This window comes from Haliotis rufescens, unplaced genomic scaffold (assembly GCF_023055435.1).
Source record: "Haliotis rufescens isolate VD_foot unplaced genomic scaffold, xgHalRufe1.0.p SCAF_2, whole genome shotgun sequence".
In the NCBI taxonomy this organism is placed as follows: Eukaryota; Metazoa; Mollusca; class Gastropoda; order Lepetellida; family Haliotidae; genus Haliotis; species Haliotis rufescens.
The window spans coordinates 39,861,407-40,005,585 of NW_025963890.1; the positions used below are offsets into that span (position 1 = coordinate 39,861,407).

General features: G+C 42.0%; 2 protein-coding genes across 3 annotated transcripts; one reads left to right on the top strand and one right to left on the bottom strand.

The window, feature by feature from the left end:
- Positions 1 to 61,702: 61,702 nt before the first annotated feature.
- On the bottom strand, positions 61,703 to 67,038 carry LOC124114466 (diisopropyl-fluorophosphatase-like). The gene is made up of 6 exons (XM_046475034.2): positions 66,964 to 67,038; positions 65,935 to 66,127; positions 64,769 to 64,909; positions 63,711 to 63,842; positions 62,728 to 62,944; positions 61,703 to 62,205 (listed from the first exon to the last, which is right to left on the bottom strand). The coding sequence occupies exons 1-6, from the start codon at positions 67,026 to 67,028 to the stop codon at positions 61,943 to 61,945; spliced, it is 1,011 nt and encodes a 336-aa protein (XP_046330990.2). The 5' UTR covers positions 67,029 to 67,038; the 3' UTR covers positions 61,703 to 61,942.
- Positions 67,039 to 67,204: 166 nt separating this feature from the next.
- LOC124114467 (rapamycin-insensitive companion of mTOR-like) lies at positions 67,205 to 119,623 on the top strand. Of its 2 annotated transcripts, XM_046475035.2 has the most exons (35): positions 67,205 to 67,268; positions 67,360 to 67,410; positions 72,966 to 73,125; positions 75,507 to 75,638; positions 78,675 to 78,865; positions 79,378 to 79,550; positions 81,076 to 81,140; positions 82,197 to 82,264; positions 83,237 to 83,319; positions 84,074 to 84,161; positions 84,508 to 84,598; positions 85,902 to 85,968; positions 86,895 to 86,975; positions 89,906 to 90,006; positions 91,278 to 91,455; positions 92,111 to 92,215; positions 94,530 to 94,576; positions 94,692 to 94,827; positions 95,620 to 95,679; positions 98,499 to 98,647; positions 99,352 to 99,478; positions 100,218 to 100,382; positions 101,311 to 101,466; positions 101,591 to 101,697; positions 103,251 to 103,338; positions 104,057 to 104,149; positions 106,459 to 106,565; positions 107,637 to 108,887; positions 110,844 to 111,003; positions 112,539 to 112,614; positions 113,145 to 113,276; positions 113,487 to 113,645; positions 115,313 to 115,436; positions 117,235 to 117,373; positions 119,244 to 119,623. In XM_046475035.2, the coding sequence occupies exons 1-35, from the start codon at positions 67,214 to 67,216 to the stop codon at positions 119,361 to 119,363; spliced, it is 5,085 nt and encodes a 1,694-aa protein (XP_046330991.2). In that variant the 5' UTR covers positions 67,205 to 67,213; the 3' UTR covers positions 119,364 to 119,623. The 2 variants fall into 2 exon arrangements, with proteins under 2 accessions (XP_046330991.2, XP_046330992.2); XM_046475036.2 differs by lacking the exons at positions 67,205 to 67,268; positions 67,360 to 67,410; positions 72,966 to 73,125; positions 75,507 to 75,638 and adding an exon at positions 75,749 to 75,810.
- The last annotated feature ends 24,556 nt before the right edge of the window (positions 119,624 to 144,179 follow it).

A 144,179-nucleotide genomic window follows, 5' to 3' on the forward strand; every position in this document is an offset into this window, starting at 1 on the left:
TGTCGTTCCGCGGCAATAAAGTGCGGACGACCCGCCAACAACACACATCGTGCCTTACACACACCAGCAAACAGTCCCCAGTAAGTCGAACGGTGTTTACCACCAAACATTTTCATAATTAATCTGGAGAATGCTCAGGGACAAAACAAACTGAACCTGCCCTTCTTTTTATCAACGACGGTAACCACGGCAACGGCCACCACAACTTTATCTGCTTCCCCTTTCTAACATGTTTAAGTCTTTGGCCCCCACGACATGCAGCCGTACAGATTCAGCTTTGCCGGAAATGGACGATGACGCCTCGTTCTGACTTCGTCTCCGTAACGTGGTTACCGTTGTCGTGGCCAACGTCCCCTCTGTTTTGAACAGATTCACTATCGCTCTTGCTCCATATCGCTCTGCATTTCGTTGACTACAGCATCGTTTCAAGATCTTCTACTGACAAGATGTTTACAAGGCTGCATATTCAAGGTATTTAAGAATGCAATTATTGTATTTTAAAGTGTTTAGAACGTCGATAAGTACTGAAATTGGCCGTAGTTTGACAGCAGTACCGATAGTGATGACACTGGCCGCCATTTGCAATTGTTTTGATACAGAAATGGGTGTCTTCTAAATCTCTTGTCTGCTCTGAAATGAGAGCGGGCCGGATATAAATATGACGGACGATGTTGTTCAAACATTATAGATCAAATGTGTGACATTGTATAACTTTGATATCTATTTAAACGTAAACTACACTTTCAAACGAACGGGCTTGAAATGACATGACTAAAACACATGAACACAATGATGAAATGCTCATAGTCTCGATAGTACTCTCAACTCCTAATCCACCTGTCTGTCTGTCTGTCTGTCCGTCAATCCATTCAGGTTCTGAAGAGTAAATAAGAGCTGTACAAGTTTTTGTAGAGATGTGTTGCAAAATATCTAGATCTATATTTGTTGACTAGAGGCTGGGCGATGTCTTTTATCAAAGTTGTACAGTGTAACCTCGTTAACGCGAACTCCTTAACTCGATATATTCATTGAACATGTATTTTAATGTATTATTAAATTTGTTTATTTTTCTTTTCAGCACGGGAAGACATGATCCGGTATCATGTCACTCCTGCTGCGAGTTTATGGCCGTCGCTGGATGAGGAATCCGACTGTGTATGTAGTTTATCTACATCTGTTTCGGATTTGGCCGCCGAATAGATCACTTAAGTGCTTTTGTCGATGTCCCCCACGCACACTATTGACATTGCCCATTTTCTCTGTGTGTTATTGTGTCCTGAAAAATAACTGCATGATCCCCCTCCTCTAATTGCATGATTCAAACAGTCGATCAGAATTTCTGTGTTGTTGTAGCGCCTTATTGCATGTGTAACCTGTGTGTCACACTGACTTTCTTTTGCACATTGTTATTTGAAAACCGCCTATATACCTCGCCCACTGACCCTCCTTTCTCCCTCCCTCCCCACTCACTGATGTAGCATCCCCAGGCTGCGTCCCCGACCCCCTCTCCCAACCCTCTGAGTGTTTTCACCCCCTTCTGGGCCCGCCCTGACCACGGTGAGACGCTCCCCGCCCCAGTCACCATCACCTACGTCGACCATTATCCTGCCCCTAGTGATGACGACAGTGACTACTGGGTCTACGAGGACGAAGATGACGACAGCTTCGTGGAGGACCGAGAGGTTCATCCTCTGAGGAAGGCGCTGAGGAGAGTGGCTGCCTTCTGGAGGAGAATCTTCTCGTAGATTTCTCATCCAGTGTGTCTGTGTGTGTGTGTGTGCGTGCGTGCGTGCGTGTGTGTGTGTGTGTGAGTACGAGTGCAAATGTGAAAGGATGTTGTTTTGCATGTGTGACAGATAGTGTAGGTGTGTATGTGTGTTGGGATGTTTTTTTGCATGTGTGACAGATAGTGTAGGTGTATGTGTGTTAGGATGTTTTTTTGCATGTGTGATAGAGAGTGTATGTGTGAGAGGATGTGTTTTTGCATATGTGGTTGAGTGTCAGTGTGTGTGTGTGAGAGGATGTGTTTTTGCATGTGTGATAGAAAGTGTAAGTTTGTGATGTGTGTGAGTGTGTGTTTTGAATGTGTGGTTGAGTTTAAGTGTGTATGTATGAGTGTTCGTTTCACATGTGTGTTTTGGTGAGTGTAATCGTGTGTGTATATGGGAGTTGGAGTGTTTGCATCTAGTATTGTGTGTAAGTGTGTATGTGTGACGGCATGTGTTTTGCATGTGTGTTTGATTTTAAGAGTTCATGTGCGACGGGATGTGTCTGGCGTGTGTTTTGAGTATATGCATAAGAGGATGTGTTTTGCATGTGTGTTTGTGTGAGAGGGTGTGGTTTGGTGCCCCTGTAATAAAGCATTTCTCCCTTTTGGACTGTTTTGGCTACACCCTTTGGGTTTATGTTTGGACACACTCTTTCGATCTTCTTTTCATTCGTTTTGGCTCACCCTTTGACTGACATTTCTAAGTTGATTCCGTTCTCTGATATAGGAGAACCGTTTTTGTGCTCACTTTTGGCCCTGCTTTAAATACTTTTTTGGACACATAATATTCCATTTCTTAAATATATCTAAATAAAAATGGATTAATGGTATACACATGAGTCTGTTTTCCTTCCTTGGATCTAACAACGACTGGGTGACAGCAACACAGCAGTAAAGGCAGGTGACGCGAGTCAGGTGTTAATATAATTTGAAGTTGTTATAGCGAGAATATTTATGATCAAGTTAAGATATTAAGGGGCCATTTGCCCTGAACCGGTGTGTTGCTGTCTTCTAGCCCAATTTACTAGAGGAATCTCCCATGGAAAGTCCGAACTCCATACCCATGGATAGCTGTTATATAGCTTGGAAGCCGGTGTAGTAACGCTTGGTATTTTACGATCACTTTTTCACTTACTGGTGGGTACATGTATGGCTAAAAGATCGAGTTATCTCCCTTCGCCGTCTGCCGATGTTTCTCCTATCATCGATTCTTCAGATATATCTACAGATATTCCCTTTCGTTTATGGGTAGCTGGTTGGAAAGTAAATATAGCAGTTTAGGCACACATGATCACGATAAAAATGGTGACAAAAATTGAAACGTAAGTTTCTTAGAAAACTAAGACTTAAAGGGCGACGTACTGCGCTTCTGTGTCTGGCGCCAGTTTCAGTTCAGGTCTACACGTTGTAAATAATGCCTAATGGACACCTGGGTCAATCAGAGTACTCGTGAACTCTTAGATTGATATAAATCATGAAATTGGAGTCAACAGACAAAGAGAGGGGTACGTGTTTGAACGACCTGAACCAAACTTACCAAAGCAGCCAATCTGCCCGGGGATAGTCGCCCTTTAAATGTTTGAACTCGAAAATCGCATGGAACCCATATGACGGTGAAGGACACCTTGTAGGAATGGACTTTAAGATAAGGGTTTATACCTGGAATGGAACCTGGGCCTTAGGCGCGATGAGCCAACGCCTTAGCCACTCAGTTACATCCTCGCCCCCTTATGTCATCTATATGCGAGACCCGTGAAGATCCGGGCTGCAATAGGCCTTCAGCAACCATGCTTGCCGTAAGAGGCGAATATGCTTGTCGTAAGAGGCGAATGCTGCTGAGTGCGGTGTTGAACAACAAATAACAAACAACAACATCTATGCAAAGTACGATACTAATAAATAATCATTACTGCAACATGAACGGCTACCTTCATACCGATGCACAAGTACATTCATCTAAGTGTTCATTTCTCCACCCACACTGACAAGATACACATTGTTTGTTTGTTTGTTTGTTGTTTAACGCCGCACTCAGTAATATTCCAGCTTTATGAGAGCGGTCTGTAAACAATCGAGTCTGAACCAGACAATCCAGTGATTGGCATCATGGAGCATCGATCTACGCAATTGGGATACGATGACATGCATCAATCAAATCAGCGAGCCTGACCACCCGATCCCATTAGTCGACTAGCTCTTACGACAAGCATAGTCGCCTTTTACGGCAAGCATGGGATGCTGAATACCTATTCTAACCCGAATCTTCACGGTCGCCTTGACACGTGGAGGAGCTGGGATGTATATGCTTGCTGTCTTGTACATATTATATGTGTGTGTATGATGCAATGATGTATGTTCTCTGCATGTGTCACTGTGTGATTTTTTAGAATTAAAATTTTGTTCTGTTCTGATATATAGCTTGGGTTATGCTGTGGGGCCGGCGTTAATTTCTTACTCACATCATGTAAACAATAAACAAACAATTAAACACACTGATTGAACAAGCAGCCAAGACGGCTTTTATCTTCCGTGTATGTGAGGGGAATGGGCTTCATTTCTACCATTGAACAAAGGGAGACCACCCATGTCAGACTATTTCTTTGAGTGTATCAGTGGCGATGCTAGCTTGGGAATTCCAATGCGACTTGCGCAGCCTGTCGTTCCGCGGCAATAAAGTGCGGACGACCCGCCAACAACACACATCGTGCCTTACACACACCAGCAAACAGTCCCCAGTAAGTCGAACGGTGTTTACCACCAAACATTTTCATAATTAATCTAGAGAATGCTCAGGGACAAAACAAACTGAACCTGCCCTTCTTTTTATCAACGACGGTAACCACGGCAACGGCCACCACAACTTTATCTGCTTCCCCTTTCTAACATGTTTAAGTCTTTGGCCCCCACGACATGCAGCCGTACAGATTCAGCTTTGCCGGAAATGGACGATGACGCCTCGTTCTGACTTCGTCTCCGTAACGTGGTTACCGTTGTCGTGGCCAACGTCCCCTCTGTTTTGAACAGATTCACTATCGCTCTTGCTCCATATCGCTCTGCATTTCGTTGACTACAGCATCGTTTTAAGATCTTCTACTGACAAGATGTTTACAAGGCTGCATATTCAAGGTATTTAAGAATGCAATTATTGTATTTTAAAGTGTTTAGAACGTCGATAAGTACTGAAATTGGCCGTAGTTTGACAGCAGTACCGATAGTGATGACACTGGCCGCCATTTGCAATTGTTTTGATACAGAAATGGGTGTCTTCTAAATCTCTTGTCTGCTCTGAAATGAGAGCGGGCCGGATATAAATATGACGGACGATGTTGTTCAAACATTATAGATCAAATGTGTGACATTGTATAACTTTGATATCTATTTAAACGTAAACTACACTTTCAAACGAACGGGCTTGAAATGACATGACTAAAACACATGAACACAATGATGAAATGCTCATAGTCTCGATAGTGATCTCAACTCCTAATCCACCTGTCTGTCTGTCTGTCTGTCCGTCAATCCATTCAGGTTCTGAAGAGTAAATAAGAGCTGTACAAGTTTTTGTAGAGATGTGTTGCAAAATATCTAGATCTATATTTGTTGACTAGAGGCTGGGCGATGTCTTTTATCAAAGTTGTACAGTGTAACCTCGTTAACTCGAACTCCTTAACCCTCTTGGTGCCACGGGACCATATATGGTCCCTCACTTTTCACACCCGCATAGTGCCAGGGGACCATATATGGTCCCGAGAAAATGCCCTTTTTAAACTGTGAAGTTTGATACTTAATACTGAGTGCGCAAAGTCAAAACTATAACCATCATCACCCCAATCATCTTAGCTTTAACATCGTGTAACTCATACTTTATACAATGCTACGGATTGCGAAATATGGCGAGATTAGTAAAGTGGCTACCGCTCTTCTCCGCTTTTTCTGCCATGTTTGAACACCAAGCGAATGGCGGCGAATTTTGATTATGCACCCATGTCATATAGACGTAAATATTTTCAGACAAAATCCTTGTTCATAAGAAAAAATATGACCTGAGTGGTCAGAAAGACATATTTTTCCCAACTATATACTTATTTACGTAAATACAACTCTGTTCACTCCTTTACGAACAAGTTAATTTACACGTTTTGTATATTTTTATCGACTATCGGTAATTGCGGAATGGTCGGTACACATGAGAAAACGACAGTGTATATTTCCATTACATTTATGACGTTCATTGAATGAATTTATGACCATCATCACCCTAATCATCTCAACGTTAATATCGTGTAACTCATATTTCATGCAGTGCTACGGATTGCGAAATATAGCGAGATTAGTTATGTGGTTACCGCGCTTCTCGATCTGCAATGTTGAACTTCATGCGAATGAAGGCATTTTTTTATTATGCACTCGTGTCACATACACGTAACTATTATTATATCAGACAGCCAATTTGAAAAAGAAATCTGATCGGACTGGTCAGAAAGATTTACTAGTCCCCACTGTACAGTTATTGGCGTAAGAGTACTAACGTTTAGTCGGCCACGGAAGTTTTTTGTTCAAGTATTGCATATGTTTATCGACTGTGTGTCATGGCGATTTAGCACGGCGCTAGGCCTACATACCAACCGACTGTGCAGATTGTCTTTTTGTTTATGATGCTGATTTACAGAAAATATTCAAATAAAAAATATGGAAAGATAGCTGTAATCGTTAATATTAAGTTGGTATAGTGTTTATTTATGGGCAGGAGATTCGTGATCAAAACCAAAACATTGAATGGCCAAGCCCGAAGTGATCGACAGGGCACGTTTGCATCATATCTGTGCCGCGATTTCTTGTTTACCGGTTGTCCTACATACTCGCCCGTTCAGACAAATAACTGCTACTTTTTTCATATGAAATGACTAAAAGTCATGTGTGATTGCTCAAACTACCTGACCGTGTGAGTGACTTGCCCTAGCTGTTTCACATTTTGTCGCAAATGGAGATTTCAAAAGTGTGGCCACGACATCTAACGTGAGTCGACGCCATATTGTAAACAAATTGTGTCAAGGTCGGTTCCACATGTGGTAGCTCGGGCCCCGTTTCTGTCAATGGTACACGCGATACAAACATAATGCAACTACTGAAAACATCAACATAACTTCTACAATGATGACATCAATACCTTTTTGTATTTGGATTAACCGCTTATGGATACGCTGTGCTGTTAAGTTCGATTTCGATTTGTTTTTCCTTTCATTGAAACTGTGATAATGGCGCTGTGATTGGTTTGATGAAATAGTATTTTCCATGAGTCCAATGTACATGGTACATGCTGTGATTGTAGAAGATAATTGATAACCAATTGTGTATGCATATATATTATATCATCAAATACACATTACTAATCTCTTCAGAAAATAGAATATATTATAGGTCTAGCTCGTTTTCAAACATTCTGCCATGGATATTAGATTAAAAATTAATATTAGATTTACAAATTATTTATGTACGCTGTACTCTCGATTAACGTATGATAATCTATTGTAAGTCTTCAACTCTTATTTGATATGTCATCTGAAATGTCAGCAATGAGTAAACTTAATTTTATTTCGTAACAATCTGCAATTTTATTCAAATAGGCTTATAGACGGTCGGTGATTTCCCGCCGCTGTGAATTTGTCGTCTGGGCAGGTGCGCGTGATTTGACCTCGCGTGTTGTGACGTGGATGACGTCACATGAAACAGCTGATCTAATGTTGTGGTAGTATAATGGATACACGTGGTTTCATTTTCCAAATAACAATATTCTCTTTGACTGAACTAGAAAGCATATCTAGTACATCACGATTGGTCAATATCTACGTCGACCGACGAGTGAATGAGACCGCTTATCATTTGACTAACAGTGTTGGAATATTTGGCGCAGTTTTCTAATTTTGGTATGTTGACATGTGCTTTTCATATCTGTTTGAAGGCTTGATATTCCAAAAAAATAATGTGCATTTAGTTGATTACAGCGAGAAAGCTGTCAAAATGGATCCAATATTAAACAACCTAGATTTTTAATATTTTAGCTTCATCTATTAGAATCTCGAATGTTTCAATTTATAACATAAACAGTAAAAGTAAAGATCTACTCACAATATATAGATAATCAATTTCTGAAAGACAAAAAGTTTTCAGTGTAAATGTGATTTCGTTTTGATGTTTTATATAGTTATATTTATGTCTTTTTTCACTCTGCATTATCTAAATTACCAAATACTTCGACCAGTGACATAGTAGGCCTAGTCATTAGATTCTACTTTGTTTTGTATCCTAAGTATGAAATAGATTTATTTTTTTATAAATATTTGTCTAAGAGCAAAATCAATGCATTCTTGTGTTGTTGTTTTTCACCATTTTAATTTGTATATCTCTCTCCCGAAAATAGGTTTGTTGAATAGATTTGCTGCGCATGAAAACGTTTCAACAATTTTGATTGAATCTACATGTACTTACTCTTGGGTGGTATTACGTTAGTATAATCTTGTTAATTATTAAGAAATAATAATGATGCCCGATATTGAGCGATGTCAATTTGAGTATTGTTAGGGCTGTTTAGCGATCTTTCACATTTTGTCCTTTGAAAATGTACGATGTCAATTACCCCGAAGTTGTTTTTATCACTAATAAAAGAGCACGGTCATTGAAACATACATGGACGTAACCGGGATTTCTTTAAGATATACATTCCAAACTGTCATTCGTTTTGTGATTTAATCTTTGAAACAGTCTGCGTATGAATTAATCACGACCACTTCCGTCAATTTTGTTTTGACGTCAAAAACACACACAATTTCATCGGGATTTTTTATCGGTAAATATAACTCACGGAAAATTATCAGTGAATGTGTACTTCAACATAAATATCATATGTCTATCACTGTTAGGACATGTACTTGCCAATGATATGAATTATTGGTCATTTAGATTTCAAACAAGGGCGCTTACTTGACTTTGCTTGCCGTATTCGGGTGCGTCCATATTACGATTAATGTGACAAAGTAGGAAACTTATAATACGAGCACTTTTATCGATGGCTGGCCAGTGCATAGATCTTAGGGATTTGGTGACTTTAGATACTGTTGGAAAGACAATCAAATCGAGTTGCATGTTATACAATTTGGTTACACTGTGTGAAGAAATAAAGACGTTGCAACACTTTTGATACAATGTATACGTTTTTGTAACCGCGACGTCAGCACAGTGCGGCACTGAGCGGTTTGCAGGCTGACTGACGTCCAGGCACCATGAGGGTTAACTCGATATATTCATTGAACATGTATTTTAATGTATTATTAAATTTGTTTATTTTTCTTTTCAGCACGGGAAGACATGATCCGGTATCATGTCACTCCTGCTGCGAGTTTATGGCCGTCGCTGGATGAGGAATCCGACTGTGTATGTAGTTTATCTACATCTGTTTCGGATTTGGCCGCCGAATAGATCACTTAAGTGCTTTTGTCGATGTCCCCCACGCACACTATTGACATTGCCCATTTTCTCTGTGTGTTATTGTGTCCTGAAAAATAACTGCATGATCCCCCTCCTCTAATTGCATGATTCAAACAGTCGATCAGAATTTCTGTCTTGTTGTAGCGCCTTATTGCATGTGTAACCTGTGTGTCACACTGACTTTCTTTTGCACATTGTTATTTGAAAACCGCCTATATACCTCGCCCACTGACCCTCCTTTCTCCCTCCCTCCCCACTCACTGATGTAGCATCCCCAGGCTGCGTCCCCGACCCCCTCTCCCAACCCTCTGAGTGTTTTCACCCCCTTCTGGGCCCGCCCTGACCACGGTGAGACGCTCCCCGCCCCAGTCACCATCACCTACGTCGACCATTATCCTGCCCCTAGTGATGACGACAGTGACTACTGGGTCTACGAGGACGAGGATGACGACAGCTTCGTGGAGGACCGAGAGGTTCATCCTCTGAGGAAGGCGCTGAGGAGAGTGGCTGCCTTCTGGAGGAGAATCTTCTCGTAGATTTCTCATCCAGTGTGTCTGTGTGTGTGTGTGCTCGTGCGTGCGTGCGTGCGTGTGTGTGTGTGTGTGTGTGTGTGTGAGTACGAGTGTAAATGTGAAAGGATGTTGTATTGCATGTGTGACAGATAGTGTAGGTGTGTATGTGTGTTGGGATGTTTTTTTGCATGTGTGACAGATAGTGTAGGTGTATATGTGTTAGGATGTTTTTTTGCATGTGTGATAGAGAGTGTATGTGTGAGAGGATGTGTTTTTGCATATGTGGTTGAGTGTCAGTGTGTGTGTGTGTGTGAGAGGATGTGTTTTTGCATGTGTGACAGAAAGAGTAAGTTTGTGATGTGTGTGAGTGTGTGTTTTGAATGTGTGGTTGGGTTTAAGTGTGTATGTATGAGTGTTCGTTTCACATGTGTGTTTTGGTGAGTGTAATCATGTGTGTATATGGGAGTTGGAGTGTTTGCATCTAGTATTGTGTGTAAGTGTGTATGTGTGACGGCATGTGTTTTGCATGTGTGTTTGATTTTAAGAGTTCATGTGCGACGGGATGTGTCTGGCGTGTGTTTTGAGTATATGCATAAGAGGATGTGTTTTGCATGTGTGTTTGTGTGAGAGGGTGTGGTTTGGTGCCCCTGTAATAAAGCATTTCTCCCTTTTGGACTGTTTTGGCTACACCCTTTGGGTTTATGTTTGGACACACTCTTTCGATCTTCTTTTCATTTGTTTTGGCTCACCCTTTGACTGACATTTCTAAGTTGATTCCGTTCTCTGATATAGGAGAACCGTTTTTGTGCTCACTTTTGGCCCTGCTTTAAATACTTTTTGGGACACATAATATTCCATTTCTTAAATATATCTCAATAAAAATGGATTAATGGTATACACATGAGTCTGTTTTCCTTCCTTGGATCTAACAACGACTGGGTGACAGCAACACAGCAGTAAAGGCAGGTGACGCGAGTCAGGTGTTAATATAATTTGAAGTTGTTATAGCGAGAATATTTATGATCAAGTTAAGATATTAAGGGGCCATTTGCCCTGAACCGTTGTGTTGCTGTCTTCTAGCCCAATTTACTAGAGGAATCTCCCATGGAAAGTCCGAACTCCATACCCATGGATAGCTGTTATATAGCTTGGAAGCCGGTGTTGTAACGCTTGGTATTTTACGATCACTTTTTCACTTACTGGTGGGTACATGTATGGCTGAAAGATCGAGTTATCTCCCTTCGCCGTCTGCCGATGTTTCTCCTATCATCGATTCTTCAGATATATCTACAGATATTCCCTTTCGTTTATGGGTGGCTGGTTGGAAAGTAAATATAGCAGTTTAGGCACACATGATCACGATAAAAATGGTGACAAAAATTGAAACGTAAGTTTCTTAGAAAACTAAGACTTAAAGGGCGACGTACTGCGCTTCTGTGTCTGGCGCCAGTTTCAGTTCAGGTCTACACGTTGTAAATAATGCCTAATGGACACCTGGGTCAATCAGAGTACTCGTGGACTCTTAGATTGATATAAATCATGAAATTGGAGTCAACAGACAAAGAGAGGGGTGTTTGAACGACCTGAACCAAACTTACCAAAGCAGCCAATCTGCCCGGGGATAGTCGCCCTTTAAATGTTTGAACTCGAAAATCGCATGGAACCCATATGACGGTGAAGGACACCTTGTAGGAATGGACTTTAAGATAAGGGTTTATACCTGGAATGGAACATGGGCCTTAGGCGCGATGAGCCAACGCCTTAGCCACTCAGTTACATCCTCGCCCTCTTATGTCATCTATATGCGAGACCCGTGAAGATCCGGGCTGCAATAGGCCTTCAGCAACCATGCTTGCCGTAAGAGGCGAATATGCTTGTCGTAAGAGGCGAATGCTGCTGAGTGCGGTGTTGAACAACAAATAACAAACAACAACATCTATGCAAAGTACGATACTAATAAATAATAATTACTGCAACATGAACGGCTACCTTCATACCGATGCACAAGTACATTCATCTAAGTGTTCATTTCTCCACCCACACTGACAAGATACACATTGTTTGTTTGTTTGTTTGTTGTTTAACGCCGCACTCAGCAATATTCTAGCTTTATGACAGCGGTCTGTAAACAATCGAGTCTGAACCAGACAATCCAGTGATTGGCATCATAGAGCATCGATCTACGCAATTGGGATACGATGACATGCATCAATCAAATCAGCGAGCCTGACCACCCGATCCCATTAGTCGACTAGCTCTTACGACAAGCATAGTCGCCTTTTACGGCAAGCATGGGATGCTGAATACCTATTCTAACCCGAATCTTCACGGTCGCCTTGACACGTGGAGGAGCTGGGATGTATATGCTTGCTGTCTTGTACATATTATATGTGTGTGTATGATGCAATGATGTATGTTCTCTGCATGTGTCACTGTGTGATTTTTTAGAATTAAAATTTTGTTCTGTTCTGATATATAGCTTGGGTTATGCTGTGGGGCCGGCGTTAATTTCTTACTCACATCATGTAAACAATAAACGAACAAACACACTGATTGAACAAACAGCCAAGACGGCTTTAATCTTCCGTGTATGTGAGGAGAATGGGCTTCATTTCTACCATTGAACAAAGGGAGACCACCCATGTCAGACTATTTCTTTGAGTGTATCAGTGGCGATGCTAGCTTGGGATTTCCAAGGCGACTTGCGCAGCCTGTCGTTCCGCGGCAATAAAGTGCGGACGACCCGCCAACAACACACATCGTGCCTTACACACACCAGCAAACAGTCCCCAGTAAGACGAACGGTGTTTACCACCAAACATTTTCATAATTAATCTAGAGAATGCTCAGGGACAAAACAAACTGAACCTGCCCTTCTTTTTATCAACGACGGTAACCACGGCAACGGCCACCACAACTTTATCTGCTTCCCCTTTTTAACATGTTTAAGTCTTTGGCCCCCATGACATGCAGCCGTACAGATTCAGCTTTGCCGGAAATGGACGATGACGCCTCGTTCTGACTTCGTCTCCGTAACGTGGTTACCGTTGTCGTGGCCAACGTCCCCTCTGTTTTGAACAGATTCACTATCGCTCTTGCTCCATATCGCTCTGCATTTCGTTGACTACAGCATCGTTTCAAGATCTTCTACTGACAAGATGTTTACAAGGCTGCATATTCAAGGTATTTAAGAATGCAATTATTGTATTTTAAAGTGTTTAGAACGTCGATAAGTACTGAAATTGGCCGTAGTTTGACAGCAGTACCGATAGTGATGACACTGGCCGCCATTTGCAATTGTTTTGATACAGAAATGGGTGTCTTCTAAATCTCTTGTCTGCTCTGAAATGAGAGCGGGCCGGATATAAATATGACGGACGATGTTGTTCAAACATTATAGATCAAATGTGTGACATTGTATAACTTTGATATCTATTTAAACGTAAACTACACTTTCAAACGAACGGGCTTGAAATGACATGACTAAAACACATGAACACAATGATGAAATGCTCATAGTCTCGATGGTGATCTCAACTCCTAATCTACCTGTCTGTCTGTCTGTCTGTCCGTCAATCCATTCAGGTTCTGAAGAGTAAATAAGAGCTGTACAAGTTTTTGTAGAGATGTGTTGCAAAATATCTAGATCTATATTTGTTGACTAGAGGCTGGGCGATGTCTTTTATCAAAGTTGTACAGTGTAACCTCGTTAACGCGAACTCCTTAACTCGATATATTCATTGAACATGTATTTTAATGTATTATTAAATTTGTTTATTTTTCTTTTCAGCACGGGAAGACATGATCCGGTATCATGTCACTCCTGCTGCGAGTTTATGGCCGTCGCTGGATGAGGAATCCGACTGTGTATGTAGTTTATCTACATCTGTTTCGGATTTGGCCGCCGAATAGATCACTTAAGTGCTTTTGTCGATGTCCCCCATGCACGCACACTATTGTCATTGCCCATTTTCTCTGTGTGTTATTGTGTCCTGAAAAATAACTGCATGATCCCCCTCCTCTAATTGCATGATTCAAACAGTCGATTAGAATTTCCGTCTTGTTGTAGCGCCTTATTGCATGTGTAACCTGTGTGTCACACTGACTTTCTTTTGCACATTGTTATTTGAAAACCGCCTATATACCTCGCCCACTGACCCTCCTTTCTCCCTCCCTCCCCACTCACTGATGTAGCATCCCCAGGCTGCGTCCCCGACCCCCTCTCCCAACCCTCTGAGTGTTTTCACCCCCTTCTGGGCCCGCCCTGACCACGGTGAGACGCTCCCCGCCCCAGTCACCATCACCTACGTCGACCATTATCCTGCCCCTAGTGATGACGACAGTGACTACTGGGTCTACGAGGACGAGGATGACGACAGCTTCGTGGAGGACCGAGAGGTTCATCCTCTGAGGAAGGCGCTGAGGAGAGTGGCTGCCTTCTGGAGGAGAATCTTCTCGTAGATTTCTCATCCAGTGTGTGTGTGTGTGTGTGCGTGCGTGTGTGTGTGTGCGCGTGCGTGCGTGCGTGCGAGTGTGTGTGTGTGTGTGTGTGTGTGTGTGTGTGAGTACGAGTGCAAATGTGAAAGGATGATGTATTGCATGTGTGACGGATAGTGTAGGTGTGTATGTGTGTTGGGATGTTTTTTTGCATGTGTGACAGATAGTGTAGGTGTATGTGTGTTAGGATGTTTTTTTGCATGTGTGATAGAGAGTGTATGTGTGAGAGGATGTGTTTTTGCATATGTGGTTGAGTGTCAGTGTGTGTGTGTGAGAGGATGTGTTTTTGCATGTGTGACAGAAAGTGTAAGTTTGTGATGTGTGTGAGTGTGTGTTTTGAATGTGTGGTTGGGTTTAAGTGTGTATGTTTGAGTGTTCGTTTCACATGCGTGTTTGGGTGAGTGTAATCATGTGTGTACATGGGAGTTGGAGTGTTTGCATCTAGTATTGTGTGTAAGTGTGTATGTGTGACGGCATGTGTTTTGCATGTGTGTTTGATTTTAAGAGTTCATGTGCGACGGGATGTGTCTGGCGTGTGTTTTGAGTATATGCATAAGAGGATGTGTTTTGCATGTGTGTTTGTGTGAGAGGGTGTGGTTTGGTGCCCCTGTAATAAAGCATTTCTCCCTTTTGGACTGTTTTGGCTACACCCTTTGGGTTTATGTTTGGACACACTCTTTCGATCTTCTTTTCATTTCTTTTGGCTCACCCTTTGACTGACATTTCTAAGTTGATTCCGTTCTCTGATATAGGAGAACCGTTTTTGTGCTCACTTTTGGCCCTGCTTTAAATACTTTTTTGGACACATAATATTCCATTTCTTAAATATATCTAAATAAAAATGGATTAATGATACACACATGAGTCTGTTTTCCTTCCTTGGATCTAACAACGACTGGGTGACAGCAACACAGCAGTAAAGGCAGGTGACGCGAGTCAGGTGTTAATATAATTTGAAGTTGTTATAGCGAGAATATTTATGATCAAGTTAAGATATTAAGGGGCCATTTGCCCTGAACCGTTGTGTTGCTGTCTTCTAGCCCAATTTACTAGAGGAATCTCCCATGGAAAGTCCGAACTCCATACCCATGGATAGCTGTTATATAGCTTGGAAGCCGGTGTAGTAACGCTTGGTATTTTACGATCACTTTTTCACTTACTGGTGGGTACATGTATGGCTGAAAGATCGAGTTATCTCCCTTCGCCGTCTGCCGATGTTTCTCCTATCATCGATTCTTCAGATATATCTACAGATATTCCCTTTCGTTTATGGGTAGCTGGTTGGAAAGTAAATATAGCAGTTTAGGCACACATGATCACGATAAAAATGGTGACAAAAGTTGAAACGTAAGTTTCTTAGAAAACTAAGACTTAAAGGGGGACGTACTGCGCTTCTGTGTCTGGCGCCAGTTTCAGTTCAGGTCTACACGTTGTAAATAATGCCTAATGGACACCTGGGTCAATCAGAGTACTCGTGAACTCTTAGATAGATTGATATAAATCATGAAATTGGAGTCAACAGACAAAGAGAGTTGTGTTTGAACGACCTGAACCAAACTTACCAAAGCAGCCAATCTGCCCGGGGATAGTCGCCCTTTAAATGTTTGAACTCGAAAATCGCATGGAACCCATATGACGGTGAAGGACACCTTGCAGGAATGGACTTTAAGATAAGCGTTTATACCTGGAATGGAACCTGGGCCTTAGGCGCGATGAGCCAACGCCTTAGCCACTCAGTTACATCCTCGCCCCCTTATGTCATCTATATGCGAGACCCGTGAAGATCCGGGCTGCAATAGGCCTTCAGCAACCCATTCTTGCCGTAAGAGGCAAATATGCTTGTCGTAAGAGGCGAATGCTGCTGAGTGCGGTGTTGAACAACAAATAACAAACAACAACATCTATGCAAAGTACGATACTAATAAATAATAATTACTGCAACATGAACGGCTACCTTCATACCGATGCACAAGTACATTCATCTAAGTGTTCATTTCTCCACCCACACTGACAAGATACACATTGTTTGTTTGTTTGTTTGTTTGTTTGTTGTTTAACGCCGCACTCAGCAATATTCCAGCTTTATGACAGCGGTCTGTAAACAATCGAGTCTGAACCAGACAATCCAGTGATCGGCATCATGGAGCATCGATCTACGCAATTGGGATACGATGACATGCATCAATCAAATCAGCGAGCCTGACCACCCGATCCCATTAGTCGACTAGCTCATACGACAAGCATAGTCGCCTTTTACGGCAAGCATGGGATGCTAAATACCTATTCTAACCCGAATCTTCACGGTCGCCTTGACACGTGGAGGAGCTGGGATGTATATGCTTGCTGTCTTGTACATATTATATGTGTGTGTATGATGCAATGATGTATGTTCTCTGCATGTGTCACTGTGTGATTTTTTAGAATAAAATTTTGTTCTGTTCTGATATATAGCTTGGGTTATGCTGTGGGGCCGGCGTTAATTTCTTACTCACATCATGTAAACAATAAACAAACAATTAAACACACTGATTGAACAAGCAGCCAAGACGGCTTTTATCTTCCGTGTATGTGAGGGGAATGGGCTTCATTTCTACCAATGAACAAAGGGAGACCACCCATGTCAGACTATTTCTTTGAGTGTATCAGTGGCGATGCTAGCTTGGGATTTCCAAGGCGACTTGCGCAGCCTGTCGTTCCGCGGCAATAAAGTGCGGACGACCCGCCAACAACACACATCGTGCCTTACACACACCAGCAAACAGTCCCCAGTAAGACGAACGGTGTTTACCACCAAACATTTTCATAATTAATCTAGAGAATGCTCAGGGACAAAACAAACTGAACCTGCCCTTCTTTTTATCAACGACGGTAACCACGGCAACGGCCACCACAACTTTATCTGCTTCCCCTTTTTAACATGTTTAAGTCTTTGGCCCCCACGACATGCAGCCGTACAGATTCAGCTTTGCCGGAAATGGACGATGACGCCTCGTTCTGACTTCGTCTCCGTAACGTGGTTACCGTTGTCGTGGCCAACGTCCCCTCTGTTTTGAACAGATTCACTATCGCTCTTGCTCCATATCGCTCTGCATTTCGTTGACTACAGCATCGTTTCAAGATCTTCTACTGACAAGATGTTTACAAGGCTGCATATTCAAGGTATTTAAGAATGCAATTATTGTATTTTAAAGTGTTTAGAACGTCGATAAGTACTGAAATTGGCCGTAGTTTGACAGCAGTACCGATGGTGATGACACTGGCCGCCATTTGCAATTGTTTTGATACAGAAATGGGTGTCTTCTCAATCTCTTGTCTGCTCTGAAATGAGAGCGGGCCGGATATAAATATGACGGACGATGTTGTTCAAACATTATAGATCAAATGTGTGACATTGTATAACTTTGCTATCTATTTAAACGTAAACTACACTTTCAAACGAACGGGCTTGAAATGACATGACTAAAACACATGAACACAATGATGAAATGCTCATAGTCTCGATAGTACTCTCAACTCCTAATCCACCTGTCTGTCTGTCTGTCTGTCCGTCAATCCATTCAGGTTCTGAAGAGTAAATAAGAGCTGTACAAGTTTTTGTAGAGATGTGTTGCAAAATATCTAGATCTATATTTGTTGACTAGAGGCTGGGCGATGTCTTTTATCAAAGTTGTACAGTGTAACCTCGTTAACGCGAACTCCTTAACTCGATATATTCATTGAACATGTATTTTAATGTATTATTAAATTTGTTTATTTTTCTTTTCAGCACGGGAAGACATGATCCGGTATCATGTCACTCCTGCTGCGAGTTTATGGCCGTCGCTGGATGAGGAATCCGACTGTGTATGTAGTTTATCTACATCTGTTTCGGATTTGGCCGCCGAATAGATCACTTAAGTGCTTTTGTCGATGTCCCCCACGCACACTATTGACATTGCCCATTTTCTCTGTGTGTTATTGTGTCCTGAAAAATAACTGCATGATCCCCCTCCTCTAATTGCATGATTCAAACAGTCGATCAGAATTTCTGTCTTGTTGTAGCGCCTTATTGCATGTGTAACCTGTGTGTCACACTGACTTTCTTTTCCACATTGTAAATTTGAAAACCGCCTATATACCTCGCCCACTGACCCTCCTTTCTCCCTCCCTCCCCACTCACTGATGTAGCATCCCCAGGCTGCGTCCCCGACCCCCTCTCCCAACCCTCTGAGTGTTTTCACCCCCTTCTGGGCCCGCCCTGACCACGGTGAGACGCTCCCCGCCCCAGTCACCATCACCTACGTCGACCATTATCCTGCCCCTAGTGATGACGACAGTGACTACTGGGTCTACGAGGACGAGGATGACGACAGCTTCGTGGAGGACCGAGAGGTTCATCCTCTGAGGAAGGCGCTGAGGAGAGTGGCTGCCTTCTGGAGGAGAATTTTCTCGTAGATTTCTCATCCAGTGTGTGTGTGTGTGTGTGTGTGTGTGTGTGTGTGTGTGTGTGTGTGTGTGTGTGTGTGTGTGTGTGTGTGTGTGTGTGCGCGCGCGCGCGTGCGTGTGTGTGTGTGCGTGTGTGTGCGTGCGTGCGTGCGTGTGTGTGTGTGTGTGTGAGTACGAGTGCAAATGTGAAAGGATGTTGTTTTGCATGTGTGACAGATAGTGTAGGTGTGTATGTGTGTTGGGATGTTTTTTTGCATGTGTGACAGATAGTGTAGGTGTATGTGTGTTAGGATGTTTTTTTGCATGTGTGATAGAGAGTGTATGTGTGAGAGGATGTGTTTTTGCATATGTGGTTGAGTGTCAGTGTGTGTGTGTGAGAGGATGTGTTTTTGCATGTGTGACAGAAAGTGTAAGTTTGTGATGTGTGTGAGTGTGTGTTTTGAATGTGTGGTTTGGTTTAAGTTTGTATGTTTGAGTGTTCGTTTCACATGCGTGTTTGGGTGAGTGTAATCATGTGTGTATATGGGAGTTGGAGTGTTTGCATCTAGTATTGTGTGTAAGTGTGTATGTGTGACGGCATGTGTTTTGCATGTGTGTTTGATTTTAAGAGTTCATGTGCGACGGGATGTGTCTGGCGTGTGTTTTGAGTATATGCATAAGAGGATGTGTTTTGCATGTGTGTTTGTGTGAGAGGGTGTGGTTTGGTGCCCCTGTAATAAAGCATTTCTCCCTTTTGGACTGTTTTGGCTACACCCTTTGGGTTTATGTTTGGACACACTCTTTCGATCTTCTTTTCATTTCTTTTGGCTCACCCTTTGACTGACATTTCTAAGTTGATTCCGTTCTCTGATATAGGAGAACCGTTTTTGTGCTCACTTTTGGCCCTGCTTTAAATACTTTTTTGGACACATAATATTCCATTTCTTAAATATATCTCAATAAAAATGGATTAATGGTATACACATGAGTCTGTTTTCCTTCCTTGGATCTAACAACGACTGGGTGACAGCAACACAGCAGTAAAGGCAGGTGACGCGAGTCAGGTGTTAATATAATTTGAAGTTGTTATAGCGAGAATATTTATGATCAAGTTAAGATATTAAGGGGCCATTTGCCCTGAACCGTTGTGTTGCTGTCTTCTAGCCCAATTTACTAGAGCAATCTCCCATGGAAAGTCCGAACTCCATACCCATGGATAGCTGTTATATAGCTTGGAAGCCGGTGTAGTAACGCTTGGTATTTTACGATCACTTTTTCACTTACTGGTGGGTACATGTATGGCTGAAAGATCGAGAGTTATCTCCCTTCGCCGTCTGCCGATGTTTCTCCTATCATCGATTCTTCAGATATATCTACAGATATTCCCTTTCGTTTATGGGTAGCTGGTTGGAAAGTAAATATAGCAGTTTAGGCACACATGATCACGATAAAAATGGTGACAAAAATTGAAACGTAAGTTTCTTAGAAAACTAAGACTTAAAGGGCGACGTACTGCGCTTCTGTGTCTGGCGCCAGTTTCAGTTCAGGTCTACACGTTGTAAATAATGCCTGATGGACACCTGGGTCAATCAGAGTACTCGTGAACTCTTAGATAGATTGATATAAATCATGAAATTGGAGTCAACAGACAAAGAGAGTTGTGTTTGAACGACCTGAACCAAACTTACCAAAGCAGCCAATCTGCCCGGGGATAGTCGCCCTTTAAATGTTTGAACTCGAAAATCGCATGGAACCCATATGACGGTGAAGGACACCTTGCAGGAATGGACTTTAAGATAAGCGTTTATACCTGGAATGGAACCTGGGCCTTAGGCGCGATGAGCCAACGCCTTAGCCACTCAGTTACATCCTCGCCCCCTTATGTCATCTATATGCGAGACCCGTGAAGATCCGGGCTGCAATAGGCCTTCAGCAACCCATTCTTGCCGTAAGAGGCGAATATGCTTGTCGTAAGAGGCGAATGCTGCTGAGTGCGGTGTTGAACAACAAATAACAAACAACAACATCTATGCAAAGTACGATACTAATAAATAATAATTACTGCAACATGAACGGCTACCTTCATACCGATGCACAAGTACATTCATCTAAGTGTTCATTTCTCCACCCACACTGACAAGATACACATTGTTTGTTTGTTTGTTTGTTGTTTAACGCCGCACTCAGCAATATTCCAGCTTTTTGACAGCGGTCTGTAAACAATCGAGTCTGAACCAGACAATCCAGTGATTGGCATCATGAAGCATCGATCTACGCAATTGGGATACGATGACATGCATCAATCAAATCAGCGAGCCTGACCACCCGATCCCATTAGTCGACTAGCTCTTACGACAAGCATAGTCGCCTTTTACGGCAAGCATGGGATGCTAAATACCTATTCTAACCCGAATCTTCACGGTCGCCTTGACACGTGGAGGAGCTGGGATGTATATGCTTGCTGTCTTGTACATATTATATGTGTGTGTATGATGCATTGATGTATGTTCTCTGCATGTGTCACTGTGTGATTTTTTAGAATACAATTTTGTTCTGTTCTGATATATAGCTTGGGTTATGCTGTGGGGCCGTCGTTAATTTCTTACTCACATCATGTAAACAATAAACAAACAATTAAACACACTGATTGAACAAGCAGCCAAGACGGCTTTTATCTTCCGTGTATGTGAGGGGAATGGGCTTCATTTCTACCAATGAACAAAGGGAGACCACCCATGTCAGACTATTTCTTTGAGTGTATCAGTGGCGATGCTAGCTTGGGATTTCCAAGGCGACTTGCGCAGCCTGTCGTTCCGCGGCAATAAAGTGCGGACGACCCGCCAACAACACACATCGTGCCTTACACACACCAGCAAACAGTCCCCAGTAAGACGAACGGTGTTTACCACCAAACATTTTCATAATTAATCAAGAGAATGCTCAGGGACAAAACAAACTGAACCTGCCCTTCTTTTTATCAACGACGGTAACCACGGCAACGGCCACCACAACTTTATCTGCTTCCCCTTTTTAACATGTTTAAGTCTTTGGCCCCCACGACATGCAGCCGTACAGATTCAGCTTTGCCGGAAATGGACGATGACGCCTCGTTCTGACTTCGTCTCCGTAACGTGGTTACCGTTGTCGTGGCCAACGTCCCCTCTGTTTTGAACAGATTCACTATCGCTCTTGCTCCATATCGCTCTGCATTTCGTTGACTACAGCATCGTTTCAAGATCTTCTACTGACAAGATGTTTACAAGGCTGCATATTCAAGGTATTTAAGAATGCAATTATTGTATTTTAAAGTGTTTAGAACGTCGATAAGTACTGAAATTGGCCGTAGTTTGACAGCAGTACCGATGGTGATGACACTGGCCGCCATTTGCAATTGTTTTGATACAGAAATGGGTGTCTTCTAAATCTCTTGTCTGCTCTGAAATGAGAGCGGGCCGGATATAAATATGACGGACGATGTTGTTCAAACATTATAGATCAAATGTGTGACATTGTATAACTTTGATATCTATTTAAACGTAAACTACACTTTCAAACGAACGGGCTTGAAATGACATGACTAAAACACATGAACACAATGATGAAATGCTCATAGTCTCGATAGTACTCTCAACTCCTAATCCACCTGTCTGTCTGTCTGTCCGTCTGTCCGTCAATCCATTCAGGTTCTGAAGAGTAAATAAGAGCTGTACAAGTTTTTGTAGAGATGTGTTGCAAAATATCTAGATCTATATTTGTTGACTAGAGGCTGGGCGATGTCTTTTATCAAAGTTGTACAGTGTAACCTCGTTAACTCGAACTCCTTAACTCGATATATTCATTGAACATGTATTTTAATGTATTATTAAATTTGTTTATTTTTCTTTTCAGCACGGGAAGACATGATCCGGTATCATGTCACTCCTGCTGCGAGTTTATGGCCGTCGCTGGATGAGGAATCCGACTGTGTATGTAGTTTATCTACATCTGTTTCGGATTTGGCCGCCGAATAGATCACTTAAGTGCTTTTGTCGATGTCCCCCACGCACACTATTGACATTGCCCATTTTCTCTGTGTGTTATTGTGTCCTGAAAAATAACTGCATGATCCCCCTCCTCTAATTGCATGATTCAAACAGTCGATCAGAATTTCTGTCTTGTTGCAGCGCCTTATTGCATGTGTAACCTGTGTGTCACACTGACTTTCTTTTGCACATTGTTATTTGAAAACCGCCTATATACCTCGCCCACTGACCCTCCTTTCTCCCTCCCTCCCCACTGACTGATGTAGCATCCCCAGGCTGCGTCCCCGACCCCCTCTCCCAACCCTCTGAGTGTTTTCACCCCCTTCTGGGCCCGCCCTGACCACGGTGAGACGCTCCCCGCCCCAGTCACCATCACCTACGTCGACCATTATCCTGCCCCTAGTGATGACGACAGTGACTACTGGGTCTACGAGGACGAGGATGACGACAGCTTCGTGGAGGACCGAGAGGTTCATCCTCTGAGGAAGGCGCTGAGGAGAGTGGCTGCCTTCTGGAGGAGAATCTTCTCGTAGATTTCTCATCCAGTGTGTGTGCGTGTGTGTGTGTGTGCGTGTGTGTGTGTGTGTGTGTGTGTGTGTGTGTGTGTGTGTGTGTGTGTGTGTGTGTGTGTGTGTGTGTGTGTGTGTGTGTGTGTGTGTGTGTGTGTGTGTGTGAGTACGAGTGCAAATGTGAAAGGATGTTGTTTTGCATGTGTGACAGATAGTGTAGGTGTGTATGTGTGTTGGGATGTTTTTTTGCATGTGTGACAGATAGTGTAGGTGTATGTGTGTTAGGATGTTTTTTTGCATGTGTGATAGAGAGTGTATGTGTGAGAGGATGTGTTTTTGCATATGTGGTTGAGTGTCAGTGTGTGTGTGTGAGAGGATGTGTTTTTGCATGTGTGACAGAAAGTGTAAGTTTGTGATGTGTGTGAGTGTGTGTTTTGAATGTGTGGTTGGGTTTAAGTGTGTATGTTTGAGTGTTCGTTTCACATGCGTGTTTGGGTGAGTGTAATCATGTGTGTATATGGGAGTTGGAGTGTTTGCATCTAGTATTGTGTGTAAGTGTGTATGTGTGACGGCATGTGTTTTGCATGTGTGTTTGATTTTAAGAGTTCATGTGCGACGGGATGTGTCTGGCGTGTGTTTTGAGTATATGCATAAGAGGATGTGTTTTGCATGTGTGTTTGTGTGAGAGGGTGTGGTTTGGTGCCCCTGTAATAAAGCATTTCTCCCTTTTGGACTGTTTTGGCTACACCCTTTGGGTTTATGTTTGGACACACTCTTTCGACCTTCTTTTCATTTGTTTTGGCTCACCCTTTGACTGACATTTCTAAGTTGATTCCGTTCTCTGATATAGGAGAACCGTTTTTGTGCTCACTTTTGGCCCTGCTTTAAATACTTTTTTGGACACATAATATTCCATTTCTTAAATATATCTCAATAAAAATGGATTAATGGTATACACATGAGTCTGTTTTCCTTCCTTGGATCTAACAACGACTGGGTGACAGCAACACAGCAGTAAAGGCAGGTGACGCTAGTCAGGTGTTAATATAATTTGAAGTTGTTATAGCGAGAATATTTATGATCAAGTTAAGATATTAAGGGGCCATTTGCCCTGAACCGTTGTGTTGCTGTCTTCTAGCCCAATTTACTAGAGGAATCTCCCAAGGAAAGTCCGAACTCCATACCCATGGATAGCTGTTATATAGCTTGGAAGCCGGTGTAGTAACGCTTGGTATTTTACGATCACTTTTTCACTTACTGGTGGGTACATGTATGGCTGAAAGATCGAGAGTTATCTCCCTTCGCCGTCTGCCGATGTTTCTCCTATCATCGATTCTACAGATATATCTACAGATATTCCCTTTCGTTTATGGGTAGCTGGTTGGAAAGTAAATATAGCAGTTTAGGCACACATGATCACGATAAAAATGGTGACAAAAATTGAAACGTAAGTTTCTTAGAAAACTAAGACTTAAAGGGCGACGTACTGCGCTTCTGTGTCTGGCGCCAGTTTCAGTCCAGGTCTACACGTTGTAAATAATGCCTAATGGACACCTGGGTCAATCAGAGTACTCGTGAACTCTTAGATAGATTGATATAAATCATGAAATTGGAGTCAACAGACAAAGAGAGTTGTGTTTGAACGACCTGAACCAAACTTACCAAAGCAGCCAATCTGCCCGGGGATAGTCGCCCTTTAAATGTTTGAACTCGAAAATCGCATGGAACCCATATGACGGTGAAAGACACCTTGCAGGAATGGACTTTAAGATAAGCGTTTATACCTGGAATGGAACCTGGGCCTTAGGCGCGATGAGCCAACGCATTAGCCACTCAGTTACATCCTCGCCCCCTTATGTCATCTATATGCGAGACCCGTGAAGCTCCGGGCTGCAATAGGCCTTCAGCAACCCATGCTTGCCGTAAGAGGCGAATATGCTTGTCGTAAGAGGCGAATGCTGCTGAGTGCGGTGTTGAACAACAAATAACAAACAACAACATCTATGCAAAGTACGATACTAATAAATAATAATTACTGCAACATGAACGGCTACCTTCATACCGATGCACAAGTACATTCATTTAAGTGTTCATTTCTCCACCCACACTGACAAGATACACATTGTTTGTTTGTTTGTTTGTTTGTTGTTTAACGCCGCACTCAGCAATATTCCAGCTTTTTGACAGCGGTCTGTAAACAATCGAGTCTGAACCAGACAATCCAGTGATTGGCATCATGGAGCATCGATCTACGCAATAGGGATACGATGACAGGCATCAATCAAATCAGCGAGCCTGACCACCCGATCCCAACCATTAGTCGACTAGCTCTTACGACAAGCATAGTCGCCTTTTACGGCAAGCATGGGATGCTAAATACCTATTCTAACCCGAATCTTCACGGTCGCCTTGACACGTGGAGGAGCTGGGATGTATATGCTTGCTGTCTTGTACATATTATATGTGTGTGTATGATGCAATGATGTATGTTCTCTGCATGTGTCACTTGTGTGATTTTTTGGAATAAAATTTTGTTCTGTTCTGATATATAGCTTGGGTTATGCTGTGGGGCCGGCGTTAATTTCTTACTCACATCATGTAAACAATAAACAAACAATTAAACACACTGATTGAACAAGCAGCCAAGACGGCTTTTATCTTCCGTGTATGTGAGGGGAATGGACTTCATTTCTACCAATGAACAAAGGGAGACCACCCATGTCAGACTATTTCTTTGAGTGTATCAGTGGCGATGCTAGCTTGGGATTTCCAAGGCGACTTGCGCAGCCTGTCGTTCCGCGGCAATAAAGTGCGGACGACCCGCCAACAACACACATCGTGCCTTACACACACCAGCAAACAGTCCCCAGTAAGACGAACGGTGTTTACCACCAAACATTTTCATAATTAATCTAGAGAATGCTCAGGGACAAAACAAACTGAACCTGCCCTTCTTTTTATCAACGACGGTAACCACGGCAACGGCCACCACAACTTTATCTGCTTCCCCTTTTTAACATGTTTAAGTCTTTGGCCCCCACGACATGCAGCCGTACAGATTCAGCTTTGCCGGAAATGGACGATGACGCCTCGTTCTGACTTCGTCTCCGTAACGTGGTTACCGTTGTCGTGGCCAACGTCCCCTCTGTTTTGAACAGATTCACTATCGCTCTTGCTCCATATCGCTCTGCATTTCGTTGACTACAGCATCGTTTCAAGATCTTCTACTGACAAGATGTTTACAAGGCTGCATATTCAAGGTATTTAAGAATGCAATTATTGTATTTTAAAGTGTTTAGAACGTCGATAAGTACTGAAATTGGCCGTAGTTTGACAGCAGTACCGATGGTGATGACACTGGCCGCCATTTGCAATTGTTTTGATACAGAAATGGGTGTCTTCTAAATCTCTTGTCTGCTCTGAAATGAGAGCGGGCCGGATATAAATATGACGGACGATGTTGTTCAAACATTATAGATCAAATGTGTGACATTGTATAACTTTGATATCTATTTAAACGTAAACTACACTTTCAAACGAACGGGCTTGAAATGACATGACTAAAACACATGAACACAATGATGAAATGCTTATAGTCTCGATAGTACTCTCAACTCCTAATCCACCTGTCTGTCTGTCTGTCTGTCTGTCTGTCCGTGAATCCATTCAGGTTCTGAAGAGTAAATAAGAGCTGTACAAGTTTTTGTAGAGATGTGTTGCAAAATATCTAGATCTATATTTGTTGACTAGAGGCTGGGCGATGCCTTTTATCAAAGTTGTACAGTGTAACCTCGTTAACTCGAACTCCTTAACTCGATATATTCATTGAACATGTATTTTAATGTATTATTAAATTTGTTTATTTTTCTTTTCAGCACGGGAAGACATGATCCGGTATCATGTCACTCCTGCTGCGAGTTTATGGCCGTCGCTGGATGAGGAATCCGACTGTGTATGTAGTTTATCTACATCTGTTTCGGATTTGGCCGCCGAATAGATCACTTAAGTGCTTTTGTCGATGTCCCCCACGCACACTATTGACATTGCCCATTTTCTCTGTGTGTTATTGTGTCCTGAAAAATAACTGCATGATCCCCCTCCTCTAATTGCATGATTCAAACAGTCGATCAGAATTTCTGTCTTGTTGTAGCGCCTTATTGCATGTGTAACCTGTGTGTCACACTGACTTTCTTTTCCACTTTCCACATTGTAAATTTGAAAACCGCCAATATACCTCGCCCACTGACCCTCCTTTCTCCCTCCCTCCCCACTCACTGATGTAGCATCCCCAGGCTGCGTCCCCGACCCCCTCTCCCAACCCTCTGAGTGTTTTCACCCCCTTCTGGGCCCGCCCTGACCACGGTGAGACGCTCCCCGCCCCAGTCACCATCACCTACGTCGACCATTATCCTGCCCCTAGTGATGACGACAGTGACTACTGGGTCTACGAGGACGAGGATGACGACAGCTTCGTGGAGGACCGAGAGGTTCATCCTCTGAGGAAGGCGCTGAGGAGAGTGGCTGCCTTCTGGAGGAGAATCTTCTCGTAGATTTCTCATCCAGTGTGTGTGTGTGTGTGTGTGTGTGTGTGTGTGTGTGTGTGTGTGTGTGTGTGTGTGTGTGTGTGTGTGTGTGTGTGTGTGTGTGTGTGTGTGTGTGTGTGTGTGTGTGTACGAGTGCAAATGTGAAAGGATGTTGTTTTGCATGTGTGACAGATAGTGTAGGTGTGTATGTGTGTTGGGATGTTTTTTTGCATGTGTGACAGATAGTGTAGGTGTATGTGTGTTAGGATGTTTTTTTGCATGTGTGATAGAGAGTGTATGTGTGAGAGGATGTGTTTTTGCAGATGTGGTTGAGTGTAAGTGTGTGTGTGTGAGAGGATGTGTTTTTGCATGTGTGACAGAAAGTGTAAGTTTGTGATGTGTGTGAGTGTGTGTTTTGAATGTGTGGTTGGGTTTAAGTGTGTATGTTTGAGTGTTCGTTTCACATGCGTGTTTGGGTGAGTGTAATCATGTGTGTATATGGGAGTTGGAGTGTTTGCATCTAGTATTGTGTGTAAGTGTGTATGTGTGACGGCATGTGTTTTGCATGTGTGTTTGATTTTAAGAGTTCATGTGCGACGGGATGTGTCTGGCGTGTGTTTTGAGTATATGCATAAGAGGATGTGTTTTGCATGTGTGTTTGTGTGAGAGGGTGTGGTTTGGTGCCCCTGTAATAAAGCATTTCTCCCTTTTGGACTGTTTTGGCTACACCCTTTGGGTTTATGTTTGGACACACTCTTTCGATCTTCTTTTCATTTCTTTTGGCTCACCCTTTGACTGACATTTCTAAGTTGATTCCGTTCTCTGATATAGGAGAACCGTTTTTGTGCTCACTTTTGGCCCTGCTTTAAATACTTTTTTGGACACATAATATTCCATTTCTTAAATATATCTCAATAAAAATGGATTAATGATACACACATGAGTCTGTTTTCCTTCCTTGGATCTAACAACGACTGGGTGACAGCAACACAGCAGTAAAGGCAGGTGACGCTAGTCAGGTGTTAATATAATTTGAAGTTGTTATAGCGAGAATATTTATGATCAAGTTAAGATATTAAGGGGCCATTTGCCCTGAACCGTTGTGTTGCTGTCTTCTAGCCCAATTTACTAGAGGAATCTCCTATGGAAAGTCCGAACTCCATACCCATGGATAGCTGTTATATAGCTTGGAAGCCGGTGTAGTAACGCTTGGTATTTTACGATCACTTTTTCACTTACTGGTGGGTACATGTATGGCTGAAAGATCGAGAGTTATCTCCCTTCGCCGTCTGCCGATGTTTCTCCTATCATCGATTCTACAGATATATCTACAGATATTCCCTTTCGTTTATGGGTAGCTGGTTGGAAAGTAAATATAGCAGTTTAGGCACACATGATCACGATAAAAATGGTGACAAAAATTGAAACGTAAGTTTCTTAGAAAACTAAGACTTAAAGGGCGACGTACTGCGCTTCTGTGTCTGGCGCCAGTTTCAGTCCAGGTCTACACGTTGTAAATAATGCCTAATGGACACCTGGGTCAATCAGAGTACTCGTGAACTCTTAGATAGATTGATATAAATCATGAAATTGGAGTCAACAGACAAAGAGAGTTGTGTTTGAACGACCTGAACCAAACTTACCAAAGCAGCCAACACTGCAAACACGAAAACGTCGTTTTTTTCCGTATATGGTCATTGGACGGAAAAACGACTAAAAATTCATTAAAATTGATTAATTGGCGAGCGTCTAGAAAGTGTCCGGAAAAGGGTCGAGTTTTTCAAGCGTAAAATGGACGGAAAAACGATGCTTTTTGCCCCGCCTTGTACAACTGTTAACGGCCAATGAGATGGCTCTGGTCCCCCGACGCACGTGATGCCTAAGGCTTCCTTTCGGAAGCATTAGGTTTCGTATTTCTGGCATGCCTTGCTCTAGTATCTGTCGCGCGTAGTGGAGCGAGATTTGCTGATAAGCCAGTTTTAGGACACGTAACATGTTAAAGGAATTCAGACACGCGCAAGAAGTCAAACCAAACCATGTTACCAAGTTTATTCTGATAACATATCCCTCCGCTTACACAGTTACCTCTATCGGATAATGGGTTGTGTTTCATTTGGTTATAACAGTAACTATTTATTTATGTGAAGTTTACAAGATATACGGCTTTTCCATTGGACGAGAGGTCGGTCACATGACGTTTTTCACGTGACTATATTCTTGAAATGACATAAACACTGACCACTTCCACATTTCTGGGGAAATACCTGGGAATTTCCTGGTACATGTACGAATTCATACAGAAGCGTTGTTTCTCGTCATTTAGACCCTTTAGTTTTGAACTTAGCGTCCTAGCTTACTCTGGGATAAGTCAGAGAGTTTGGTTGCATAGCCCGTTTAAGGATACCCTCGCTACAACCCATCCTAGAGAAATAAAAACGAAAAAAACCAAAACATCCAAACTATCGTAGTGACAATCTACAGCAATCTATGAGTTTATCTTAGTATCTATTTGACACATCTTTACGATCACATTCAATGATCGGCCAATTGATCAGTGATGACAAAGGCTTGAAATAACCACAGGTTTATTAACCACTTCGGAAATATCTCCCGTCACGTTTATCGTGTCGGCCATTTTGACGTATTGTACTTGATGTAAATGTATTACGATGCTCTGTCATTGTGACTGACTTACTGAGGCAATTCTGTAACAGATCTTCTCATCTACTGAGGATATTGTTTGGAATTCATTTCTTATAAACAGACTAAAAGGGATGTTCCTCGCTTTTGGGGGAACTATTTTATTCCGGGATGGCCTATTAAAGCTAGTAGTAAGTGAAGGCACCATGCGTGTATATGATCGGTTATTATATGTGTTTAAATTACTGTTTTGGGCGTTAATAAAATACACTGACGCAAGTATATTCTAATCAAATCAATTGGATAATTGAAGCAGCCTGGTTCCCCGGGTATGCTGCGCTGGCGCTACACTGACCCAGGCAATGACTGCACAATGGCCGCCTCCACGAGACGAACAAACATGGCGGACACGCCATGTATTTACTATAGAAAAACGCTAGAACGGGTGGTTAAATATTTTTCTTAGCATTTTCATGAATGCTCTTGCAATGTATATGTCAAGAGAATAACGTCCGTTGTTACTTTTAGTGAAGGAAAACATTATTTAAGCTGTTTCGAGACTCGAAAGTGTTTGTCACATCGGTGAAATTTAAACAATGACACACACCACATTTTCAACAGTGATATGTGCGTTAATATTTCGTGTCAGCTCACTGTTATCACGAAATCGTATACATGATACGATCTCCATTTTGTAAATTTGATGAAGTAAATATCGCCGATTATGCCCCGTATTTTACCATTGTGAAATGGTGGTTTAGCGGAATTATTGAACGCCCAGTATCCTTAACAATCGTGTTTAATGATAGGGTCTGTCATTGGTTCCGATATTTGGCCTCTGGATTTTATTCACATGAAAATCCATTTATTTGACATTTGTTTTCTTATTACACAATGAAATAAATCATAAATATAACTAATAATTTTGGAATCATATTGGATTAATTAGTTCTTGTTAAAATATCGGGTCTGAATGGGATAATAATAAAGAATATGATCATAATTAATTTAGTACAGTGGCATACACATCCATGAGTATTCTATATGATGCAATATAGCCACTGGGGAATCCGTGTACAGAACAACTTAAAGAAATGTGCATACCATCATTATTGAAAAATAGTTATGATTATGATTACCATGTTAGATGAAATATCTGTGTACGAAATTATCTACCAATAAACGACTCAATAAAAGAAGTTAAGTTACATTATTGTTCAAGCAAAGGACAAAAACCCAGCATGATCATAAAGGACCACTCGCTAATTAGCTTCTTGTTTACTTAAGAGCAGAGTTGGCCATGTTAGATGATATAACCAAAATCCAGGCGCTCCGGCGGGGGACTAACTGGTCTTGGTATTGTGTGGTATGAGCTGTGACGTAGACCCAAGAGAATAATGTTAAAAATGAGACCAACTCAAGTCTATAATGATTGGGAAAGTCTAGATTTCAACAGCTCTAGTCTGAAATTAAGAATTGTTCTGTGCTCCTTTTTAATTGCATTATTTTCATTTTGTAGACATGGATAGACCAACCAGGAAAGAAATTGATGGAATATTAATATCACATGTTACCACTGATTCAGTCAAATTCATCACATAATAATATATTAGTATTTAATATTACGACATTTGATTATTAGGGCATGATCATGTACATGTTCACTGTAGTAATGTACATACTAGTCAACTTGATTATATTTTTATTATAGTGTAGCGCAGCATCAACGATTACTATATCATCCTCACTTTTCATTGATGTATTGACATCGAACAGTGGACGACAATTCGAAAGTCTTATTTGAGCTATAAATAGCTTCAATAGGGACAGTGCCGATGTCAGTACAATTTTCGCAGTTAAAAATATGCATCTACAAAATATAATCTGAAGCAGCCAAGAACAATATTTTTTATTAACGCTTACTTTCATGGATATAATTGAGGCAATCTAGTCTTAATAAATAGTTCTAGACTTGAGTTGGATTCCTTTTAAATTTATTCTCTATGGACTGGGAGACGTACAAGAGCGACAGTATCGCATGGAGAACTGGAGAACTGGGTCAGTGTAAACGGATATGTTGTGGAGTTTCGGGTTTGGGCTGTTTGCTGAATAGGGCTCACGAACATGGGCACAATGTAGAGATTAAACCATTAGCACCTCTGTTCATATAAGATATGTTATTGTGATTTGAAATCTCTTTTGAACAATTGCGAGTTATTGTATACTCTGTATTCTTTCGTTATGGTAGAATATTTATTTTTGCTATGCTGCTTGTTGAATTATCCACAAATAATGAGAACTACAACGTAAACCTCTCTCTGGAGATATACAATAATACTACTGAAGGGCAATCTGACTACTCGACTCATATTTCTTTCTTAAATACTGTCCGTTACAGGAATTCTCATCATTATATTATACTTTGTATAGTTTAAAAGTCAAATAATGGCAAATTGTGTATCTTTCTACATTTTGAATTCATTATAATTTCTGCAATAAAACCTTAACATCAGATAGTGATATAAATGAATATGATCAATACTGTGATAAATGAATGATTAATTTCGTATTATGAATTAAATAAACTGAAATATGATGGTAAAAACAAATTATTTTAATCTGTTCGTGTGAGAAGGTAACGAGAGATCTAGGCAACTCACTAACGTAACCATTTGTGAAAAAATCAAATATTCAAAGTTTAGGGGTTTGAACATGTACATTGAATGACAGACAAGAAAGCAACGCAATAATTAAATCATGAATCAAATTATGTTTTAAATATAACAGAATATATAGAAAATATAAGTTTAATTTCTCATTGTTGGAAGGAGTTTAATAATAGTTTCTGTTTGAGTGTTTGTTGTTAAACGCCGCACTCAGCAATATACCAGCTATATGACAGTGGTTCGTAAATAATCCAGTCTGGACCAGACAATCCAGTTATCATCATCAAGAGCACCGATCTACGCAATTCGGATACGATGACATGCATCAACCAAGTCAGCGAACCTGACCACCCGATAATGTAAGTCGCCTTTGTACAAGCATGGGTTGTTGAAGGCCTATTCAAACCCCGATCTTCACGGGTATTTTTAAAAAAAAAAAGGTACAATGAAATTATGTATATGTCCATAATAAGTGTGTATAAGTAGATGGATAATATATCCATTCACGGCAATTAGATGGGTTAGACTGCAAATTGTTCAATGATGGGTTCTGTTACAAGTCCATGTTTCAAGACGTGAGGTACAACTGTCCAAAAGATCCCATGCATGTCTATATATCTTCAGACAGACTCTCAATGTTCCTATCGATATGTGTCAAAATACAAATGAATTAAACATTACAGCACTGGTGAATAGGTTATATGCGCATGTCAGCGTCGATCCTACAAAATCCTTTTTGCGCAAAATACATATATACTGATGAATTAACGTAGTAATACTGCGCAAATATATGTCCAGATGTATGTACATCAGTATCATCACGTGATCTTTATTCGTGCTTTAAACTTTTTTTCTACAGGAGATCATGGGGTGTTACATCACACCAGAAAGCCAGTTCCAAATTCAAGTCATTATTTCATGGTCCGTCTTGTATGTTGGAAACCAATATCGCAATATGGCTGAATATTGTTAAACGTTGTATTATCCCGATAACTCACATAATTATTCCATTTTCTTCATGCACGTTCTACAATCATCTACGAACACTATCTATAAGGAGGTATATCTATATTCATCCAAATGTCCATACATATATGTCCAGATATATATGTATAAAACAAGTCTTTCTTAAAAGGTAAATGCTAAGCATTTCCTCTGTATGTATTTATATATGTAAATATCGTTTTAATGTCAACGCTGATGTAGTGAACGTACCACAGATCTGATGCTAGAATAACATCTAATCTCTGAAAGGAACATATTTGACAGAAAAAAACAAAACAAAACAAAAGTTATAAAATATAATAAAAAGGAGCCGAGAGACCTTCTTCATTTTGCCAAATATTGGACATATTTGTTTCGGGGTCTGTATGACAGACAAACCTGATGCTTTAAAGTATAAAGATAAGCAAGTACAGCTGTTGTATATATTCAAATATGTTCATGATAACCCAACCTTGAAAAATATTGAAAGATGAGTGGTAACTATTTATGTCATTATTTCAAATTAGAATGATAACACATCAGGAAAGCATGGCTCTTGGTCATATTCTCACAATTTTCTCGTCGATTATCTGTACCTTTTCTCCCAATACCGATTGCCATTTCGCTCTCACTTTCGGATGCGATTGTTCGGGCAGCCTTTATCTACCTTCCCCAGCTACATCTATTGGAAACAACACACTAGATACATACCTCACCAAAATAAGGTCAAATTTTTGACGTTTTCAAGTTGCGAGTGCATGTTCGAATCTCCATAAATGACGTCATGATAGAAAAATGTTTTATCGTGAAATAAATATCGCTTCCTTCTTTGTTCTTTGTGATTTATCGCGTAGCTATCTTATATCATCAAATGCCAATTTATAATTGCTTTATCATGACGTATCCGTGTCATGTAGCAATAACATACACAAATATCGTTGACTTCGACGTTGAATAGTGTCATGAAATCTGATTATCCTCTTGTGTGCAATATTTCTGGTTGATAAATCTAACATATTCTTACTTTAAGAATAGCGACTATACATTATTATATATCCCTTATCAGGTCTCTGTAACATTTGCAAAATGATACAAATATAAAAATACAACTGAACCTAAATGTAATGTTTTAATATCCTTACGTTGCTGAGTGCAGCATTTAACAACAAACAAACAAAACATAATATATTTAAGAATTATGTTAACAATTCCAAAGCTAAAAATTGTTATGGTATCCACAAAATAAGAAGGATCCGATTTTTTCCGTTTTTGTTGAAATAAAACTGAATAATATTTGCTGTTTACATATCAAAGTTTGCCAAATTGTAACCAAATGTTTGCCCACAGCAAGGCTACGTATCCCCAACATATTGTGATAGGCACAGTATCACTAGACTGAGGGAGGGCGGTATTCCTGCTTGTGGGTCACCTGCTTGGCAATATGGGACGGGAAAACTGCAGGGGGTGAGGGCAGTTAAGTTGATGGTACAAACAGATAAGAGAGATCATTTTACAAATGTGAAACCTCAGTCCACAAAGGAAGAGGCGAAAACTGAAACTTGGTGAGGTTTACCGAACAAAGGCAGTTATTTCTAGTTTCTTACTGACTCTCGAAGATATATTTAATAAAACAATTAATGTGTGTGTGTGTTTGTGTGTGTGTGTGTGTTTGTGTGTGTGTGTGTGTGTGTGTGTGTGTGTGTGTGTGTGTGTGTGTGTGTGTGTGTGAGGTAGAAGAAGAATTGTACACCATAAAAATGGCTACGTATGTAGTTGGGGTAGATATGTTGAATGCCCGGCCAGTATGACCTTTGAGCCACTACAGTTTCAGTCATTAAAATGCGTTAAACAGTATTTGAGGGAAAGAAAACACTATAAGTGAGTGAAACAAAAGACCTCAGTACAGGCACACCCAGTCCCCCAACCCCAAGTCTGCATACCTGCCACATCCTCAACCACTTAACTTACTCACACAATCATCTTACAACATGTTCGCCAACCCTCGTATCACAACGCATGCACGCACGCACGCACACGCACACACACACACACACACACACACACACACACACACACACACACACACACACACACACATCACATTCTTCTTTCCCCACCATTATGTCTACGTCAGCCATCATGGATCCATGCGCATGCTTTCATACATAATCCATCCTCCCACCATTCACCAACATCCATCGAACTATAACTATATCCGCCCTCATGTATCGGTATTCGTGCTTTCATACACACATACACCCCCCTACCATTCCCCTACATCCATCGCAGTATAACTATGACTATAACCGCCTTCGTGCATCCGCACTTATGTTCACATTGCATTGCATATGCATCGAATTACACGTTTAACATATCGTAAATATTTTACAACATGTACAAATTATATATCAGCAAACAGAGATTATTATAACGCAATAGATTTCATCCGTCAAAACATCACAGAAAGAGGGGCAGCCTGGAATTTTACAATGGCATCTGAATGCACTAAGACGTTCAACTGGTCAGGAGGTGAGAGTTGCGGAAGATTACGGTAAACTTCAGTTACAGATCTCCATAACGAATATCTAAAGTATGAATAAAGATCACAGCTTGCTATGACGTGTACTTCATGCCTGCAGAATTAGCAATGTCCTTAGCTCTAAATTGTATGTCTAAATGCTTATGTAGACAAAGACCCAAATGTATATAGGCATGACCATATTATATTCTACGCAAATATCACCACATTTAAAAACAAAGCTAGATTGAGTCTTTGAAGGGCATTAAGAACTGATACACACAAGGAAAAATATTTATGGATGTCAACGGAGGAACACTGCGTTTCGGAATATATATACTTTCTCCTTCATCAGGTGCATATTATTAAATGCTATGAGGCAGAGAACATATATTTGTACCTGTAAGAACAACAAAATTAAAAAGATAGCAAAGAAGGGAACGCAACAAGGGAAGCCAACAGATAACTGGCATGGCGCTGATTACCCCGCCTCCCGTTTGCCCATTGTCCATTTCCCATTACCAATCATTCATAAGTTAAGTTTTGGCTTTAATTTGTCCATTGATAATCAACCATCAACGTCTATTATCTCCACCCTAAAAATATGTAGTTTACTGAGAAAGTGGTATCCAAATATAATGTGTGTTACTGTTGACCACTTTCTTAAAGGCATTGTATTGGTTCAAAGCTTTCGGTCATAGAAGCCGTGCCATTTTTCTCTTGTCAGAGGAGTACACAAAGTATACGTCATCTGGACTAACATTTTTGGTTCGGTGGCTGGGTTAGATCGCCAACTTTGTGTTCTGGCGATTGGGTGCCTCACTCACAGTGTGGGTTCAAATCCCGGACGGGACTCAACCCAAGAAAGTACGAGAATCTGTACTTTACTCAGAAAGTGTTATCCCAATTATAACATTTGTTGTCAAGAAAACACAATAAATGTATATTCGGCTTTGGATGGGTAATGATATCACAGACATATATGGATATTGATGATGACTTGGAGGAGCTTCGTAACGCACGTCTTCTCAATTCAGGGATTGGTAAATCCAAATATGTGTGTGCGCGTTCGTGCGTGCGTGCGTGCGTGCGTGCGTAAATGTGGGCCTGTTGGATGTTACATAAACATTCATCTTGAGCGGGATGGTAGTTCGAGTTGGATTAGCATGTTAACTATATGATCTTCTTTAGGCAGAGAATGCCGCGCATGAAATTCCTAGGTACATGGGGCCTTTTCGTCCCCAGGAATACCCACAGTGGAGACTTCAATGGGGATAGGGTGTACACAATGTGCTACCTGGTAGATTGTGTGTCATCAGACCGGACAACGTTGGTCTTTGACTGATTGTGGCGTAAAACACACTTATTCATTTACTTATATCGGAATTTGAATGTTCATCTTAATTGTTATTGTTGAACATGTAATATATTTTTAAAGAAATAAAACAGTGACATAATAACTACAACTTTATGTGAGCGAGAGTAGCTTTTTTGGAATGAGATGAATAAGTCTTATAAAGTTGTAAGCTTCTTCACAACCGTGTAACTATGAATTGACTTTATTGGGTAATCAAAAAAGAGATAGGACCTAAACTAGCCAAATTTCATACGATTTCACTTGTCCACCATCTTGGATGCAAAGGCGAAAACATTTCAGCGCGTTTGAAGCCACTGAGAATGCCCCCTGCAGAGTTTGCCGAACATTCTGCGGTGGCGCGGCTGAGTTGACCAGAGGCTATCAGCAGTATTTCCTGTGGAGGTTATTTAGGTCAGTTGTTTGTGTGTGTGTGTGTGTGTGTGTGTGTGTGTGTGTGTGTGTGTGTGCGTGCGTGCGTGCGTGCGTGCGTGCGTGCGTGCGTGCGTGCGTGCGTGCGTGTGTGTGTGTTGGGGGGGTGAGATTGGGGGGATAGATGATAGATTTAGCAACATGTAAGGTCATCTTGAGTGGGAGGGTATTCGCAGATGGATTAGCATATGAACTATGATTCTCTTTAGGCAGAAAATGAGGATCCACGATGTTCGACCTGGTAGAAGTGTGTTATCAAACCTCACATCATTGGTTTTTTGACTGACTGTAGCGTCAAAACAAACTCATTCATTTACTTGAACTGAATGTTCATCTTAACTGTTATGGATAGTCACGGAGCCATGATCCAGAGAACAGGGTGCCATTAGATAGAAATAAACTAAGTAATAATAGGATTACCAGAAAAACCGGGTTTTACACACAAGCCAATAAACTTCGCTCATTAACACCAGAGTAAGTCAGTACAAGATTGAAAACTGCCCCATAATTATGTATGACATGCTTGTCGGGTATTGCTACATATATATGTGAAAACAAAGTTATTAAAATGACGAGCAAAATTGATGAAAGTTAACAATAAACGTGTATACGTGTTATATCGTCACTGCAAAAATAATGATTGTTTGTCTTTAGTATTAACATTCAAATACGTTATATCTGTATTAGCGTTATTGTCTTTGTTCCACCGGTGAGTCACCGTTAGCCGTACTATCTCGTAGTATAATTGAATTTCTGAAGACATCACGATACAGTTTTTACGATGCATCACGTCTGCACTAGCGCTTGATAACAGCCTTGTGTTTGGGTGTTTCAGTGGTTTAAATCGCTGCTCTTGATATTGTTGATTAAACTTTGATACTATGAAGAATATAATGTTATGTGAGAGGTTGACTTTAGAACGGTAACATACTAATAGTATATAGGATGACATAAACAGAACAATGAGAAGTTCGTCCAGATTAGTGTATAGGCAACATTTAATAATTAAAATAATTACATTCAACAACTCCCCTTTTAAGTCCATTTTCCTGACTTATAAGTAAATGCAAGAACAATCGGCCGGAATACAATGTATAGTTCTTGTCCACTTCCATATGACTATATAGCATACAATAAGCTATCGGGTCCCGTTTAGATCGGTTTGGGTGGCAGCCTAGATAGCCATAGAATAGTTTCATCTTGGAATCTCCCATATCACTGGGGATCCTCTTCAATTTAAATGGAGTTACTCGTTACGATTCCGAACCTTCACGTGACTGTGTTTATGAAACATTGTCAAATAGTGGTGACATTAAATCTAGGAAACAATACGCGAAATCGCGCATGCACAGAACGGAAAATTTGGTCAAGGCATTAAGTAACCCGGATGCGCAGAACGATTGATTTCAGTACTTCCGCTAAGCGCTTCGAGTGCAGCGTCAAACGCGGGCCTGAAATCTACCACGCGGGGACTGACCAATGAAATCTGAGAAGTAGAAACACCGGTAGACGCTGTTGCTTGATTGACAATGTCAATCAAGAAAGGGAGGAGCTTAACGCTATCGTTCTCTCCAAGTAAATTCCGATGTCAAATAACGACGTTATTTGGACGGAAAAACGATGGTTTGAAAACGTCCAAATAACGTCGTTTTTCCGTCCAATGACCATATACGGAAAAAAACGACGTTTTCGTGTTTGCAGTGCAATCTGCCCGGGGATAGTCGCCCTTTAAATGTTTGAACTCGAAAATCGCATGGAACCCATATGACGGTGAAGGACACCTTGCAGGAATGGACTTTAAGATAAGCGTTTATACCTGGAATGGAACCTGGGCCTTAGGCGCGATGAGCCAACGCCTTAGCCACTCAGTTACATCCTCGCCCCCTTATGTCATCTATATGCGAGACCCGTGAAGCTCCGGGCTGCAATAGGCCTTCAGCAACCCATGCTTGCCGTAAGAGGCGAATATGCTTGTCGTAAGAGGCGAATGCTGCTGAGTGCGGTGTTGAACAACAAATAACAAACAACAACATCTATGCAAAGTACGATACTAATAAATAATAATTACTGCAACATGAACGGCTACCTTCATACCGATGCACAAGTACATTCATCTAAGTGTTCATTTCTCCACCCACACTGACAAGATACACATTGTTTGTTTGTTTGTTTGTTTGTTGTTTAACGCCGCACTCAGCAATATTCCAGCTTTTTGACAGCGGTCTGTAAACAATCGAGTCTGAACCAGACAATCCAGTGATTGGCATCATGGAGCATCGATCTACGCAATAGGGATACGATGACAGGCATCAATCAAATCAGCGAGCCTGACCACCCGATCCCATTAGTCGACTAGCTCTTACGACAAGCATAGTCGCCTTTTACGGCAAGCATGGGATGCTAAATACCTATTCTAACCCGAATCTTCACGGTCGCCTTGACACGTGGAGGAGCTGGGATGTATATGCTTGCTGTCTTGTACATATTATATGTGTGTGTATGATGCAATGATGTATGTTCTCTGTATGTGTCACTGTGTGATTTTTTGGAATAAAATTTTGTTCTGTTCTGATATATAGCTTGGGTTATGCTGTGGGGCCGTCGTTAATTTCTTACTCACATCATGTAAACAATAAACAAACAATTAAACACACTGATTGAACAAGCAGCCAAGACGGCTTTTATCTTCCGTGTATGTGAGGGGAATGGGCTTCATTTCTACCAATGAACAAAGGGAGACCACCCATGTCAGACTATTTCTTTGAGTGTATCAGTGGCGATGCTAGCTTGGGATTTCCAAGGCGACTTGCGCAGCCTGTCGTTCCGCGGCAATAAAGTGCGGACGACCCGCCAACAACACACATCGTGCCTTACACACACCAGCAAACAGTCCCCAGTAAGACGAACGGTGTTTACCACCAAACATTTTCATAATTAATCAAGAGAATGCTCAGGGACAAAACAAACTGAACCTGCCCTTCTTTTTATCAACGACGGTAACCACGGCAACGGCCACCACAACTTTATCTGCTTCCCCTTTTTAACATGTTTAAGTCTTTGGCCCCCACGACATGCAGCCGTACAGATTCAGCTTTGCCGGAAATGGACGATGACGCCTCGTTCTGACTTCGTCTCCGTAACGTGGTTACCGTTGTCGTGGCCAACGTCCCCTCTGTTTTGAACAGATTCACTATCGCTCTTGCTCCATATCGCTCTGCATTTCGTTGACTACAGCATCGTTTCAAGATCTTCTACTGACAAGATGTTTACAAGGCTGCATATTCAAGGTATTTAAGAATGCAATTATTGTATTTTAAAGTGTTTAGAACGTCGATAAGTACTGAAATTGGCCGTAGTTTGACAGCAGTACCGATGGTGATGACACTGGCCGCCATTTGCAATTGTTTTGATACAGAAATGGGTGTCTTCTAAATCTCTTGTCTGCTCTGAAATGAGAGCGGGCCGGATATAAATATGACGGACGATGTTGTTCAAACATTATAGATCAAATGTGTGACATTGTATAACTTTGCTATCTATTTAAACGTAAACTACACTTTCAAACGAACGGGCTTGAAATGACATGACTAAAACACATGAACACAATGATGAAATGCTCATAGTCTCGATAGTACTCTCAACTCCTAATCCACCTGTCTGTCTGTCTGTCTGTCCGTCAATCCATTCAGGTTCTGAAGAGTAAATAAGAGCTGTACAAGTTTTTGTAGAGATGTGTTGCAAAATATCTAGATCTATATTTGTTGACTAGAGGCTGGGCGATGTCTTTTATCAAAGTTGTACAGTGTAACCTCGTTAACGCGAACTCCTTAACTCGATATATTCATTGAACATGTATTTTAATGTATTATTAAATTTGTTTATTTTTCTTTTCAGCACGGGAAGACATGATCCGGTATCATGTCACTCCTGCTGCGAGTTTATGGCCGTCGCTGGATGAGGAATCCGACTGTGTATGTAGTTTATCTACATCTGTTTCGGATTTGGCCGCCGAATAGATCACTTAAGTGCTTTTGTCGATGTCCCCCACGCACACTATTGACATTGCCCATTTTCTCTGTGTGTTATTGTGTCCTGAAAAATAACTGCATGATCCCCCTCCTCTAATTGCATGATTCAAACAGTCGATCAGAATTTCTGTCTTGTTGTAGCGCCTTATTGCATGTGTAACCTGTGTGTCACACTGACTTTCTTTTCCACATTGTAAATTTGAAAACCGCCTATATACCTCGCCCACTGACCCTCCTTTCTCCCTCCCTCCCCACTCACTGATGTAGCATCCCCAGGCTGCGTCCCCGACCCCCTCTCCCAACCCTCTGAGTGTTTTCACCCCCTTCTGGGCCCGCCCTGACCACGGTGAGACGCTCCCCGCCCCAGTCACCATCACCTACGTCGACCATTATCCTGCCCCTAGTGATGACGACAGTGACTACTGGGTCTACGAGGACGAGGATGACGACAGCTTCGTGGAGGACCGAGAGGTTCATCCTCTGAGGAAGGCGCTGAGGAGAGTGGCTGCCTTCTGGAGGAGAATCTTCTCGTAGATTTCTCATCCGGTGTGTCTGTGCGTGTGTGTGTGTGTGTGTGTGTGTGTGTGTGTGTGTGTGTGTGTGTGTGTGTGTGTGTGTGTGTGTGTGTGTGTGTGTGTGTGTGTGTGTGTGTGTGTGTGTGTGCGTGCATGTGTGTGTGTGTGTGAGTACGAGTGCAAATGTGAAAGGATGTTGTTTTGCATGTGTGACAGATAGTGTAGGTGTGTATGTGTGTTTGGATGTTTTTTTGCATGTGTGACAGATAGTGTAGGTGTATGTGTGTTAGGATGTTTTTTTGCATGTGTGATAGAGAGTGTATGTGTGAGAGGATGTGTTTTTGCATATGTGGTTGAGTGTCAGTGTGTGTGTGTGAGAGGATGTGTTTTTGCATGTGTGACAGAAAGTGTAAGTTTGTGATGTGTTTGAGTGTGTGTTTTGAATGTGTGGTTGGGTTTAAGTGTGTATGTTTGAGTGTTCGTTTCACATGCGTGTTTGGGTGAGTGTAATCATGTGTGTATATGGGAGTTGGAGTGTTTGCATCTAGTATTGTGTGTAAGTGTGTATGTGTGACGGCATGTGTGTTTGATTTTAAGAGTTCATGTGCGACGGGATGTGTCTGGCGTGTGTTTTGAGTATATGCATAAGAGGATGTGTTTTGCATGTGTGTTTGTGTGAGAGGGTGTGGTTTGGTGCCCCTGTAATAAAGCATTTCTCCCTTTTGGACTGTTTTGGCTACACCCTTTGGGTTTATGTTTGGACACACTCTTTCGATCTTCTTTTCATTTGTTTTGGCTCACCCTTTGACTGACATTTCTAAGTTGATTCCGTTCTCTGATATAGGAGAACCGTTTTTGTGCTCACTTTTGGCCCTGCTTTAAATACTTTTTTGGACACATAATATTCCATTTCTTAAATATATCTCAATAAAAATGGAATAATGGTATACACATGAGTCTGTTTTCCTTCCTTGGATCTAACAACGACTGGGTGACAGCAACACAGCAGTAAAGGCAGGTGACGCGAGTCAGGTGTTAATATAATTTGAAGTTGTTATAGCGAGAATATTTATGATCAAGTTAAGATATTAAGGGGCCATTTGCCCTGAACCGTTGTGTTGCTGTCTTCTAGCCCAATTTACTAGAGGAATCTCCCATGGAAAGTCCGAACTCCATACCCATGGATAGCTGTTATATAGCTTGGAAGCCGGTGTAGTAACGCTTGGTATTTTACGATCACTTTTTCACTTACTGGTGGGTACATGTATGGCTGAAAGATCGAGAGTTATCTCCCTTCGCCGTCTGCCGATGTTTCTCCTATCATCGATTCTACAGATATATCTACAGATATTCCCTTTCGTTTATGGGTAGCTGGTTGGAAAGTAAATATAGCAGTTTAGGCACACATGATCACGATAAAAATGGTGACAAAAATTGAAACGTAAGTTTCTTAGAAAACTAAGACTTAAAGGGCGACGTACTGCGCTTCTGTGTCTGGCGCCAGTTTCAGTCCAGGTCTACACGTTGTAAATAATGCCTAATGGACACCTGGGTCAATCAGAGTACTCGTGAACTCTTAGATAGATTGATATAAATCATGAAATTGGAGTCAACAGACAAAGAGAGTTGTGTTTGAACGACCTGAACCAAACTTACCAAAGCAGCCAATCTGCCCGGGGATAGTCGCCCTTTAAATGTTTGAACTCGAAAATCGCATGGAACCCATATGACGGTGAAGGACACCTTGCAGGAATGGACTTTAAGATAAGCGTTTATACCTGGAATGGAACCTGGGCCTTAGGCGCGATGAGCCAACGCCTTAGCCACTCAGTTACATCCTCGCCCCCTTATGTCATCTATATGCGAGACCCGTGAAGCTCCGGGCTGCAATAGGCCTTCAGCAACCCATGCTTGCCGTAAGAGGCGAATATGCTTGTCGTAAGAGGCGAATGCTGCTGAGTGCGGTGTTGAACAACAAATAACAAACAACAACATCTATGCAAAGTACGATACTAATAAATAATAATTACTGCAACATGAACGGCTACCTTCATACCGATGCACAAGTACATTCATCTAAGTGTTCATTTCTCCACCCACACTGACAAGATACACATTGTTTGTTTGTTTGTTTGTTTGTTGTTTAACGCCGCACTCAGCAATATTCCAGCTTTTTGACAGCGGTCTGTAAACAATCGAGTCTGAACCAGACAATCCAGTGATTGGCATCATGGAGCATCGATCTACGCAATAGGGATACGATGACATGCATCAATCAAATCAGCGAGCCTGACCACCCGATCCCATTAGTCGACTAGCTCTTACGACAAGCATAGTCGCCTTTTACGGCAAGCATGGGATGCTAAATACCTATTCTAACCCGAATCTTCACGGTCGCCTTGACACGTGGAGGAGCTGGGATGTATATGCTTGCTGTCTTGTACATATTATATGTGTGTGTATGATGCAATGATGTATGTTCTCTGTATGTGTCACTGTGTGATTTTTTGGAATAAAATTTTGTTCTGTTCTGATATATAGCTTGGGTTATGCTGTGGGGCCGGCGTTAATTTCTTACTCACATCATGTAAACAATAAACAAACAATTAAACACACTGATTGAACAAGCAGCCAAGACGGCTTTTATCTTCCGTGTATGTGAGGGGAATGGGCTTCATTTCTACCAATGAACAAAGGGAGACCACCCATGTCAGACTATTTCTTTGAGTGTATCAGTGGCGATGCTAGCTTGGGATTTCCAAGGCGACTTGCGCAGCCTGTCGTTCCGCGGCAATAAAGTGCGGACGACCCGCCAACAACACACATCGTGCCTTACACACACCAGCAAACAGTCCCCAGTAAGACGAACGGTGTTTACCACCAAACATTTTCATAATTAATCAAGAGAATGCTCAGGGACAAAACAAACTGAACCTGCCCTTCTTTTTATCAACGACGGTAACCACGGCAACGGCCACCACAACTTTATCTGCTTCCCCTTTTTAACATGTTTAAGTCTTTGGCCCCCATGACATGCAGCCGTACAGATTCAGCTTTGCCGGAAATGGACGATGACGCCTCGTTCTGACTTCGTCTCCGTAACGTGGTTACCGTTGTCGTGGCCAACGTCCCCTCTGTTTTGAACAGATTCACTATCGCTCTTGCTCCATATCGCTCTGCATTTCGTTGACTACAGCATCGTTTCAAGATCTTCTACTGACAAGATGTTTACAAGGCTGCATATTCAAGGTATTTAAGAATGCAATTATTGTATTTTAAAGTGTTTAGAACGTCGATAAGTACTGAAATTGGCCGTAGTTTGACAGCAGTACCGATGGTGATGACACTGGCCGCCATTTGCAATTGTTTTGATACAGAAATGGGTGTCTTCTAAATCTCTTGTCTGCTCTGAAATGAGAGCGGGCCGGATATAAATATGACGGACGATGTTGTTCAAACATTATAGATCAAATGTGTGACATTGTATAACTTTGATATCTATTTAAACGTAAACTACACTTTCAAACGAACGGGCTTGAAATGACATGACTAAAACACATGAACACAATGATGAAATACTCATAGTCTCGATAGTACTCTCAACTCCTAATCCACCTGTCTGTCTGTCTGTCTGTCTGTCCGTCAATCCATTCAGGTTCTGAAGAGTAAATAAGAGCTGTACAAGTTTTTGTAGAGATGTGTTGCAAAATATCTAGATCTATATTTGTTGACTAGAGGCTGGGCGATGTCTTTTATCAAAGTTGTACAGTGTAACCTCGTTAACGCGAACTCCTTAACTCGATATATTCATTGAACATGTATTTTAATGTATTATTAAATTTGTTTATTTTTCTTTTCAGCACGGGAAGACATGATCCGGTATCATGTCACTCCTGCTGCGAGTTTATGGCCGTCGCTGGATGAGGAATCCGACTGTGTATGTAGTTTATCTACATCTGTTTCGGATTTGGCCGCCGAATAGATCACTTAAGTGCTTTTGTCGATGTCCCCCACGCACACTATTGACATTGCCCATTTTCTCTGTGTGTTATTGTGTCCTGAAAAATAACTGCATGATCCCCCTCCTCTAATTGCATGATTCAAACAGTCGATCAGAATTTCTGTCTTGTTGTAGCGCCTTATTGCATGTGTAACCTGTGTGTCACACTGACTTTCTTTTCCACATTGTAAATTTGAAAACCGCCTATATACCTCGCCCACTGACCCTCCTTTCTCCCTCCCTCCCCACTCACTGATGTAGCATCCCCAGGCTGCGTCCCCGACCCCCTCTCCCAACCCTCTGAGTGTTTTCACCCCCTTCTGGGCCCGCCCTGACCACGGTGAGACGCTCCCCGCCCCAGTCACCATCACCTACGTCGACCATTATCCTGCCCCTAGTGATGACGACAGTGACTACTGGGTCTACGAGGACGAGGATGACGACAGCTTCGTGGAGGACCGAGAGGTTCATCCTCTGAGGAAGGCGCTGAGGAGAGTGGCTGCCTTCTGGAGGAGAATCTTCTCGTAGATTTCTCATCCAGTGTGTGTGCGTGTGTGTGTGCGTGTGTGTGTGTGTGTGTGTGTGTGTGTGTGTGTGTGTGTGTGTGTGTGTGTGTGTGTGTGTGTGTGTGTGTGTGTGTGTGTGTGTGTGTGTGTGTGTGTGAGTACGAGTGCAAATGTGAAAGGATGTTGTTTTGCATGTGTGACAGATAGTGTAGGTGTGTATGTGTGTTGGGATGTTTTTTTGCATGTGTGACAGATAGTGTAGGTGTATGTGTGTTAGGATGTTTTTTTGCATGTGTGATAGAGAGTGTATGTGTGAGAGGATGTGTTTTTGCATATGTGGTTGAGTGTCAGTGTGTGTGTGTGAGAGGATGTGTTTTTGCATGTGTGACAGAAAGTGTAAGTTTGTGATGTGTTTGAGTGTGTGTTTTGAATGTGTGGTTGGGTTTAAGTGTGTATGTTTGAGTGTTCGTTTCACATGCGTGTTTGGGTGAGTGTAATCATGTGTGTATATGGGAGTTGGAGTGTTTGCATCTAGTATTGTGTGTAAGTGTGTATGTGTGACGGCATGTGTTTTGCATGTGTGTTTGATTTTAAGAGTTCATGTGCGACGGGATGTGTCTGGCGTGTGTTTTGAGTATATGCATAAGAGGATGTGTTTTGCATGTGTGTTTGTGTGAGAGGGTGTGGTTTGGTGCCCCTGTAATAAAGCATTTCTCCCTTTTGGACTGTTTTGGCTACACCCTTTGGGTTTATGTTTGGACACACTCTTTCGACCTTCTTTTCATTTGTTTTGGCTCACCCTTTGACTGACATTTCTAAGTTGATTCCGTTCTCTGATATAGGAGAACCGTTTTTGTGCTCACTTTTGGCCCTGCTTTAAATACTTTTTTGGACACATAATATTCCATTTCTTAAATATATCTCAATAAAAATGGATTAATGGTATACACATGAGTCTGTTTTCCTTCCTTGGATCTAACAACGACTGGGTGACAGCAACACAGCAGTAAAGGCAGGTGACGCGAGTCAGGTGTTAATATAATTTGAAGTTGTTATAGCGAGAATATTTATGATCAAGTTAAGATATTAAGGGGCCATTTGCCCTGGACCGTTGTGTTGCTGTCTTCTAGCCCAATTTACTAGAGGAATCTCCCATGGAAAGTCCGAACTCCATACCCATGGATAGTTGTTATATAGCTTGGAAGCCGGTGTAGTAACGCTTGGTATTTTACGATCACTTTTTCACTTACTGGTGGGTACATGTATGGCTGAAAGATCGAGAGTTATCTCCCTTCGCCGTCTGCCGATGTTTCTCCTATCATCGATTCTACAGATATATCTACAGATATTCCCTTTCGTTTATGGGTAGCTGGTTGGAAAGTAAATATAGCAGTTTAGGCACACATGATCACGATAAAAATGGTGACAAAAATTGAAACGTAAGTTTCTTAGAAAACTAAGACTTAAAGGGCGACGTACTGCGCTTCTGTGTCTGGCGCCAGTTTCAGTCCAGGTCTACACGTTGTAAATAATGCCTAATGGACACCTGGGTCAATCAGAGTACTCGTGAACTCTTAGATAGATTGATATAAATCATGAAATTGGAGTCAACAGACAAAGAGAGTTGTGTTTGAACGACCTGAACCAAACTTACCAAAGCAGCCAATCTGCCCGGGGATAGTCGCCCTTTAAATGTTTGAACTCGAAAATCGCATGGAACCCATATGACGGTGAAGGACACCTTGCAGGAATGGACTTTAAGATAAGCGTTTATACCTGGAATGGAACCTGGGCCTTAGGCGCGATGAGCCAACGCATTAGCCACTCAGTTACATCCTCGCCCCCTTATGTCATCTATATGCGAGACCCGTGAAGCTCCGGGCTGCAATAGGTCTTCAGCAACCCATGCTTGCCGTAAGAGGCGAATATGCTTGTCGTAAGAGGCGAATGCTGCTGAGTGCGGTGTTGAACAACAAATAACAAACAACAACATCTATGCAAAGTACGATACTAATAAATAATAATTACTGCAACATGAACGGCTACCTTCATACCGATGCACAAGTACATTCATCTAAGTGTTCATTTCTCCACCCACACTGACAAGATACACATTGTTTGTTTGTTTGTTTGTTTGTTGTTTAACGCCGCACTCAGCAATATTCCAGCTTTTTGACAGCGGTCTGTAAACAATCGAGTCTGAACCAGACAATCCAGTGATTGGCATCATGGAGCATCGATCTACGCAATAGGGATACGATGACATGCATCAATCAAATCAGCGAGCCTGACCACCCGATCCCATTAGTCGACTAGCTCTTACGACAAGCATAGTCGCCTTTTACGGCAAGCATGGGATGCTAAATACCTATTCTAACCCGAATCTTCACGGTCGCCTTGACACGTGGAGGAGCTGGGATGTATATGCTTGCTGTCTTGTACATATTATATGTGTGTGTATGATGCAATGATGTATGTTCTCTGCATGTGTCACTGTGTGATTTTTTAGAATAAAATTTTGTTCTGTTCTGATATATAGCTTGGGTTATGCTGTGGGGCCGGCGTTAATTTCTTACTCACATCATGTAAACAATAAACGAACAAACACACTGATTGAACAAACAGCCAAGACGGCTTTTATCTTCCGTGTATGTGAGGGGAATGGGCTTCATTTCTACCAATGAACAAAGGGAGACCACCCATGTCAGACTATTTCTTTGAGTGTATCAGTGGCGATGCTAGCTTGGGATTTCCAAGGCGACTTGCGCAGCCTGTCGTTCCGCGGCAATAAAGTGCGGACGACCCGCCAACAACACACATCGTGCCTTACACACACCAGCAAACAGTCCCCAGTAAGACGAACGGTCTTTACCACCAAACATTTTCATAATTAATCTAGAGAATGCTCAGGGACAAAACAAACTGAACCTGCCCTTCTTTTTATCAACGACTGTAACCACGGCAACGGCCACCACAACTTTATCTGCTTCCCCTTTTTAACATGTTAAGTCTTTGGCCCCCACGACATGCAGCCGTACAGATTCAGCTTTGCCGGAAATGGACGATGACGCCTCGTTCTGACTTTGTCTCCGTAACGTGGTTACCGTTGTCGTGGCCAACGTCCCCTCTGTTTTGAACAGATTCACTATCGCACTTGCTCCATATCGCTCTGCATTTCGTTGACTACAGCATCGTTTCAAGATCTTCTACTGACAAGATGTTTACAAGGCTGCATATTCAAGGTATTTAAGAATGCAATTATTGTATTTTAAAGTGTTTAGAACGTCGATAAGTACTGAAATTGGCCGTAGTTTGACAGCAGTACCGATGGTGATGACACTGGCCGCCATTTGCAATTGTTTTGATACAGAAATGGGTGTCTTCTAAATCTCTTGTCTGCTCTGAAATGAGAGCGGGCCGGATATAAATATGACGGACGATGTTGTTCAAACATTATAGATCAAATGTGTGACATTGTATAACTTTGATATCTATTTAAACGTAAACTACACTTTCAAACGAACGGGCTTGAAATGACATGACTAAAACACATGAACACAATGATGAAATGCTCATAGTCTCGATAGTACTCTCAACTCCTAATCCACCTGTCTGTCTGTCTGTCCGTCTGTCCGTCAATCCATTCAGGTTCTGAAGAGTAAATAAGAGCTGTACAAGTTTTTGTAGAGATGTGTTGCAAAATATCTAGATCTATATTTGTTGACTAGAGGCTGGGCGATGTCTTTTATCAAAGTTGTACAGTGTAACCTCGTTAACGCGAACTCCTTAACTCGATATATTCATTGAACATGTATTTTAATGTATTATTAAATTTGTTTATTTTTCTTTTCAGCACGGGAAGACATGATCCGGTATCATGTCACTCCTGCAGCGAGTTTATGGCCGTCGCTGGATGAGGAATCCGACTGTGTATGTAGTTTATCTACATCTGTTTCGGATTTGGCCGCCGAATAGATCACTTAAGTGCTTTTGTCGATGTCCCCCACGCACACTATTGACATTGCCCATTTTCTCTGTGTGTTATTGTGTCCTGAAAAATAACTGCATGATCCCCCTCCTCTAATTGCATGATTCAAACAGTCGATCAGAATTTCTGTCTTGTTGTAGCGCCTTATTGCATGTGTAACCTGTGTGTCACACTGACTTTCTTTTCCACATTGTAAATTTGAAAACCGCCTATATACCTCGCCCACTGACCCTCCTTTCTCCCTCCCTCCCCACTCACTGATGTAGCATCCCCAGGCTGCGTCCCCGACCCCCTCTCCCAACCCTCTGAGTGTTTTCACCCCCTTCTGGGCCCGCCCTGACCACGGTGAGACGCTCCCCGCCCCAGTCACCATCACCTACGTCGACCATTATCCTGCCCCTAGTGATGACGACAGTGACTACTGGGTCTACGAGGACGAGGATGACGACAGCTTCGTGGAGGACCGAGAGGTTCATCCTCTGAGGAAGGCGCTGAGGAGAGTGGCTGCCTTCTGGAGGAGAATCTTCTCGTAGATTTCTCATCCAGTGTGTGTGCGTGTGTGTGTGTGTGTGTGTGTGTGTGTGTGTGTGTGTGAGTACGAGTGCAAATGTGAAAGGATGTTGTTTTGCATGTGTGACAGATAGTGTAGGTGTGTATGTGTGTTTGGATGTTTTTTTGCATGTGTGACAGATAGTGTAGGTGTATGTGTGTTAGGATGTTTTTTTGCATGTGTGATAGAGAGTGTATGTGTGAGAGGATGTGTTTTTGCATATGTGGTTGAGTGTCAGTGTGTGTGTGTGAGAGGATGTGTTTTTGCATGTGTGACAGAAAGTGTAAGTTTGTGATGTGTTTGAGTGTGTGTTTTGAATGTGTGGTTGGGTTTAAGTGTGTATGTTTGAGTGTTCGTTTCACATGCGTGTTTGGGTGAGTGTAATCATGTGTGTATATGGGAGTTGGAGTGTTTGCATCTAGTATTGTGTGTAAGTGTGTATGTGTGACGGCATGTGTTTTGCATGTGTGTTTGATTTTAAGAGTTCATGTGCGACGGGATGTGTCTGGCGTGTGTTTTGAGTATATGCATAAGAGGATGTGTTTTGCATGTGTGTTTGTGTGAGAGGGTGTGGTTTGGTGCCCCTGTAATAAAGCATTTCTCCCTTTTGGACTGTTTTGGCTACACCCTTTGGGTTTATGTTTGGACACACTCTTTCGATCTTCTTTTCATTTCTTTTGGCTCACCCTTTGACTGACATTTCTAAGTTGATTCCGTTCTCTGATATAGGAGAACCGTTTTTGTGCTCACTTTTGGCCCTGCTTTAAATACTTTTTTGGACACATAATATTCCATTTCTTAAATATATCTCAATAAAAATGGATTAATGGTATACACATGAGTCTGTTTTCCTTCCTTGGATCTACCAACGACTGGGTGACAGCAACACAGCAGTAAAGGCAGGTGACGCAAGTCAGGTGTTAATATAATTTGAAGTTGTAAAAGCGAGAATATTTATGATCAAGTTAAGATATTAAGGGGCCATTTGCCCTGAACCGTTGTGTTGCTGTCTTCTAGCCCAATTTACTAGAGGAATCTCCCATGGAAAGTCCGAACTCCATACCCATGGATAGCTGTTATATAGCTTGGAAGCCGGTGTAGTAACGCTTGGTATTTAACGATCACTTTTTCACTTACTGGTGGGTACATGTATGGCTGAAAGATCGAGAGTTATCTCCCTTCGCCGTCTGCCGATGTTTCTCCTATCATCGATTCTACAGATATATCTACAGATATTCCCTTTCGTTTATGGGTAGCTGGTTGGAAAGTAAATATAGCAGTTTAGGCACACATGATCACGATAAAAATGGTGACAAAAATTGAAACGTAAGTTTCTTAGAAAACTAAGACTTAAAGGGAGGACTGCGCTTCTGTGTCTGGTGCCAGTTTCAGTCCAGGTCTACATGTTGTAAATTATGCCTAATGGACACCTGGGTCAATCAGAGTACTCGTGAACTCTTAGATAGATTGATATAAATCATGAAATTGGAGTCAACAGACAAAGAGAGTTGTGTTTGAACGACCTGAACCAAACTTACCAAAGCAGCCAATCTGCCCGGGGATAGTCGCCCTTTAAATGTTTGAACTCGAAAATCGCATGGAACCCATATGAGGGTGAAGGACACCTTGCAGGAATGGACTTTAAGATAAGCGTTTATACCTGGAATGGAACCTGGGCCTTAGGCGCGATGAGCCAACGCCTTAGCCACTCAGTTACATCCTCGCCCCCTTATGTCATCTATATGTGAGGCCCGTGAAGATCCGGGCTGGAATAGGTCTTCAGCAACCCATGCAGGGTCGTGCATAAATGAGGGGCCAACTCTGCACTGCGATTTTCGGCGCCTTAGTCCACTTGGCCTCCCGTACAACCGTAAAGGACAAGAGCATGGACTTATTCCTGGATATTCCAATATAATAAAACAAAGAAGTAATAACAAAATCCAAGAAGTCGATCAAAACATGCAGATGCCTGATGACTGTTTTTTAATCATCAGTGTGGAATATTAGCTATAAATCACGTGGTGGTCTGTCCATGTCCACGACGTTACAACAAACATAAAATGTGGTATACGAGTGGTGTTCATTAAAGATTTCCCCTGACCCACTTCCGATGGACCTAATGGAATGAAACTTGGCATAGGTATTAGTCTTTCTCCACATAGGAACCACCAAGAGTTACACACTTCTCCCATCGTTTTATGCAACTATGGAGACCTCGCTTGTAAAAGTCCTCATTTTGCGTCTCAAACCAGGACTTGACTTCAGAAATCAGTGTTTCATTATCTGTGAAACGTTTTCCCTTCAAACATGACTTCATGGTTGGAAAGAGGTGGAAGTCAGATGGTGCAAGGTCAGGAGAGTAAGGAGGATGTGGAAGGATTTCATAGCCACTGGACCGCGCTTCTGTCTGGGCAACATGAGAGTTGTGTACTGGAGCATTGTCTTGCAGGAGACGGACACCCTTAGTCAGCATGCCACGCCTCTCAAGCTTGATAGCGTCCCGCAATTTCCGCAGCAGTGAAGCATAATCAGCTCCTGTAATTGTGGTACCCTTTGCCAAGAAATCCATCATCACTACTCCGTGCTGGTCCCAAAACACCGTGAACATGACCTTGCCTGCAGAGGTTTGGATACGTGTCTTCTTGGGGGTGGTGACTCCACATGCTTCCATTGCATCGACTGAACTTTAGTCTCAGGATCATAGTGACGGACCCATGTTTCATCCTGTGTGATAAGTCTGTCAAAAAAGTTTGCCTGGTTTTTTTTACACATGTCCAAAAGATCCTTTGAGCAATTGACTCGTTCCTGCTTTTGGAAAGGTGTGAGCAACCTGGGAATCCATCGTGCAGACACCTTTTGCATGTTCAAATTGTCATGCATGATTTTTTCCACAGACCCTACACTGATCTTGACATCTTGGGCTAACTGGCGAACAGTTATACGTCCGTCTGCCAAAATGGTAGCCTCCACTTGATGGATGGTGTCCTCATCAATGGCTGAATGGGGGCGACCAGGAATGGCAGCAGCTGCTGTTTACACAGATGTCCGACCACACTTGAAATGGCGATGCCTGTGTTTAACAACGTCATATGATGGGGCATCTTCCCCATAAGTTGCTTTCATGTCATCGAAAGTTTCTTTTGGTGTGCGACCTTTCAAACATAAAAACCTAATTTCAACAAAATATGATAACCCTAAGTGGTTTAGGGGAAATCTTTAATGAACACCCCTCGTATATCGTATATACACAAAGAAAAAGGTTAAGCACACCCTAATATATTTCATTATTGTTTGGTCCCAATATTTGTAACAGTCATGAAAGATACAATTACGGGAAGTCTTATACTTTCTCGAGATCGTGTTATTAGTCATGCATGACGAAAGCTCACGTGCCATGCACGGTATTCCCGTGCAGCATGCTACCCTAGAGTATCTCTAAAAGCAGTTTATCCAAACGTTAAAATTGCTTTCTTAAGCTCGGTTTTAAACAGTTATTCCATGACATTGTGTGACCATGGCACGAAGGCGATTATCAAACGCCACAAGATGGCAAATAATCGGCATGCATAACAAAGGAATGTCTTATAATGCCATTGGTCGGAATTTGAGGTATCATATACTGTCGGAAGCCGTTTAGTCGAGAAACATGCTCAGACCGGTGATGTACATGATCGTCCCAGACCCGGAAAACCTCCTGTAACGACACATCGCGAAGACAGGGACCTTCTTCGTCTCATAAGCCGAGAACCGTTTTAACAAGTACTCGTCTGAAACAGCTGTGGTTTGTCCAATCGTCGTTTCAGCACCAGAACCGCCAGGAACCGGGTCGAGTCACAAAGCGCGCTTGTTAAGAGCTCACCACAAAGCTGCTCGTTTAGCATGGTGTATTGCGCGACAGAACTGGAATCTGAGAACTTGTAGACGGATTCATTGGTCAGACGAAAGTCGCTTTCTGCTCCACGTCACTGATGGAAGAACGAGAGTTTGGAGGCACCGGAATACGGCCTACACCCCCAGGAACCTTAAACTGACTGTTGCATACGGCGGGGGCTCGGTAATGGTTTGGGGGTGTATCTCTCATGATTGCAGGTTGGATTTTGTCACCATAAGGGGCTATCTAACAGGGGATCAGTACATCCGGGACGTTTTGAGGCCAGTCGTCCTTCCTCATTTTGACAACCACCCTCTTGCTACTCGACTTCAGTACATGGATGACAATGCCAGGCCTCATCGTTCGCATGCAGTCGTGGATTTCATGAGGGCCAATGCAATAACGACTCTACCCTGGCCGGCAATGAGTCCAGATTTGAACATGTTTGGGATATTCTGGGGCGGCGCATACAGGCACGAGATCCTCTTGTACAAGATTTACGCCAATTGGAAGCAGCATTGCATCAGGAGTGTTTGCTGTTGACCCATCAAAAGATCCAACGTCTGACTGGAGGCATGAAACGTTGGGTGGAATGCGTCATCAGGGCACGAGGCGGTTATACCCGCTACTGATCTGTTTCGCGTGTCATGTCAAGTAGAGACTTTAAGGAAATTTTCACATGAAACATCAAACGTAACTCGTTTACTTAATCCTGCACCTCCATTCCTTTTTGGAGGTATTGTCTAAGGTCAAAAACAGTACCTGTGTTACAATGGTGTTTTTGTCTGTAAATTTCAATCACAACTCACCAATATCTTCTTTATTTGTTGTCCGGTGTTTGTTCCATCCGATGACATTGGTATCGCCCAGCGGCTGTGGTCAGTCATCCAATGCCATGATTTTTGCCATTTGCCATGGTTCAGAAATAGGGGTGTGCTTAACTTTTTTCTTTGTGTATATATACTTGTTCCATACAGGGTGAATGTTTCTGAAATACTGTTGGATGACATCGAGGGTCAATGTCCCGCATGATGTGGGAGATCCAATAATATGGAGTGTCTATGACTAAATGAATATAGTTTTAGGGCACAGTCAGCAATATTCCAGCTACATCCCGGACCCACTGACCCTACATCACACGCAGGCACGTTTGGACTGAGCTGATGAACGGGACAGTTGAACAGATGTGTCGTGATACAGTCTGGACTTCACAGATTGATGTGCCCGAGAGCGGCTTAGAACATTTCAGGATTCCAACGTAGCTAAACATAACCGCTGTGGATGGGGTTCAGTTAATGAGTGAGTGAGTGAGTTGGGTTTAACGCTGCTTTTAACAGTATTCCAGTTATATCGCGGCGTGTCAGCTTAAGGTGGGAGGAAAGCCCGAAGTGATGCAGGTCTCAGACGTTTACCACTTCGGTGAAACCCACGAGCACGGGTATGGTGCTGACAAACCTAGAAACATAATCGGGGCGAACCAGGATTTGAACTCACAATCATAGTTTTCTGGCGTGCCCAAGGGACGCAACTCTGCACAGCGAATCGCGGCGCCTTAGACGACTGGGCCACCCGTGCCCCCGGTTAAGTCATGATTTGGGGTGTGATCAGGACAGCTGTAAGAACCGATCTCTATGTCATATACTGGGCACATTGTGCGCTACGGGGATGACATTCTAGATGTGTACGTGAGAACGTACTGATGAAATCGGACTAGACTTCATCCTCATAAACGATAACGCACGACCTCATCGTGCCAGGGTCGTAGAGCAGGAGATCATTGTCCGCATGGAGTGGCCAACCCCGTCACCAGACCTCAGCCCTATCCAACACATATGGAACAAGCTGCAGATAGCCCGCTTACGATCGCAACTCAAAAGGACCTGGGGAATGCTTTTACTGGAGAGTGGAACAATCTTCCCTTGGCAACCATCCAGGCACTTATTGGGAGCATGAAACGACTGTGTTCTGTACATTTCAGATTTGGTCAGATACTATCATTTTGAGGTGATGTGACTAATTCAAGGTCACAAGTTGTTTGTTGGCATTGTGTGGAACATGTTAACAGACTTTTGTTCATGAAACATGTCTTCGCGCAATATTGTCTTTGGCTATTTCAACAGACACACACAATTTGACTTATTACCTTTCAAAGTGGTGATCCTCAGCAAACTTTGAGTAGTATATATACATTCACCCTTGAATCCATCTGAACTAGGGCTCTTTTCATTCTAAAAGCTTCTAATATACTATTTTCGTAATCATCCTACATAATCCTTCTGGTGTAATATCTATCCTTGTGCCATTAAACTTGCCTAATGTCTCATTGAACCGACATATCATGAATTCTCTTGTTTTGTAAATAACTTTTTAAATGAATTCTTATCTTCACCTAAATTTCTTCTGACAATATGTTGCCAACTGAGGTTTCCATATGCAGAATTCTTTATAACTAAATTATTCTTGTGGGGATTTGGGGTAAGAATATAGGCCCACAGCAACCTATGCTTGTGGTAAGAGACGATTGGTGCTGGTGGTCTCCAATTGGATGAAACTAAAGTGAGGCTCTCAGGGGTTTACCAACAGGATGCAACTCAAGTGAGGCGCCTCCAAGAGATTTGCGAATAGGATGTAACTCAAGTGAGCACATACGGTGTCAACCACTGGATTACCTGGCCGTGATTACTTATGGCTGTCTCAATACAGCTAGAATATGGATTACTGACTTTTCTCTGAAGATGCAGATATTGGGGACATTGAAAATAATGACAATAACTAGTTCTCTGTCAAACATTTTATTCATGACTTGTAGGAAATCACAACAATCAATGGTTAACAATACATTTTCATTTGGTGAAAAAAAACAATGACACTAAAATTTCAACTTTCTCCCAAAGAACTTTCTAATTTGAAATGCCAAATAGAAAACCATTTAATGAAATCATGACTTTTTTGGTACTACACTACAACACACACACACTACCCCTCAACCTCCTCCAAGTACTGTTGAAACTAAACTTCAGACATTGACATGACAAGTACATCAGGCATCTTAATTGCTTGGTTTGTGAGCCTTTAACCGAACATTTAACAAATCAGACCAAAACATATTTTATGAATCAATTTGTCTCCTTGTACAAGTGTGATGACTAAATTCAGAAAAGGAAACAGGTAGGTAACTCTTTGCCTTTTCAATCACAAAAACATTTTGTTTATTCACCCAAAAATTATTTTCATTCACCCAATAGACAGAATTGTTAAGAGAGCAAAATCTGCAACTTTAATAAAGTTAAGAGAGCAACAATCTCATTAAAATCAGGTTTAAGTTCTCGCTGCCGCAAAACAAAGATCTGAGGACATCCCATTACGGGTCACGTCAGAACGACCTTTCATCCAACCAATCAGAGCGTCGCTTACCAGATCATGAAAGTGAGTCGGAATGTGTTCTAATCATGCAACCACGAAATATTTAACACGGGGTATTCCGTACGACAGTTATGGGTTTTATGATTATATCCATACATTCAAGAATGTTCTTCTTATCAGTTTTAAATTTTTTAATCGAGAATACGTCAAAATATGTTTCAAATCGAAGTCGCCAACTTGAAACTAGTTTTGTAATGCTCGAGAAAGCTGCCTTCTGATTGGCTAATGTCGATTTCTTGTCAGTCATTTCATTGGTCGGTCAAAATTCGCAAAAGGTCATTCTGACGTAATGGGATGTCCTTAGATCTTTGTTTAGCGTCGGCGAAAACTAAGATCTGATTTTAATGAGATTGAGAGAGCAAAATCTGCAACTTTAAATAAAGTTATACACTCTAAGAAAACCAAGAAATTAACAAAAGGCCTTCCAAGACATGACTACCAACTGAAGCATCTCACTTACCTGCATGAGTACTCACCTCTCCAGCAACTACATCACACACAACACTTACTCCATCATCTCCACCATCATGTCTCCAACAGCGGCCATGGATCCCTCATTCAAATCCCTGTTCAGCATATTCCTTTCAAAACAAGCTTTTCAACATGCCTCATGTGTTAGTTCCATTGCTCCACATGCATGTGAGTCACATGCCTGCGTTACATATAAAGCTATGGTAATCACCGCCACCAGCAAACAGGCCTGAACATGCCAATTCTTTTATGACACATGCTTCCTTCTTGGATTCCCAGGCTCAAGCATGATTTCTTAAATTTGATATATAGAGAATCTCACCCAAGTGTCTTTTGATATCAAATATATCTACACGAGTCGACAAAAGTTTAAAACTCCGAGGCTTGCCGAGTGTTGGGTGTTAATATATTTGATATCAAAAGACACAAGGGTGAGATTCTATTTATAATCCAACATCATTCTTCAATCTTTTTCAGTTTGTAGACATTAATAAGCAGTGTCTAGTGTAAAAAGTACTGCTAACAGCTTCAGAAGCAGAGCCATTAGTGATGTCATTTGATTGTGATGTCATGAGTGAGTGAGTGAGTGAGTGAGTATGGTTTTACGCCGCTTTTAGCAATATTCCAGCAATATCACAGCGGGGGACACCAGAAATGGGCTTCACACATTGTGCCCATGTCGGGAATCGAACCCAGGTCTTTCGGTGTGACAAGGGAACGCTTTAACCACTAGGTTACCCCACCGGTGTGATGTCATGGTAACCAATCACATCACAATGGTCTGCAAAGCATTGTGATGCAATTTCACTGTAGCGATATCAACAATGTAGATATCGCTTGATCTCACCTAAGCGACATCTCCTGTGGGAGCCAGTTTTGGATGATAAATGTTTTCTATGGTAGCCTGCCTATTGCAAAGCAATTCTATTCAGTTTGAAGTGTAAGTGTTTGATACCATTTAAGTCCGAGACTATGCATGGGACTACAATAATATATAGCAAATACGAGCTGCTTACATTGCCACTCCAGTGCAACTCCATTTATCCAGACAGTACTGTTCCCAATGAAAATGTTCAGACCATCAAATCAACCAATCACAGGTACATAGGAGAGATGTTAACCCTAATGGAAGCTTTGGAGTAATCAGTGGGGTACAAAAGCATAATTTCATGTGAAAAAGTGAGTGAGTTTAGTTTTACGCCGCTTTTAGCAATATTCCAGCAATATCACGGTGGGGGACACCAGAAATGGGCTTCACACATTGTACCCATGCAGGGAATCGAACCCAGGTTTTCATAGTGACTGCTACCCGACTGCCCCCTCATGTGTAATGTTAAGAGTACCATGCCATGATGCTGGTTTTCGTTACGACATTTTTGTTAGGCCTCTACGTAAATGAAGCATGGTACACATGATTCCAGTGATGAAGCCAAAAAGAAATATGAGTGTACATGTGATTACTTCCCTGTAGAATGCTTCACATGCTCTCCATGATATTTTATACATGTAAATCATGCGAGAAAATATGTCAAAAATCATAATTTGGGGAGGATAAGCACAACGGCATAATTTTAGGCTCAAAGCGTAATTATTACATCGAAAGTGTAATGTTTGGCATCTCTGCCTTGCAATGGCCTTCTAATCATAAATGGACACTTCCAACAGTTATTGTCCAGAAGAGGTTTGTGACCAACAGGGCCCAAATTATCAAGATTTCACATACCGTATTCGACGTAATAAGCGCCCAGGGCGAACTCAAAATTAGAAATAGGGGGCTCTTATTAGAATATTATTTTGGTGAAAAAAACAGAGTTTATGCTGACAAACTGAAGTGTTTACATACGACAGATATATTTTTCCAGAATTTAATTGCCCATAATTAAGGGTGCATATAACACACGAGTGCGTATTATACACGAATAAATAAGTCTTGTGTACATTGATCAATTGGAAGGGGTGCTAATTGGGACTGTTCACCAGCCAATATATTAGCAAATGGTGCATATAACACACGAGTGCGTATTATACACGAATAAATAAGTCTTGTGTACATTGATCAATTGGAAGGGGTGCTAATTGGGACTGTTCACCAGCCAATATATTAGCAAATGTCGCCATTGGCGCTTATTAGAGTAGGGCGCTTATTACGTCGAATAAAGTAATGGCAAGCAACTGGATTGTACTAATATTAATGTGACCTGTCATGAAACGATGTGATAAAAAGAAACATATGTTTGAATGATGAACTACATGAACTATATGACAGACATACTAAATAACTACACTTCAAAATACTGTGGTTTGCCCTTCCTTTCCCACTCAAACTTCCACAAGCCAAACGTGTCATGCTCAGTGACGTACACAGTGTTGCATTGTGGGTGGAAGTGCAGATTGCTGACTTTGGAGAACGGACACTTGATGCGTTTCTGTGGCAATCCACCCTCCGGACTGAACACTTCTATGTATCCACTGCCCCAGTGTGCCACCAGTAGATTGTTGTCCTCGTCAAAGTCCATCCCATCAGCCCCACCCTCATGGCCACCTGACATAAATACCACAGAGTGAGTTGATGTTGTTTTATGCCACAGATCAACTAGTCTTTCATACGAGATGTAGATCACAACACAACAAACATGTTTATAAAGTTTGAAATATCAAAGTTTTCTCAAATACAATTAGCCATGCTGCTATATTTGATGATGCAAAAGAAAGAAAAATGTCTAGTTTTCATAATAATAACAACAACAACAACAACAATAATAGATATTTTATATTGCGCATACTTCCACACCACACAGGGGCATGCTCAAACCATTATTATTACTTGGGTCACTGGATTAGTTTGCACTCAACAATCATTCTCATCTCCCTGGGGAGTATACAACCCAAGCTTCCTATTAGTAAAATTAGTCAGTACACATGCCTGATAATGTTTTTAATGACTTAATGATCACAAAATAATAAAACAATGTTTCAAAATGGCTTCTAATAACATATTATCTCAGATAGGACAACACAAAAAAATATCAAACGTGTAAAGCATAATGGGATAACAGTTCCCTACCAGGGAGTCTCCCCCACACTGTCTTGTTGGCAACCCTCCCAGGCTCGACAATGTCGTACCCCCACAGCAGTTTTGTTGGGGTCTCGGCTACAATCAGTTTCCTGGGCTGGCCGTTGTCGGAGTGGAGTACAGCTAGGCCGTTAGGGAATCGAATCCCTGTGTCCACTCTAATCACTTGACCATCTCTCAACATGCAGTACACAGAGCCGAAGGGATCCTGTGACAGACAACATCAACAAATAACTAGCATCTATAATCATCTACAGAGCCATCTTCCCGAGGCAAGAGAGTTAACTGACTTTAATAGTCCAGTTTCCCGAGGCAAGAGAGTTAACTGACTTTAAAAGTCCAGTTTCCACCCTTGACACTAGGCTAGAATTCCTGGGTTTGATAGTAGCACCACCAGTGGCTATTACGAGTTATGTCCTTTCTATGCCTCTCCTATGGACCAATCAGATTCCACCTCTCGTATCACTTGCATTTGCTTCAAACAAAACGGTGGCGCCCAGTCAAGACGATCTGATCGATAATCAAGATCTATATTGTGATAAAACGAGTCTTACATCGCCAAGTGCATCAAATCACGTGAGCACCTTGTTTAAAAACAGGAAAAGATTTAGAAAATATCTGTTGACAACGAGTTAGCGGTGCACATGCTTTGCAAATCCTGCAGTTGACCGAAATCTGCATGACACTTTACGAACCTGATTTCGATTTTGGTGCGCGATTTTGATTGGACTATGCATAGACTCGTTAGTCCAGCCAAAATGTTACTCCATAATACCAGCCTAGTTCGGAAAGGGTGGAAACTGGACTTTTATAGTCAGTTAACTCACTTGCCTCGGGAAGATGCTACAAAGCATAATTGTGAGTGAATGTTTTACATGTTTTCACATCACATCAGGATCTGAATTCCAAAGTTTACACTTGAAATTTTATCAAAATTCATCAGTATTTCTTTAAGTTATTGTCTACAGTCTGACCTGGAACGATCTTGTGTAAGGAGCTGGAGCTATCTCCCCTGCAGGCGCTGTCACCCACAGTGACCCCTGGTAGTCAAATATGCAGTCATTACAGCCCTGCATTGGACGTCCTTCGCTGTCATTCTTAGCCAGCTGAAATATATATCATATACATTTTATAGGGCATTATCATTTGCAGAAGCCTTCGGTCTGTTTAAATAAATCGCTGGTATATCATGATTGCTTGAAATCAACAACTAATCAGGTGAGATTTAGGTCTAGTTAGAACAAGAATCATCGGTCAGTGAGTGAAGTGAGGGGATTTGGGTTTAACGTCGCGTCCAAGATTATTGCACTTATATAGCGACGTGCATGCACGTGTATGTGTGTGTGTGTGGCTGCTTGTACTAGTCCGGACTGATGCCGATTTATAGTGCTAGCTCGCTGAGATACCATGCCGCAATTAACATGAATACCCCACTCAGACACAGTATACTGACTCCGAGCCGACCAGTCCTTGTTTTAGCCCCTTAATGCCGAGCGCCAGACAGGGTAACAACAAGTACCATCTTTTAACGTCTTTTGGTATGACGCAGCTGGGGATTGAACCCCAGACCTTCTGGGCGGACGCTCTACCATTAGACCATGGAGGCGGTCCCGGTCAGTGAGTGAGTGAGTTGGGTTTAACAGTATGCCAGTTACATCACGACGTGTCAGCTTGATGTGGGAGGAAAGCCCGTACTGAGAAAGGTCTTCGAAGTTTACCACTTTGGTGAAATCCATGAACACAGGTATGGTGTTGACAAAGCTAAAAGGTAAGGCAAGCAAGTGGTTCCCCACATCAGCAACACTCCACACCGTCTGGGCATGATGACGCCAAGATCAACAAGGTCTCACATGATTACCACCAGAGCCTCATTAACCATCTCTCACAATAAGCATAGCCTACTGAAGATCCGGTACTGCAAGCTTGTAAGAGTCAACCAACGAGGATCAGATTCACACAACTTACAAATCTCAGAACTAGGTTAAAGTTGTCATAGTCTCTCTATATTTTCTAGTATTCTACACGAATTTACCTGTGTCATTTGTCCATCAGGTGTGACTTTGAGAATCCCAAGTCGCATATCAGAAACTCGAAACGTTCCATCTTTACCAAACTGCATACCAGCCGGGATGCCGCCATAGCCATCAATAGATGGCTCCACAAGCACACTTGTCTGAAACAGATATAAAGAGGCTCTGTCATCACTGGTAAGAGTGAATTTCATGATTTTGTTTCTTACGAACACATTAAAATACACATACAATAACCCTAATTCTAACTGTATGACTCATATGTCAGTCAACTCCAAGTTTAACCAAGTAATGTATGTGATAATGGCGAATCAGTCTTCAAAAGTGAATCCATGTCTAATCCTTGTTGTTCCTGCCCATCCAAGGTTCATACAGATACGGAACACTATATTCAAGGCCATTTCAAGGCTTTCAACTGTCATTTTCAAGGTTTTTCCAAGGTTGACACTAAAAATCAAGGCTTTTCAAGAGGGACCTTAAACATGTTAAAGTTCAAGGCTTTTTCAAGCCTGTATGAACCCTGCCATGTGAAGAACCAACTTCATATACCAGTATTTGGGAAGAGATTCTGAAAGTTCCTTTGAGTTAGTTACATCTGGAGCTGTGATGGACATTCAATAATCTTATTTCATATGCAGAACTTAAAAAATTGTGGTGCAACGTCACGTTGGTTGGTTTGTTGTTTAACGCAGCACTCAGCAATATCCCAGCTATATGACGGCGGTCTGTAAATAATCGAGTCTGGACCAGACAATCCAGTGATTGATATCATGAGCATCGATCCACGCAATTGGGATTGATGACATGCATCAACCAAGTCAGCGAGCCTGACCAACCGATCCCGTTAGTCGCCTCCTACGACAAGCCTAGTCGCCTTTTACGGCAAGCATGGGTTGCTGAAGACCTATTCTACCCCGGATCTTCACAGGTTGCAACATCACGTTCAAAATCAGACATTTCTGATTATTTTCTGATCCCAAACTGTCAATTTGCATCTGAGAGAATAATTACTTCTGTACATTTGCATGTATTTCAAAAGGTCCTAATGTGTATTGAGTGCCTATTAGTCGGGGGGAACATATGGTAGTTTTACCATTGCTTACTCATATTTTCAGCATGTTTAGTTGGGAATATAATTTTTAATACAACATTTTGTTCATAAAGATACCTGTTTCTTTTCCAAGTCAACTTTTAATACTTGTCCTGCATATTTTCCATTCTTTTCCACTTCTGGGGCAACCATGTAGAAGTGTGATCTGTTGTTGAACACAGGCCCTTCAGCGCCAGGAATCCCATCAAGAACATTGGTAAAGTTGAGCTCAACAATAACAGCTCCAGTGGTTCTACCATTGGTTTCAACTCTGAAAGAACTCTAAGCTATCAACTCATAATCCAAATCATGAACAAGTTTGATAATAATAATGTAAGTGACTGAGTTATGCTAGTAAGTGAGTTGGATTTAACGCCGCTTTGACGTCTGAAGCCTGGAGCCTTTTCCTCACCACCCTGTATCATGATTTTAGATTACGAAATGGGATGGGTGTGCCAAATGGCATCGGGATCACTCGTAAAGTGTCCGTAGACTAAAGCCATGCCTACCCATAACCTTCTGGTTGCTTGCCTTAGTGACATGACTTACGGCAGAGGTTGTACTCACGAGAGTGAGTGAGTATGGTTTTACGCTGCTTTTAGCAATATTCCAGCAATATCGCGGCGGGGGACACCAGAAATGGGCTTCACACATTGTACCCATGTCGGGAATCGAACCCATGTCGGGAATCGAACCCAGGCCTTTGGCGTGACGATCGAACGCTTTAACCACTAGGCTACCCGACCGCCCTGTCCTCACGAGAAGTTGTGGTGCTGTATTCCAAAGGTGCTCCGATATCTTATATAAGAAATGTCAATACAACAAAGGGTAATATGCTAGAATCAGCATTGTAGAGAGGCCTCCACATCAGGAACATAAAGTGTGTCTACGGAACCTCTACAGTGTATTAACGTCTTAGTTTCAATTCATTTCAATGGCTGACCTAGTTAGGTTTGCGGTTTCTGTCAAAAGTAAACAAACCACAAATTTGTGTAATTCATGGTAATAGACCTGAAGACAACACACACACACAAATCATTGTTTTCCATCGAAACATATTAGTTTGAATAAAAATTGAGAGATAATGAAGGATGTTCTGTAGCAAACCCATGAGAAAGAAATAGAAAACAGCTGAGAGCAACAAGATGAACGATGTTTCCCAAGTCTGCCATGATTGTCGGTAACGAGTCGGCATCATTTACGACATACAAAATATCCTATACTTTATTAATATAAACAACATTGCGGGTAACATTAATATAGAGTAAATATTAGGCCGTTAACCTCATAGGGATACGGCAATGGTCGTTTTTATTTTTGCGACTTTCCAAAATTCGTCATTTTGGGAGCCACCAATATGGCGGCCTCGATGGTTCGCCCTGGCCGTAACATTCGAAGTAGCCGATTTCGAGGTAAGTGTATGCCATTGAGTGTACTGACTTGTGTTTTCATACATCGCATTTGCTGTAGGAGTGTTTTTACGTGTATGCATTCATTTTTCAGCTCGGCGCGAAAGCGGCAGTGAAGAAACAGTGAGGTTGGATTGGAGTAAAGGTTGGCAGTTTTGACTTCCCTACCCGAAATGTCATCTGAATAATATTTTAAATGTAGAGCATATTCGTCACAGTACAACAGGTGGTGTTTCTACGCGTAACAATGAAATTACTTGAGATCAAGACACAGGTATACCGGTAATGTATCACTCTAATGTTGGTTAGGCGGATAGGATATGACCTTACATCCATCACATTTCTAACACTATTTGAATACGATGATATGAATTTAAAGGGCAACGATGCTATAGGGCGAGTTGCACATCTCCTGAAATTTTGATTAGGCCCTTGGTGAAACAAAGATGTTGTCTCTGTGAAATTACCTGATACATAACTGTTCTCAGTATATGCATCCTTATATTGAGCTTGTAAACAAGAAGACATTTTTGAGAGAATAAAACTTACTAGACTGACAACTGACTGGAGCCTACTCCCTCTTCCTTGATAATTCAAATGAGTAAGATAGCATTTAGCTTTCTTGGGTCTTGCTTGCCTTACAGCATAGAAATTACAAATTGTTCATATTGAACTAAAGTGACCATGTTGATTGATTGTTATTTTAAATTTCAAAAACATTACAGAGATTCTTAGATTCTGAGATAATTAAAAGTAATTGCCAATGACCCAACACTGAACAATTGGTTAATGCCAGTATGTAATATGTATATACTTCATCTTCAGCTATGTACCTATCTTCCTTCATGGTATATACATAGAAATGTTCACACTGTTTCTGTCAGTAGTTATCTAATTTTTTGTGATTGCCACAAATCAAGTAACACCAAATAAGATCAAAGCTTAATGCTAAACATGCTAAAACCGTATCAGCTCTTTTTAGTTTGAGGTAAAACTTATATTTCAAGTTTAAAATACAAACAGATCATTTATTCGCAATTTTAATGTTTTGTTCAAACGATTAGTGTTGCATGTACCGTAAATGACCGTAGATAAGCTGATCTCATATTTGAGCCGAGGTACTAACTTTGTCCTTGAAATCTGTATCAAAATGTTTGGGATGTAAGCCGGACCACCAACCTAAAACTATGTCTCGTCATGATCCGTCATCAGAAATAGAATATCAACAATCCGTATTGAATTACTCAAATTAATCTTTACATAGGCCGAAACCTTTCAACAGAATTTTTTTTCTGGTCCTCAAAATTCGGTTTATCATCTACGGTCATATACAGTATCTGAAAACCAACTAACTTACAAATGACATTATACGTGTTGAGTGAAAATTTGGTACCACAAAACTCGCACAAAACACAGTCTTTTTTGTGTAATGTGTTTCAATGTTAATAAGTTTAGTCCCCAATGTTATGTTAAATAAATTGTAAGACATCACTAAAATTTTTGTTAAATTGTCTCATTACTGGTCCCATAATTCCAGAAGTAACATGGTTAAAATTGATGAAAGCATTATGTGACAGGGATGTGAAATCTCCGCGGAAACGCAGAAAATCACGTTTTTTAAAAAAAATCATCTTCAGCATAAAAATTATAATCAAAGATAACTTTGAAATTTTAATTATTGAAGATTGAGACAGTGTTAATGTCCAAACTGCAAAAAAATTGCTTAAAATGCAATCAAAGGTTTAAAAAAAACCCTTGAGTTTACCTCTTTTGTTGGGAGAACCTGCTTACATCCCTAATGTTAACATTGTCATGATCTCAATATTATGTTTTACACAACGAACACGTTGCATTGGAAGATGCCAACAGTTGCGCTTATACATCGTGAAGATATGGGTTAGAATCGGTCTTCAGCAACCTATGCTTGCTGTAAAAGGCATCCGACAGGATCGGGTGGTCAGGCTTGCTGACTTGGTTGATGCATGTGATTGTATCCCAATTGCTTGAATCTATGCTCATGATGTCATGATCACTGGATTGTCTGGTCGAGACTTGATTAGTTTACAGACCACTGTCATATAGCTGGAATATTGCTGAGTGCAGCATTTAGCAACAAACATAGAAACATTGCCCATTTGGCATAATAATTACGGTTTTGAGCCTAAAATTACACTATTCCGATTGTCCTGCCAAAATTATGATTTTTGTATTTATTTATTTTTCATGAATTATTTACATTTACAAAATATCACATTGAAAATTGTCAATGTACTGGTGATGTGAAGCATTCTACAGGGAACTAATTGCATGCACACGGATCAGCAATAGAACCTAACTGTTTTAGTTCACTTGTCCTTATGATGATCACATATAGCAAAACCCTAATAATGGCAAATTTCTACTAGTCCTTATGATACCATTACAATTGGTCAGTTTGGCAAGGACTATAGGACTAGTGCCAATTTCCTACACTGCCAATATTTCTCCGGTACTTGAAGCACCACATTGTCTTTTTGCAATACAGTTTATAATCATTGTCACATGATGAATTTTATGAATGGTTTGAGCTATGACAAGGTGTTGCGACAAGAATGCAGTTTGCAGGACCCTCTGCAAGTTTTTTCGATGCCATTTTTTTGTTTCCTTGCTAAAATAACAGCGTAACTGTAAATCATATGTTTTGAGATAAATACACTTCCCCCATTCCCAACAGCTTGAATTCAGTGCTTTCATGAGGAAATGCGTTTTTAAATTAGCTAAGTTATACAAAATATGTGCTTGTTGAAATGTGGCTCTGATGGATGTCACTGATAAGGCTGTCGCACACCGTTATGGAACTTCTATTATTTAGTAGGTTTTTGATGTTGATGTCCATTTTGTTATGTTTATGGATTATGTTGATTTTCAGTTTTGAGGTTTAATCCTATTGTACATGTTAAACCATTCAAACGCAAGTGTAGTAATTTTTTCAGCCTATTGTAAGCCTTTTCTCCATATTTGTCAAATAGTGACGCTGTCGTGCGTGGCTTTATTACTAACAGCAATGTGTGTACCTGTGTTCCATGTACGTCAAGGCCTAACAAAAAAAATGCCAAAGCAAAGACCTGCATAGGGTACTCTAACATAACTCGTTTTTACATGAAATTACGCTTTTTTACCCCACTGATTACCAAGGCTTCAATTAGGGTTGGCATCTCTGGTTCCAGTCCCACACTCACAATCTTGTCACTGTGTCTAATGATGTTAGTGCTGTGGTGATCCAACTGCTAATAGTGTGTATGTGTAGGTTTGCGCCCTCCTCAAGGGTGAGGGGGCACGGGTGGCCCAGTCGTCTAAGGCGCCTCGATTCACTGTGCAGAGTTGCGTCCCCTTGACACGCCAGAAACCTATGATTGTTGGTTCGAATCCCGGTTCACCCCGATTATGTTTCTAGGTTTGTCAGCACCATACCCGTACTCGTGGGTTTCACCAAAGTGGTAAACATCTGAGACCTGCATCACTTCGGGCTTTCCTCCCACATTAAGCTGACACGCCATGATATAACTGGAATAATGTTAAAAGCAGCGTTAAACCCAACTCACTCACTCACTCAAGGGTGATATAGGTCATCACTCGAGGCGTCATCCCACCGCAGGGACGGCACCAGCTGAATTGTACCAAGTGGGCTACGACTGAGATGCGTTTTACATGCTAATGCAAAACTGTGAACCAAGGCTTGTTTCCCTCTCGTCTAAATCAAATCATGCAACATCTGCATGTTGCGTGCCTGAGGTTGTTCAATTTGTTGGGAAGCATAACATCTTGCCAAAACAATGGATGCACATGGCATAACAATCTGTAGTAACTTCTTTTACCCTTGGGCACTCACACCCATCCTCTTTCCTGATTTTCCATTTGTTATATTCATCAACTTTGGGTTGGTAGTTTTAAGTTCTTGTACTTCTTGTTCTTGTAGCATGCTAGAATGTGCAATTGTCATCGGGGTATGATTTCAGTGTTAGAAATTGGCACTAGTCCTGTAGTCCTTGCCAAACTGCCCAATAGTTAAGGTATCATAAGGACTAGTAGAAATGTACTAGTAGAAATTTGCTATTATTAAGGGTTTTGCTATATTGTTATCATGATAAGGACTAGTGAACTAAAAATGTTATTTTGTACTGCTGTACTCACTACTTCTTCTTCTGGGGCGGTCGGTAGCCTAGTGGTTAAAGCATTTGCTCGTTACGCTGACCTGACATGGGTACAATGTGTGAAGCCCATTTCTGGTGTCCCCTGCCTCACTCACTCACTCACTCACTACACAGATAGTTATTGTTGTTTGCTTGTTGTTTTTACGCGACACACAGCAATGTTGCAGCTGTATGACAGCAGTTTGTAAATAATTGAGTCTGGACCGGACAATCAAGTGACTGACAACCTGTGATCTGTGAAATAAAAGTAAAAATAATATAAGACTAAAGTACTTTGCAAAACTAAAACTCATTGTTATCATTAGTATTACCGGTAATTACAATAACCTGGATTAGAAAGTTTCAACATGTTCAACATAAATTTGTAGATATTGACCACTTGAGGACACCTAAATAAATCTCTGATTTTATCCTTTGTTGCTTCAATAAATAACGTATCATGATAAAAAAAACAAGGTTATGCTTTCATGCTGATAATTATAAGACAAATACAGAATTAGAAATTAAAACCAATATTTGAATATGTCTGCTGTAGCCTAGTAGTGGCACTGTAAACCTTTAGCTTTTTTCAGTTGTTGTTATGACAAGCATAACTTTCATGCTTAATTACGAACATTGACCAATGGTGAACAATGGTGAAGTATTTTGGATGAATTAGATCTGTTCATACCACCATAATGTGTTGTGAGTGCTGCGTGGACAGTATTCTGCTGGACTGGCTGACCCATCATTGTTGACTTGGTGGAACTGTAGCATAAGCATTTGTTTATACAAAAGTACACTTTGAAATAGTTTGTTTTGAAAACATTGACATGGTGACTACAATATCCGATTATGTTTGTGTGGTGGAGAATCACTGTGTGATCCATAACCATGATAGCATCAAGGTCATGGTGACATCCTACTTAAAGGTGGACCAACAGCTGTCATTCTGATTGTTTTCTTCTTTTGGGGCATGGGTGGACCTGTAGTTGAGGTGCTGCACATCACTGCGGAGTTGCATCCCTTAGTTGTGCCAGGATCTGATGATCATGGGTTCTCAATCCCAGATTATCCTCCTTGGTATGCCAACACAATATATTTTGTTTGTGGGTTTCACAACAGTGATTTTTCTTGCACATAAACATGACACACCGTACCCGTCCTTGTTGGTTTCACCGCAGTGGTTAATATCTGTGACCTGCATCACTTCGGGCTTTCCACCCAAATCAAGCTGACACGCCGTGATATAACTGGAATACTGTTAAAAGTGGCATTAAACCCTCCTGCCTCGCTCACTCAAAGTGATGTTAACATGGGTAAGCCCAACTCACTCTTCCTCATTCCACAATTCCAATGCAAAATTACAAGATACAAAAGTCCAACCGGAAATTTTACTTCATAATTGAAAGGCAAGTGTAATTTACTGATTTGTATACTGAAGGCATGTATGTTGTGCTTGTGAATATTATAAAATGTAGATTTATCAATCTGTGATTTATAGTGTAATATGTGCCGTTACTTCTTCCAGATGTGTCGGAAAACGTCAAAGAAATACTTCGTCACATTGTACAGCAAAACAATGTCAGCAAAGGGAAGAAGCTGGGCTACTTGAACTGTTTTGTCAAACTCATACACAAGTATGGGAAGGAGAAAGGCCTGGGTCTCAAAAGCAGAGACATTCTTATTTGGTAAGTGGATGATGAGGATCTAGTCCGATATGTCAGTCATCCTGATTGAGGAAATTTGTTTTGCTGTTTAGGGTGGCTGAGTTGGCCCAGGCAACGCAACTTGCTGTGCAGAGTTGTGTCCCTTGGGCACATCAGAAACTTATGATTGTGGGTTCGAATCCTGGTTCGCCCTGATTATGTTTGTGGGTCTGTTAGCACCATACCCATGCATTGTGGATTTCACCAAAGTTGTAAACATTCAAGACTGCCTTATCTTTCCATCTAGACTAACTAGTCGCTAGGTGAGACCATAGACATGACACCTGTTGCCGATCGGTGACATTCTAGACACTGTCTTGTCTTTACATCTAGACTATCTAGTCACTAGGTGAGACCTTAGACATGACACCTGTTGCCATGACATTCTAGAAACTGCCTTGTCTTTACATCTAGACTATCTAGTCGCTAAGTGAGACCATAGACATGACACCTGTTGCCGATCGGTGACATTCTAGACACTGCCTTGTCTTTACATCTAGACTATCTAGTCGCTAAGTGAGACCATAGACATGACACCTGTTGCCAATCTAAGACATTCTAGAGACTGCCTTTACATCTAGACTATCTAGTCACTAGGTGAGACCATAGACATGACACCTGTTGCCGATCGGTGACATTCTAGACACTGCCTTGTCTTTACATCTAGACTATCTAGTCGCTAGGTGAGACCTTAGACATGACACCTGTTGCCAATCAGTGACATTCTAGACACTGTCTTGTCTTTACATCTAGACTATCTAGTCACTAGGTGAGACCTTAGACATGACACCTGTTGCCATGACATTCTAGAAACTGCCTTGTCTTTACATCTAGACTATCTAGTCGCTAGGTGAGACCATAGACATGACACCTGTTGCCAATCTAAGACATTCTAGAAACTGCCTTTCCATCTAGACTATCTAGTCGCTCGGTGAGACCTTAGACATGACACCTGTTGCCGATCAGTGACATTGTAGACACTGCCTTTACATCTAGACTACCTTGTTGCTAGGTGAGACCATGGACATGGCACCTGTTGCCAAGATTACGACATTCTAGACATTGCCTTTACATCTGCTGTGCAGAGTTGTGTCCCTTGAGCACACCAGAAACCTATAAGTATAACCATGTTTTGAATCCTGGTTTGTCATCCAAGACCTGCATCACTTCAGGCATTCCTCCACATGAAGCTGACACACAGTGATGTAACTGGAATCCTGTTCAAAGCGGGTTTGAAGCCAACTCACTCATATTGCAATCTTGAGGGAGAGCATGAGGCTTCACCCTGCAGTCTGCAGTATTTCACTATATCACAGTAGCCCAAAAATAATCAGGACAAATAAGTGGTTGATAAAGTAAACATCCCACTGCCAACAAAGTAGCCTGACTAAACAATCCCCATCTTATAATAGTTACCTCTTTCTACAAGCATTGGTTACTTTCAAGCAACTCTATCCCAAAATCCCTGTGGAAAAGTTTCGCAGTCTTCAGTTTATCTAGTCCTTTAAGAACATTCAGTAGAACAGTTTCCAAAGACGTTATTGTTTTCTCAGTATGCAGAAAATTAAAACTCAATAAAATCCATGGTGGCACAGATCAGGCAAGGAAAGATAACTCTGTTAAAATGCAGATAATATTGACATTCATTGAAGTATTATTATAATTAGTTGTTTTGCTCAATAAAAAACTGAAAATTGATGATCCCCTAAACAGTGTTGTTTGAACACATTTTTTACTGATCCACAGTATGGGGAGGAATATTCTTGTCACATTTCTTGGCCTTATGTGTCAACAGATAAGATACAAACTTTTATCATACCTCCATGTCAGAATGATGAGATCTGATTGATCCACGTTATCTTGATAAAATATGATGTATCCTGCCTCAGGGGAATTAATTTCACAGCGGGCAATTAAATCCAATATTCCCTGCCATGAGCAAGTCAGGCTGCACATGGATTTCTGAGAGGCGGAATAAATCCCTTATACCAGTTTCCAAGCTGTTTTCTTTCAATTTCTAATTTGTTTTAATTTCTTTTAAACCCCATGAAGATCCAGGGTTGACTTGGGCTTCAAGGCGACTATGCTTGTTGTAAGAGGTAACTAATGGTCAGACTTGCTGACTTGGATCATGTGGATGATGCATGTCATCGTTTCCCATCGTATCATGTCATCGTAGAATTACAAGACTATGTTGGATATTGCTATTTGTTGTCACTATTTGGGAAAGTAGAAGTTCTTGGCTAATTTTTATTCCTTAACATTGTGAGCTATGATACCTTCCTTAGGGTTGGGAAAACCTTCACAGAGAGGATTAGAGAATAATTGGACTCATTGTGATTAACTTTTGTTTGTTTTTTCAGTTTGCGAGTTGGACTTTTGCATGAAGCTAAGGAAGTACGAGCTGCCACCTTGAGAGTATTTCGGCACCTGTTGCCGATCGGTGACATTCTAGACACTGCCTTGTCTTTACATCTAGACTATCTAGTCGCTAGGTGAGACCTTAGACATTACACCTGTTGCCGATCGGTGACATTCTAGACACTGCCTTGTCTTTACATCTAGACTATCTAGTCGTTAAGTGAGACCTTAGACATGACACCTGTTGCCGATCGGTGACATTCTAGACACTGCCTTGTCTTTACATCTAGACTATCTAGTCGCTAAGTGAGACCTTAGACATGACACCTGTTGCCAATCAGTGACATTCTAGACACTGCCTTTACATCTAGACTATCTAGTCGCTAGGTGAGACCATAGACATGACACCTGTTGCCGATCTGTGACATTCCAGACGCTGCCTTGTCTTTACAGCTGGGCTATCTAGTCGCCAGTTGAGAACATAGACATGACACCTGTTGCCATGACATTCTAGAGACTGCCTTTACATCTGGGCTATCTAGTCGCCAGTTGAGACCATAGACATGACACCTGTTGCCATGACATTCTAGAGACTGCCTTTACATCTGGGCTATCTAGTCACCAGTTGAGACCATAGACATGACACCTGTTGCCAATCAATGACATTCTAGAGACTGTCTTTACATCTGGGCTATCTAGTCGCCAGTTGAGACAAAAGACATGACACCTGTTGCCAATCAATGACATTCTAGAGACTGTCTTTACATCTGGGCTATCTAGTCGCCAGTTGAGATCATAGACATGACACCTGTTGCCAATCAATGACATTCTAGAGACTGTCTTTACATCTGGGCTATCTAGTTGCCAGTTGAGACCATAGACATGACACCTGTTGCCATGACATTCCAGAGACTGCCTTTACGTCTGGGCTATCTAGTCGCCAGTTGAGACCATAGACATGACACCTGTTGCCAATCCACGACATTCTACATGTTCTAGACACAGCCTTTCATCTGGTCAATATAGTTGCCAGTTGGGACCATAGACATGACACCTGTTGCAATGACATTCCAGAGACTGCCTTTACATCTGGGCTATCTAGTCAACAGTTGAAACCATAGACATGACACCTGTTGCCATGACATTCTAGAGACTGCCTTTACATCTGGGCTATCTAGTTTCCAGTTGAGACCATAGACATGACACCTGTTGCCATGACATTCTAGAGACTGCCTTTACATCTGGGCTATCTAGTTGCCAGTTGAGACCACAGACATGACACCTGTTGCCATGACATTCTAGAGACTGTCTTTACATCTGGGCTATCTAGTCCTCAGTTGAGACCATAGACATGACACCTGTTTCCAATCAATGACATTCTAGAGACTGTCTTTACATCTGGGCTATCTAGTCGCCAGTTGAGACCATAGACATGACACCTGTTGCCATGACATTCTAGAGACTGCCTTTACATCTGGGCTATCTAATCGCCAGTTGAGACCATAGACATGACACCTGTTGCCATGACATTCTAGAGACTGCCTTTACATCTGGGATTTCTAGTCGCCAGTTGAGACCATAGACATGACACCTGTTGCCATGACATTCTAGAGACTGCCTTTACACCTGGGCTATCTAGTCGCCAGTTGAGACCATAGACATGACACCTGTTGCCATGACATTCTAGAGACTGCCTTTACATCTGGGCTATCTAGTCGCCAGTTGAGACCTTAGACATGACACCTGTTGCCATGACATTCTAGAGACTGTCTTTACATCTGGGCTATCTAGTCGCCAGTTAAGACCATAGACATGACACCTGTTTCCAATCAATGACATTCTAGAGACTGTCTTTACATCTGGGCTATCTAGTCGCCAGTTGAGACCATAGACATGACACCTGTTGCCAATCAATGACATTCTAGAGACTGTCTTTACATCTGGGCTATCTAGTCACCAGTTGAGACCATAGACATGACACCTGTTGCCAATCCACGACATTCTACATGTTCTAGACACAGCCTTTCATCTGGTCAATCTCGATGCTACATGAAACCACAGATGTGACAATTTTGATGACCAGTGACTTTCTACATGTTCCAGACATTGCCGTTTTTCTGGTCAATATAGTTGCCAGTTGAGACCATAGACATGACACCTGTTGCCATGACATTCCAGAGACTGCCTTTACATCTGGGCTATCTAGTCAACAGTTGAAACCATATACATGACACCTGTTGCCATGGCATTCTAGAGACTGCCTTTACATCTGGGCTATCTAGTTGCCAGTTGAGACCACAGACATGACACCTGTTGCCATGACATTCTAGAGACTGTCTTTACATCTGGGCTATCTAGTCGCCAGTTGAGACCATAGACATGACACCTGTTGCCATGACATTCTAGAGACTGCCTTTACATCTGGGCTATCTAGTCAACAGTTGAAACCATAGACATGACACCTGTTGCCATGGCATTCTAGAGACTGCCTCTACATCTGGGCTATCTAGTTGCCAGTTGAGACCATAGACATGACACCTGTTGCCAATCAATGACATTCTAGAGACTGTCTTTACATCTGGGCTATCTAGTGGCCAGTTGAGACCATAGACGTGACACCTGTTGCCATGACATTCTAGAGACTGCCTTTACATCTGGGCTATCTAGTCGCCAGTTGAGACCATAGACATGACACCTGTTGCCAATCCACAATATTCTACATGTTCTAGACACAGCCTTTCATCTGGTCTTTCTAGTTGGTAGGAGAGTCGACTGTGAAGATCTGGGGTAGAATACGTCTTCAGCAACCCATGCTTGCCATAAAAGGCAATGGAATCGGGTGGTCAGACTCGCTGACTTGGTTGAGACATGTCATCATATCCCAATTGCATGGATCGATGCTCATGATATCAATCACTGGATTGTCTGGTCCAGGCTCCATTATTTACAGACCGCCGTCATAGAGCTGGAATATTGCTGAGTGCGGCGTCAAACAACAAACAAAACAAACACACAAATGGTAGGTGAGACCATAGTCTTGACACCTGTTGCCAATCAGCAGCATTCTAGACACTGCCTTTACGTCTAGTCTCTCTTGTCTATCTAGCCATCTGTATTTTGTATGATGGACAGAAGTAGTCGTCATGTTATTTTATTTGACCACTTTTCAGATCTTTAGACATATGTATGGACAATGAGATAGAGCGTGTCCATGCCATCAAGTTGATCCGAAACATCTGCCAGCTGTCCCCCCAAAAGCTCTGCCCCTCCCTGCTGTATCCACTTATAGCTGTCGCCAACGATGGGGCCAGCGAGCGCGACCGACTGCTGCGAGTATGTCTTGCTAGTGTGTGTGAAATAGGTATGTCAAACTGGCAACCATTGCTTACTGTTGTTGGTTATGTGGATTAATAGGGACGTTTTATTATGATTGGTATCCCTGTAAGGAATCTCAATTGGAATAGGTGCAAAGAATCTATATATATTGGTATTGTGCGGAAATCGAAAGGAAGTAACAGAGAGAAAAAACATAGAAAAAAGTCACAAATTTGCCTGTGGAAAAAAACACACAGGAGAAACAACTATTTTGTATAGGAGAGTTTATTGCAGTTCAAACTTGACAATCATGATACAAAACAATATAAATAGATATTAACACAATAAGATTGAAAATATGAAGGTATGATAACATCAGTTGTATTTCTTGTGGGAGAGTAATCTATAAGTAGAAAACAGACAAATCCGTGGATTCAGCTTCTTGTTTAGGGTAATGTTTGACTGCTATTTACCTGCCTGACCAGGAGAGTATCTGCCATTGTGAACATCAACAAATTATGATATTAGGACTAAAGTGAGGTTTCTTTACTATTTCAGCTTTCCACAATACCAGTGTTTTGTACAAATGTGGTGGAGTGAGTTCAATTCTCAGGAACATATTGGCGTGTCACCAATACCCTCGCCTCAACGAGTCACTAGTCTGTACTGTGTTGTACCTCCTTAACCATCCACGCACCCGACACTACATCAAAGCCAACACCGACCTGGAGGTAAGCCCCACTGTGTGCTCTCACATACATGTCTCACATTGTGGAGGGGGGCGGTCGGGTAGCCTAGTGGTTAAAGCGTTCGCTTGTCACGCCGAGGACCCGGGTTCGCTTCCCGACATGTGTACAATGTGTGAAGTCCATTTCTGGTGTCCCCTGCCGTGATATTGCTGGAATATTGCTAAAAGCGGCGTAAAACCAAACTCACTCACTCACTCACATTGTGGAGGCTCGAGAATACAGCTCCAGGAACCCATTGCTCACGGTTGGAAATAAATTTGTATTTGTACTAGTACGAAAAATGGCCCACTACAGAGTTGTCATCTACCTAATGGTAAAAGTAGACGTCAGCAAATAATGCCACAACTCCTTACTGCGTTTTACCATTCTCAGACAAGCAGACTTATGTTAATTTTGAGCCCTGTTGCTTGTCACAAAAGGCACAGTTGGAACACTGTTGGTGGTCAGGTTGATTGGCTGAGCATGTGTTATACGATTTGTCTGCGTGTGTTTGGAGGTCTATATTTGGCCTTGAGGTTTTCACATCAGTTCTGTAGATATTTTTCACTTACTAGGTGGTAGATATTATTCCGTAACTAGGTGGTAGATATGATTCAATAACTAGGTGGTAGATATGATTCAGTAACTAGGTGGTAGATATGATTCAGCAACTAGATGAGAGATATGATTCAGCAACTAGGTGGTAGATATGATTCAGTAACTAGGTGGTAGATATGATTCAGTAACTAGGTGGTAGATATGATTCAGCAACTAGATGAGAGATATGATTCAGTAACTAGGTGGTAGATATGATTCAGCAACTAGATGAGAGATATGATTCAGTAACTAGGTGGTAGATATGATTCAGCAACTAGATGGTAGATATTATCGAGAAACTACATGGTAGATATGATTGAGTAACTAGGTATTAGATATGATTCAGTAACTAGGTGGTAGATATGATTCAGTAACTAGGTGGTAGATATGATTCAGTAGCTAGGTGGCAGATATGATTCAGTAACTAGGTGGTAGATATTCAGTAACTAGGTGGTGGATATTATTCAGTAACTAGGTGGTAGATATTATTGAGTAACTAGATGGTAGATATGATTCAGTAATTAGGTGGTAGATATTATTGAGTAACAAGGCAATTTCAGTGCTTAGTGTTACATTATTGAGTTGGATAGGATGCAATGCTCCAATACTTCTGAATTTCAGACAAATAAGGACTTTCCAAACGTTCCCAAATTTGGACCATATATTGATTTCTTTTCACATGGTCAGTTGGTTGAATTTGTATAGCCATAAAGAAAATCTTTTCTGTTTATACCTCCCTCACATTATTATATTTTCCTTTAATGATTGGTGCTTGAAGAATGCAAAACAAGTTACTTTTAAGTCTTTTTGATATCCCTGCTTCCATGTAGTAGCGGTAATTGTGTGTTTACGAGATTCATTACAACCCTGTAGCATGTGTTCAGAGCCTTCTTGGATTGATGATCATGGGTATATTTTGACTCACTTTCAGCAACTCTTGGCACCTTTCACAGACTGTCATTTCAAATACAGCGGAGAATCGGAACATTCCCATCAGTGAGTGTGCTCTCAGTACTGTGGATGTACATGATACACTGTAATACTCATGTGATGTGTATCACAACACTTTGTTTACCATACAATATAGGGATATATAGGCTAAAATGAATAATAGTCTTGGTTCTCAGGCACCGCCCACATCATCATAAAGTCTGACGCACATTTTGTTTTTATTTCCATATTAAAAAAAATATAATTCGAAAATAAGTATCCTAAAAAGAACTTAAAACAATGCGATCCTATATAGCATGCAGTTACTTCCCTTTTCATGCGCATTGCTTTACTGCACATCTCATGTTATGGTCATGGCGGTAAACATGGTAAAAAGGAATTTGTATGCTTGTTTATGTAGGGAGGCTCTTTCCCAGGTTGATGGTACACAACTGTTTATTTGGTTACATACTAGTTTGAATAAGCAACAACAAAAAATACAGCCATCGCCCACACTATTATTTCAAAAGTCATTGCCTGAGAACCAATTCTTTTAATTATTTTAAGCCTTCTTGATCTAAGCCTCACTGTTATGAGGAAGGGTCTGTGAATAGGTTCTAATTTGGATATGGCAAAGGATACAAAAGCTGAGTTGTATTCCATTTATTATGTTGGATTTTTATGTTGTTTTGACCAGTACCTGATGAGACTGAATAATGGATGGTTCCAATGATGCAAAGTTATGATAATGATCTCACTTCAATGTTTTGGGGCTTCAGCAACCCATGCTTGCCATAAAAGGCGACTATGCTTGCTGTAAGAGGTGACTAACGGGATCGGGTGGTCAGGCTCACTGGTTGACCTGGTTGATGCACGTCATCCTATCCCACATTGTGTGGATTGATGCTCATGATGTCAATCACTGGATTGTCTGGTCCAAATTCAATTATTTACAGACCCCGTCATATAGCTGGAATATTGCTGAGTGAGGCGTTAAACAACAAACAAACATGATAAAGATGTCTATGTTTCCAGTAAACAAACAAACAAACAAACAATGTCACTTTTGATGGTAATCTAATGAAGAAGTCTGTATAAAGTTCCGTCTGTCTGTTGTTTCAGTGACAGCCAAGAAGCCAGGTTTAGTGCCAGCAGGATGGCTCTTATCACTGTCATCAGGTCATGGCCAGGTCAGAAGGCAATATTGCCACACACCATGCAGAGTGGAACCCTGTTAGTCTGGACCCTGCAGTTTAGGAAACCCTTTTTTGAAATTGTTTGTTTAACTCAAATATTAAACGACATCACTACATACCAATAAATAAAGAAGTTGTTATCCATAAATTGTTTCTACATAGTCATCCGTCAACTTCTAAGTAATGTCTATCAAACAATACATACCAGTAATTTGATAATCCAGAAATTGGTTAAACTGGACAATTTCCTTGGCAACGGTACATCTGGATGAACAGGGTTTCTCTGTATGGAAGTTGTACAGAATTACATTAAGATCTTTAGCATCTATGTGGAGGTGAAAACAAATCTCCTGCTCACTCCAGCATATCTTTAGCATAACTGGTATTAGGGGTGTCACGATACAGGGACCTCACGATACGATACATATCTCGATTTTGAGGTCAAGATACGATACGTATCTCGATACAGCAATAGTGACCTTTTTAACTTTTTAACTTTTTAATTACATATCACATTCACAATTATGTATCCTAATCACTATCAGTAGATTATTTTGTAAAATAATAATACTTAGAAAAGGATCATTCTGTTTATTCAAACAAGTGTCAGACACTTACAAGTTTTCGTATGTGTCAAATTCAGAAAATATGATGACATTTCAATTCGAAAAGAAAAATCAATCAATACGCGAACAAATGGATACCGATTTCAATAAAATTTCGTATCGATATAATTTTACAGGTATGTCATATCGTATCGTGAGAATTATATACCAATGCATCGGTACAATCCGTGAATCGTTGACATCCCTAACTGGTATCATATTTTGAAACTTAGAAATAATGTGTGGGAAATATGAAGGTCAATGTCAGTTCACCAATGTTTAATGATTCGTATTTTCTTTCCTGCAAAGTTTTCAATTCAGTGTTTTTGTTTGCTAAGCCATCATGTTTGTTTGTGTGCAGGTCTGATTCGCCTGTGTCACCCTGAGGGCTCAGGCCTCCAGTCCCTTATCGGTATCTTGTACCTGCCGTTTGCGGAGATCAGGGTAAGACTCAGTTACTGGTATTTACATGTGTGGTGCAGAGTAGTATTGCCAGGTGGAACCAGGAGGAGTTGAACCCAGAAGCAGTCCAGGGTAGAACTTGTCCACAGTTAAATATGCTTGTTGTTAGAGTCGACTATGGGGCCTGGGTTAGAATGTGTCCCCAGCATTCTACTGCTTGCCGCAAGAGGCGACGCCCCTGAAGATCCGGGGTAGAATAGGTCTTCAGGAACCCATGCTTGCCGTAAAAGGCGACTATGCGTGTCGTAAGAGGCGAATAATGGGATCGGGTGGTCAGGCTCGCTGACTTGGTTGATACATGTCATCGTATCCCAATTGCGTAGAAGGGGGCATGGATGGCCCAGTCGTCTAAGGCGCCATGATTCGCTGTGCAGAGTTGCGTCCCTTTGGCACGCCAGAAACCTATGATTGTGGGTTAGAATCCCGGTTCGCCCTGATTATGTTTCTACGTTTGTCAGCACCATACCCGTGCTCGTGGGTTTCACCGAAGTGGTAACTGTCTGAGACCTGCATCACTTCGGGCTTTCCTCCCACATTAAGCTGACACGCCGTGATATAACTGGAATAATGTTAAAAGTGGCGTTAAACCCAACTCACTCACTCACCAATTGCGTGGATCAATGGTCATTGCTATAACAATAAACACACGCAGCCGTTAATTATGGATTGGATGGTTGCTTGAATGATTGTGTGTCGTTATGCCCTGATTTGTTATGACACTGAATGTGTTTTTCAGAAAAGTATCCTGGAGTTGATATTTGACCTGTTTCGGTTGACATTGCCCCAATGGACGGAGGACTTTGCTACTGCTCTTGTCAGTGTTGGTAAGTGATGCTGTACCCAACATGGAACAGTCTTCCATTTGTCTGTCTCTGATTAATCATGTTAGCTCAAAATACTAAAATGAAATGTTGTCCTGATAATCTGGCTATTGCTGTTTTAGGCATGGCCCTACCATTCTTATGAACCCCTGATCATAATATCAAACACTGGGTTGTCTGGTCCAGAGTTGAATATTTCCAGGCTGCTGCTTTGAAAAATAGTAAACAAACAGCTTGATTGTCTTTTGAGAAGATGCTTTAAAAAAAACCTTGCGTAATCTGAACATCTGCTGGTAAAGACCTTTGTATTGACTACACTGTGTCTGAATGAGTGACACTAAATTTTCAGACCCCAGTGAGATGCAAGATGGCTGGAGACTGACGGAAGGCTTCGTGGCGGAAGAGGGTCGGACTGTCCTCCCACACATGGCCAAGACAAGGTAGAGTAGAATGTTTGGTCAAGCACTAGATGTGTTGTGTACGAATGTCTTGTTGCTTACATATACTGCTCAAAAGAAGTTAAGGACCAATGATTCTTTCATATTACTGTAGTTAATCTGCCATGCTGGCAGTAACATGAAAGAATGAAGTGGTCCTTTGCCCCTTTTAAGTTGTTTCCATAGAACATGGATTCAGCAGTTTAAATGTCTCTTTCTCATTAACGTGTGGTTTTCAGACATGAGTCCAGTCATCTTACTTGCAACAATTGGCTGTGCAGGGTTGCATCCCTTAGTTGTGACAGAATCCAATAATCATGGGGTCAGATCCTATATCCATGATTGTGTTTAACGTCTTACAACTGTATCAATTTGGGTTTGTCACGCACTTGGTGGACCCCACCACCTTCTGTGGGATTCAAGCAATAAGTATAAGTCAGGTTAAGGTAAAATCAAGCTCCTCACGGCAATAGCCCGTTCATGGAGCTCTCTATACTTTCGCTGCCACCAGTCAAAACTCCCCACTGTGATAGGTGGCCCCAACCTTGCTTGGAGTTGAACTTGCAATCGAATGATCGCAATCGCAAACATGTTATGTTTACAAATAAGTGACGACTGTCGCAATGCCGAATACACTTACCGCTAATAAATTACTTTCTTTGTTTGTCAATTTAAATTTCTATTTCTTTAAAACTATCATCGTTAATTGATATATTAAGAATGTAAGGGGGAAATTTGGATGATTTTCCATTTGTCTGCAATCTCGATCCAATCTGATTATTAAAACAACAAAGTAAATTCATCTGGAAAACATGGTCAGTCGTAAACCTTTTCAAAATGAAATATGATGGCATTCCCAAAGACATAAACAAAAGTATAAACGTTACTACATATGGGGTTAGAGGGCAAATTACAAATTCATGTAATGGCCGCGCCCACACTGGTGGCAGTGATGTTACCGAGAGTGTAACGAAGGTGTCACGCGCTGGGAAGGAGCTTGAGGTAAAATATGTGTTTTTCGAGATTATAAACATCATTTATACTTATTCGCTATAGCACCTACCCAGCCTCCCCCGAGAACGAGAGAGTGACGAGTATACCTGCTTAGACACATGTTTCCAATGCGCACTCTAGGAGTGTGTTTGGGTGAACTGTTTTTTCTGTTCTCTGGGAACACAGTTCAGGAAGTTTCCACTACCTTTCAGAAATGAGTTAAGGTAAGCAATTGATATGAGTCAGGATAAGTAGAAATATTATTTTACTCCCAAAAATGCATATTCCACATTTTCTCTTTTTGATGTTTCAGACCCAACCTGGTAGAAAACCATCTTGCCTTGATTCTATGTGCTTGGATTCATGCAGGAATCCTGGAGGTAGGGATCAGTTGACTCTAGCTGATAGCTCACGGGTTCCGAATTCTATATACACCGATTCACAAAATGGCACTTTGTTGTTGATGGCAACATATAACGATTATTATGAGATTGAAAAAAGACAAGAGAAACAGCTTCCCACATTACGAGAGTGGATGACTGGTTTGTTTGTCTGCGGTCATATACGGTAATGTGAACAATTTATTGCTTACAACCGCCATTGTGGTCTAGTGGATAGAGCGTCTGTACTGAGTGTTGAAGTCAGTGGTTTGATCCCCGGCCGCCATATCAAAAGATGTTAAAAGATGGTACTTGTTTTCCCTCCTGGTCCTCGGCATTAAGGGGATAAGACATGGACTGGTTGGCTTGGAGTCTGTACACTGTGTCTGTGTGGGATATCCATGTTAAACTGCAGCATGGTATCTCAGTGTGCAAGCATTATGAAACCAGTATTAGTCCAAACTAACAGGGGCGGTCGGGTAGCCTAGTGGTCGGGTAAAGCGTTCGCTCGTCACGCCGAAGACCCGGGTTCGATTCCCAACAAGGGTACAATGTGTGAAGCCCATTTCTGGTGTCCCCGCCGTGATATTGCTGCAATATTGCTAAAAGCGGCGTAAAACCTCACTCACTCACTCACTCACTCACTCACTCACTCACTCACTCACTCACTCACTCACTAGCTCACTCACTCACTAGCTCACTCACTCACTAGCTCACTCACTCACTCACTGCAAACTAACAGCCACATGCACAATACTATGCAAAAATCTTCAACGCAACATTAAACCCCATTCACCGCAATGCTTACATGAAACAAAATGGAATAAGATAAGTTTAATGAGTATACAGATCATATATAACTGATACAAATTCTGGTACCATGACGAAGTTTGAAGTTGTTGCTGAAGATGTGATTGTGGTATCAGGCCCTGGTCGAGGTGATCTGCAGCAGCGAAGGCCCTCTCTTCGTACGAGGAGTGATTCTAGTCGGAGAACTCTTACATATGGTGAGTACAGCTTGCTTTAATGCAGCGTTAGAAATTGGCACTAGTCCTGTAGTCCTTGCCAAACTGCCCAATAGTTAAGGTATCATAAGGACCAGTAGAAATTTGCCATTTTTAAGGGTTTTGCTGTATGTTATCATTATAAGGACTAGTAGACAAAAACAATTAGCTTCTATCACTGTTAACGAGTACTGTTCAACTACTTAGTGTAACACCAGGGACAGGCTGTGCACCAACGACATTACGCCATGTTTTCAGACGAAGCAAGGTTTTGTCTCTGATTCACATAGGGCAGAAAACGTTATTGGAGACATAGCAGCGTGTGGTATGTCAGGGCAACAATTCTTGACCGTGATCGGTATGTGAGCAGTAGTGTCATGGTGCAGAAAACGTTATTGGAGACATAGCGGCGTGTGGTATGTCAGGGCAACAATTCTTGACCGTGATTGGTATGTGAGCAGTAGTGTCATGGTGTTGGGCAGTATCGAACATGACAGGCGAACTGGTTTGGTTATTGTGAACTGACATTTGACTGACCCGCTAGGTACCCTATAGAGCATCTGTGGGATGTTCTTGGGCGAAGTAGTGGTTGAAGCGTTCGCTCGTCAAGCCGAAGACCCAGGTTCGATTCCCCACATGGGTACAATGTGTGAAGCCCATTTCTGGTGTCCCCCGCCGTGATCTTGCTGGAATATTGCTAAAAGCGGCGTAAAACCATACTCACTCACTCACTCGGAGATATCACGCGAAGAGTGTACACCAGAGACCCACCACCTGCCAAAGTGGACCAGCTTGGGGTAGCTCTTCAGGCAGAATGGCTGGCAATACCAAGGGCAACCATACACTATTTAGTCAACAGTACCATCAAGGTGTCACGCATGTATTGCCCAGCATGATGGACACACCAGATATTGATCTTTACGCCTGAAATTAATTTTACAGATATTTATCCTCTTTACACTTTTACTATCATTTCATCAGTTTCCTTAGTGTTTTTTTAACCAAAAGACGTTAAAAGATGGTACTTGTTGTTACCCTGTCTGGCACTCGGCATTAAGGAGCTAAAACAAGGACTGGTCGGCTCGGAGTCAGTATACTGTGTCTGAGTAGGGTATTTATGTTGAACTGTGGCATGGTATCTCAGTGAGCTAGCACTATGAATCGGCATCAGTCCGGACTTGTACAAGCAGCCACACAAACACACACACGTACATGCACGTCGCTATAAAAGGGCAATAATCTTGGATGCGACTTTTAACCCCATTTCACCTCACCCTTATATTTTATGGTAGTATTTTTTTTATTTGTGTGTTCAAAGACAAGATTTGCTTAAAATGAAATCCTTTTTGGCTTTATGTGGTGTCTGTACCTGTAGGCTTGTTGTATGTTCTATCGCAGCAGCTTTGAAATCCCTACATTGGCTACCAGTTAAGGCAGGGATAGACTACAAATTCTATTGCTTAGCCTATCAGTGCATACATGGAGCAGCCAGCATCTGTCCCAACATCAGCCCCAACATCAGCCCCAACATCAGCCCCAACATCAGCCCCAACATCTGTCCCAACATCAGCCCCAACATCAGCCCCAACATCAGCCCCAACATCAGCCCCAACATCTGTCCCAACATCAGCCCCAACATCAGCCCCAACATCTGTCCCAACATCTGTCCCAACATCAGCCCCAACATCAGCCCCCAACATCAGCCCCAACATCTGTCCCAACATCAGCCCCAACATCAGCCCCAACATCAGCCCTAACATCAGCCCCAACATCTGTCCCAACATCAGCCCCAACATCTGCCCCAACATCACCCCCCAACATCAGCCCCCAACACCAGCCCCAACATCAGCCCCAACATCTGTCCCAACATCAGCCCCAACATCAGCCCCAACATCAGCCCCAACATCAGCCCCAACATCTGTCCCAACATCAGCCCCAACATCAGCCCCAACATCAGCCCCAACATCAGCCCCAACATCTGTCCCAACATCAGCCCCAACATCAGCCCCAACATCAGCCCAAAAGATGCCTCAGATCCAGCAACATGCAACTGTTGGATTTCCCAAAGCAGAAATATGGCTACGCATCTTTTGAAGTGGTGTCTGACAGTAAATGAAATGAAATTCTTGAATCCATGAAAGATATGAAATATCTGTCCTTATTAAAATCACAGCTCAAAACATATCTGTTTGTTAAAAGTTACCTCTATACCAGGGGCTGTTAAGAAATGCCAAACAAGCCTCATGCTGTTAGTTATGGTGCTTAACCATATCAGTACCCAATCTCATTAAAATCAGATCTTAGTTCTCGCTATTGCTTAACAAAGATCTGAGGACATCCCATTACTGGTCACGTCAGACCGACCTTTCGCGAACTTTGACCGACCAATGGAATGACTGACAAGAAGTCGTCATTAGTCAGTCAGAAGGCAGCTTTCTCGTGCTTTACGGCACTAATTTCAAATTGGCGACTACGCTTCGAAACATATTTTGACAAATTCTCGATTAAAAATGTGAATCCTGAACAAAGGAACATTCTGGAATGGCTTATATATGGTCTAGATTGTATGGATTCAGTCATTTAGCCCGTAATAATCGTTTGGAATACCCCGTGTTTTCGACGTTGCATGATTAGAAATCACATTCCGACTGTCACTTTCATGATCTGGTAAGGGAAGCTCTGATTGGTCGGACGAAAGGTCGTTCTGACGTGACCCCTAATGGGATGTCCTCAGATCTTTGTTTTGCGGTAGCGAGAACTAAGATCTGATTTTAATGAGATTGTGTCAGTACCATGTACTCCACAAACTGACCAGCAACATTATTAATACCATTCTTATTGTAAACGCTTTGAGCATACACTACGTAGTGGATAAAGCGCTATATATATGTTCCTATTGTTGTTGAATAATCCTATTATAACTTACTGTTCAGGCAAACCAGCTACTTCCCACCGAGTGCAGTAACCACAGCCAGTGTCTGCCAACTCTTATTTCCATGGCATCCTCCTTTGATGTTCCCCTCGCAAAAAGACAGTAAGTAACTATGACAAGCTGGAGTTAGATAACATTGCTTTACACCACATCAGCAAGTTGTAGCTAAAAGCAGCCAAACCAAACCATAAGTGGATCGGGTGGTCAGGCTCGGTGACTTGGTTCATGCATGTCATCTTCTTCCAATTGCATGGGGTGGTCAGGTAGCCAAGTGGTTAAAGCGTTCGCTGGTCACGCCGAAGACCCGGGTTTGATTCCCGACATGGGTACAATGTGTGAAGCCCATTTCTGGTGTCCCCTGCCATGACATTGCTGGAATATTGCTAAAAGCGGCTTAACACCATATTCACTCACTCACACACTTTTCCAATTGCATAGATGGATATTTTTGATGTCAATCATTGGCTTATCTCGTCCAAACTATTATTTGTAGTATAGCTGTACTATTGCTGAATGTGGCATTAAACAACATGCATCTTATAGTCTTTTTAATTATTTATTTGATACTAAAATTTACTTAGAGCTAGAATCCTATTGTCATGAGTTCGAATCCCCGAATTACGCTGACATGTTGTGATATGACTGTAATACTATTCAAGTTTTAAACCCAACTCACTCTCTCATGAAGTGTAGTCAGTTTGCATTACTTGTTGGTTAATATCCATTGGATGTAGGGATGCGTGCTCTCCGTCTGTCCGTCATTTCGTTTCCAGAGCAGAACTCGAAAACCATGTGAGACATCTTAACCAAACTTGGCATGAAGATAGGTCAAGTGGTGAACTGGTGCCTATTGATAGTTTAAAATTTTGAATTTATTTTCCATGGCAGCGACTTTGACTTAGACTGAATGGACAGGACTGTGTGCAAAAACGCAACAGTAAAACACTGCGCCAAAACGCACCCAAACGAACATGAAATGGACATGAAAATGTTGTGTTTCACATGCAAAAGGCACTTAACATGTTACGCCACTGTGGTTTTGGGTTTATAGTTGTGTAAAAGTTGTCAGGTGGCAACATGTGCTTATAGTTTCGTCCCAATACGAGAATTTAGAGTTCACATATAAAAGTGAACTTATCCACAATTAGTGGAGAAACATTGTTCATTATAGAAAATAGTGTAATTGATCAGAGACATTAAAAGTTTGAACTTGTTTCAATAGTTTATTGTTTTGAATTTAGGGGTTATATTCACTCAACCGAAAATGGTGGCAGTGCTCGTTTCCGGAGCATATCTTGAAAACCGTACAGTGTTTGGATGGACATGTCATATTGGCGGGGGATATAAATATTACATGCTTGTTTTCATTTCAGTCAGGCTAGTCTAGCTGTCACCTATCTAAGTCACTTCCACGCCATGAAGAAACGGGGGGCCGTCCCATGCAGTCTCTACCTAGATCAACTCCTGCAGCATGCGGGCAAGTTTGTGGAGTATATAGGACGGCACTGGCATCTACGACGGGACAAACTAGCTGAGACATACTTCACCAAGGTACTCTCACAACACTGTCCTGTCAACACCAGTTTTATTTTGGGTTCTTGAAATAAATTCATAAACACAAATTCAGTTTCTCTGTTTCCATTGTTTCTTGTACCCAGTATATTTCATGTAGAAATCCTATTAGTTTCTCCTGTTGCTATTTAACAATTGTTTGTAAATTAGAGCACATGGTACACACACGCACAGTCACATAATGTGCTGTATGGTTGGTTGGTTGGTTGGTTTGTTGTTTAACGCCGCACTCAGCAATATTCCAGCTATATGACAGCAGTCAAGTAATCGAGTCTGGAGTACAATCCAGTGATTAATATCATGAGCATCGATCCACGCAATTGGTGATGACATGTATCAGTGAGCCTGACCACCCGATCCTGTTAGTCGCCTTTTACAGCAAGCATAGTCGCCGTTAATGGCAAGCATAGTCGCCTTTTACGGCAAGCGCAGTCGCCTTTTGCTGGCAAGCGCAGTCGCCTTTTGCGGCAAGCGCAGTCGCCTTTTACGCCAAGCATAGTCCCCTTTTAGGAAAGCATAGTCGCCTGTTACGGCAAGCACGGGTTGCTGAAGAGCTGTATGATTATCAGGATATACGTCATGTGGTCAGCTGATTGCTTTCTTCTGAATTGTACCTGTGATGTATATATTGCAGTACCTGTCTGAGGATCTGCTGTCTCAAGCGGTCAAGGACTCGCAGGTTCTCATCACCAAGGAGAATACCAACTGGGACTGGGATCTTATATGTGCTCTGCTCAAGGTCAGTTAGCTCCCTTTGAATTTCAGCCATTTTCTGCATCATCATTATGGCGTCATTTTTGAATGATTTGTATTTCATTTCTGAAATATGATTATTACGTCTTTTACTGAGGTAATTCAAGAAAGAAAACCAGAGAATGCAAAGTATGTTAGCTACATTCATCATATATAGTTTTTGGGTGGTTGTCTTGAAGGCTAGGGTTGAGTTTATGGGTTTGTGTTAAACAAGTTGCATGGTGTATTCTACAAGATTGCTGAAAGCTGTGTCAAACCCTCTCACCCCAGTTCCTTGTCTTTCCCTGATTGTTCCGAGTGGAAGTCCTCAATATTCCATGCTAATCTATCCCCATAATTGTCTCACTATAGTGAATCAAGGGCGGAATGGGTTCTCAGTGCCCAATGCTTGTCTCACTGTGGTACTTCAAGGGAGGAATAGGTTCTCAGTGTCCAATGCTTGTCTCACTGGGGAGATCAAGGGCGGAATAGGTCCTCAGTGCCCAATGCTTGTCTCACTGTGGTGAATCAAGGGCGGAATAGGTTCTCAGTGTCCCATGCTTGTCTCACTGTGGTGAATCAAGGGGGGAATAGGTTCTCAGTGCCCAATGCTTGTCTCACTATGGTGAATCAAGGGCGGAGTAGGTCCTCAGTGCCCAATGCTTGTCTCACTGTGGTGAATCAAGGGCGGAATAGGTCCTCAGTGCCCAATGCTTGTCTCACTGTGGTGAATCAAGGGCGGAATAGGTTCTCAGTACCCCATGCTTGTCTCACTGTGGTGAATCAAGGGCGGAATAGGTCATCAGTACCCCATGCTTGTCTCACTGTGGTGAATCAAGGGAGGAATAGATTCTTAGTGTCCAATGCTTGTCTCACTGGGGAGATCAAGGGCGGAATAGGTCCTCAGTGCCCAATGCTTGTCTCACTGTGGTGAATCAAGGGAGGAATAGATTCTTAGTGTCCAATGCTTGTCTCACTGGGGAGATCAAGGGCGGAATAGGTCCTCAGTGCCCAATGCTTGTCTCACTGTGGTGAATCAAGGGCGGAATAGGTCCTCAGTGCCCAATGCTTGTCTCACTGTGGTGAATCAAGGGCGGAATAGGTCATCAGTACCCCATGCTTGTCTCACTGTGGTGAATCAAGGGAGGAATAGATTCTCAGTGCCCAATGCTTGTCTCACTGTGGTGAATCAAGGGAGGAATAGATTCTTAGTGCCCAATGCTTGTCTCACTGTGGCGATTTAGAGATGGAATAGGTTCTCAGTGCCCAATGCTTGTCTCACTGTGGTGATTTAGAGATGGAATAGATTCTCAGTGCCCAATGCTTGTCTCACTGTGGTGATTTAGAGATGGAATAGGTTCTCAGTACCCCATGCTTGTCTCACTGTGGTGAAACAAGGGCAGAATAGGTCCTCAGTGCCCAATGCTTGTCTCACTGTGGTGATTTAGAGATGGAATAGGTTCTCAGTGACTAATGTCTGTCTCACTGTGGTGAATCAAGGGAGAAATAGGTTCTCAGTGCCCAATGCTTGTCTCACTGTGGTGAATCAACGGCGGATAAGGTCCTCAGTGCCCAATGCTTGTCTCACTGTGGTGAATCAAGGGCGGAATAGGTCATCAGTACCCCATCTTGTCTCACTGTGGTGAATCAAGGGAGGAATAGATTCTCAGTGCCCAATGCTTGTCTCACTGTGGTGATTTAGAGATGGAATAGATTCTCAGTGCCCAATGCTTGTCTCACTGTGGTGATTTAGAGATGGATTAGGTTCTCAGTGCCCAATGCTTGTCTCACTGTGGTGATTTAGAGATGGAATAGGTTCTCAGTGCCCAATGCTTGTCTCACTGTGGTGATTTAGAGATGGATTAGGTTCTCAGTGACTAATGTCTGTCTCACTGTGTCGATGCCATGACATATAACTATAGTAATTGGAAATAATCCGTTGGTCCTCATCTACTTTTGAGTAGTATACTAAAACTTGATTCCCCAGTGCAACATTAATTAAGGGCAGTAATCTTTGTATGTAGGCCATATCAACTAACTAGTTGGTTTCTCTTCCACGACATGGTACCATATGACAGAGAATGGGCTTCACACATTATGGCTGTTTGAAAACAGGAACCTGCATGTTTTAGTCTGAGGAGAGAACAGATAGGTTTCCAGACTGCCCCTTTTTGTTGAGGCTGGTATCATGTGAAGCAAGTCATTCTCTTGTGTCTGCTAGAATTACAGCTTCAGATCTAAAGTAGTCCAACAGATCTTATAATATACTGTAGTGTGTGACGTGTATTTGAGTGACGTGTTTCTGGCAATCGCTGTTTCAGTGGCCAGATGAAAAGCTGCGGAAATTAGATGACCAAATTCATATCAGGTAAGTTGATTTGTTTCGTCATATTATGTTCAGATTATTCATGTTAGGGAATGTTATTCAAGAATTTTATACAATATGTTTTCCCATCCTTCACCTGCTAAATGTTGTGTTACAGATTTGTCAAACGTCTCGTGTTCTTCTACAAACCGACCAATGATATGTTCTCTCGGATGGAGTTAACCAATGAAAATGCTCGTAAACTATGTGATATTGGATGTCATCTGATAGACTTCCTCATAAAGTCAAATCAGGTGAGTAAGATATGTACAGAAATGTCCATGTTATCTTGCATGTATCGTATGGATGTGTATGAATATATCATGTAGCGCATTAGGAAGTAGAAAGATGGAAGATAATAGACCTGAACTTGATCAATGTGTCGTAATTGTCTAGACCTTTCTTATTCCTTGGTTTTGGGTGGTCAAGTGGTCTACGACTTTTCCATGAATGTTGTGTCTTACCAGGATCGGATGTTTTTAAGAAATAAACAAAGAGTGGGAGTTGTCTTTTGTACAATAAAACACTGCAGGGAGAATAAACCATGAGGGGGTGCAGCTTGTATTCAATTGACATATAAGGTGGCAGTTTCCTTCAGGATTATAAGCATGATTAGTATGGATTCTACCATGAATTACAAAATACTTGATTTTGATTGGCCAATCAGAGGTATCAAATCATTAAACCCCCTCTGATCGAAACAGCCGATTTGATGGCAGCCGCACCGCAAAAGCTAATATGTTTAGAATAGTACTTCTGTTACAGTCATTGTTGGTAGGCATATTTTGTTTAAGCATGTTGTCAATGATTCTGTAAGTTCTGATCAACAAAAAACTGGACACAATTCATGCTGCTTCACTCAATACATTTGCTTACACCAAAGAGTGGGCTTTATTTAGTCAGGGTAGCATTCGGTTCCAAATTCAATTTAGCGCGGTTAAATCTACCAATAGCCAAGCTCTTCATTGAAAATACAATTTGCTCTGAATTAAATGTTGAGAAAGCTATGACAGTGCATGTTCCTACCATGTATCATGTATTTTCAGGATGAAGCTCAGAAACACATTACAGATTGGCTTACTGACATTGCCCAGTGTCTTGGTGAGGTGAGTCAAGGAGAGTAGATCCGGGGTAGAATTGGTCTTCAGCAATCCATGCTTGCCTTAAAAGGCGACTAACGGGGTCAGGTGATCAGGCTCGCTGACTTGGTTGATGCGTGTCATGGTATCCCAATTGCGTGTATTGATGATCATTGATGAATTGTCTGGTCCAGACTCGAATATTTTTCAGGCACCTTCATATAGCTGGAATATTGCTGAGTGCGGCGTGAACAACAAACAAACAAACAAACAAACAAACAAACAAACAAATCAAGGAGATAAAACTTTCAGTAAAATATTCACCGTATAGCAACAGGAACATGTATATGTCGGACACATTCGGCAACAGGAACATGTATATGTCGGACACATTCGGCAACAGGAACATGTATATGTCGGACACATTCGGCAACAGGAACATGTATATGTCGGACACATTCGGCAACAGGAACATGTATATGTCGGACACATTTAGCAACAGGAACATGTATATGTCGGACACATTTAGCAACAGGATCGTGTATTTGTCAGACACATTTAGCAACAGGATCGTGTATATGTCAGACACATTCAGCAACAGGAACATGTATATGTCGGACACATTTAGCAACAGGATCGTGTATTTGTCAGACACATTTAGAAAAAAGGATCGTGTATATGTCAGACACATTCAGCAACAGGAACATGTATATGTCGGACACATTCGGCAACAGGAACATGTATATGTCGGACACATTCGGCAACAGGAACATGTATATGTCGGACACATTCGGCAACAGGAACATGTATATGTCGGACACATTCGGCAACAGGAACATGTATATGTCGGACACATTTAGCAACAGGAACATGTATATGTCGGACACATTTAGCAACAGGATCGTGTATTTGTCAGACACATTTAGCAACAGGATCGTGTATATGTCAGACACATTCAGCAACAGGAACATGTATATGTCGGACACATTTAGCAACAGGATCGTGTATTTGTCAGACACATTTAGCAACAGGATCGTGTATATGTCAGACACATTTAGCAACAGGAACATGTATATGTCGGACACATTTAGCAACAGGATCGTGTATTTGTCAGACACATTTAGCAACAGGATCGTGTATATGTCAGACACATTTAGCAACAGGAACATGTATATGTCGGACACATTTAGCAACAGGAACGTGTATATGTCAGGCACATTCAGCAACAGGAACATGTATATGTCGGACACATTTAGCAACAGGAACGTGTATATGTCGGACACATTTAGCAACAGGAACATGTATATGTCAGACACATTTAGCAACAGGAACATGTATATGTCAGACACATTTAGCAACAGGAACATGTATATGTCAGACACATTTAGCAACAGGAACGTGTATATGTCGGACACATTTAGCAACAGGAACATGTATATGTCAGACACATTTAGCAACAGGAACATGTATAAGTCGGACACATTCAGCAACAGGAACGTGTATATGTCGGACACATTTAGCAACAGGAACGTGTGTATGTCGGACACATTTAGCAACGGGAACATGTATATGTCAGACACATTTAGCAACAGGAACATGTATAAGTCGGACACATTTAGCAACAGGAACGTGTGTATGTCGGACACATTTAGCAACAGGAACATGTATATGTCGGACACATTTAGCAACAGGAACGTGTATATGTCAGACACATTCAGCAACAGGAACATGTATAAGTTGGACACATTTAGCAACAGGAACATGTATAAGTCGGACACATTTAGCAACAGGAACGTTTGTATGTCGGACACATTTAGCAACAGGAACATGTATATGTCGGACACATTTAGCAACAGGAACGTGTATATGTCAGACACATTTAGCAACAGGAACATGTATAAGTTGGACACATTTAGCAACAGGAACGTGTATAAGTCGGACACATTTAGCAACAGGAACGTGTGTATGTCGGACACATTTAGCAACAGGAACGTGTATATGTCGGACACATTTAGCAACAGGAACATGTATATGTCAGACACATTTAGCAACAGGAACGTGTATAAGTCGGACACATTTAGCAACAGGAACATGTATATGTCGGACACATTTAGCAACAGGAACGTGTGTATGTCGGACACATTTAGCAACGGGAACATGTATATGTCAGACACATTTAGCAACAGGAACATGTATATGTCGGACACATTTAGCAACAGGAACGTGTGTATGTCGGACACATTTAGCAACAGGAACATGTATATGTCGGACACATTTAGCAACAGGAACGTGTATATGTCAGACACATTCAGCAACAGGAACGTGTATAAGTTGGACACATTTAGCAACAGGAACGTGTATATGTCGGACACATTTAGCAACAGGAACGTTTGTATGTCGGACACATTTAGCAACAGGAACGTGTATATGTCGGACACATTTAGCAACAGGAACGTGTATATGTCGGACACATTTAGCAACAGGAACGTGTGTATGTCGGACACATTTAGCAACAGGAACATGTATAAGTTGGACACATTTAGCAACAGGTACGTGTATAAGTCGGACACATTTAGCAACAGGAACGTGTATAAGTCGGACACATTTAGCAACAGGAACGTGTATATGTCGGACAAAAGACATTGATGGAAGTTAACCTAGAATTATGCTGACCCAAATTGTGATAACATTTAATAACACTGTAAAAAATGTTGAAATATCTATTAGCGCTCAGGATACCTATACCATTCCACAAAGGAGTGCTTGTGCTGATGTCTCTCACTGTAGATGTAAGTTCCAGTACATCTGCAGCCCATGAACCACTGAAGTCCTCCACTTTGTTGCAGCTGTCCACTCAACACTCCGCCCCTGAAGCCGTCCTCTCCCTCACCAGTATTCACTCCACCCTGAGTCAGTATTACTTCCTGTTCGTGGGCCGCTTCTCCCTCACACCCAGAGGGGACAGGTACCTGGAGAAAACAGGGGTCTATCAGAAGTAAGTACCCCCATCCGGCCTTGTTCTTCATGTCAATCCCTGTGGGAATTCTGGGTTGGAATTGGTCCCCATCAACCTTCACTGGGGACTTAATGGATCCGGTGGTCAGAATCTGTACTTGGTTGATAGCATGCCATCATAGAAAGAGAAAACTATTGATTACATTTGAAATATTTCTTCAGGTCAACTTCTTTTTATTGTAGAATGTTGACATCATTAACTCCTTAAGCCTTCAATGTTTCAAAAACTTGCATGTCATACGATCCCACGAAGGAGGAATGATAGACTGTTGCTTGGTTCATTGTGTGGTAACATAATAATAATAATAATAATAATGATAATAATGATAATAATAGATCATTTATATTGCACATATTTCCACACATGGGCATGCTCACAGCACTATTATTACCCAGGTCACTGGATCAGTGTGCACTCAATAATCATTCTCTGCTCCCTTGGGAGTATACAGCCCAAGCTGCCTGTTAGGTGCTAGAAGGTTAACAACCACATTTCCATCACATCCTATCGGGTACCCATTAACTGCTGTTGTTTATCAAAGACAAGGATTGTTGCTCAGGAGGTTATTCACTCCAGACTTGATTGTTCACAGACTGTTGTGATATTGCTGACTGGTCCAAAACAACATTTCCCCTCTCGTTCAGTGCCTTGTGTATTTACTGCAACTTGTCTCCCCCTGACAGTCTGCTGGAGCTGGTCAGTCCCCCTACACAAGAGCTGTACATCAAACTGACCATCTCGAGTCTCAACTACTCCCGAGACGGCACCGCAAGGACCATCCTGTCTAAAGCTCTCACGTCGGCTGTAGAGGTAAGCATTGATGCCACATCTTCACCCACATAAGTGGCTGTGTCATCTTAGGCCCTGCAAGTGCTGTGCAGTTTGTGCCTATGTTTCTCAGTTACCTATCACTGTGATGTGTGCCTAAGCTATCCTGTAATCTATCACTGTGACATGTGCCTAAGCTATCCAGTAATCTATCACTGTGACGTGCCTAAGCTATCCAGTAATCTATCACTGTGACATGTGGCTAAGCTATCCTGTAATCTATCACTGTGACATGTGCCTAAGCTATCCAGTAATCTATCACTGTGATGTGTATCTATGCAGTCTCAATAAAGTCAGATCCTAGTTCATGCTACCGCAATCTTTCATCTGACCAATCAGATCGTTGCTTACCACATCAGAAAGATGACAGCCTGAATGTGTTGAAATCATACACCCTCGGGAAGGTTACCAAGGGGTATTCTGAACCACATTTACGGACTCTATGACTGATTCTGTCTCTTGCTAAAATGGGATTACTATTTGTAATGGAAGAGACCTTCTATAGCATGTGGGAAGTACTGCCATACAGTCTTGGCCACCTATAAGACATTCCAGAATGTTCTTTTGTCCAGTTTTCAAATTTTCAAATCGACCTCATGTTGGTCATTTCATTGGTCAGACAAAGTTCGCGAAAGGTCGTTCTGGATGTCCTCAGATCTTTGTGTTGCTGTAGTGATCACTAAGATCAGATGTGAATGAGATTGTGTGCCTATGTTTCCAGGGTGCCAGAGTGTATGCTACAAAGCTGCTGCGGGTGTTGTTGAGGACGGGGGTCGCAGGATTTAGTTCGTGGGGCATTGAACTTCTCATCAGTCAGTTGTATGACCAGTGTCAGGCTGTTGCTATGGCAGCGATCAACATCCTTGATGAAGCCTGTGATGTTCAGGTAAGGCTTTTTTACCATTTTACGTTCATCAAGTTTTTATTCCTAAGTTTTAAGTTTTAAGTGAAGTCGAAATATGAACCACTGGTTTGTCTAGCCCATACTCGATTACTTTCATGCAGCTGTGATAGCTGAAATATTGCTGAAGAAAAATAAATACCGTATTCGGCGTAATAAGCACCCAGGGCGCTCTCAAACTTAGAAATAGGGGGCTCTTATTAGAATTATATTTTGGTGAAAAAAACAGAGTTGAAAGATAAATTTCGTGGTTTATGCTGACAGCCTGAAATGTTTATGTACGACAGATATATTTTTCCAGAATTTAATTGTCCTTAATTAAGGGTGCATATATCACACGAGTGCGTATTGTATGCGAATAAATAAGTCTTGTGTACATTAATCAATCGGAATGGGTGCTAATTAGGATTGTTCACTAGGCAATAAATTCGCAATGGGCGCATATTAGAGCGGGGTGCTTATTACGTCGAATACGTTAATAACTGTGCTCATGTGTTACAAGACAGGTATCAGTTTGGGCTGTTCTTCCACATTAGAAAGTTTGATCTATTTTCCAACAATGGGACCATGAAGATCCGGGGTAGAATAGGTCTTCAGCAACCAACACTTGCCGTAAAAGGCGACTAAGCTTGTCATAAGAAGCGACTAATGGGATTGGGTGGTCAGGCTCACTGACTTGATTGATACATGTCACCATTTCTCAATTGCGTAGATCGATGCTCATGATGTCAATCACTGGATTGTCTGGTCCAGACTTGATTATTTACAGACTGCCATCATGTAGCTGGAATATTGCTGAGTGCGGCCTTAAACAACAAACAAACAAACTAATAACGCAATAATGAAGATGGCATTGTTTCCCATATATAGTGCGGCGTTAAAACAACAAATCTAACAATGGGATCTGTTCCAGGCTAACCTGGACTCCCTCGTGAAGTTGCGTCCTACATTACTCCACCTTGGCCATCGTGGCGTCATGGTCCTGTGTCGTTTTCTCTCCACTCATAAGGGCTTCAAGGCCCTCATGGATGCCAACTTCGTCACCAATGAATTACAGAGGTGGGAGAAGGTGAGTAGAAATATCCTGCAGTTTATGCCACTAGTCCGAAGCTCCGGTCTTGTTTAATTCTGTTTGCTCCAGTAAGCTCATCTAATAATAGTTCACATAACAATGAGCCTGTTGTTTCTGCCAGACGTACAACCTGCGGTATGTCAAGATAGTGGAGGAGCAGTTGAATGAGGCGCTGACCACGTACGAGAAGACGTACCAGGGGCAGTTCACTCGGCGGTCAATACAGAAGTGAGTACACCACACACAGCTGCAGGGCGGGGCGGGGAGGGCTTGGCGGGGCAGGGCAGTTCACTCGGTGATCAACACAGAAGTGAGTACACCACACACATCAGCAGGGTGGGGCAGGGCAGGGCGGGGCTTGGCGGGGCAGTTCACTCGGCGGTCAATACAGAAGTGAGTGCACCACACACAGCAGCAGGGCAGTGCAGGACAGTGCGGGGCGGGGCAGTTCACTCGGCGGTCAATACAGAAGTGAGTACACTACACACAGCAGCAGGGCAGTGCAGGACAGTGCGGGGCGGGGCAGTTCACTCAGCAGTCAATACAGAAGTGAGTACACCACACACAGCTGCAGGGCGGTGCAGGACAGTGCGGGGCGGGGCAGTTCACTCAGCAGTCAATACAGAAGTGAGTACACCACACACAGCAGCAGGGCGGGGCAGGGCGGGGCTTGGCGGGGCAGGGCAGTTCACTCAGCGGTCAATACAGAAGTGAGTACACCACACACATCAGCAGGGCGGGGCAGGACAGGGCGGGGTGGGGCTTGGCAGGGCAGTTCACCCGGCGGTCAATACAGAAGTGAGCACACCACACACAGACAGCAGGCTGGGGCAAGACAGGAAGGGGTGGGGCGGGGCAGTTCACTTGGCGGTCAATACAGAAGTGAGTACACCACACACAGACAGCAGGGCGGGGCAAGACAGGGAGGGGTGGGGCGGAGCAGTTCACTAGGCGGTCAATACAGAAGTGAGTACACCACACACAGACAGCAGGGCGGGGCAAGACAGGGAGGGGTGGGGCAGTTCACTTGGCGGTCAATACAGTACTCACAGACAGCAGGGCGGGGCAAGGTGGCCTTGTGGTTCAAGCCTTAGCTTGTCATGGTTAGGACTTGGTTTAATTCCAAGAGTGTGAAGCCCACATCAGGCTTGTCATGATATTGCAAGGATATTGCTAAATGTATTGCTAAGTAGGTGCCTACTCATTTATTCTGTTTGAGGAAATATCTTAAAACTAAGAAATTAAGTATTCATGCCTTACCTTGCACTTTGGAAGCTTTTATCATCCAAATGGCAGGATTTAGTTTTAATATTGGATGTATTGTATAGGAGTTGCGTTTCTATTTGACTTCACTGATTGTATGACATTGTTTTTCATCATTATTCAGGGGGCCACGATTCGCTGTGCAGAGTTGCGTCCCTTGGGCACGCCAGAAACCTATGATTGTGGGTTCGAATCCCGCTTCTCCCAGATTATGTTTCTAGGTTTGTCAGCACCATACCCTTGCTTGTGGGTTTCACCGAAATGGTAAATGTCTGAGACCTGCATCACTTCAGGCTTTCCTCCAAAATTAAGCTGACACGCCGTGATATAACTGGAATACTGTTAAAAGCGGCGTTAAACCCAACTAACTCACTCACCCACTCGCTGATCATTGTTCATGCTGTCAACTCGGTTGCCTGGCCGTGATTCATTTATTTGCATGCTAACATGTTAAACATGGAATAGCACTGACTGCAGTGTGAAACTACATTCCCTCACTAGCTCACTGACTGTTGCAGACGTCCGAAGAAGGATGTGTTCCTTCCTGTCCACCTGTATGGCCAACTGTGTCAGCATGACGACGGCCTTGACCTGCTGAGGAAAGAGGTCAGTGATCATGTCGCTACTGATAAACTGGGATGTGAAATTTTTGTTTCACATACATCGTGACTTTTGTTTCTGTGTCGAGTGAAAATACAGTCAGGTGCCATCAGTATTAGAAATGAGCATTGGTCATCTCTTCCCAACCAAACCTTTTAATCATGGAGGTATCTGTAGGTCATGTAGAAATTCATCAAATTTGTAAGGTTATCGTTTTTGTATCAGGACCTGCGTCACTTTAGACTACTGAAATACCAATCAAAGCAGGAATAAACCCAACTTTACATCACCATTATAGTCCTGTGATACCTGAAATAATAATAATAATGATAATGAAAATAATAGTCTTCACATTCTCTGAAAAGTTCTGGGTGGGTTTGACTAGGCAGCACTCCCATTCGCTGTCTGGGCTGCCTGTAGACTGGGAAAGGGCCCTCAGCTGATGATGAGCCTAACCAGCCTGACTGTGCTAGGATGACTTAAACCCTCTTTGCTGCATTTTTTTAATATAAATAATAATAATAATAATAAAAATAATAATAAAACCATTTATATGGCGCCATACCTCCACAACATGAAAGGGGAATGCTCAAGGCACATACAGAAAGTTGTATGTACAGGTGTATGTACAGGGCTATGTACAGGGCTATGTACAGGTGTATGTACAGGTGTATGTACAGGGCTATGTACAGGTGTATGTGTAAGGTTACGTGCTGTGTTGCAGGAGTGTGTGAAGGAATACATCCAACACATCCACAGTCTGGAACTCCTCAACGACCAAGACGTCCTCAAGTTGAAGATTGCTCTTTGGGCAGTGGTTAGTGTTCCTGGCAATCTATGTGTAGTTGCTCTTTATTAACCCTTGGTCTTCAACCATAATTCCAGGGAAGAATAGGTCCCCAGTGCCCCATGCTTGTCTCCCTGTTGTAATTCCAGAGAAGAATAGGTCCCCAGTGCCCATGCTTGTCTCCCTGTTGTAATTCCAGGGAAGAATAGGTCCCCAGTGCCCCATGCTTGTCTCCCTGTTGTAATTCCAGGGAAGAATAGGTCCCCAGTGCCCATGCTTGTCTCCCTGTTGTAATTCCAGGGAAGAATAGGTCCCCAGTGCCCCATGCTTGTCTCCCTGTTGTAATTCCAGAGAAGAATAGGTCCCCAGTGCCCATGCTTGTCTCCCTGTTGTAATTCCAGAGAAGAATAGGTCCCCAGTGCCCATGCTTGTCTCCCTGTTGTAATTCCAGGGAAGAATAGGTCCCCAGTGCCCATGCTTGTCTCCCTGTTGTAATTCCAGGGAAGAATAGGTCCCCAGTGCCCCATGCTTGTCTCCCTGTTGTAACTCCAGGGAAGAATAGGTCCCCAGTGCCCAAGCTTGTCTCCCTGTTGTAATTCCAGGGAAGAATAGGTCCCCAGTGCCCCATGCTTGTCTCCCTGTTGTAATTCCAGGGAAGAATAGGTCCCCAGTGCCCATGCTTGTCTCCCTGTTGTAATTCCAGGGAAGAATAGGTCCCCAGTGCCCCATGCTTGTCTCTCTGTTGTAATACCAGGGAAGAATAGGTCCCCAGTGCCCCATGCTTGTCTCCCTGTTGTAATACCAGGGAAGAATAGGTCCCCAGTGCCCCAAGATTGTCTCTCTGTTGTAATTCCAGGGAAGAAGAGGTCTATATGAATAGTGTTGTATGACCAAGACCTGTTTATAACTCTCCCTGACCACCACTGTATCATCGAGACCTGTTTATAACACTCCCCCTGACTAAAACTGTATCACTAAGACCTGTTTATAACTCTCTCCCTGACTACCACTGTATCACTAAGACCTGTTTATAACTCTCTCCCTGACTAAAACTGTATCACTAAGACCTGTTTATAACTCTCTCCCTGACTACCACCGTTTCACTGAGACCTGTTTATAACTCTCTCCCTGACTACCACCGTTTCACTGAGACCTGTTTATAACTCTCTCCTTGACTACCACTGTATCACTAAGACCTGTTTATAACTCTCTCCCTGACAACCACCGTTTCACTGAGACCTGTTTATAACTCTCTCCCTGACTACCACCGTTTCACTGAGACCTGTTTATAACTCTCTCCTTGACTACCACTGTATCACTAAGACCTGTTTATAACTCTCTCCCTGACTACCACTGTTTCACTGAGACCTGTTTATAACTCTCTCCCTGACTACCACTGTATCACTAAGACCTGTTTATAACTCTCCCTGACTACCACTATATCACTGAGACCTGTTTATAACTCTCTCCCTGACTACCACTGTATCACTGAGACCTGTTTATAACTCTCTCCCTGACTACCACCGTTTCACTGAGACCTGTTTATAACTCTCTCCTTGACTACCACTGTATCACTAAGACCTGTTTATAACTCTCTCCCTGACTACCACTGTTTCACTGAGACCTGTTTATAACTCTCTCCCTGACTAAAACTGTATCACTAAGACCTGTTTATAACTCTCTCCCTGACTACCACCGTTTCACTGAGACCTGTTTATAACTCTCTCCCTGACTACCACCGTTTCACTGAGACCTGTTTATAACTCTCTCCTTGACTACCACTGTATCACTAAGACCTGTTTATAACTCTCTCCCTGACTACCACTGTTTCACTGAGACCTGTTTATAACTCTCTCCCTGACTACCACCGTTTCACTGAGACCTGTTTATAACTCTCTCCTTGACTACCACTGTATCACTAAGACCTGTTTATAACTCTCTCCCTGACTACCACCGTTTCACTGAGACCTGTTTATAACTCTCTCCTTGACTACCACTGTATCACTAAGACCTGTTTATAACTCTCTCCCTGACTACCACTGTTTCACTGAGACCTGTTTATAACTCTCTCCCTGACTACCACTGTATCACTAAGACCTGTTTATAACTCTCCCTGACTACCACTATATCACTGAGACCTGTTTATAACTCTCTCCCTGACTACCACTGTATCACTGAGACCTGTTTATAACTCTCTCCCTGACTACCACTATATCACTGAGACCTGTTTATAACTCTCTCCTTGACTACCACTGTATCACTGAGACCTGTTTATAACTCTCTCCCTGACTACCACTGTATTATTGAGACCTGTTTATAACTCTTGCGGACTTTCACAGGGCCATGTGGGAACTTCAGCAGATGGGGTGACGTGGCTGGACGAGGAAAATGTCATCCCCGAGATCATCCGCCTGGCCGAGGAGTGTGGAGTGTTCTCTGTCCGAGGGTAAGTCTTACAGTAGTGACAATGGAACATGAGATGTGTTTGTGATAGGTGAGGTGAAATGGGGTTTAACGTCGCGTCCAAGATTATTGCACTTATATAGCGACGTGTGGGTGTGTGTGTGTGTGGGTGTGTGTGTGTGTGGGTGTGGGTGTGGGGCTGCGGCTGCTTGTACTAGTCCGGACTGATGCCGATTTATGGTGCTAGCTCTCTGAGATACCATGCCGCAGTTTAACATAAATACCCCACTCAGACACAGTATACTGACTCCGAGCTGACCAGTCCTTGTTTTAGCCCCTTAATGCCAGGCGCCAGACAGGTTTACAACAAGCACCATCTTTTAAGGTCTTTTGGTATGACGCTGTATGATAGCCTATGTAGCGTATGAGGCTGTAAGGTGATCTTTGAAACATCTGGCAGTGTGTTCACCAAGTAACCTCCTGTGTTCTCACTGCATGGTTCTCAGCACTTTCATAAAACAGAATCATCTTTTCCTTCAACGTATTTAGACATCACTGTGGTTAGTTTAATGTAGTGGTGATACAATTTCTATTTCAAGAGGCACACGTCCTGCCCATTTGTCTGAGGCACTTCAATCCACTGCAGAGTTGTGTAGCGTAGGTTGACCAGGATCGTTTCATCATATTCGCCCAAATTATGATCCTTGGTGTGTCAGCCTCATACCCATGCTGAGGGACACTTGATCTGCTGTGATTTAACAGAAAACCAACCTCATCCTACCCTGAAAGAAATTGCCGCCATATACAAGATAAAGTTGTAAAAGTTATTAATGGACCCGTGAAGATTCGGGGTAGAAAATGTCTTCAGCAACCCATGTTTGCCGTAACAGGCGACTAACGGGATCGGGTGGTCAGGCTCGCTGACTTGGTTGATGCATGTCATCGATCCAAATTGCGTGGATTGATGCTCATGATGTCAATCACTGAATTGTGCGGTCCAGACTCGATTATTTACAGACCGCTGTCATAAAGCTGGAATATTGCTGAGTGCAGCGTTAAACAACAAACATACAAACAAACAAAAGTTATTAATGATGCTGTGTGTTTGTTTCAGGACTGCATTCTATGTACTGGGGTTGTTTGCATGTACCAGGAAGGGGACGGAGATTCTGGCCCAGTACGGCTGGGAGTCACTGTGTTTCGTCCGGGGGGACAAGTGGCCGGTGACACTAGAACAGGGCTACTTCCCCCAGACTCTAGGTGAGGCCGGCAGTGTAAGCAATGTGAGTCTACTTAGTGCTTTCAAGCCAGAAGCCGACCGCAGCCAGGTGTCCACCAACACACAGCTGTCTTTCATTCAAGAAGAGGGCAAAGGGGATATATCTGATCAGTCTTTCACTTGTGATAAGTCAGACACTCAATCTGTGACAAACATTCCAACAAGCATGGAGAAGCTTAATGGTACGAATTCAAATGGACATTCGCTTGGGAGTATACCAAAAAGTCGAACTTTGCCTCTTGAATCAGGGGACTTCAGTAGATATCAAAGTATGCCTGTGAGATCACTTGCCAACGGACAGCCTCACCCAATGGTGCGTGTCCGAGCTGCAAGTGATGACGGTGATGTGTATGTGAAAGCAAACAGTTCGTCCATGGACTCGTCAGTGATAGAGACATTTAGTGAGACGTTCAAGGAGAAAGCTATTATAGGTGATAAGTTACTTACAGCGACGACCGACTCCGAGAGGCTGGAAACGGCAAGTGATCCTGGCCTGCCTGATAACTGTGATGAGAAGGCAAAAGAAAAAGAGATTGTTTTTAAAATAGGGGGGTCAAATATACTCCGTGATGATCGCAGTAGTAGTGAGAGCTCCCACAAAAGTAAAAGCCGGACTAGTAGTTTTAACACGGACTCGACAACAAGTGGAGTGAGCTCATGTGACTCGGGAGCTCTGATGGGTGGCCTGGGGCTCACTTCTCTAAGTCCGATTGCAAGTACGTCTTCTCTCAATACAATAGCATCAAGTCAAGTAGCTGGGCAGCCAGATCCCAAAGAACCAGTCCACCCTTCATCTGTTCAGCGTCGACTTGCAAAGTTGACCCGAGTTCCTAGTCTGCGGAGACGCTCTGCCGCTCCAGCGCTCGGTATCTACCCAGCCAGCCATTCCACCGACCCCTCCACATTCACAAGCCACAGAGATGCAGTTGGGTATGCCACCTTGAGAATAATCAAACGAAAACGGACGTACAGCTCTGAAGGTGAATCCGATCCAGGTCCTGGGGTGCCTGCCTTTGGTGACGGATTGATTAACAGAACATACAGCACAGAGTCTGATAGCAGCGTTGACAGCAGTATCTGGCTCAGGTTAGTTTGTGTCTTCTTTGTATTTGCTATTTAGAACAAGAGTGCCCTGAGAGCACAACATCCCCCGCCTGAATTTTTTTAACGAGTTTATATTTTCTTTGTATTTTATGAAATAGCAACAGTAGATGGCACTGTATTTGAAACAAATTGTGCAGAACATTTTGTTGGGAGTAATCCAGTCTGAATGCTAATGCCATAGGGATGTAGCTCACCCACAAAAGCCTTCTACAAGGAAACTAACTATAGTTATAGTTATAGTTAGATATTGTGATATTCTCTGGAAACTGGAGGAGTAGATTTCATGAAGCTCCGGAAAACAGGGGCAGTAACTCTGTCAAAATTTGTCGAAATGAAACGGGACAGCAATATGCGTATCATCAACATGTCGATATCTTGTGGGTAGAGTTTCAGGGATATTCTCTGGAAACTGTAGGAGGAGTTGATTTCACAAGCTTAGTACCCTCTGTGGGACGGACGGACGGACTGCGCCACGACATAATCCCCTTCGGCCATTCTGGCCCAGCGGGGGATAAAAAACTTTGGGAGAATTACACTGCATTCATGAGAAGATGTGCAGCAAGGATATGAAATATAGTATATTGTTAAAAGGGATTTGAGTTGTGTCCCTTAGGCATGCCAGAAACCTATGAGTGGTTCAAATCCTTGTTCTCCCTGATTATATTTCTAGCTTTGTCAGCACCATACCCATGCTTGTGGGTTACACCAAAGTGGTAAGCATCTGAGACATGCATCACTTCAGGCTTTCCTCCCACATCACGGCAGGATGTAACTGGAACACTGTTCAAAGCAGTGTTAAACCAAACTCACTCGCTCACTCACTAAACGAGATTTGAAGCACAAACTTTTTCTGACCTAATCACGGCAATGAATACTTTCTTGCTTATTATCTCATTTTTTCTCAGTCACAAACTGTTAAGTATGTAAGTCTGTGAAAGGCATTTAAAGCTATACACAGGAGGAAGAGAATTTATGAATGTCAACTTCTTTATTATGAGGAACACAACGTTTTGGAGTATATACTTACTCCTTCATCAAAGTGTTGTGTTCCTCATAATAAAGAAGCTGACATTCATAAATTCTCTTCCTTATTTTATGGACCTGTGAAGATCCGGGGTAGAATAGGTCTTCAGCAACCCATGCTTGCTGTAAAAGGCCACTATGCTTGTCGTTAGAGGTCTAGCAGGATCGGTTGGTCAGGCTCGCTGACTTGGTTCAAGCATGTCATCGTTCCCAATTGTATGGATTGATGCTCATGATACCAATCACCAGATCGTCTAGTCCAGACTCGATTATTTACAGACCGCCATCATAAAGCTGGAATAGTGCTGAGTTTGGTGTAAAACAACAAACAAAACCAAATCAAAACCTTATGATAAGTATGTTAGTTAACATGGAGACATGCATGGCCTATTTTATTATCCCCCGCCCAACAAAGTTGGCGGGGGATATAGAAACGGTCTCCGTCCATCCGTCTGTCACGTTTCGTTTCCGGAGCATAACTCAGAAACCGTTCAATATTTCTTCATCAAACTTTGCGGGTCTGTCAGGTACATGCTGAACTGGTGCCTTTTGCTATTTAGAAATTTTAGAATTTTTTTTTTTACGTTTCTATGGCAAAAGATGGACTTAGGTTCCAAAGTCTTCTTTTTTTTACAATTTTCATGACAAGTTCCACCTCGGTTAAAAAAGGTTAGGGTTTGTTTAGATTTAATTATGTCATAAATTCTGCAACAGGGGCGGGGGATATAGCCACGTTAGTGGCAAACTCTTGTTTGTTACTGAATTAGCAGACTGGTACATATAAACTATGTATTTTCGCAAATGTGATATGTGGGGTTGCTGAGTCTGTAAAGCAAGCAATGAACAGCGTGTTTGATGATTTATTCTCTGCTCATCTGATGCTTTCCTTGACACATGTTCCCCTGCATCTTGCAGCAGTATACGGAGGAACATCAGTAGTGCATCCCTGCCCGACTACGAGGGCCAGCAGTCAAGTCCATACAACACTCTCAACAAGGCCATAATCCATCCCCACACCTCCACGTCAAGCTTTGTGGGGCTGTGTCTGCCTGTGGATATCTACATGGTGTTTGAGGTGAGTCGCTGTCCTAGTACTCCGGCGTCTACAACTTGGTGATTATTTGTTTGTCTCAAACGTGGCTACCTTTTTTGCCTGTCATAATTTGTTGATTTAAACATTGTGACCATATTTTGCACAACTTTTTAAGAGGCGTTTAGAAGTTGGAGAACTAAGTAAGGATAAGAGTATATGGATGAACAACTTCTTTTTTTTTCTTTTTTTAAATATTTTTTATTCAATTCAGTATATGACATTACAGAGTTATACATGGAGTAGCACGTCTTGTAGCATACTTATTAGGTATAGGTTACCTATACAGCAGACAGCAGGTCAGTAAGTTTAAGTTCGCTACAGGTGTCCATCAAAGTTTACAAATGGTGAAAACGGGCAAATATTTGCCATATTTATTAACTAAGTGTGAAGCTAAATCCTTACCAATTGGTTGTGTAAAAAAAATTAAAAAAATTTTAAATATTAAAAAAAATTAAAAAAATAAAATAAATAAATAAATAAATAAAAAAATAAAAAAACAAACAACAATAATGAACAACTTCTTTATTACAATTAGGAGCTACGTTTCAGGGTTGGTTCTAACTTGCTTGATAACGGTGTTAGAATGTACACCCAAACGTCGTTCCTAATTGTAATAAAGAAGTTGTTCATCCATATATTCTTACCCTTATCCTTATGGTTATCCTTCTTTGGAGAACTGCTGCCGTATTCCAGACAAAATGTTTTGGATAGGGGAGGGATGATTTTAAATGTTTTTGATTATTTTATTGATATGTGTATGACTATAAACTCTTCTCTGGGAAAAGCCTGCCTACCATGATTCTGAAAAAGGCAAAACAAAGCCAATCTCTTTGAACCCTTAATGGTTAATGAACTGTGTTATAGCCCACAATAGGCTGGGCAATAAACATCTTAATACATGTAGAAGATCAACCTGGAGAAATGACTTTCTGCCTCTATTTAGGTTGGTGTTGTTATGAGTTTGTTTAGGTTTGCAAGGAGTATATTCACATACAGAGTATTGATGGTGTTGTTATGAGTATATTCACATACAGAGTATTGATGGTGTTGTTATGAGTATATTCACATACAGACTATTGATGGTGTTGTTATGAGTATATTCACATACAGAGTATTGATGGTGTTGTTATGAGTATATTCGCATACAGAGTATTGATGGTGTTGTTATGAGTATATTCACATACAGAGTATTGATGGTGTTGTTATGAGTATATTCGCATACAGAGTATTGATTGTGTTGTTATGAGTATATTCACATACAGAGTATTGATGGTGTTGTTATGAGTATATTCACATACAGAGTATTGATGGTGTTGTTATGAGTATATTCACATACAGAGTATTGATGGTGTTGTTATGAGTATATTCACATACAAGGTATTGATGGTGTTGTTATGAGTATATTCACATACAGAGTATTGATGGTGTTGTTATGAGTATATTCACATACAGAGTATTGATTGTGTTGTTATGAGTATATTCACATACAGAGTATTGATGGTGTTGTTTGCTGGCAGGTTATTGAGGGTGAGGATCACCGGTCATCTGTGTCTCTACATCGCAGGGACAGCTATATCATGGACAGGGTACAGGGTAAGTCTCACCATCATGGACAGGGTACAGGGTAAGTCTCACCGTCATGGAAAGGGGACAGGGTAAGTCTCACCATCATGGACAGGGTACAGGGTAAGTCTCACCATCATGGACAGGGTACAGGGTAAGTCTCACCATCATGGACAGGGTACAGGGTAAGTCTCACCATCATGGACAGGGTACAGGGTAAGTCTCACCATCATGGACAGGGTACAGGGTAAGTCTCACCATCATGGACAGGGTACAGGGTAAGTCTCACCGTCATGGACAGGGTACAGGGTAAGTCTCACCGTCATGGACAGGGTACAGGGTAAGTTTCACCATTATGTTCAGGGAAAATCTCACCAATATGTACTGGAAACAGGAATGGATTAGCACACCTAAAATGTGTCTCCATGTGAGTTTAACACCAAATGTTTATAGGCCATTATTTATGTGATGCCAGTTCCTGAGGTACAGAGTTAATAACTAATTCAAAAGTTGGAATCCAAGGTACGTCTCACCTTTATGTTGATTGCGTTGTGTTCCAGAGCGCAAGCTGACCTACAGTGTGCCGCCTCTAAAACCAGATGTAGACTTGGAGCACTCCGCTGACGTCTGTATTGTCTGTGTTACCCGCGAGTCACATAAATCTATCTCCCATGATGCACTGTCTCATGATGGTAAGTGTGTCAGTAAACGGTTATAGCAATCTGTGAATGAATCTTCACCCTGTTATTTCCTAAACTCCTTCAAATTATTACTGTTGGAATATCTTTGTTCATTGAAATGGACATTTCTGGATATGCTTGATATTCGTGGTTCATGAAGTCCAGAATTCTTAAATCCAGACATGAACACTTTGTGTGAATTACCGTAACCTTGGCCTTCAGATATCCCATCAATAGACGGGGACGCAGAGCAGAAGATGGACCTGGCGGCAGGTCAGAGTTCACAGGGGCTGAAGACAGGACGGCCAAGAGTGGAGAGCGTCAACGATACGTCTTCAGCGACTCCTGGAAGCGTCACCAGCACAAACAGCACAGACTCAGGTATTCTATACCTCTTGAGGGCGGTCAGGTAGCCTAGTGGTTAAGGCGTCGCGCCGAAGATCAGGGTTCGATTCCAGTCATGGGTACAATGTGTGAAGCCCATTTCTGGGTTCCCTGCCGTGATATTGCTGGAATATTGCTAAAAGCGGCATAAAACCCAACTCACTCACTCTATACCCCTTGACTGATCTCTGTTACTGCATTGAGTCATCATACACTCTCAGAAACAGGAGTCTTTTACTGAAAATAATCACAGATGAAATGCTCACCATTCTTTTCGTGTACTGGTAATTTTTCTGTTTCCATGGCAACAAGTTTGACTTTGACTCTGTTCATGTGTTTGTCCGGACCATATCTCTGAAACTGATAGGTATTCTTTGTTGCAACTTTTTTTACACAATGACCAAGTTGTCAACTGATGCCTTTTGCTATTTAGGGATTTTTGGAATTTATAATTTTTTCCGTTTCCAAAGCAACAAGTTTGACATTGACTCAGTTCACATTGGTGTGTACTTGACATAGAAATTCAAAGTTCCGAATCCCAATTCCATGGTATTGTTTTGATAGCTCAATAACTACTCTTGAATTGGACCGACAGATTAGATAGAAATTCTCTAATCAAGTTGGACTTACTGTAACAGTAAGATGATTTCGAATTTGTGGGGGCCGAGAGGATTTGTTGTCTTCTGCCGACTCTTGTTCATAAAATCAACATCTTTTTTTACATTAAGTAACACTTTTGAGTGTTTTTGTTTCGCCTTCCAGGTTATCCTTACCATCTCGTTTCTGATTATCAAAAAATCTTGATGGTGCGATACTTTTGACGAGGTGTATACTATAAACTGTGCAGCATTTCCTGTATTAACATACTTCATGTTAATATTGTGTCCAGGGGGCACGGGTGGCCCAGTCGTCTAAGGCGCCGCGATTCGCTGTGCAGAGTTGCGTCCCTTAGGCACACCAGAAACCTATGATTGTGGGTTCGAATCCCGGTTCGCCCCGATTATGTTTCTAGGTTTGTCAGCACCATACCCATGCTTGTGGGTTTCACCGAAGTGGTAAACGTCTGAGACCTGCATCACATCGGGCTTTCCTCCCACATTAAGCTGACACGCCGTGTTATGACTGGAATAATGTTAAAAGCGGCGTTAAACCCAACTCACTCACTAATATTGTGTCCATCTTTTTTAGAGATTTATGAACAGATAAACGACCCAGGTGGCCTTTTGATTTCCCAGAAACTCAATCAGTGTAGATTTGTATTCAGTGTGTAACTGGGGGGAAGGTGCTAGAAGTGAGATGCATGGTGTGATGACCACCTGTTATAGTTGGACATGTGTGACTCTACGTGGACCTTTGTATTCAGTGTGTAACTGGGGGGAAGGTGCTAGAAGTGAGATGCATGGTGTGATGACCACCTGTTATAGTTGGACATGTGTGACTCTACGTGGACCTTTGTATTCAGTGTGTAACTGGGAGGAAGGTGCTAGAAGTGAGATGCATGGTGTGATGACCACCTGTTATAGTTGGACATGTGTGACTCTACGTGGACCTTTGTATTCAGTGTGTAACTGGGAGGAAGGTGCTAGAAGTGAGATGCATGGTGTGATGACCACCTCTTATAGTTGGACATGTGTGACTCTATGTGGACCCTTGTTGACTTTCAGCCTCCAAGAAACTGAGCGAGGAAAGCCCCAAGGGACGTAATCTGATCCGGAAGGAGATCATGCGACTGGTCATTAACCTGGGCAGCTCTGTCGGGGCTAAGGGCACTGAGCAGGGGCTCCTCAGGTAAGTTGACGTGACCTCAGTCCAGAACGACCCGTGAAGATTCCGGGGTAGAATAGGTCTTCAACAACCCATGCTTGCCGTAAAAGGCGACTATGCTTGTCGTAAAAGGCGACTAACAGGATCGGGTGGTCAGGCTCGCTGACTTGGTTGATACATGTCATCGATCCCAATTGCTTGGATCGATGCTCATGATATCAATCACTGGATTGTCTAGTCCTGACTCGATTATTTACAGACTGCCGTCATATAGCTGGAATATTGCTGAGTGCGGCGTTTAACAACAAACCAACCAACCAACCAACTCAGTCCAGAACAGCTTTGTGGGGATTCCAGAATTGGTCCCCAGCAACCTATGCTGGTCGTAAGGGACCACTTTATGGATCAGGGTGGCGTTGTACAAAGTGATCTCAGTTCTAAGGTGATCGTAACTCGCATACCTTAACATAGATTTACGACAGTCGTAGCGCTAAGGTTTTTTTTGTACAACAGCACCCAGGTGGTCTGACTTGGTTGATTGCATATCATCGAACCCCGATGGTGTGGATGCTGCTCATAATTTAAATCTTCGGCAACCCATGCTTCCTGTAAAAGGTGACTATGCTTGTCATTAGTGGTGACCAATGGGATCGGGTGGTCAGGCTCGCTGAATTGGTTGATGCATGTCATCATATCCCAATTGCGTGGATCGACTAACGGGATCGGGTGGTCAGGCTCGCTGACTTGGTTGATGCATGTCATCGGTCCCAATTGCGTGGATCAATGCTCATGATATCAATCACTGGATTGTCTGGTCCAGACCGCCGTCATATAGCTGGAATATTGCCGAGTGCGGCGTAAAACAACAAACCAACCAACCAACCAATGATGCTCATGATGTCAATCACTGGATTGTGTGGTCCAGACTTGATTATATACGGACTGCCGCCATATAGCTGGAATAATGCTGAGTGCGACGTTAAACAACAAACAAACAAATCACTAGATTGTCTGGGCCAGATTAAATTATTTACAGGCCACTGTCATATTGCACTCAATATTGCTGAGGGCATCTTTAAACAACTAACAAACATGATCTAGGATGGGCAGGCCAGTGAGTGAGGGTTCGGTTATGCCAGCTATCGACATTGTTGCTGCATCACTGACGTCCTGAATTATGTAGTGTGAACCAAGTCCTCAAGGATGTGTGTCTTTGTGTGTTTGTTGTTTAACGCCAAACTTGGCAATATTCCAGCTATATGACAGCAGTCTGTAAGTAATCGAGTCTGGACCAGATAGTCCAGTGATTGATATCATGAGCATCAATCCATGCAATTTAGATACGATGACATGCATCAAACAAGTCAGCGAGCCTGACCACCCGATCCAATTAGTCGCCTCTTACGACAAGGGTAGTCTCATTTTACGGCAAGCATGGGTTGCTGAAGACCTATTCTACCCCAGATCTTCACGGGTCCCTCACAGTTGGGATACGATGACATGCATCAAACAAGTCAGCGAGCCTGACCTACCGATCCCATTAGTCGCCTCTTACGACAAGCGTAGTCGCATTTTACAGCGGTAGAAACTAACAGTTTCAGTCCACTAGTCCTTATAATGATAGCATATAGCAAAACCTTTAAAAATGTCAAAATTCTACTAGTCCTTAGGATACCTTTACTATTGGGCAGTTTGGCAAGGACTATAGGACTAGTGCCAATTTCTAACCCTGTTTTACGGCAAGCATGGGTTGCTGAAGACCTATTCTACCCCGGATCATCAGGATCCAGGATGTATGTCAGTGAGACTGGTATCGTTTCAGCCTGAAGCAGAAGTTCCCAAAAGCCTTCTGCGACATGTGCTTCTACTCCGAGGTGTGTCATCTACTGGCGACCTACTCCTTCCGACTGGCCCCGCGGCGCTTCATTCAGGAGCTGTTTGATGAGTTGGATGTGACAAAGGTAACAATATATCTATCATCAGAACTTCATAAGCATTTGAAATATTAAAATATTTTACTATTTGTTATTTTGTGTGGATTTGTTTTCAAACTCATCAGTGAAAAGGATTTATGTCTGAGAACTGTGACTGTTATCAATGTAATTGATGTGCTTGGCATTTACCAAAGGTGCACTAAGAATTGGTTTGTACCGACTCACAAGTCCCAGATTTTCTTCAAGACAGATGAGTTCAGTCTGATCTGCCAGTGGTTACTATGGTAAACTGATCACATAGATCTGGGGGGCACAGGTGGCCCAGTCATCTAAGGCGCCGCGATTCGCTGTGCAGAGTTGCGTCCCTTGGGCACGCCAGAAACCTATGATTGTGGGTTCGAATCCCGGTTCGCCCCAATTATGTTTCTAGGTTTGTCAGCACCATACCAGTGCTCATGGGTTTCACCGAAGTGGGAAACATCTAAGACCTGCATCACTTCGGGCTTTCCTCCCACATTAAGCTGACATGCCGTGATATAACTGGAATAATGTTAAAAGCGGCGTTAAACCCAACTCACTCACTCACATAGACCTGAGATACCTGTAGCTTATGGCACAACCATTGAAACTGTTTGTTGATCTCTCACACAATATTCACCTGTCATATTATGATCGCGCAAAAGTTTTAACAGTGATTTGTCAAATTGTTCCATGCGAAAAAAGTAACCGATAATACACAAGTGCTACCACATAACCCAGGTCATGGTCATCATTAGTTATGGTCATCACAAGATATATAGTATAACCTTCAATTAAAATAACATGATATCAGCATATAATATTCATAGTAAAATAGTAATTTAAGATATTATTTTTTCCGATCATTTCATCAAAATTCTTTGCCGTTATATTATTGGTTATGTTTTAACGTGATCATCGGTGGATTGGGAGATCACGTGTGTACAGCGGATTGCTATTTCCGGCCTAGTTTACGAGACAATACACACGGTAATCTTTATCCCTGCATATAAAACAGTGGATAGCAATCATCATGTCTAGTGATGTTTAATCGCAAATTTCACATTTTCATTGACAAAGTTTGTTATAGCATTGTTCATTCACCTAGAGCGATACGATGTAGTTTTTTTACCAACCCCTTTCTACAGAATCTTTTTTCTGGTCCTCAAAATTCAAGTTATGTATGGTCATATACGGTAGTTTGATCCTCCAGTTTTGTGGTTATGCTCTGAAAATGCTCTTTGCAATTTTGGTCATTTCTGTAAGTAATATGTCTTATTGCTGAAATGGCTTGTTTTCACTCTATAAGTATTAGTATACATGCAGTGGTCTTCATTAACTGATGATAGTGGTATTTTGTGCTTCTATTTTACGTGGAAAGGACTATACACTCAAAACCGGTTTGCCGGGCATCGAGACAAAAAAAAGGCTTTTGGTTTTGGGTTTCACATTAATATGGCTAACCTATAAAAATCCTCCATCAGTGGAAGGAAGCTGTACATCCGTAGACCGAAAACTCAGTCTCCTTGACTGCTGAAAATAAATAAATGAACGAACGAACGAACGAACAAATAAATTTAATTAGGTGAATAAAAAACAAACAAACAAACAAACAAATAAATTTAATTAGGTGAATACATGTATTGGAAGGATTGTTATTCTTTGGCTTTTGGTTAATATTTTTCATTTATGTGATTTTAAGAGGTGACTTGCAATATGGCCACTTGTCCTAATGAAGTTGGGGAAAAAACTCCTTTAACAAGATACTGAAAAAATGCCTTTAGTTCGTCTAGGATATGCTATAAGATGTATTAATTGCTGATGTAAGAAGCCTATAGGAGACGCATGCTACTTTTCTGCCTGTTTCTTACATCATCAGCTACTGGAAGAGCCACGTGTACTGCTGGACATCACGGAGCCTGAGGAAGACGATGGCTACAAGCGCATGACACCGATACACCAGGGAAGTCTCGACACATTCCCAGAGTCCACTGCATGACACTGGCACACTTCCTGTTTCCGTACAGTTCACCATAGACTGGACTAAATGGTCAAGCCAGCAACAACATGCCCACCCGAACACATGGACATCTGTTGGTGCCGCTAATACATGGAGGGGTCACTCTCGCAGCCATCCTTGGTGACATTGCTCACTTATCTCCCTTGGAACCATGTCATAGTTCATGTATTTACATGAAACAGTATGAGAGATGCAATCTCATTTAAATCAGACCTTAGTTCTCGCAACCGCTAAACAAAGATCTGAAGACTTCCCATTAGGGGTCACGTCAGAACGACCTTACATCCGACTAATCGGAGCTTCGCTTACCAGATCATGAATGTGACAGTCGGAATGTGATTTCTAATCATGCAACCTCGAAAACTTTAACATTATTACGATATTCCGAACGATAGTTACGGGTTTAACGACTGAATCCATACAATCTAAACCATCTATTAGCCATTCCAGAATGTTCTTTTGTTCAGGTTTCAAATTTGTAATCGAGAATTTGTCAAAATATGTGTAGAAGCGCAGTCGCCAATTTGAAATTAGAGCCGTAAAGCACGAGAAAGCTGCCTTCAGATTGGTCATTCCATTGGTCGGTCAAAGATCGCGCAAGGTTGGCCTGACGTGACCCGTAATGGGATGTCCTCAGATCTTTTGTTTGGCGGTAGCGAGAACTAAGATCTGATTTTAACGAGATTGTGATTGTGATAATGGTGATGATTAGTTGTTACTGTTAAACGCTGCTAATGCTGCTCTTACATGAAATCACCTGAAGCAACAAAAGCGGCCATGTCACTCTCAAAACTGAACCAATCTTTGAGGGTGGCCTGTGGGATGAAGTGTTCATCTGGGTTTGAACAAGACTGTTGTTGGTGTGTCCCAGTGCTGCAACATGGTGACGTTGCTGAAATCAGTGTTTACTTCTGTGTACCCACTTAGCACGTCCTACACAGAATCAAAATACATCGCCCTTCGTATGATTTCATTTTACATGTCCTAACTATGTAGACGGGGACAGGTTGTAATAATCCTGATGATGTTGACTGTAGATATCTGAAGATTAACATTCAGTAGGTTACCACGGTTACTGGTAATAGTGTCTGTGATAAGGTGTACGATAATGTCAATCTCATGAGGGCGATAGTTGATGCAGTCGATGCGTTTCTGTGATGCTTCTATAATTAATGATGCAGATTCAGAAAATATTAATATGAACACTATTTAACTATTTTGTCACATCTATGTCTTTATTACACAAAACTTTGGATATGTTCATGCACTGACAAGAGACTGATAATCCTTTCACTGTGTGAATACCTTTTTATTCATTTTAGAATTGCAATAATTTATTTTACGATTATCAAATTTTTAGAAAAGAAATTTGATGTTCCTATATTATGATTAACTTTCAAATGATAATTATCATGATACATGATGCTCAGTATAATGGCGCTGTTGGTTCTGCGAGAGATATTCCAATGTTAAACAACAAGGATATAACTGAATATTTGTGCCATAATCCCTTGACCAAACTGAAAGTTCGATGTGATGACGGTTTGGCGTGACGTCTTTAAACAAGCACCATTCACAAGGCAATAGAAGAGTGCAGGGATAGTGAAAGTAGATCTTCCTACGATGACCTGGTCATCCATATTCAGATATCATGGACTCAACAATTACATTCTATTTGTATGTGCTGGAATCTTTCTGTAGGATGCAGGGACAAAACGTTCATTGCACTGTGATGGTCGTATAACACTATAATACAATTAAGATAATTGTAGACAAGATGGCTTTGTTTGTAGGGACCCTGAGCTGTTGTTTGCAAGTTAAGATAGAAGGCTGTGTTGGAAATAATTGGTTTGGGGGGGACTTTTTCCTGTTGTAGAATCATTGGACCCTAAATCTTTAACTTTTAGCATTAGGGCCCGTGATGTTCTGTTCATGCAACGTTTTAAACACTGAATATATAAATATTTATCTTCATCTGAAGTCATTGAATTGAACTAACGATTGTTTTCTCTCTTATCACTTTTAACACTGTTTGTAACCTAACATGAAATGGAAACTTTTATGCACATTTTATTGTCACTGTGTCTGTTCGCGTGAAGTCTTCTTGTGTTTGTGATTTCCTTGTGGAAAGTGTCATGTGTTTGATCATGGTTTGAAACTAAATGAAATATCACAAATGTGTAAGCGCAGCACTCAACGAGAATAGACTTATGTATTGAGCGCAGCACTCAACGAGAATAGACTTATGTATTGAGCATCAATGTGTATGATCAGCTTCCTTCAGTTGACCTGTACTCAATCCTACTTCCTTGTATCCGTCAGCAAATAGAGTCAAAGATTTATGACCATACTTTGTTTGCAGGCTACTGTTTGTTCGTTAAGCTCAACTTACATCTGCACTTCAGTTACAAGGGGCGGTCGGGTAGCCTAGTGGTTAAAGCGTTCGCCCGACACGCCGACGACCTGGGTTTAATTCCCGACATGGGTACAATGTGTGAAGCCCATTTCTGGTGTCCCCCGCCGTGATGTTGCTGTAATATTGCTAAAAGCGGTGGCGTAAATCAATACTCACTCACTCATTTCTGTTACAAGGGGGTTTATCTGGGGTCCGATATTCGGCTTGCATCAAATGTCAGGTAATACTCGCAAATTGGAATATGAAATGTCCCAACTCATGTTATGGCTTTGCAGAGGTAACTTGTATGTTGCTGGTAACATAATCAATAAAGAGTAAGAGTCTGACACTGTTGCACTGAATGTAATGTTAAAACACCACAGGATGTAGGGAATTACAAACTTTAGAGATAAATCCCTGGTACTTGACGAGCGGCGTCTATATCTGATGGAATCTACAGCTTTGTCAGCCGGCCATCTGCAGATGAGGGATGGAAACTAAGTTGGTGGTGCATTCCAATGGCGCATTCTGCTTGTGCATTCTCATGATGTCTCCTTGTGCACTCTCATGATGTCTCATGGTGCATTCTCATGATGTCTCATGGTGCATTCTCATGATGTCTCCTTGTGCACTCTCATGATGTCTCATGGTGAATTCTCATGATGTCTCATGGTGCATTCTCATGATGTCTCCTTGTGCACTCTCATGATGTCTCATGGTGCATTCTCATGATGTCTCATGGTGCATTCTCATGATGTCTCATGGTGCATTCTCATGATACATTCTCATGACGTATTTTTGTGGTGCATTCTCGAAATGTCTCATATGCATTCTCATGATGCATTCTCATGATTTATAAGGGTTTCTGATTTAAATTTATTGAACATAGCCATTTCAAAATGCTCTATTGACAAGGTACAGGATTCACTGTGTGAACCCCAGTTTTTACCTTTATACCTCATACACCTTATGAACACAAACAAATATTGGAAGTCAATAATTAAGTAAAAAACAATAACTTCACAGGCTACTTACTTAACCATTTACACAAACAACAGTAGACAACGATATAAAATCAATGACATCAATCAGCGCCACAATGCAACCCTATCCGCAAACAGTTGTCTGCAGGTGGGTGTGGCTTGATTGTCTTTAGGTTTATGGAAGGAAACAAAACTTCAAAACATTTGCATGGTTAGCCAAGCAAATGCCATGGAATCTTGTGCAATTTATTTATGTTGTATTTAGTTCAATCTAGGTGTGACGTGTCACTTGAATATTGCTGAAAATGATAAATAAAACCTCGCTCGCTCACTCACTCACTCACTCACTCACTCACTCACTTGAAAGGTTCATGTTTCATGCTGTGTATCAAACAATGATAAGTTAACATGCTGTGTATCAAACAATGATAAGTTAACATGCTGTGTATCAAACAGTGATGAGTTAACATGCTGTGTATCAAACAGTCTTGAGTTTACATGCTGTGTATCAAACAGTCTTGAGTTTACATGCTGTGTATCAAACAGTCATGAGTTTACATGCTGTGTTTCAAACAGTCATGAGTTTACATGCTGTGTATCAAACAGTCATGAGTTAACATTTTACTAACTTAAATTGGGAATTTAACGTGCGCTTTCTGCCATATGCGTATTTCGCACATGGGCCAGCCAGGCCATTTAGTGTTTGGTCGAAAAGGGTATGTCCGAAAAGGTGAGGCAACAAAGGGGGACTTTTAGGTTGAGTTAACATGCTGTGTATCAGACAGTGATGAGTTAACAGAGGACATCTCATGAGGCAAGAGAGTTAACTAACGTTAAAAGTCCAGTTTCCACTCTTGTCGAACTAGGCTGGAATTCCTGGGCTCGATCGGACCACCACCAGTGGCTATTATGAGTTATGTCCCTTCTATGCCTCTCCTATGGACCAATCAGATTCCACCTCTCGTATCACTTGCATTTGCTTCAAACTAAATGGCGGCGCCCAGTCAAGACAATCTGATCGATAATCAAGGTCTATATTGTAATAAAACGGGTCTAACATTGCGAAATGCATCAAATCACGTGAGCCCCTTAATTAAAAACATGAAAAGATTTGGAAAATATCTGTTGACAACGAGTTCGAGGTGCAAATGATTTGCAAATCCTGCAATCGACCAAAATCTGCACCACAGTTTACGAACTGGATTTCAATTTTGTTGCGCGATTGTGTTTGGACTGTGCATAAACTCGTTAGTCCAGCCAAAACGTAACTCCATAATACCAGCCTAGTTCGGCAAGGGTGGAAACTGGACTTTTATAGTCAGTTTAACTCACTTGCCTCGGGAAGATGACAGAGGAATGCAGCAATGGTGATACCAAGGATTTAACCTGTAGGCAAGTCTTGAAAATTGACCAGTGCAGTATAACTGCAATTTTTCTCTTTATTCCTAAATTTCTACGACTATGTCTATGAGGATCCCTGTCTTGCATTGAAATGTTTTGCACAAAAGCTTATTATATTATTACTAATGTCAGCTGGCAGCTGTACATGCATGTGTTCATGAATTAACACGCTGCCTGTCCTTTCCACTTCAGAAACAAAAACAAGCTTATCATGATTTAACTAAAAGCTGGGTGTCTGTTCTATTTTCATATGTATTTAATATCTGTTGCATGTATCATTCTGTAATCACAGCTCTTGCTTGAGTGAGTGTGTGAGTGAGTTGGGTTTAACGCCGCTTTCAACACTATTTCAGTTATATCAAATCGTGTCAGCTTAATGTGGGAGGAAAGCCGAAAGTGATGCAGATCTCGAACGTTTACCACTTCGGTGAAACCCATGAGCATGGGTATGGTGCTGACAAACCTAGAAACATAATCGGGGCTAACCTGGATTCGAACCCACAATCATAGGTATCTGGCGTGCCCAAGGGACACAACTCTGCACAGCGAATCGTGGTGCCTTAGACGACTGGGCCACCCGTGCCCCCAGCTCTTGCAAGAAGGTGTTCAGAAGTGTGTTTAACTTATCGTGGTGGCTAGCTGTGTAAGAATTCTGGTATGTCCTCAGCGCACTGTGCTGGTCACAAGAGGTAGTGACATTAGATCAGATGGCTGGGCTCTGTGATTCGGTTGGATTCAGGGTAGAATAAGTCTTCAGCAACCCATGCTATCCATCAAAAGGCAACTATGCTTGTCGTAAGAGGCGACTAACGGGATCGGGTGGTAAGGCTCGCTAACTTCGTTGATGCATGTCATCGTATCTCAATTGCAGGATCGATGCTCATGATGTCAATCACTAGATTGTGTGGTCAAGACTCAATTATTTACAGACTGCCTCCATATAGCTGGAATATTGCTGTGTGCAGCGTTTAACAACAAACAAACAAATCAAAAGAGGCTTAAAACCAAACTCACTCACCCATTCAAACGTATAACCCGATTCATTGCTGTGAGCTTTGTTCACAAACATTCATCATTCCAACATTGCCACAAGTAAGCAACATAATCTGTGCCACTTGTCATTGTATTAGGAGGGTCATTGTATTAGGAGGGTCAGGCCATGGGCTACTGGACAAGGCAGCACTGGGTCGCCCAGGTGTCTAAGACACTGCAATTCCATGTGCCAAGTGGTATGCTAGGTACAGCTGGGTTTGATTTACCCTCATGTATAGTGATTAGTTTGTCAAGTATAGCGAGTGGGAAATGTCTGCTACCTGTGTGCTTTCCTCCCAACATATGCCACACATTTTTTTATTTTTCATGTCACGTCCCTCTGCCTCTACTGAAAAAACAGCTGGAAAAGAACGAAACTAAACGGAAAAATATTTATTTCTATTTTGTTTCCCACTAGTAATATAGACCCTTTCATACATAATGTGATATATATATATCCCATGTCTGCATCACTATCAGTGATAGTCATAGAAACCAGCTAAAGTTTGTTTCCATGTCGGAATGACTTTCATATGAATAAATGATTGACATTATAAGTTGTAGCAGGATAACAAGGAATACATGGGGTTTTATGTGTTCAGCGTTACGTCGTTAGGGGTATAAAACCCAACGATGGACACATAAAACCCCATGTACCCCTCGTGATCCTGCTACAACGAATTTATCTTACCGACATGTTTTAATATGGCATTGTAAAATAATTCAGATAAATTCAAAATTGGTTGAAAACAGCTGCTCGATTGAGGTTAGCTTGCGCTATGTCGCGTGACTTCCATTGACTCGGGAAAGAGTGTGGCTTTTTCGCTTTGAAGCTGAGTATAAAGGATTTGCACATGCAGCCTGTAGTGCCGGTGATATAAGAGATTTATTTCTCCCCCTTGGAAATTTATTACCCTCCAAGGCGGGTTACACAGTATTTTATCAAGATCGCTTAGACCAATCAGATCTCATCATTTAGACATGGAGGTATGATAAAGGTATTTATTTTTATTTTTGTTTCTTCCGACCGACCTTGTTTGGAGAAGCTGGAATAAATCTGTGAAACATAAACTTTAAAAAGTGTGGCCTTGAAGTGAAGAGGGACGTTACTAAAGGGGTATGACTTCTGAAAAAAGGCTGTCTTAAGGCTAGTGGGAATTATGTCAACTTAAATAATTTGTTTTTTTTTATCACCAATTAAGCACAGCGTCATCCAGTACTAATGGTATAGTGTTGAAATTTTAGGGTTTTTTTACTATAATTTCAGTGTATAAAAGTGTGTGTGTGTGTGTGTGTGTGTATATATATATTGCTAGTCAGTGAGTGTCACAGACCATGCTATTGTCACAGATCATGCTATAATTGTCACAGATCATGCTATAATTGTCACAGATCATGTTGTCACAATGAATGATTGTCACAGACCATGATGTGATTGTCAGTCAGTGTTATGATTGTCAAAGACCATGATGTGATTGTCAGTCAGTGTTATGATTGTCAAAGACCATGATGTGATTGTCAGTCAGTGTTATGATTGTCAAAGACCATGATGTGATTGTCAGTCAGTGTTATGATTGTCAAAGACCATGATGTGATTGTCAGTCAGTGTTATGATTGTCAAAGACCATGATGTGATTGTCAGTCAATGTTATGATTGTCAAAGACCATGATGTGATTGTCAGTCAATGTTATGATTGTCATAGACCATTGTGATGATTTAACAAGGAGATGGAATTTCAATGTTAATACAATATTCACTGTCTCAGAGTCGGAGACAAAACCTGTATTGCTTCCAACTTACCCTTTATTCAGTGTTGAAGTAAGACTTGGGGTGTGGGGTAGCTTTATGGTATAAGCGTGGGCTTGTCATGCCGAAATCCGGGTTCGATTCCATTGTACATTGTATGAAGTCCTTTTGGCGTCCCTCTGCCTGGCTGAACTAGGGTAACTCCCTCCTCACTAACTCACTGAAGTTATGACATGGAGAATGGAAAGAAATCACTTAACATGTAAGACTTCAAACAAGAATATATGAATCATGCAAGTTTTTATATTCCTTTTTTCTGCTTCTGGTCTCTAGTCTGTCTTTGGGTACAATGTGTGAAACCCATTTCTGGTGTCCCCCGCCATGATATTGCTGGAATATTGCTAAAAGCGGCATAAAACCATACTCACTCACTCACTTAGAAAGCATGCTTAGTTCATAAATTGTCACCCTAGTAGTTTAGAAGTTTGGATATCTTTGAGTTCCTTCAAGAATGGTTTCTTGGGCAGACACCAGAGGTTCATACATTCATAACCAGTGGTCACACTCTCCTTCATGGTAATTCCCCCTGTGTAGAGTTATTTTCCCTGTGTAGTTATTCCCCCTGTGTAGAGTTATTTCCTACGTGTAGAGTTATTTCCCCTGTGTAGAGTTATTTCCCCTGTGTTGAGTTATTTCCTGTGTGTAGAGTTATTTCCCCTGTGCAGAGTTATTTCCCCTGTGCAGAGTTATTCCCCTTTGCAGTTACTTCCCTTAACCCTTAAAGTCGAATACCTGCCTTTATTTGGGCTGTATCCCTAACATAACGTTGACACAATGTCATGTAACTAAAATAATTGATAGTCTATTATTGGGGCATGGGTGGACCAGTCATCTAAGTCACTGCAATTCACTGTTCACAGTTGATCCTGGGTTCGAATCCTGGTTTTCCCAAATTATGTTTCAAGGTTTGTCAGCACCATACCCGTGCTCTTGGGTTTCATCAAAGTGGTAAACGTCTAAGACCTGCATCAGTTTAGGCTTTTCTCCCACATTAAGCTGACATGCCGTGATGTAACTGGAAGATTGTTTGAGGCGGCGTGAAACACAAATTGCACATTATTTTAGCTAAAAAATGTGGTATTAAGCTCATTCTTGTGAACGTGTCTATTTATGATAAATCAATGAAAAATAGTGCACCAACCTTCCATATAGGGCTTAGATAATGCTCAACAGGTTATTGTTTGATTTTATACAAAGATCTTTTTATTTATTTGTTTGCTTTGGATGCAGACGAAACAATGAATATTTAGTGTTTTATAGTTTTTGAGAAGAATAAGTTATTTCCTTGTCAGTTAGCTGTGGTTACTCTTCTGCTGCAAATGTGACGTTGATATGACTGCAGTTTGTTGCTTGGTTTTAATGTATGTTGCAGGTATTGCATTATATACACCAGCACTACTTTATAACATCTCGTCTGTATCAATGAATACGATACATAGCACACCTCATTTACCACTTTAATTAAGAAATTTCAGGATCCCTATGAGTTTCAAAATATTAATAATTTTTACCAATCTACGATTAAAGAATCTTTAATCACATGCTGTATATTGTAGCATTGATGATCAAATCCTGTATATCAAATCATTTTTATAGAGAATAACAAAGATAACAGTATAGTATGTACTGCTTCAGCAAATAGCTGTACAAATTAATCGATTAATAGTATACAACTAGTATATGACTAGCATGCTATGTCTGTTTAGCTTCTGCCTTGATTCAACACCACGCTTATCATTATGTTTGGAGTTCACAAGGGCAGAGGGAATTAATTATTCGGATGCTATGAATTCATTTGTTCTGCTGAATTTTTTAAAGGAATGATAAGGGGCTGAAATTGGTGAAACAATGAAAATTATAACATTTCTACTTTACTTAAAACTATACCTACCTGTACATTTTACACCTGTCATTAAGAGTTTGTTGGAGTAACATATATCTGCTTTGGAAGTTCACACTCTGTCCTTAAGCTTGTATTTCTGTAGTCACTCTTCTACAGAGTCCAGCGAGCTGCGAAGTGGACATCTTTCATGTTATGTTTTTTCTTTAGTTCTCTGTTACTTATGTTGTTTTTTCTGAGGGTTTGACAAAAGTAATTATTCATGATACCGTATTCATCGTAATAAGCACCTAGGGCGCTCTCAAAATTAGAAATAGGGGCTCTTATTAGAATGGTATTTTGGGTAAAAAGAAAACAGTGTTGAAAGATAAATTTCGTGGTTTATGCTGACAGCCTGAAATGTTTATACGACAACTATATTTTTCCAGAATTTAATTGCCCATAATTAAGGGTGCATATAACACAAGTGCGTATTATACACGAATAAAAAAGTCTTGTGTACATTGATCAATCAGAAGGGGTGCTAATTGGGATTGTTCATAAGCCAATATATTAATAAATATCGCCGCGGGCGCTTATAAGACCGGGGCGCTTATTACGTTGAATACAGTATATATATATATATATGGGATAACACTTTCTCAGTAAATTATAAGTTCTGGTACTTTTTCGGGTGGAGTCTCATCTATGAATAACTCCACACTCTCAGAGTAAGGCAGCTATATGCCAGCACACAAGTGTGGGTTCGAATACCTGATTCCTACCCCCAAAATACTAGAATTTGCATTTTACTTAGAAAGTTTAATCCCAAATATGATATATTTGACCACATTATAGGCATTGTTTATTTGTAGTAATTGATTAATAATAAAAATGTATGCATGTGATTTAGTGTGAGGCACTGAAATAGAAATATGCCTTATTCTACGTCTATATTAACCTGTAGTGGGGGCAGGGGCGACCAAGTCGTCTAAGGCGCCGCGATTCGCTGTGCAGAGTTGCGTCCCTTGGAACACCAGAAACCTATGATTGTGGGTTCAAATCCCGGTTCGCCCCGATTATGTTTCTAGGTTTGTCAGCACCATACCCGTACTCGTGGGTTTCACCGAAGTGGTAAACGTCTGAGACCTGCATCACTTCATCTTTCCTCCCACATTAAGCTGACACTCCGCGATGTGACTGGAATACTGTTAAAAGCAGCGTTAAACCCAACTCACTCACTCTAACCTTTAGTTATCCTGCTTTCTTGGCTGAAATATGATATCCTTTTAGATATGTAAACACTGCAATTGCGTACTCAGATTGAAACAAATGTATTTATATTTGCACCTGATCTTTTTCAGTGTATTACTCAGCCTGTTCATGTTAAAACCCTTCCCCATTGGCATCTTAATGTGATGAAGTTAAGAGTGGCATGACACCTTTCTGACTGACCCAAGTGAACACATCTGGTCTAAGGTGCTGCAATTTTTCATGCAGGGTTCCATCACTTTGTTTTACCAGTATCCACTGATGCTGCATCCAAATCCCATATTTACATGAGTGAGAGCATTGTTTTTTCAACATTTTACCCATGTTTGTGAGTTTCACCAAAGTGGCAACCATCACTTTGGGCTTTCCACAAATACTGTGATATAACTGACATACTGTTTAAGGTGATAATACTTATAACTCACTCCAGACATATTATGTGTGTCAGTGGATTCCATAGGACTTGAAGTCTGTGTATTATGCTTGATGTCCCTGTCACGATCTGGGTAAGAATAGGTCTTCAGCAAACCATGCTTGCCGTAAGAGGCGGCTAAGGGATCAGGTGGTCAGGCTTGCTGACTTGGTTGATGCATGTCATTGTATCCCAAATGCGTAGGTCGATGCTCATGACATCGATCACTGGACTGTCTGGTCCAGACTCGATTATTTATAGACCGTCATATAGCTGGAATATTGCGGTGTTAAACAACAAACAAACAAATAATATGCTTGATGACCTTTAATCCACATTGTTCCCCCCAGATTGAAGTGACATGTCGTGATAACCGGACTACTGTTCAAAAGGGCATTAAACTCACTTGCTCACTCACTTTGATAAACGTGACTATGCTTGTCGTAAGAGGCGACTAACGGGATCGGGTGGTCAGGCTCGCTGACTTGGTTGATGCATGTCATCGATCCCAATTGCGTGGATCGATGCTCATGATATCAATCACTGGATTGTCTGGTCTAGACTCAATTATTGACAGACCGCAGCATTAAACAACAAACAAACCAACCAAACCAGCCACTTTGATAAACAATGAAGAGATAGCAGTGTTTCAAGACACTGTATTAGAGAAGGTAACAACACACAAGCAGTGATTGTGGGATTATCTCTTGGTTTGTCACATTTCCTGTGCTCTGGTTTCACTAAAGGGGTTAATATCAAAGACCTGCATCACTTTGTACTCTTGGACTGCTCCTGCCCTGAAGATCCGGGGTAGAATAAGTCTTCAGCAACCCATGCTTGCTGTAAAAGGCAACTATGCTTGTTGTAAGAGGTGACTAACGGGATCGATGGGTCAGGCTTGCTGATTTGGTTTGATGCTTGTCATCGTAACCCAATTGTGTGGATTGATGCTCATGATGTCAATCACTGGATTGTCTGGTCCAGACTTGATTATTTACAGACTGACATCATATATCTGGAAAATTCCCGAGTGCGGCGTCATACAACAACAAACGTGATGTAACTGAAATACTTTAAGCGAAGCTGAACTAAATTCACTCTATCAATTTTGGGTAATTAAGGATCCTATTGACCATCACAAGGCCCTATGCTGCTTAATATGTTAAATATGAACTTTATGTGTCTTTAGCATTGTCAGCAGTGTGTGTGCTAGTGACTTGCGTAAGTATTTCAGATACGTGATTATGTTGAATGTGGTATTATGTTTTTGCAAAGTGGATAGGCTTCATCTGTGTGTAGTGAATCCATTTACTAATAATGCTTTGTTCTGGAATATACCTGTTTGGATCTGTGGTCCATCTTTGAAATAAGTTTTCTTCGTCACATCCAGCATGCTTGTACATAATCACATCCTTGTCAGTAACCAAAGACTGTATATACGGAGATCTGTGTTCATGTACAATTCAAATCTATTACTACTGCAAGAATTGACAGAGTGATGTGAATGTGATCTAATGGTGATATGTGTACAGTCAGATTTTATATGCTCACAAGAGAAATGTCAATAAATTATGTAAATTATGAGCAAAGGCTGTTTTGTGACGTCTTTTCGGATGGGCCGGCAGTTTCAGTGAGTCAGTGATAGTTTCATGTTGACAAGGAAAGAGGAAGATGCATCCTCTCTGATGTCATTGTATACTTTCACTTTAAATACTGACTCACATGGAGCATGAGTTTCACAGTGGATAAAACGAGGTTTGTGCACATTCAACTAGCAACAAGGGGCCACGGGTGGCCCAGTCATCTAAGGCGCTGCGATTCGCTGTGCAGAGTTGCATCCCTTGGGCACACCAGAAACCTATGATTGTGGGTTCGAAACCTGGTTTATGTTTCTAATCCCGATTATGTTTCTAGATTTGTCAGCACCATACCCGTGCAGTGGTAAATGTCTCTGTCCTGCATCACTTCGGGCTTTCCTCCCACATTAAGCTGACATGCTGCGATATAACTGGAATACTGTTAAAAGCGGCGTTAAACCCAACTCACTCGGACTAGCAACAGCATTGCCAGCAAAAGCCTGCATGACTGCAACCAGATGACACAAGGAGACTGGTTTTGTGAATTACAGACCAGCAGGTTGATTGAAGACAGATCAGGTAGATTGCAAAGTAATAACGACCAATAGGAACCTGGAAATTGTTGACCCTTGCAGAATATTTGTTTACAGCAGCAGGAAGAATGGAAACCGTTTACACCAGGAGGATGGTTTCAAGCACATGACAGCAAGATTACTGCAGGCAGTTGACACTAGCAGGATGATTGCAAATGTTGACATGGTTATTGCAAGATAATGACACAAGCGGGATGCTTGCAAATGTTGACACTAGTAGTGTGATTGTAAGAAGATGTCAGTTGTTGGATTACAAGCAGGGTGATTGTAAGAAGTGCTGTAAGCAGGGTGATTGTAAGAAGTGATATAAGCAGGGTGATTGTAAGAAGTGCTGTAAGCAGGGTGATTGTAAGAAGTGCTGTAAGCAGGGTGATTGTAAGAAGTGCTGTAAGCAGGGTGATTGTAAGAAGTGCTGTAAGCAGGGTGATTGTAAGAAGTGCTGTAAGCAGGGTGATTGTAAGAAGTGCTGTAAGCAGGGTGATTGTAAGAAGTGCTGTAAGCAGGGTGATTGTAAGAAGTGCTGTAAGCAGGGTGATTGTAAGAAGTGCTGTAAGCAGGGTGATTGTAAGAAGTGCTGTAAGCAGGGTGATTGTAAGAAGTGCTGTAAGCAGGGTGATTGTAAGAAGTGCTGTAAGCAGGGTGATTGTAAGAAGTGCTGTAAGCAGGGTGATTGTAAGAAGTGCTGTAAGCAGGGTGATTGCAAGAAGTGCTGTAAGCAGGGTGATTGTAAGAAGATGACACAGGCAGGGTGATTGTAAGAAGTGCTGTAAGCAGGGTGATTGTAAGAAGTGCTGTAAGCAGGGTGATTGTAAGAAGTGCTGTAAGCAGGGTGATTGTAAGAAGTGCTGTAAGCAGGGTGATTGTAAGAAGTGCTGTAAGCAGGGTGATTGTAAGAAGTGCTGTAAGCAGGATGATTGTAAGATGACACAGGCAGGGTGATTGTAAGAAGTGCTGTAAGCAGGGTGATTGTAAGAAGTGCTGTAAGCAGGGTGATTGTAAGAAGTGCTGTAAGCAGGGTGATTGTAAGAAGTGCTGTAAGCAGGGTGATTGTAAGAAGTGCTGTAAGCAGGGTGATTGTAAGAAGTGCTGTAAGCAGGATGATTGTAAGATGACACAGGCAGGGTGATTGTAAGAAGTGCTGTAAGCAGGGTGATTGTAAGAAGTGCTGTAAGCAGGGTGATTGTAAGAAGTGCTGTAAGCAGGGTGATTGTAAGAAGTGCTGTAAGCAGGGTGATTGTAAGAAGTGCTGTAAGCAGGGTGATTGTAAGAAGTGCTGTAAGCAGGATGATTGTAAGAAGTGCTGTAAGCAGGGTGATTGTAAGAAGTGCTGTATGCAGGGTGATTGTAAGAAGTGCTGTAAGCAGGGTGATTGTAAGAAGTGCTGTAAGCAGGGTGATTGTAAGAAGTGCTGTAAGCAGGGTGATTGTAAGAAGTGCTGTAAGCAGGGTGATTGTAAGATGACACAGGCAGGGGGATTGTAAGAAGTGCTGTAAGCAGGGTGATTGTAAGAAGTGATGTAAGCAGGGTGATTGTAAGAAGTGCTGTAAGCAGAGTGATTGTAAGAAGTGCTGTAAGCAGGGTGATTGTAAGAAGTGCTGTAAGCAGGGTGATTGTAAGAAGTGCTGTAAGCAGGATGATTGTAAGAAGTGATGTAAGCAGGGTGATTGTAAGAAGTGCTGTAAGCAGGATGATTGTAAGATGACACAGGCAGGGTGATTGTAAGAAGTGCTGTAAGCAGGGTGATTGTAAGAAGTGATGTAAGCAGGGTGATTGTAAGAAGTGATATAAGCAGGGTGATTGTAAGAAGTGCTGTAAGCAGGGTGATTGTAAGAAGTGATATAAGCAGGGTGATTGTAAGATGACACAGGCAGGGTGATTGTAAGAAGTGATATAAGCAGGGTGATTGTAAGAAGTGATATAAGCAGGGTGATTGTAAGAAGTGCTGTAAGCAGGGTGATTGTAAGAAGTGATATAAGCAGGGTGATTGTAAGATGACACAGGCAGGGTGATTGTAAGAAGTGATATAAGCAGGGTGATTGTAAGAAGTGATGTAAGCAGGGTGATTGTAAGAAGTGCTGTAAGCAGGATGATTGTAAGATGACACAGGCAGGGTGATTGTAAGAAGTGCTGTAAGCAGGGTGATTGTAAGAAGTGATGTAAGCAGGGTGATTGTAAGAAGTGATATAAGCAGGGTGATTGTAAGAAGTGCTGTAAGCAGGGTGATTGTAAGAAGTGATATAAGCAGGGTGATTGTAAGATGACACAGGCAGGGTGATTGTAAGAAGTGATATAAGCAGGGTGATTGTAAGAAGTGATATAAGCAGGGTGATTGTAAGAAGTGCTGTAAGCAGGGTGATTGTAAGAAGTGATATAAGCAGGGTGATTGTAAGATGACACAGGCAGGGTGATTGTAAGAAGTGCTGTAAGCAGGGTGATTGCAAGAAGTGCTGTAAGCAGGGTGATTGTAAGAAGTGATGTAAGCCGGGTGATTGTAAGATGACACAGGCAGGGTGATTGTAAGAAGTGCTGTAAGCAGGGTGATTGTAAGAAGTGATGTAAGCCGGGTGATTGTAAGAAGTGATGTAAGCAGGATGATTGTAAGAAGTGATGTAAGCAGGGTGATTGTAAGAAGTGCTGTAAGCAGGGTGATTGTAAGAAGTGATGTAAGCAGGGTGATTGTAAGAAGTGCTGTAAGCAGGGTGATTGCAAGAAGTGCTGTAAGCAGGGTGATTGTAAGAAGTGATGTAAGCCGGGTGATTGTAAAAAGTGATGTAAGCAGGATGATTGTAAGAAGTGATGTAAGCAGGGTGATTGTAAGAAGTGCTGTAAGCAGGGTGGTTGTAAGAAGTGATGTAAGCAGGGTGATTGTAAGAAGTGCTGTAAGCAGGGTGATTGCAAGAAGTGCTGTAAGCAGGGTGATTGCAAGAAGTGCTGTAAGCAGGGTGATTGCAAGAAGTGATGTAAGCAGGGTGATTGTAAGAAGTGATGTAAGCAGGGTGATTGCAAGAAGTGCTGTAAGCAGGGTGATGTAAGACATGCTGTAAGCAGGGTGATTGCAAGAAGTGCTGTAAGCAGGGTGATTGTAAGAAGTGCTGTAAGCCGGGTGATTGTAAGAAGTGCTGTAAGCAGGGTGATTGTAAGATGACACAGGCAGGGTGATTGTAAGAAGTGCTGTAAGCAGGGTGATTGCAAGAAGTGCTGTAAGCAGGGTGATTGTAAGAAGTGATGTAAGCAGGGTGATTGTAAGATGACACAGGCAGGGGGATTGTAAGAAGTGCTGTAAGCAGGGTGATTGTAAGAAGTGATGTAAGCAGGGTGATTGTAAGAAGTGCTGTAAGCAGGGTGATTGTAAGATGACACAGGCAGGGTGATTGTAAGAAGTGCTGTAAGCAGGGTGATTGCAAGAAGTGCTGTAAGCAGGGTGATTGTAAGAAGTGATGTAAGCCGGGTGATTGTAAGATGACACAGGCAGGGTGATTGTAAGAAGTGCTGTAAGCAGGGTGATTGTAAGAAGTGATGTAAGCCGGGTGATTGTAAGAAGTGATGTAAGCAGGATGATTGTAAGAAGTGATGTAAGCAGGGTGATTGTAAGAAGTGCTGTAAGCAGGGTGATTGTAAGAAGTGATGTAAGCAGGGTGATTGTAAGAAGTGCTGTAAGCAGGGTGATTGCAAGAAGTGCTGTAAGCAGGGTGATTGTAAGAAGTGATGTAAGCCGGGTGATTGTAAAAAGTGATGTAAGCAGGATGATTGTAAGAAGTGATGTAAGCAGGGTGATTGTAAGAAGTGCTGTAAGCAGGGTGGTTGTAAGAAGTGATGTAAGCAGGGTGATTGTAAGAAGTGCTGTAAGCAGGGTGATTGTAAGAAGTGCTGTAAGCAGGGTGATTGCAAGAAGTGCTGTAAGCAGGGTGATTGTAAGAAGTGCTGTAAGCAGGGTGATTGTAAGAAGTGCTGTAAGCAGGGTGATTGTAAGAAGATGACACAGGCAGGGTGATTGTAAGAAGTGCTGTAAGCAGGGTGATTGTAAGAAGTGATGTAAGCAGGGTGATTGTAAGAAGTGATGTAAGCAGGGTGATTGTAAGAAGTGATGTAAGCAGGGTGATTGTAAGAAGTGCTGTAAGCAGGGTGATTGTAAGATGACACAGGCAGGGTGATTGTAAGAAGTGCTGTAAGCAGGGTGATTGTAAGATGACACAGGCAGGGTGATTGTAAGAAGTGCTGTAAGCAGGGTGATTGTAAGAAGTGCTGTAAGCAGGGTGATTGTAAGAAGTGCTGTAAGCAGGGTGATTGTAAGAAGATGACACAGGCAGGGTGATTGTAAGAAGTGCTGTAAGCAGGGTGATTGTAAGAAGTGATGTAAGCAGGGTGATTGTAAGAAGTGATGTAAGCAGGGTGATTGTAAGAAGTGATGTAAGCAGGGTGATTGTAAGAAGTGCTGTAAGCAGGGTGATTGTAAGATGACACAGGCAGGGTGATTGTAAGAAGTGCTGTAAGCAGGGTGATTGTAAGAAGTGCTGTAAGCAGGGTGATTGTAAGAAGTGCTGTAAGCAGGGTGATTGTAAGAAGTGCTGTAAGCAGGGTGATTGTAAGAAGTGCTGTAAGCAGGGTGATTGTAAGAAGTGCTGTAAGCAGGGTGATTGTAAGAAGTGCTGTAAGCAGGGTGATTGTAAGAAGTGATGTAAGCAGGGTGATTGTAAGAAGTGCTGTAAGCAGGGTGATTGTAAGAAGTGCTGTAAGCAGGGTGATTGCAAGAAGTGCTGTAAGCAGGGTGATTGTAAGAAGATGACACAGGCAGGGTGATTGTAAGAAGTGCTGTAAGCAGGGTGATTGTAAGAAGTGCTGTAAGCAGGGTGATTGTAAGAAGTGCTGTAAGCAGGGTGATTGTAAGAAGTGCTGTAAGCAGGGTGATTGTAAGAAGTGCTGTAAGCAGGGTGATTGTAAGAAGTGCTGTAAGCAGGGTGATTGTAAGAAGTGCTGTAAGCAGGATGATTGTAAGATGACACAGGCAGGGGGATTGTAAGAAGTGCTGTAAGCAGGGTGATTGTAAGAAGTGATGTAAGCAGGGTGATTGTAAGAAGTGCTGTAAGCAGGGTGATTGTAAGAAGTGCTGTAAGCAGGGTGATTGTAAGAAGTGCTGTAAGCAGGGTGATTGTAAGAAGTGCTGTAAGCAGGATGATTGTAAGAAGTGCTGTAAGCAGGGTGATTGTAAGAAGTGCTGTAAGCAGGGTGATTGTAAGAAGTGCTGTAAGCAGGGTGATTGTAAGAAGTGCTGTAAGCAGGGTGATTGTAAGAAGTGCTGTAAGCAGGATGATTGTAAGAAGTGATGTAAGCAGGGTGATTGTAAGAAGTGCTGTAAGCAGGGTGATTGTAAGAAGTGATGTAAGCAGGGTGATTGTAAGAAGTGATGTAAGCCGGGTGATTGTAAGAAGTGCTGTAAGCAGGGTGATTGTAAGAAGTGCTGTAAGCAGGGTGATTGTAAGAAGTGCTGTAAGCAGGATGATTGTAAGATGACACAGGCAGGGTGATTGTAAGAAGTGCTGTAAGCAGGGTGATTGTAAGAAGTGATGTAAGCAGGGTGATTGTAAGAAGTGATATAAGCAGGGTGATTGTAAGAAGTGCTGTAAGCAGGGTGATTGTAAGAAGTGATATAAGCAGGGTGATTGTAAGATGACACAGGCAGGGTGATTGTAAGAAGTGATATAAGCAGGGTGATTGTAAGAAGTGATATAAGCAGGGTGATTGTAAGAAGTGCTGTAAGCAGGGTGATTGTAAGAAGTGATATAAGCAGGGTGATTGTAAGATGACACAGGCAGGGTGATTGTAAGAAGTGGTATAAGCAGGGTGATTGTAAGAAGTGATGTAAGCAGGGTGATTGTAAGAAGTGCTGTAAGCAGGATGATTGTAAGATGACACAGGCAGGGTGATTGTAAGAAGTGCTGTAAGCAGGGTGATTGTAAGAAGTGATGTAAGCAGGGTGATTGTAAGAAGTGATGTAAGCAGGGTGATTGTAAGAAGTGCTGTAAGCAGGGTGATTGTAAGAAGTGCTGTAAGCAGGGTGATTGCAAGAAGTGCTGTAAGCAGGGTGATTGTAAGAAGTGATGTAAGCAGGGTGATTGTAAAAAGTGCTGTAAGCAGGATGATTGTAAGAAGTGATGTAAGCAGGGTGATTGTAAGAAGTGCTGTAAGCAGGGTGGTTGTAAGAAGTGCTGTAAGCAGGGTGATTGCAAGAAGTGCTGTAAGCAGGGTGATTGCAAGAAGTGCTGTAAGCAGGGTGATTGTAAGAAGTGCTGTAAGCAGGGTGATTGTAAGAAGTGCTGTAAGCAGGGTGATTGTAAGAAGTGCTGTAAGCAGGATGATTGTAAGATGACACAGGCAGGGGGATTGTAAGAAGTGCTGTAAGCAGGGTGATTGTAAGAAGTGATGTAAGCAGGGTGATTGTAAGAAGTGCTGTAAGCAGGGTGATTGTAAGAAGTGCTGTAAGCAGGGTGATTGTAAGAAGTGCTGTAAGCAGGGTGATTGTAAGAAGTGCTGTAAGCAGGATGATTGTAAGAAGTGCTGTAAGCAGGGTGATTGTAAGAAGTGCTGTAAGCAGGGTGATTGTAAGAAGTGCTGTAAGCAGGGTGATTGTAAGAAGTGCTGTAAGCAGGGTGATTGTAAGAAGTGCTGTAAGCAGGATGATTGTAAGAAGTGATGTAAGCAGGGTGATTGTAAGAAGTGCTGTAAGCAGGGTGATTGTAAGAAGTGATGTAAGCAGGGTGATTGTAAGAAGTGATGTAAGCCGGGTGATTGTAAGAAGTGATGTAAGCAGGGTGATTGTAAGAAGTGATGTAAGCAGGGTGATTGTAAGAAGTGCTGTAAGCAGGATGATTGTAAGATGACACAGGCAGGGTGATTGTAAGAAGTGCTGTAAGCAGGGTGATTGTAAGAAGTGATGTAAGCAGGGTGATTGTAAGAAGTGATATAAGCAGGGTGATTGTAAGAAGTGCTGTAAGCAGGGTGATTGTAAGAAGTGATATAAGCAGGGTGATTGTAAGATGACACAGGCAGGGTGATTGTAAGAAGTGATATAAGCAGGGTGATTGTAAGAAGTGATATAAGCAGGGTGATTGTAAGAAGTGCTGTAAGCAGGGTGATTGTAAGAAGTGATATAAGCAGGGTGATTGTAAGATGACACAGGCAGGGTGATTGTAAGAAGTGATATAAGCAGGGTGATTGTAAGAAGTGATGTAAGCAGGGTGATTGTAAGAAGTGCTGTAAGCAGGATGATTGTAAGATGACACAGGCAGGGTGATTGTAAGAAGTGCTGTAAGCAGGGTGATTGTAAGAAGTGATGTAAGCAGGGTGATTGTAAGAAGTGATATAAGCAGGGTGATTGTAAGAAGTGCTGTAAGCAGGGTGATTGTAAGAAGTGATATAAGCAGGGTGATTGTAAGATGACACAGGCAGGGTGATTGTAAGAAGTGATATAAGCAGGGTGATTGTAAGAAGTGATATAAGCAGGGTGATTGTAAGAAGTGCTGTAAGCAGGGTGATTGTAAGAAGTGATATAAGCAGGGTGATTGTAAGATGACACAGGCAGGGTGATTGTAAGAAGTGCTGTAAGCAGGGTGATTGCAAGAAGTGCTGTAAGCAGGGTGATTGTAAGAAGTGATGTAAGCCGGGTGATTGTAAGATGACACAGGCAGGGTGATTGTAAGAAGTGCTGTAAGCAGGGTGATTGTAAGAAGTGATGTAAGCCGGGTGATTGTAAGAAGTGATGTAAGCAGGATGATTGTAAGAAGTGATGTAAGCAGGGTGATTGTAAGAAGTGCTGTAAGCAGGGTGATTGTAAGAAGTGATGTAAGCAGGGTGATTGTAAGAAGTGCTGTAAGCAGGGTGATTGCAAGAAGTGCTGTAAGCAGGGTGATTGTAAGAAGTGATGTAAGCCGGGTGATTGTAAAAAGTGATGTAAGCAGGATGATTGTAAGAAGTGATGTAAGCAGGGTGATTGTAAGAAGTGCTGTAAGCAGGGTGGTTGTAAGAAGTGCTGTATGCAGGGTGATTGCAAGAAGTGCTGTAAGCAGGGTGATTGCAAGAAGTGCTGTAAGCAGGGTGATTGCAAGAAGTGATGTAAGCAGGGTGATTGTAAGAAGTGATGTAAGCAGGGTGATTGCAAGAAGTGCTGTAAGCAGGGTGATTGTAAGACGTGCTGTAAGCAGGGTGATTGCAAGAAGTGCTGTAAGCAGGGTGATTGTAAGAAGTGCTGTAAGCCGGGTGATTGTAAGAAGTGCTGTAAGCAGGGTGATTGTAAGATGACACAGGCAGGGTGATTGTAAGAAGTGCTGTAAGCAGGGTGATTGCAAGAAGTGCTGTAAGCAGGGTGATTGTAAGAAGTGATGTAAGCAGGGTGATTGTAAGATGACACAGGCAGGGGGATTGTAAGAAGTGCTGTAAGCAGGGTGATTGTAAGAAGTGCTGTAAGCAGGGTGATTGTAAGAAGTGCTGTAAGCAGGGTGATTGTAAGATGACACAGGCAGGGTGATTGTAAGAAGTGCTGTAAGCAGGGTGATTGCAAGAAGTGCTGTAAGCAGGGTGATTGTAAGAAGTGATGTAAGCCGGGTGATTGTAAGATGACACAGGCAGGGTGATTGTAAGAAGTGCTGTAAGCAGGGTGATTGTAAGAAGTGATGTAAGCCGGGTGATTGTAAGAAGTGATGTAAGCAGGATGATTGTAAGAAGTGCTGTAAGCAGGGTGATTGCAAGAAGTGCTGTAAGCAGGGTGATTGTAAGAAGTGATGTAAGCCGGGTGATTGTAAAAAGTGATGTAAGCAGGATGATTGTAAGAAGTGATGTAAGCAGGGTGATTGTAAGAAGTGCTGTAAGCAGGGTGGTTGTAAGAAGTGCTGTAAGCAGGGTGATTGCAAGAAGTGCTGTAAGCAGGGTGATTGCAAGAAGTGCTGTAAGCAGGGTGATTGCAAGAAGTGATGTAAGCAGGGTGATTGTAAGAAGTGATGTAAGCAGGGTGATTGCAAGAAGTGCTGTAAGCAGGGTGATTGTAAGACGTGCTGTAAGCAGGGTGATTGCAAGAAGTGCTGTAAGCAGGGTGATTGTAAGAAGTGCTGTAAGCCGGGTGATTGTAAGAAGTGCTGTAAGCAGGGTGATTGTAAGATGACACAGGCAGGGTGATTGTAAGAAGTGCTGTAAGCAGGGTGATTGCAAGAAGTGCTGTAAGCAGGGTGATTGTAAGAAGTGATGTAAGCAGGGTGATTGTAAGATGACACAGGCAGGGGGATTGTAAGAAGTGCTGTAAGCAGGGTGATTGTAAGAAGTGCTGTAAGCAGGGTGATTGTAAGAAGTGCTGTAAGCAGGGTGATTGTAAGATGACACAGGCAGGGTGATTGTAAGAAGTGCTGTAAGCAGGGTGATTGCAAGAAGTGCTGTAAGCAGGGTGATTGTAAGAAGTGATGTAAGCCGGGTGATTGTAAGATGACACAGGCAGGGTGATTGTAAGAAGTGCTGTAAGCAGGGTGATTGTAAGAAGTGATGTAAGCAGGGTGATTGTAAGAAGTGATGTAAGCAGGATGATTGTAAGAAGTGATGTAAGCAGGGTGATTGTAAGAAGTGCTGTAAGCAGGGTGATTGTAAGAAGTGATGTAAGCAGGGTGATTGTAAGAAGTGCTGTAAGCAGGGTGATTGCAAGAAGTGCTGTAAGCAGGGTGATTGTAAGAAGTGATGTAAGCCGGGTGATTGTAAAAAGTGATGTAAGCAGGATGATTGTAAGAAGTGATGTAAGCAGGGTGATTGTAAGAAGTGCTGTAAGCAGGGTGGTTGTAAGAAGTGCTGTAAGCAGGGTGATTGTAAGAAGTGCTGTAAGCAGGGTGATTGTAAGAAGTGCTGTAAGCAGGGTGATTGCAAGAAGTGCTGTAAGCAGGGTGATTGTAAGAAGTGCTGTAAGCAGGGTGATTGTAAGAAGTGCTGTAAGCAGGGTGATTGTAAGAAGTGCTGTAAGCAGGGTGATTGTAAGAAGTGCTGTAAGCAGGGTGATTGTAAGATGACACAGGCAGGGTGATTGTAAGAAGTGCTGTAAGCAGGGTGATTGTAAGAAGTCCTGTAAGCAGGGTGATTGTAAGAAGTGCTGTAAGCAGGGTGATTGTAAGAAGATGACACAGGCAGGGTGATTGTAAGAAGTGCTGTAAGCAGGGTGATTGTAAGAAGTGATGTAAGCAGGGTGATTGTAAGAAGTGATGTAAGCAGGGTGATTGTAAGAAGTGCTGTAAGCAGGGTGATTGTAAGATGACACAGGCAGGGTGAATGTAAGAAGTGCTGTAAGCAGGGTGATTGTAAGAAGTGCTGTAAGCAGGGTGATTGTAAGAAGTGCTGTAAGCAGGGTGATTGTAAGAAGATGACACAGGCAGGGTGATTGTAAGAAGTGCTGTAAGCAGGGTGATTGCAAGAAGTGCTGTAAGCAGGGTGATTGTAAGAAGTGCTGTAAGCAGGGTGATTGCAAGAAGTGCTGTAAGCAGGGTGATTGTAAGAAGTGCTGTAAGCAGGGTGATTGTAAGAAGTGCTGTAAGCCGGGTGATTGTAAGAAGTGCTGTAAGCAGGGTGATTGCAAGAAGTGCTGTAAGCAGGGTGATTGTAAGAAGTGCTGTAAGCAGAGTGATTGTAAGAAGTGCTGTAAGCCGGGTGATTGTAAGAAGTGCTGTAAGCAGGGTGATTGTAAGAAGTGCTGTAAGCAGGGTGATTGTAAGAAGTGCTGTAAGCAGGGTGATTGTAAGAAGATGACACAGGCAGGGTGATTGTAAGAAGTGCTGTAAGCAGGGTGATTGTAAGAAGTGATGTAAGCCGGGTGATTGCAAGAAGTGCTGTAAGCAGGGTGATTGTAAGAAGTGCTGTAAGCAGGGTGATTGTAAGAAGTGCTGTAAGCAGGGTGATTGTAAGAAGTGCTGTAAGCAGGGTGATTGTAAGAAGTGCTGTAAGCAGGGTGATTGTAAGATGACACAGGCAGGGTGATTGTAAGAAGTGCTGTAAGCAGGGTGATTGTAAGAAGTGCTGTAAGCAGGGTGATTGTAAGAAGTGCTGTAAGCAGGGTGATTGTAAGAAGATGGCACAGGCAGGGTGATTGTAAGAAGTGCTGTAAGCAGGGTGATTGTAAGAAGTGATGTAAGCAGGGTGATTGTAAGAAGTGATGTAAGCAGGGTGATTGTAAGAAGTGCTGTAAGCAGGGTGATTGTAAGATGACACAGGCAGGGTGAATGTAAGAAGTGCTGTAAGCAGGGTGATTGTAAGAAGTGCTGTAAGCAGGGTGATTGTAAGAAGTGCTGTAAGCAGGGTGATTGTAAGAAGATGACACAGGCAGGGTGATTGTAAGAAGTGCTGTAAGCAGGGTGATTGCAAGAAGTGCTGTAAGCAGGGTGATTGTAAGAAGTGCTGTAAGCAGGGTGATTGCAAGAAGTGCTGTAAGCAGGGTGATTGTAAGAAGTGCTGTAAGCAGGGTGATTGTAAGAAGTGCTGTAAGCCGGGTGATT

Coding starts and splice junctions, on each gene's coding strand:
- LOC124114466 (XM_046475034.2), bottom strand. CDS start 67,028: ATGGCAGACTTGGGAAACATCGTTCATCTTGTTGCTCTCAGCTGTTTT. Junction 64,910..65,934: donor TTGACTTGGAAAAGAAACAG/GTATCTTTATGA, acceptor TATCTGTTTCAG/ACAAGTGTGCTTGTGGAGCC. Junction 62,945..63,710: donor CTTACACAAGATCGTTCCAG/GTCAGACTGTAG, acceptor TGTCTGTCACAG/GATCCCTTCGGCTCTGTGTA.
- LOC124114467 (XM_046475035.2), top strand. CDS start 67,214: ATGGCGGCCTCGATGGTTCGCCCTGGCCGTAACATTCGAAGTAGCCGA. Junction 83,320..84,073: donor TGCCGTTTGCGGAGATCAGG/GTAAGACTCAGT, acceptor TGTGTTTTTCAG/AAAAGTATCCTGGAGTTGAT. Junction 94,828..95,619: donor TCCTCATAAAGTCAAATCAG/GTGAGTAAGATA, acceptor ATGTATTTTCAG/GATGAAGCTCAGAAACACAT.